Source organism: Balaenoptera musculus, chromosome 12 (assembly GCF_009873245.2).
Source record: "Balaenoptera musculus isolate JJ_BM4_2016_0621 chromosome 12, mBalMus1.pri.v3, whole genome shotgun sequence".
Lineage (NCBI taxonomy): Eukaryota > Metazoa > Chordata > Mammalia > Artiodactyla > Balaenopteridae > Balaenoptera > Balaenoptera musculus.
In genome coordinates this window covers 803,331-947,509 of record NC_045796.1, presented here as the reverse complement: position 1 = coordinate 947,509, position 144,179 = coordinate 803,331, and the positions used below count along the sequence as shown (strand labels likewise).

The following is a 144,179-nucleotide window of genomic DNA, read 5'->3' as shown; positions in this document are numbered from 1 at the left end:
AAAATTGATCTATGAATTGAATGTAATCCAAGTCAAAACCTCAATATGAATAAATAACTCTGACATTCAGCTGAAGAAATAAGTCACAAGAGTAAGGAGAAAGCAGCAGAAAAATAAGAAACTCCAACTTCTGCCCCTCCATAAAAGCAATGAAAAATTGGCCTGAACTGTCAGAATTCGCTTTTTTTCAGAAGTCAGAAAATTAATCAAAGGGTTATAGGAACCATAAGAACATTTACTCAACAAAACAGCTGAATCTCAGTGAGAACCACGAGATTTTTGGTGTCTGAGTCACCCCATTCCCATTGCCAACTCCCTTGCTCAGTGGTAGCCGTGAAAATAATTCACTGCATCTCCTATACTGGATGGAGCAGAACAGACCTCATTTACAAGAATTTTAATCATTTATTTTGACCTATCTGATGTCTCCCTGGAAGACTGGCTCAAAAGGCTTGTCTTTGTTTTACCTGATGCAGAACCGGCCCGTGCTAAAGCATTTGTCTAAAACTGTTACAGGCTAATGCTTTCCTTGCTGCTGCCTGGAAGATAGATAACATTTGGGGCAAAAAACTCACAAACCAAAAACCTTGGAAGGAAAGGCTAGAGAAGGGAATTGCCACAGTCCTGGGAATTGAGAAGTCCTTGTGCACACCTACGCTGTGCACAGGCTCAGGAAAGGTCCAAAAAGGACCTAAGTTCTCACCTCTGTTCTGATCTTGAGGCTCAGTGAAGGAGTGAAGCTAAGACAGAGTTGTATACTTCTTGGCTGAGTACTGAAGGTGTGTCCAAACACACACACACACACATACACACACACACACACACACACACACACACACACACAGAGCTCCTGTTCAAAGACTGGGAAATAATTTGGTTCCAGACATTTAAGGAAATCTCTGTCCGATCATTAGTTGACAACTAAGTTAACTGTATGGAGATGTCAACGGCTACAAATGACAAATAATACAAACAGAATTTACAGAACTCATCCAGAAAGTCAGTAAAACACAAATAAAAATGCCTGCTGTAAGCAGCAATAAAAAGTTATCCTGGGAAGGGGAGAGAATCTGGTTTCTAGAGGGATCACCTTATAATGTTCATACAACCCGTTTTCAACAAAAAAAGAAAAGTATGAATCATGCAAGGAAACAAGAAAGTGTGACGCATACACAGAAAAGGAGGCAAACAATAGAAACTGTCGCTGAGGAAGCGCACACGGGGGACTGTCTAGACCCATGGAGCAAATATGTTCACGGAGCAAAAGGAAGCTATGCCTAAAAACTAAAGGAAAGTTTGAGAATGATGTCTCACCAAATAGAAATTATCAGTAAAGAGTGAGAAATTATAAAGAGGAACGAAATAGAAATTCTGACGTTAAAAAGTACAATAACTGATATGAAAAACTCACCAGAGGGATTCAACAGCAACTCCAGTTGGCAGAAGAATCAATGAACTTTGAGCTAGGTCAATAGAGTACCCATCTGAGGACTGGAAAGAAAAAGAATAAAGAAAAAGGAGAAGAGCCTCAGAAACCTGTGGGACACCGTCAGATGTACCAGCATTACACATACTGGGAGTCCCAGAAGGCGAGGAGAGAGAGAAAGAGTCAGAAATAATATTTCAAAAAATATTGGCTGAAAAATTCCCAAATTTGATGAAAACCATTATTCTATACATTCAAGAAGCTCAACAAACTCCAAGTAGAATAAATTTATAGATGTACACCTAGATACATCATAATGAAATTATCCGAAGACAAAAACAAAGAGATGATCTTGAAAGCAGCAAGACAGAAGCAATCCATCATGTACAAGTTATCACAAATGAGATTAACATCTGAAACCATGGATTCCAAAAGGCAGTGGGGTGCCATATTGAAAGTGCTGAAAGAAAAAAAACATTTCAACCACTCTATATCCAGAAAAACAACCCTTTAAAATGAAGGAGAGGGGACTTCCCTGGTGGCCCAGTGGTTAAAACTCTATGCTTCCAATGCAAGGGGGCACAGGTTCAACCCCTGGTCAGGGAACTAAGATCCTGCATGCCGCGCTGTGTGGCCAGAAAAAAAAAAAAAAAAAAAGAAGGAGAAATTAAGAAACCTGCAGATAAAAATTAAAAGGGTCTGTCATGAGCAGACATACCCTACAACAAATGCTAAAGGGAGCCCTTCAGGCTGAATAGAAAGACACTAGATAATAACTCGAGTCCACATGAAGAAATAAAGAGAACCAGTAAAGGAGACTAAATAGGTAAATATAAAAGAATAAATGTATGTTTGTTTGTAACTCCTTGTATTTTTAATCTGATATAAAAGACAGATACATAAAGCAATAATTATAAATAATAAATATAAATCTATGTTGATGGGCAAGCAATGTATAAAAGAGAGAGAGAAGACACAAACTAAGGAATGAAAGAGGAGACATTACGCTGACCTTACAGAAATGAAAAAGGCTGTAAGGGAACACCATGAACATTTGTATGCCAACAAATCAGATAGCCTGGATGAAATGGAACAATTCCTATAAATGCACAAACTACCAAAACTGACTCAAGAAGTAATAGACCTATTAGCTAAGAAGACTGAGTGATGATGATGATGATGATAATTACAACTTCCAACAAAGACACACTGAGGACTCAATATATTTATTGGTGAATTCTGCTAAAAATATAAAGAAGAATTAATACCAATCATTCTCAAATTTTCCAAAAAAACAGAAGAGAAGCGAATACTTTATAACTCATTCTATGAGGCCAGTATTTCTCTTATACAAAAGCCAGACAATGACATCACAAGGAAAGGGAATTATAGAGCAATATCCCTTATAAATATAGAGGCAAAAATCCTCAACAAAATACAGGAGAACTGAATGCAACAACATATAAAAAGGGTTATACATTATAATCAAGTGAGATTTATCCCAGTTAGTAGAACAGAAAAATCAATTCATGTAATACATCATATCAATAGAATAAACATATGATCATCCCAATAGATGCAGAAAAAATTGAAAAAAATGCAACACCCTTTCATGATAAAAACGTTCAACAGACTAGAAATAGAGGAGACCTTCCTCTACCTGATAGAGGCCATTTATGAAAAATTCACAGCTAACATCATACTTTTCTTTTTTAAATAAATTTATTTATTTATTTATTTTTGGCTGCATTGGGTCTTTGTTGCTGCACATGGGCTTTCTCTAGTTGTGGCGAGTGGGGGCTACTCTTTGTTGCGGTCCGTGGGCTTCTCATTGCGGTGGCTTCTCTTGTTGCAGAGCACAGGCTCTAGACACGCGAGCTTCAGTAGTTGTGGCTCGCGGGCTCTAGAGTGCAGGCTCAGTAATTGTGGTGCACGGGCTTAGTTGCTCTGCAGCATGTGGGATCTTCCCCGACCAGGGCTCGAACCCGTGTCCCCTGCACTGGCAGGCAGATTCTTAACCACTTTGCCACCAGGGAAGTCCCTAACATCATACTTAATGGTGAAAGACTGAACACTTTTGCCTAAGATCTGGAACATGACAAGGATGTCTGCTCTCATAATTTCTATACAACATTGTACTGGAGGTTACAGCCAGAACAGTTAGATAAGAAAAAGAAATAAAACCCGTCTACAATGGAAAAGAAGACACAAAGCTATCTCTATTTGCACATGGCATGAGCTTATATATTGAAAGTTCAAAAATCCATTAACAATATCTGTTATAGCTAATAAACTAGGTCAGCCAGATTTCAGCATACTAGATGGATATACAAAAATTAGTTGCATTTCTATATAATAGTAGTGAACATTCTGAAATTAAATTAAGAAAACAATTCAATTTAAAATAGCATCAAAAAGAATAAAATACTAGTTTTATTAGTTTAACAATTAGCTTATTCATTAGAATTAATTTTACAAAAGATGTGCATGACTTTTACAGTGAAAACTATGGAACACTGTTGTATTAAATAAGATCTAAATAAATAGAAAGAGAATAAAACTGTACTACTTTCTCACACCATATACAAAAATAAACTCAAAATGGATTAAAGACTTAAATATAAGGCCTAAAATCATAAAACTCCCAGAAGAAAACATAGGCAGTTCTCTCTTTTAAATAAGTCTTAGCAATATTTTTTTGGATATGTCTCTTCAGGCAAGGGAAACAAAAGCAAAAATAAACAAATGGGACTGTATCAAACTAAAAAGCTTTTGCACAGCAAAGGAAACTATTAACAAAATGAAAAAGTCGCCTACTGAATGGGAGAAGATATTTGCAAAAGATATTTCCAATAAGGGGTTAATATCTAAAATGTACAAAGAACACATACAACTCAACATCAAAAGAAAAAACAACCCGATTAAAAAATGGGCAGAGGATCTGAATAGACATTTTCCAAAGAAGACATACTGATGGCCAACAGACACATGAAAAGATGCTTAGTATCACAAATCATCAGGCAAATACAAATCAAAACAACAATGAGATACCACCTCACACCTCTCAGAATGGTTATTATCAAAAAAACAACAAATAACAAGTGTTGGTGAAGATGTGGAGAAAAGGGAAACCTCATGCACTGTTGGTGGTATTCTAAGTTGGTATAGCTACTATGGAGGTTCCTCAAACAATTAAAAATAAAACTACCATACGATACATAAAAATAAGTAAATAAATAAATAAATAAAGAGACATCCCGTATTCATGGTATGGAAAACAATATTGTTACAATACAAATACCCCCCAAATTGAATTAGAGATTCGATGCAATCCTTATCAAAATTCCAATTTCTTTTTATGCACAAAAGTACAACCTGATCCTAAAACTCATATGAAATGCAAGGGACCCGAATAGCCAAAACAATCCTGAAAAAGGACAAAGTTGGAAGACCCACACTTCTCAATTTCAAAACTTACTACAAAGCTACAGTAACCAAGACAGTGTGGTAGTGGGATAGGGATAGATATTTAAAACAATGGAATAGAACTGAGAGCCCAAAAATACACGCAGAATCAATGGTCAATTGATCTTTGACAAGGTTTCCAAGACCATTCAATGGAGGAAAAGAATCATCCTTTCAACAAACAGTATGGGATAACTGCATATCCCTGAGCCAAAAAATGGATTTGGACCCCTACCTCACACCATAGGGAAAAATTAATTCAAAATGAATCAAAGACCTAAATGTCAGCGCTAATACTACAAAACTCTTAGAAGAAAACACAGGGGTACATTTTTATAGCTTTGGCTTTGGCAAATGATTCTTTGATATGACACCTAAATCACAGGCACCCAAAGAAAAAAAGGCAAATTGAACTTCATTAAAATGAAAGATTTTTGTGTATAAAAGGATTTTATAAAGAAAGTAAAAAGACAACCCACAGAATGGGAGGAAATAGTTGCCAGTTAAATATCAGATAAAGGTCCAATATCCAGGATATATAAGGAAATATTAAAACTAAACAATATATGTCAAATAACCCAGTTTAAAAATGGACAAAGGACTTAAATAAAATTTCTCCAAAGAATTGGAATAGAATATCTCCAAAGGAAGGAATTTCTCCAGAAAAGACATAGAGATATACAGATGGCCAACCAGCACATGAGAAGGTGTTCAACATCATTAATCTCTAGGAAAATGCAAATAAAAACTATGAGATGCCATTCACACCCACTAGAATAGCTATAAAAAAAAGAAAATAGAAAATAATAAGTGTTGGCAAAGATGTGGAAAAATCAGGAGCCTTTCACATTGCTATAGGAATTTAAAATAATGCAGCCACTGTATAAAAGCTTGGCAGTTCCTCAAACTTTCTAAAAAATAGAATTACCATATGACTGAGAAGTTTCACTCCTACATATACATACAAGAGAAATGAAAAGATATGTTTAGAGAAAAACTTGTATATGACTCTTCACAGCAGCATTATTTGTTATAGTCAAAAAGTAGAAACAACACAAAAATCCCTCAACAGATGAATACATAAGCAAAATGTGGTATATGCATACTGGAATATTTTTCAGCCATAAAAAGGAATGAAACACTGATACAATCTTGAAAACATCATGCTAAATGAAGAGGACCAGACACAAAGGACATATACTGTAAGATTCCATTTATATGAAATATTCAGAAAAGGCAAAGCCAAAGAGCCAGAAGTAGATTAGTGGCTGCCAGGGGGTTGGGGGTGCCGGAATTGACACTGATTATAATAGGTATGGGGCCTCTTTTGGGGATGATAAAAATGTTTTGGAACAGATGGGTGGTGATAGTTGTACAATATACAAAAATGCTCAAACCAGCTGAATTGCACAGTTGAAAATGATGAATTTTAAGTTATGTAAATTGTACCTCAATAAAAATATCTAATAAAAATACATACTAAAATATTTACAGATGAAATAACATCTGGGATTTGCTTCAAAATGATCTTGAGGTTAGGGGTTGGAATAAATAATATCAATAGACTGGTTCAGTGTTGATAAACTTGTAGCTGGCCATGGTAACAGTGGGTTCATTAGAGCATTCTCCCTACTTTTGGATATATTTGGAACTTTGCATAATAAAATTATTTTTAAAGAACAACTAAGTAAAATGTTTTTAAAAGGATACTGAGGAATAGTTATTATAAAGCTACATAATCAAAATCAGTGGACTGTGTTGGAATGGAAAATAATGTTAAGAAACAGACCCAAGAACATTATATGAAGGATTTGGAATTTTAAATCAGTAAGAAATAAATGATCAGTAATTGGGGGTACTTAGATAATCCTTTAGAAGAAAAATAAATGGGTAATAGCCTTACCTCATACCATACATACAAATATAATCCACAAGGATTATATTTTAAATAAAATTAAAAATATATAAGAACAAAGTATGTAAATATGAAACAAAATTAGGGAAATATCAATGAATATGTAATCTTGGGGGCAGTTCTCCTAAGTCTAATAAAAAAAACAGATCTTGGAATTTTTTTAAATATCATAAATTGAGAAAAAATATTGCTCACATATGGAAAGAGGTTAATAGTTAAAGAGAAAAAAAGGTATTTTTTAAAAAAATTTTTGGCTGCATTGGGTCTTTGTTGCTACACGCGGGCTTTCTCTAGTTGCAGCAAACAGGGCCTACTCTTCATTGCAGTGCACGGGCTTCTCATTACAGTGGCTTCTCTTGTTGTGGAGCACGGGCTCTAGGCACACAGGCTTCAGTAGTTGTGGCACACAGGCTCAGTAGTTGTAGCGCACGGGCTTAGTTGCTCCACGGCATGTGGGATCTTCCCGGACCAGGGCTCGGACCCGTGTCCCCTGCATTGGCAGGCGGATTCTTAACCACTGTGCCACCAGGGAAGCCCCAAAAAAGGTATTTTAATGAAAAAATAATTTAAAGGGTGAACAAATAATTCACAGAAAAATGAAATACATGCCCAAGATACTAAGCACAGTTCCCTTTCTTGCTGTCTAATACCTGAGACTCTTTCTGCTTTGGAGAAGCCCCTTCGTGAGTTGTGGAGGCAAAAATGAGGAACTCCATTCACAAGAATGGAAACTGTAAGTTACTCTCTCTCCTAGGCCCTTACAGTTTGGGCATAGGCCTATGATCTGGGCTAACAAATATTTTTTAAATAATAATTTTTATTTTTTGATGTAGATAGTTTCTTCACACTCTACTAGCAGATATACGTTGGCCCTACCTTTTTGGAGAAAATTTGGCAATATTTATCAAAAGTTGTTAAAAAAGTGAGGGAACTGACTCAGCAATTACACTTCCGAAAATTATTGTAGGGAAATAATCACACAAGTATAAATATGCATCTACTAGGTGTTCATGATAGCATTGTACATCCCAGCAAAACAACGAGAAGCAGTCTGAATGCAGCACCAGAAGACTGAATACATGAACCATGGGGCACCCACGTATGAGAACTAGACGCAAACATCAAAGCTGATTACCTGAAAAATTAGACTAAAAGCCAGTATCTGCAATAGGATCTCATATTCCTATGTACATATGCATGTGCATGTGTTATATACACACATATTCAGGAAAAAAAATCTCAAAGTGTAAACATTAACATGTCAACAGCGCTTACTTCCGGGTGTGAGCACCTAATAACTAAGAGCTTTTGTTTTGCCCTTTTGTTTGTTCGCTTTGTTTTGTTCACGTATATTTTCTGTTTTCCAAAATAATATATACTGTTCCTTTAAAAGTGGGCACGCATTTAGAAATAATATCATCTCTGAAGTAAAAATAAAAATTCCACCAACATATTTTTGTGTATCTGTATCTTAAATGTCCCATAAAATGACTTCATATTCTACAAATTATACTAAGAATAGAGGTTTTTATTAATCATGGACAAACCACACTCATTATATCAGAGCAATGATCCACTTTTTAATTCAACTCTGGCTTGTCCTTCAGTAAGTAAATGAAAGCAGTGAGCTTTGGACAAAGCCCGTTTAAACGGGCCACCATCTTAAAAATTCAGGGAGATTACCACCAGCACACGTGCAGTAAAGTCTGTGGGCTTTATATGTGGAAACTTTTGTTATTGTACCTTTTCCTTTGGTATTCTGTTCTCTTGAACACCGTTTATCCTTAAATGCAAAAAAAAAAAAAAGTTGCCATATTTTTATAATTCACAGACTTTGTTAGGACTGTGCCATAACTAGTAATAATAGAATTATGTGTAATAGGAATCCTATGTGTTGAACATAACTCCAGTGCTGCAACTTATTTAAAGATAGATTTTTTGCAAGTTGGGCTTATAAATCATTTACAAAGAAACTGAGCAGGGCTGAAACTACAGTCCCACTGTCACATTCTTGTGATGTGACCACAGCTGCTCGGGGCTGGAGGCCGCAGCGGCGAGGGAGCGCAGAGCTCAGGGCCCCGCCAGACCGTCAGGAGCAGAGCTCTCACACTTGCCAGATATTAGATCAACAACCGTTAAATATAATACGAACCATCTTCCGTGGCCAGGGCTCAAAAGCTGCAAGTACAAACAGCTACAGATACGTCACTGGAGACGCGGGGCCCAGCACACCGACGGTCCCCAAGCTGCAGGGGGGACCTCGCCTCCGCGGCCTCAAGCCCTCCTGTCACAAAGTTCTGGTTCTCTGGACCCAAATGCACAGACGCGTCCATTCTCCGTGAGTTACGCACACACGTCGGTCCGCACGTCTGCCTCACAACACATGTACCCATTCGGCTTTTACGGGGGGAGGAAATGGCCTCAACTGTGCAAAAACCCAACACAGGTTTTGGGCTCTCGCCTTAGGGACTTGGTTCCAGGGTGTGTGAGCCTGGTGTTCGCTGCTGGTAAAGAACAGCTCTGTCCTGAAGGGGGTCAGAGGTCCAGCGGCCGCGCCTCCCCGCTACCCCGCTTACGATGCCTTCTACCTCTCTATTCTGTGAATCAGATAAAAATAATACATCGCTTGCCAAAAGGTTGAATTTTAACGTTGTCCTGAGACACAGGTCTAAAGTCTATGATTAGAGAATTATTTTTCTGCGAAGTGTTACAAACCTACCTAAAACATAACACACACACACACTCACACACCCATGATTTCTGAAATAACAGCAACGTCTTTTGCATTTTAGAGAGTTAATTTGTGCTTTGATTTCATAGTCCCCACTCGTGAGAGCCCCTCCACACCAAATCCCACTGCTTTTGTCAGAGACCCTAACACTGCCCAGCATTATTTTGGTTTTTTCACATTTACTGTCTGTGTTCTTTACTAGATTGAGTTTCAGGAAAACAAGGATCTCGCCAGCCTGTCTGTTACTGTTTTTCATGGCACTAAATAATTTTGATTGAATGAATGTATGAAAGTTTGAATGTGTTACATTTGATACATAAAATTATATTCTCTTGACTTCAATATTTTAATAAAAGTGATTGCTGCCAGTTTCCTTAGGTCAGTTTTCACACGCTCATATTTACATATTTATGTGAAAGAGTTAGGAAGCAATGATGTTTTCTGCAATTAACAATGACCTTCAGCCTTTGTACGTTTTCCTGCTGGAGATCATCCTTGCTGTGTCCCTCCTTGGACCAACAAAGACTTTTGCGATATTAACTCTTAGTGGGGAAACAAGTACACATTAACACCACCTACATTTTAAAATCCTTGATTTTACAACAAGCATCTTCAAACGTTCTCCCTTCTAACAGATATGAACAGAATAATGTCCCCACATTACTACCAAGCTGCAGGAGAAGCACAGAGGAAACTGTTCAGCCTCCTCTGTGTAATCCCACTATCGCGGCATCACACACGCACATCCACTCACTTAGCGAAGACTTTTGTCTGTCGTCCATAAAGGATATTTGTCATGTTTTCTCACCACTGAGCACCTTCTGAAGACCCTCCCCATGTTAGGGAATCGGCCACCTCTTGATCTCCAGGCAGAGGCCAGGAGGCGGTTTCCTAGCGCCCTGCACACACGTGTAGCCCTGACCCAGGTTCATGGATTCGATGCCGGTGCCTGCAGGAGACTTCAGTCTGGAAGTCAGCAGCGAGTGGAAGCAGTGCTTGTCACCAAGCCTGGCGTATCTTCCTATTTTTATTCCTATTTTCAGTATTCTCAGAGTAATACTGACCTCACTGAATGAGTTGTGATGTGTTCCCTCTAATTTCTTGGAAGATTTTGTGAAGAAGTGGTATTCATTCTTCTTTAAATGTTTGGTAGGAGTTACCAATGAAGCCACCTTGTACTGGATTTTCTTTGTGGGAAGTTTTAAAATTATTATTACAATGTAGTCTCTTGTTAGAAACCTACTAGAATTTTCTATTTATTCTTGAGTCAGTTTCACTAATTTGTATCTTTCTAGGACTGTTTCCATTTCACCCAAGCTACATACATTACTGTCATACAGTAGCTCATTTGTAAGATAGTCAGTGATGTCTCCACTTCCATTTCTGATTTCAGTAATTTGAGTCTTCTTTCTTTTTTCTTGGTCACCTTTAGCTCTTATCTTAAATTCCCTCCTTGGTAACTTCATATACTCTAACGTCTGGATATACAAATTTCTCATCCAGGTAAAACTTGAAATCATTTGTATTTTCTACTCATCTATAAGAATATTTTAATGTAAAAGATATCTATGAATATCTTTTTAATTCTTCTGTGAACTATTTAAAGTATAATTTTATAAGATGACTTATCTAAAAATTAAGATAGCTAATCATTCACAAGTAAAGTTCTAAATTGTACTGAAAGGCTACCACGGTAGAGTGGGAAAACACCCACCTAGGATTCTGGAGGCCTCTTATAACACGTGCTCTGCTATGAACTAGCTCCATAATTTTCAATAGGTCACTTATTTTCTTTAGGCTATAAATGTAATTCCCATCCCTGACAGGATTGTGAGCTAATACATTGCCATCAATCACAGAGAACTTGAGGAGCAGCAAATAAACTCTGTTCAGAACCAAAGTCTGAACATAGGTCTCCTGACATGCCAAGCATAAGGTAGCACTACTTAGTGCCCATACTCCCTTTTCATAATTTTCTTTAAAGCTCAAAGATCTATTATTAGATTTTCTTGGGCTTGACAATTAAAAGGCATGAGAGGAGACCTCATGAACTATTTATATTCATAAAGGAGACCATGAACTATTTCAAATTCTTAAATTCAGCAACAGGGGAAAAAGCAGACTCATCCATCAGAAGCTCTTTTTTCTTTCTTTCTTTTATAATCTGACATAAATCATGGAAAGCAAAGGCAAAATTTAAAAGCAATAAGATATTTTCCAGTAGTTCACCTTATGCTTGGAAATGAAACTTACTAACTGTTACCCAGATGTACTTAATATAGCTTAAAACAACTGTGCTCTGGTTAAAATGTGGTGTAGTAATTTAACAATGTGCTATCTGCCTGAAAAAAGACCACCCATACTTGAGAAATTTCCATCTTTTTTGAAGTCAGGATAATACAAAACTTGGCAAGTTAGGAAAGGGCAATGAAGGAGGCCAAAGATGAACTTCAGAGAATGCAGTTTTCTATATAGATTTGTGTGACTTGTTCATGATAAATAAAAGCAATTACTGTTTAGTTTTCATGCCCAATACATCCACGTTGGAATAGTTGCTTCCAGCAGGAAATAGCAACATTATTTCAGATTTTTGTCTCCATTTAACCCAATACCTTTCCCAAATACTTTCATCTAAAGGAATCAGGACCAACAACCACACACAAGACTGAGGGATCACTTTACAGAAGCAAATCCAGAAGCTGCCAGCGTGCCTGCAAGTCTTCATTTCTGGAAAATATTAAAGTATCCTTCTGTGCCAGTAACAAAAACAGACTCAAAAGAGCAAAAGTGAAGTTCTGTGCTGATAGTTCAAATGAGAGCGAAAGCTTCTGTGGTTTCTAACTTGAGGAATTTTTCTTTTAAGATTCCCTTGTGGAGAAGCTTTTAAAAATGTAATGATAAGCCGTACAGCAGGACCACACCTACCGTGTGTTCTGTGGGACGCCAGCACCTCAGGCCCTACATAGTCGTCATGAGTCCCACACGGCCACCGCGACACCCACACGTAGTCATCACACGCTTGCAAGGGAGCATTTTCCAAGGTACGGCAGTTATTTTTATGAACCTTGATTCTAGCCACTGTCACTATTAATCTGGATATATTTCTTTATATCTGAGTATCCCATTTAAAGTATGGAACTAATAAAACATGTAACATGGATTGCTTAAAAATGAAGAAAACTGCTACAAAAAAGATGGCTCTTTTAATTCCAGTTGACCGTCCCCAAGATATTTGATTGTGCTCATTCACAAGCAAGGATTTATTTTGCTCTTCGAGCCAAGCAGTGCTGTAGGCTCTGGGCATCAGACAGTGGAGCCAACGAATCGATCAGATAGTCAAAGTGGACGCACAGGAATCAGAGATCTTACCCTGGATCGGGTTTCACTAGCAATTTCAAGGATGAAGCAGCAAGAGGCATGAAGAAGCAGAGACTCAGGTTCTGCGCCTCCTTCCCTCCCGGGCCTCTGGGCCAAGCCCAGGGTCAGTTCACACAGCGGGGAAACTTCCGGCTATGGAATAGCTCCATTTCATACCTCGGGGATTTGTGCAGCTTGTAGACGTTTCTGAGGGAGCCATGGCTCACAGATCCATAGATCCTAGATTTACTTACCCCACGCAATCCTAACCCAGAGACATCCTGCTAAAAGCATCACATAGATTAAGACTCTGTTCCCAGCAAATACCATGAGTCTATGTACCAGGAGATGACTTACTGCCTTGGTGACAGAGACAGTCCAGCCTACCTGCCTTCCTTCTCCCGAGTGGCCCCTGTGTGTTCCCAGTAACCTAGAGGGAAACAGATGACAGTCCAGCTGCCCTAACACCTTTCTCCCTGATATTAAACAAGACAGGCATGCAACCCCTTCTCATGTGGCTCGTATTCTGTGCAGAGAAGCAGGTGGACACATGCATAGACAGGCTACTTCTAGAGAACTGTGTGCTATGGAGGCTGAAACAGGGCGATAGGACGGAGAATAAGAGAGAAGACTGTTCAGATCAGGTGGTCAGAGGTCTCTCTGAAGACATGATTAAGGAACTGAGATCTGAAAGACAGGAAGCCGTTCATGAGAAAATTTCTGGAAAATCATTCTAGTCGGGAAGAAGAGCAAGGGCAGAAGTCCTAAAGTAGACGGCTTGGTGTGAAACAGAAATGATCGGGAAATGTTAAACTACGCCTACACGGGTGGAGCTTATTGGACCAGGAGGAGAGTGGGTGGGGGCGGGGCCCGGGAAGGTCTGAGAGGCCACAGTGGGAAGCTCTTATCTTGTTCTAGGCAGCGGGATGGCCACCACGGCGAGTAGGAGAAGAATGACACAGTGTGACTGATGTTTCAGAAGGGTAGTCTGGCTGCAGGGCGGACGAGAGGCAGTCGTGCGGAAGTGGTCCAGGAGAGAGATAATGGTGGTTGGACTCAGGTGGTAGAAGGAAAACATGGCAAGAAAAGGAGGGATTTGTCTTACGTATCAAGACTATGGCCAGGGCTTCCCTGGTGGTGCACTGGTTGAGAATCTGCCTGCCAATGCAGGGGACACGGGTTCGAGCCCTGGTCCGGGAAGATCCCACATGCCGCGGAGCAACTGGGCCCGTGAGCCACAACTACTGAGCCTGCGCGTCTGGAGCCTGTGCTCCGCAACAAGAGAGGCCGCGATAGTGAGAGGCCCGCGCACCGCGATGAGGAGTGGCCCCCGCTTGCCACAACTAGAGAAAGCCCTCGCACAGAAACGAAGACCCAACACAGCCAAAAATTAATTAATTAATTAATTAATTTTAAAAAAATTTTCTCTGAATATTAAAAAAAAAAAAAAAAGACTATGGCCAGGGGTGTGTAAATTACACCTCAATAAAGTATGGTTCAATATATATGGCCAAGAGTCCTTATCTTTTGAGGATATTACTATATACTGAAATATTTACAGCTAAAAGTATACCGTGCCAGAGATTTCCTCAAAATAAATAGAGCATGTGTTGGGGGTGGGGAGCTGAAACAAGAATTGAGTTGATAACTGTTGAAGTTAGGTGATGGGTACGTGGAGATCTATTATGTATTGAATATATGCTTAAACTTTTTCATAATAAAATATTTGAAATTGAACAGTCCGGGGACAGGACTCCTATGGTCATGGGGTTGTAAAGCAACTTGTGAGTTACTAGTGGAACCACTCACCCCACACATGGCCACTGTAACCTGTGATTCCTGTCTTTTGAACAGAAGGCACTCTTTTTAAGCCACTTTAATTGGTGGAAATGATCAATTTCTTTGGTAGTTTGGAAGCTCTTTGTTACATTGAGCTAAAAATAAATCTTTCAGAAACTTCCAACCCTGGGACCGAGTTCAGTAACATGGAAGCCAAGAAACAAGTGGACTCTTCCTACATGATAACTCTACAGACTTAAGGACAGCTCTCCTGTCTTCTACAAGCTGAAACTCTGATCCTTTAAATCATTCCTAAAACCAAAAGGAGATATTTTCCTTACAAATTGTTCCCTTCCTATTCCTCCTCCTTTTTTCCCAAGCCCAGGTATTCTTAGCTTCCTTCTAGGACCTTGCAATTTCAATTAAGGCCTCTCTTTTCACTGGTTTATTCACATACATTGTCCCCATATTGAATAAATCCTAAATATATACAGCAATAGTTCTCAATCTGTTTTCTTCTGCAATACACATAGTGAATAACATTTCTGTGACATAATCTCATACACAAATTAAAAAGTACAAAACTACTTGTTAGACTATATAATTTCTAGTATTGGAGTGTGCCCGTACCCACGGGGTAATAGGCAGAACTGCCATGTCATTTGTCCACATTTAACTGGACCAAGGACAGCAACTGATCCAACAATAATATTCCACTTCATATTGACAGGAAGTAATAATTCAAAATAAAAGTACTGTAGTCAGTTCTTTCTGTCAGTGCTTCATATTAATCAAAGTGCCCCAAATATTGAACTTCTTTCTTGCTCTCAGAATCATGTTAAACATTCACCAGTATCCCTTTAGCACAAAAAAGTCATCACATTAATGGGATGTTCATGGTGATGATGTATGCGGTTCAGACTTTGTGCTCAAAATCAACACCCGTTCATCTCAGCTCTCCCCATTCACAAGCCCACCCCAAAGACAGCGTCTCTCAACAGCAAGGCTGATTCCGTGTTTATAACCAACTGTACCTAGTGGCTCTCTACTGCAAAAGAACAGAATGTACCTCAGTTAGAACACAGAGCCCTCTGCAGACCTCTTGGTCCCGGGGCTTCACAATTATACTGTGATTCATTTTGTGTGGTCCACAGAGTGTACACCTGTGTACAGCAAGGATACAGGCCATCCCACCCTCACAACCAAGCCTCCCACTTTCACCTCTCACATCTCTTAGCCAAATTTTAAATGGTCAAGGTGTCAACAGTTATGTGGTTTCTATAACGATAACCAAATTTTCTATCCTTAGTCTACGGATGATAAAGAAAAATTCAAAATCATAACCAGCACTTACCTTATGATACTTGTATAAATATCATTAATCGTTCAGTCAAGTAACACTCCTTCTCCAAGACCTCACAGGACAACTATTTAGGCATCAGAAGCAAAATATTCCTAGCATCAAGCTTAATCAAATACACACTGTCACATTACATAAATTGCTTACAATCATGATGCTTAAACTCATTTTAATTTCTTTCATACCAGGACCATAAATGCTTTGTTTCATTTTCTTAAACTATCTAATTCTCTTTTTATTTTTTATTAATTAAAAAACTTTCATCATATCTTAAAGATGTTCTACTTTTCAATATCACCATTTACTGCCTGGAGCCCCTTTCTACCTGGAGATTTCCCCAGAACCCTCCATCCACCTGCAGGAATCTGGACCTAGTGTTTTCTAAACCTGATGCACAGCTGAAGTCTGGGGATTCCCTTCATTACATCCTGGGTTGGATTAATTATGTTCTGGATCTCAAGGCTTCCCTTTTTTCCCAACCCTCAATTTATTGGAATATTTGCTCAAGTAAATTTCTTTCCTCAGAAAGAGTGTCTTGGAGTGAACTTCATACCTATGTGTTACTGAAAATGACTGTATCTAGCCTGCAAATCAGTCGATTGCTTGCTGTCTACCTGAGTCTTCCTCAGAAAGTAGGATAAATTACAAGGTGAACAAGGAAGAACAGACTCAAATAAAAATGCAATTAACATAGAGGGAACTTACCTCAACATAATAAAGGCCATATATGACAAACCCACAACCAACATCATTCTCAGTGGTGAAAAACTGAAACCATTTCCACTCACATCAGAAGCAAGACAAGGTTGCCCACTCTCATCACTATTATTCAACATAGTTTTGGAAGTCCTAGGCACGGCAATCAGAGAAGAAAAAGAAATAAAAGGAATCCAAATGGGAAAAGAAGAAGTAAAACTATCACTGTTTGCAGATGACATGATACTATACATAGAGAATCCTAAAGATGCTACCCGAAAACTACTAGAGCTAATCCATGACTTTCGTAAAGTAGCAGGATACAAAATTAATGCAAAGAAATCTCTTGCATTCCTATACACTAATGATGAAAAATCTGAAAGAGAAATTAAGGAAACACTCCCATTTACCACTGCAACAAAAAGAATAAAATACCTAGGAATAAACCTACCTAAGGAAACAAAAGACCTGTATGCAGAAAACTATAAGACACTGATGAAAGAAATTAAAGATGATACAAACAGATGGAGAGATATACCATGGTCTTGGATTGGAAGAATCAACATTGTGAAAATGACTATACTACCCAAAGCAATCTACAGATTCAATGCAATCCCTAACAAACTACCAATGGCATTTTTCACAGAACTAGAACAAAAGATTTCATTATTTGTATAAAAACACAAAAGACCCCGAATAGCCAAAGCAATCTTGAGAAAGAAAAATTGAGCTAGAGGAATCAGGCTCCCTGACTTCAGACTATACTACAAAGTTATAGTAATCAACACAGTATGGTACTGGCACAAAAACAGAAATATAGATCAATGGAACAGGATAGAAAGCCCAGAGAAAAACCCACGTACATATGGTCACCTTATTTATCTTTGATAAAGGAGGCAAGCATATACAGTGGAGAAAAGACAGCCTCTTCAATAAGTGGTGCTGGGAAAACTGGACAGCTACATGTAAAAGAATGAAATTACAACAATCCCTAACACCATACAGAAAAATAAACTCAAAATGGATTAAAGACCTAAATGTAAGGCCAGACACTATAAAGCTCTTAGAGGAAAACATAGGCAGAACACTCTATGACATAAATCACAGCAAGATCCTTTTTGACCCACCTCCTAGAGAAATGGAAATAAAAACAAAAACAAATGGGATCTACTGAAACTTGAAAGCTTTTGCACAGCAAAGGAGACCATAAACAAGACGAAAAGACAACCCTCAGAATGGGAGAAAATATTTGCAAATGAAGCAACTGACAAAGGATTAATCTCCAAAATGTACAAGCAGCTCATGCAGCTCAATATCAAAAAAGCAAACAACCCAATCCAAAAATGGGCAGAAGACCTAAATAGACATTTCTCCAAAGAAGATATACGGATTGCCAACAAACACATGAAAGGATGCCCATCATCACTAATCATTAGAGAAATGCAAATCAAAACTACACTGAGGTATCACCTCACAACGGTCAGAATGGCCATCATCAAAAAGTCTACAAACAATAAATGCTGGAGAGGGTGTGGAGAAAAGGGAACCCTCTTGCAATGTTGATAAGAATGTAAATTGATACAGCCACTATAGAGAACATTATGGAGGTTCTTTAAAAAACTAAAAATAGAACTACCATATGACCCAGCAATCCCACTACTGGGCATATACCCTGAGAAAACCATAATTCAAAAAGAGTCATGTACCACAATGTTCATTGCAGCTCTATTTACAATAGCCAGGACATGGAAGCAACCTAAATGTCCATCGACAGATGAATGGATAAAGAAGATGTGGCACATATATACAATGGAATATTACTCAGCCATAAAAAGAAACAAAATTCAGTTATTTGTAGTGAGGTGGATGGACCTAGAGTCTGTCATACAGAGTAAAATCAGAAAGAGAAAAACAAATACCGTATGCTAACACATATATATGTAATCTAAAAAAAACAAAAAATGGTTCTGAAGAACCTAGGGGCAGGACAGGAATAAAGACACAGATGTAGAGAATGGACTTGAGGACACAGGGAGGGGGAAGGGTAAGCTGGGATGAAGTGAGAGAGTAGCATGGACATATATACACTACCAAACGTAAAATAGATAGCTAGTGGGAAGCAACCGCATAGCACAGGGAGATCAGCTCGGTGCTTTGTGACCACCTAGAGGGGTGGGAGGGAGGCTCAAGAGGGAGGGGATATGGGGGTATATGTATACGTATAGCTGATTCACTTTGTTATACAGCAGAAACTAACACAACATTGTAAAGCAACTATACTCCAATAAAGATGTTAAAAAAAATGTAATTAAGAGCATTGAAGAAAGGCAAGAAAACAACCAAAAAAATGAAAATGGGGTAAACAAGTAAAAGGGTTAAGAATGAAAATGGAATAAAGTGGGATGAAAGGCAGATGAAAGACATCTCTAGAAACCAGAACCCGAGGAATGGGATGGGGTAAACATGTAAAACTGTCATCTAGGGAGACTTCCCAGGGGAGGAAAGGAGTCCCTGCACCCACACGTGGAGAGGGCTGGCCTGACAGGGAACTGAGGGGAACAACGGCCCCTGAGATGTGGGCCAGTAAAACCTCAGGCTTCAAAGGTGAAGGGCAACACCCTCAAGGCCTCGAGGAATCAGACCGACATCTAGCTTCTAAAAACAACCACGTACAAGACAATGGAGCACCATTTGCAGAAGTTCAATAAGAGAACCTGTGTACCAGGCACAGAAAACAGGGTTAAACATGCAAGAACCGGGGTGTTCTGTCACCATGAGCCCTTTTGAGGAATGTAGTCAAAGATAAGCTTCATCTAACCAGGAGATGACTGGAAAGTTTTCAGCAAAAGTGCCCCGTGAATGCAGCCATGAGCCGACCCAGCAACAGGAAAAGAAAAGGTGTTTATTTGTGTTGACACTTACCCGACAGGTGTGTCTGCAAGGACACAAATCAGACAAATATCTTGAGACTTTAAAAAATTTGAATGTAATAACTAATGATAAATCTTAAAGGCCAGTTAACAAAGATTGATTTTTTTCTTAATGACTGACCATTTCCAGGCTTTCTCCTCTTCCAAATAAACAGGAAACAAAATAATAGAGGAAAGGGACAATTTTATGATTCATGAAGATAAACAAGCTGTTAAATAGCTTCACTGCTATTGGCTCAAAACTTTACATAGAAAGGGGGTATAATTTTTAGACATTCGCAGAAATCCTGAGGATAACACTTTTAATCTGTACTGTTTCATATTTCTCATAACTTATTAAAAAATAAATGAGTTTAAAGAAAGGAAGTAAAAATCTATGCTCCCAAATGGCGAAGTTCATCAATGGATGTTAAAGTTAGTAGGTAAAAATTTGATGACAAATGAATATTTATATAATTACAAGGTATCCACTCCAAAAATGTTTACTAATTATAAAAGGAAAAATATTGACTTTATAATAGAGAAACCTGATGCAAAGAATATTAACTAAGTTATGAACATAAACAAGATCATCAAAACAAACCAATATCGCGTTGCTACAATAAGAACGCATCATTCCTGACAAAAAAGCATCTAATCATAAGGAAGAAATTTTGCAAAAGAATTGACCTGTACTCTTCAAAAAGTCAAGGTCAAGACAAAGAAAGTCTCTTCCAAGTTAGAGGAGACTAGAAGACATGATCCTTACGTGAAATGCCTCTTCTTGGAACGGGAAGATAGTTATTAAAAATGTTTAAATGTTAATTGGAAATGAACTGTGGATTAGACAAATAGATGATGGTACACTATGTATTAATGTCACATTTCTTGGCTTTGGTAACTGTGTGTATTTATGTAAGAGGATGTCATTGTCCTTAGGAAAGGCATGATAATGTGTTTCGGCACAAAGGCTATTATGTCTCCAACTTACTCTCAGTGGTTTTGAAAAATAAATTTATATGGATGTAATTCAATAGAAATATTATGCAAGCCATATGTATAACTCTAAATTTTTTGGTGGCCACATTTTAAAAATCAAAATAAATGATTTAATTTTGATATTTGCTTTAACCCAGTATACAAAAATATTATTTCAGCACATAATCAATATAAAAATTTTTAATGAGAAAGTTTATATTTTTTGTACCAAGTTTTCAAAATCTGTTGTGTAGTTTAGACTTACAGATCATCTCAATTTGAACTAGCCTTATTTCAAGTGCAAATAGCTACATGTAGAGAGAGTAAGAAAGAAGGGATATGAATAAACAATAAATCAATTAAAAATAGTATAAAACGAAAGTAAAATTATTCTTTAATCTGGGTAAAAACTATATAGTATGTCCATGTCTTATTCTTACAATTTTTCTATAAGTTTCAAGCAGTATCAACATTTTAAAATTACAATAAAAATCAAATAATAAAAATGATACAGGATACAATAAATAATTTCATGCCAATAAATTTTAAATCTTAGCAAATGGGCAAGGTTTTAGAAGAATATCTTACTAAAATGAATCCAAGAAATTATTTAAAGCCAGAGTAATCCTATCATAGGACAATAGTTCCTAAACTTTTTGGTCTCAATACCCCTTCAAACTCTTAAAAATTATTGAGGACCTCAAAGAGCTTTCACTTATGTAGTTTACATCTACCAATATTTAGAAAATTGTAAATTAAAACTAAGAATTTTTCATTTACTTTTGAATTCATTTAAGTTAACAATAATAAATCCATTATGTTTCAACATAAATAATCTATTTTGGAAAAATATATATTCTAAAACAAAAATAAATTTAGTGAGATGAGTGGCATGGTTTTATACTTTTCAAATCTCCTTGATGTCTAACCTAAAATAAGACAGCTGATTCTCATACTTGCTTTTGCATTCAAATTGCTGCAACATGTTGTTTTGGTTGAAGATATGTGTTGGAAAAGGAAGAAGTATTTTTAATAGTTCTTTCAGATAATCATAAATAATCTTCTTTGATGCTACTCCAAAATAGGACGAGTGCATGTTTCTTAAAGGCTATGTGAGTTGTAGAATCTGAAACCATATCCACAAACTTTTTGTAACCTTAAGAATTAAAATCTATTGGCCTATCTTCCACTTTGAATGAATGGATCTTTACCAATGCATGGTTTTGTAACACCATGCATTAATCATGTGGAAACATCAGTTCACTGAGCTATGCAGATCTTCAAATATTGACACATTACATTACACAGAATCAAAATATCACAATCAACCATATCAACAAGCTAAAGAAAAATTAGATGATACCAACAGATACAGAAAAAGCATTTGACAAAAACCAACACACATTTATGATGAAAAGCTCTCACCAATTTAAGAAAAGAGGAAAATTACCTCAACTTGATAAAGACCATGAACAAAATGCTTACAGCAAACATCCTACGTACTGATGAGAGGAAAATTACCTCAACTTGATAAAGACCATGAACAAAATGCTTACAGCAAACATCCTACGTACTGATGAAAGTTGAATGCTTTCCCCCGACTCTGGGAACAATGACAGAAAGCCTGCTCCCACCAGAAGCTCCAGCGGTTACAGCAGGGCAAGAATAAGATGTAAAGTACGCACATGTTGGAGGGACAAACTGTCCCTATGTGCAGATGACATGACTGTCTACCTAGAAAATCCCAAGGAATCTACCAAACACACACACACACACACACAACAACAACAAACTCCTACAACTAATAAGTAAATTCATCAAAGTCACGAGATACACTATCACCACAAAACTCAATCTCATTTCTATATACTAACGATGACCTTGTGGAAACCATTGTTAAAAACACAGTATCATTTACAACTACTCTAAAGAAAATTATAGGACTTCCCTGATAGCGCAGTGGTTAAGAATCTGCCTGCCAATGCAGGGGACACAGGTTCAAGCCCTGGTCCAGAAGATCCCACATGCCGTGGAGCAACTAAGCCCGTGCGCCACAACTACTGAGCCCACGTGCCACAACTACTGAAGCCCACGTGCCTAGAGCCCGTGCTCCGCAACAATAGAAACCACCGCAATGAGAAGATCGTGCACTGCAATGAAGAGTAGCCCCCGCTCACCACAACTAGAGAAAAGCCCGCACGCAGCAACGAAGACCCAATGCAGCCAAAAATAAATAAATAAATAATTACACAAATAAATAAGAAAATGATATATTAGACACAACTTTTAAAAACATATACAGTATATGTAAGGTGAAAATTATACTGACAAAAGCAATCAAATATCAAAATAAACAGAAAGACAAACCACGTTCATGGGTTGGAAGACTCAGTGAAGTCAAAATGTCAATTCTCCCCAAATTGATCTATGGTTTTAATGCAATTCCCATCAAAACCCCAACTAGGACTTTTTTATTCAAACACAAGCTTATTCTAAAATTTATGTGGAAGGGCTCATGCCCTAGAATAACTAAGACGATCTTGACAGAGGACAAAGTGGGAGGAATCGCCCTCCCTGACAACCTAGCTCACTACACGTCCACACGAGCAGACTGTCCCTTTCCCTTGTAGTTCAGACACATCCTACGAAACGTGAAGCAACTTCAGGCCTCAGGACTCCACGTGCCTCCACTCCCACTCAGGACTTTGAGGCTGTGTCCCTTTTCACATGAGAAATCTTCAGGCGTCTTGAGCATAGGGTGGAATGCACCCATGTCTCCTCAGCTCTCCTGAAAAGCTGGAAAACACATCCAAACTCACATTGACCCCCTTCTCTTTGGGGATTTCACTAAGTTCCACTAAATCTTGAAAAGGGGACAATAGGAGCGTTTTCTCAAATCACTTGCTTCATGTTTCATAGGATGTGTCCCCTCCGCACCCCCTGCTCCTGCTCCCCTGCACCTGGCCGGCCTGTGTCCCCTCATTCTCTCTCCTGACTGACCATCACCCCCGCCCCGTCTCCAGTGTCCACTGCCTCCCCACATCCTTCTCTGGACTCAGCAGCCTGTGCGGGTCTCTTACCACGGGGCGAGGCTTCTGGAAAGCCCGGCAGGGAGAGATAGGACCGAGGCAGGACTGCCAACTCTGCCGCTCTGCGCCACGGCTGCTCTGCGCCCACAGGACGTGGTTCTGTCCGCCAACCTCTCCCCTAACACGGAGGTTAGACCCTCCTCAGCGTCTGCCCCTCCTCGTCGTCACCTTCAGCGACTCTGTCTCTGGCTTATCCTTCCCGCCATCGTGAGCCTCCGCCTGCCCCACTCACACCCGCAAAATCCCCCCAGGACTCGTGGGAGTCACCGTACCTGTGCACCTGGACTGTGCGGACGGGTGACGTCTATTCCCAACAGCCCTACGCCCCACAGTAGGTGCTTCACTAATATCTGTAGAATAAATTCACTTCACTAGAGGAAACTAGCACTAAAAGAGGCCATGTGACTCCCTCAAGGTCACACAGGGTGACCCGCTCTGGTGAATAAACGGCTGCCCTGGAACCGCACTGACGTTATACAGTCACACATCACTTTCTCTACTACTTAACGTCTAAACATTGTTAGTTGAATTTTTATCACCATGTATGTAAAAATAATTAATCTGCATTTCTCTGCGTATTTGGAGTTTTTAACTATTTTAAAAGACCTCTGCCTCTCCAGTGAGGCTGAAATGGTCCCCCTCCCTGAGGCCTAGGGTTGCCATGCACGGGAGCCGTGGGTTCCAGGCAGCCGACGCCCAGGTGCTCGTGTGCTCCGTGTGTCCCGTGGGTGGAGTCGGCGGGGCCTGTGACCCCGGGCGGGGAGGCGAGTGGAGCCCACGTGACAACTGCCCAAGGCCGCATCCAGACGCACCTGCTCTGCGTGCGCAGGACGGCCGTCCTCCGTCGGGCCGGCTCCCTGGGTTCAGCTCCCGGCCTGCGGCAGGCGACCCACTCAACACCCGCCCCGAGGGCCTCCAGCCTCGCCCCTTCCCGCCGCCATGCTCTGTCTCCCTGCAGACTAAGCCCTTCTTCCCTTTCTCGTACAAATGTCAGAAGGAAGTGCTGGTGCCGTTTTTTTTAGAAAGTAAGAGCAATATTACAATAGTCTCTGCCAAACTTTTCTTGAATCTTTATAATGTACCTGAGAATAGAAATCAGGAATTCACTGTAGACCTTAAATATTCTCACCTTTAAAAGGTGGTAAATATGTGACACGACGCAGGCATTAGCTCATACTACAGCAGTAATCATTTTGGAACATACGTCACATCAGCGCGCTAAGCTCGCACAGTGTTACGTGTCAATTACACCTCAGTACAGCTGGGCAAGAGTCATAGAAGCAGCCCCGCACCTTTACTGGTAGTCATGAAGCTTACGGTCAACAGAAAGCACTCGCTGTTTTAATGAAATGCTATTATCCAAAAACATTAGGAATGAATGTCACAAAAGGATAAATGTGATAAGATGGAAAGGCAGAAAAAAGCAGATCAGCTATGCTATCGTGGGAAGTCTCTGGTTTTGGATATGGGATTTCTGCTGCAAAACTGTCTCCCAAGCCACTGTGTGACCCTGGGTCCATGTCAACCTCGCTGTAGTTGTTTATTTTTCTATAAGACATGATGACACCTTTTTAGGATGACTTTGAAGGCTAAAAAGATATTTATTGTATGTGAACATGATAACTTGCTATGGAAGCATCAGGATGATTTCTCAAGGTCCTAGAAAAGTGAAAAGAAAAATGAAAGCTATTTCCATGAACGCGGAGCACAAGCCACAGGGTGTCTGCTGACGTGTCCGGGCTGAGCTGGGGTACGGACGGGAGTGAGGGGAGGGAGGGCCACAGCCTGGATTTCCTGCTGCGCTTTGCCACACCTTAGCTCTGTGGCCCTGACTCTTCTAAATGGGGGGCGGGTGGTTATCAAAAATGGAAAATGAAGAGATGGTTCTTTATAATGTCTCAGTCACTGTCAGCTCTAAAGTGCGGTGTTCTAGTTCCGTTAAAATCTAACGTGAGCAAAAAGACTAACAAACAAGTCACAATTATCTGAACCAGCAAAGTAAGAACGGCACGGGACTTTCCTTCCCAGTTAAGGCAATCGTGGAAATTTGATACCGACCCGCGTTTCTAAGCCTAGAACTGTGGGCTGGTTTACACAGCCCGGCCCACATGCTCCCTCAGCCTCACGATCTGGAAGAACTTAGTGGCTTGGCAGACGGGCACAGATGTACACAGACTCCTGACAGAAACTTGATGGGCAGGACTCAGAGGCAAAGAATATACAAATCAATTTTCACTGCAAAGTAAAGGAGCTGTTACAGTGGAGGATTACTGGACTGAATGTCAATATTATGACATAGTATGAGTGTGTTTCATGTTTGGTAATTGCAATCATTGTTGCTTTTGTTGTGGTCATCCATGTACAATGCTTGGTGTCAGTCTATTTATGTCTTGTAAAAATAAAATACAGTGTGTGTGTGTGTGAATAAAAAAAAAAAAAAAAAAAAAAAAAAAGAAACTTGATGGGCCTGTGCAGGAGGGGGGCGGGGAGTGCAATTAACGCCGGAAGTTCCTCTGATCAAGACGATGTGAAGAAGAGCTGCACGTGGCCCGCAGCTGTTTGCAGAAAATCACTGATGCGCCATGACGAGTGGCCCTGCCTTATGACTCTCATATTTTTATATGTCATTACTGGGAAAATGCAGTTTTAAATACTGAAATAGCACGGGTGTACCCAAATAAAAATACTGAAGCAGTGAATCCTTAGAAAATATAAACATCTTAGGATCCCAGATCTCAAACTTTTAAAGCCACAAAATAGATGTCCTTTGTGCAGCCCCTTTGCCATCCAGACCCTAGCATCTCACTCCCAGGGCTGCGGTGCCACCAGCCTCCGATTTAGTCAGCGGTGGACGCGGCTGCCCTTTCCGCGCTGTACAGTGAGAGACCCTGCGGTTACATTACAGCCTACATTTTATGCATAAAACTCACTCTGTTTCTAACACCTGATTCGCCACTTTAAATGCTTTCAAAGCAGAACGGCTGCATAGCTTAGTTTCCTGGAATCCTGTGTTGTAGATGCGCACCGTTGCCTCCACATGAGGGAAATACCTGCAGAGGAAAAGCAGTGTAATTCCGAGACAATATGGAAGTGAGCAAAGTTGTTAGAAGTAACCATGCTATCGTAACACATAACACACGGCGGATGCACTTCTCCCAGAGTCAGTAAGCCGCTGCTCTGCTGGTGATGGGCCTGAGTCTCAGGAATAAAGATAAAAATGAAGATGAAAACCTGTCCTCCCGAGGAACTCAAATTCTAGTGGAGAAGGTGACACATAAATTGATAATTTAAGAATGGGACCCCCTATGTGCTCTTTACATCCGTATCTAAAACCTGTTATTGAAGCGCCAAGATAGGAAGCCGACTTCATTTCAGGGGAAATGTCACAGAAGACAGCATTTAGAGGAGGCCTCCGGGGTGGGCGGGCGTCTGCCCTGAGGGGCAGGACGAGGACAGGAGTGGTCCCCGGGCCAGCATGGGACCCGCAGCACACAGTGTGGGGTGACAAAGCTGGGCAGTGGGCTGGCTAAGACCCCGTTGACCAAGCCAGGGAGTTTGGATGAAATCCTGGAGGACTTAACAATTTTCATTTACATTTTTTCACTAAAACCCTAGAGGGAAAATTATACAGTAATTAAGCAAAACTGTGACCATGAGATCACATTACATGAGGTCACATTACATGTAATTACCATGAGGTCAATTACAAGATTATACTGAGTATTTTTCAGAATGACATTGAGCGCTCAGTTTTATAATGGAATCACAAGGCTGTAAAACATTTCAGAAGTGTTATTAGGCGCGTCCAGAATTTTCCCCATAAGCACCTTGGCCACAAGCGCTTTCACCACGTGACTAACTGGCCACAGGGCAATTCTGCAGTGAAAGATTAAAGAGCTGGCTGGCAGTTTGTTTGACGGTTTGGTTTCGTTTCTCCATCGATGCAGTGCTCCCGTTCTCATATGACGTACGTCGAAGCCCTCACGGTCTACACAGTGACAAGTGTATGTGGCGGCCTTAAAACAGTGGGTGATAACAATTATGCCTATCAACTTGATAGAAAATATGCGGATAAAACTTACTGGAAGAGTGAAATGAGACAGTGTAAAGCCATACTGCATACTCTACCAGAAAATGATAGCACATCAGTTTGCAAATTCTTTGGTGATTTGAAGGTGCAGAGTTGTCACACAGACATGTGACAGGTGACAGTGTAGCCAGAGGACACAGCAGGGTAGAGGCCCTCAGGACACGATGCAGAGCTCAGTTACAAACACCATCCCAGTATTTGGAAACTGATACCTCTCTTAATGAAGAAAGAAATATTAGCAAAAAAAGAAAAAGTGCAATTCTGAATGAGAAGATGCATCAAACAAAAAAAAGTATAAAATACTATGAAGGAAAGACCTGGAAGGCAGGTGCTTGGGTACAACCCACAAAATAAAATCGGTTATTAGCACAGTATCGCCATGAATCTACACACATTTTATATTATTCAAATATTTTGTATTTCACAATAAAGTCTTTTTAATTTTGTTATTCATTTCTTATTATGTCCTTTTAAATGTACCTCTTTTAATTTTTGGTTATTTTATCTTTTATGGCAAAATTGCCTCACAGCCAGTCAGTTATGCAGTGAAAACGTTTGCAGCAAAAACGCTAAGAGCAAGATGCTTATGGCAAAAATACGTAGAGCCATTATCAGAAGAGGCAACAATTTTCTCCGCTAGACAATTACAATGACAACCATACCACTGGGAGTAAAACCAAGTTAATAAACTTAAATATCTTCCCAAATTATAAAAAGATTTGGTATTAAGCAAGCTATTTCACCTACACTTATAGAGTTAATCGATGTTCAACAAAGACACTAACGAAATTCAACGGAAGATGAAAACATTCTTAAGGACTGTCTACTAGATCAAATGACCTCTTACGGGAGAGAGCGACTCTCGCTCTCCACCCTTCCCCACGCCCCCAAGCTCATCCAAGGCGGTGTGAAGGCGACACGGCTTCCCGGTGCTCTCGCCCTGTGCCACGCCTCCCCCCTTGAGTGTAGGTGGCCTGTGCCGTGCTCCCAGCCTGCACAACAGAGCAGATGGGATGGGACGTAGCTCCACGCTGGAGTCTCTCCTCGCTGACGGAGAAAGCAGGCGGCCTTGCCGGGGGCACTGCAGGGCTCTAGGAGCTGAGGGCGGCTTCCAACTGGACCGTAGCTGCCAGAGGCTGAGGCTCTCGGTCCTTCGACTACAAAGGTCTAAAACCTTCCAACGACGCGAGGGGGCCTGAAGCGTCAGATGAGAACACGGCCCTGGCCCTGAGCCACCCTGAGGGGAGAAGCAGCTGGCCGTGCCCAGACTGCTGGCGCACAGAAAGTGCGAGATAAGAAATGTGTGCTGTTTTTGCCAGCACTGCCGGGCAGCAATGGAAGCTAACCCAGTGGGTCGCAGACCTGAGTATAAGTAAAAACTGTAAACCTTCTAGAAGAAAACGAGAATATCTTCACTGCCTTTGGGCTGGCAAAGCTGTCTTAGGCCACAGAAAACACTAACCATAAACTAGAAGTTGGAATTCATAAAAATGTAAAACTTACGTTCATTAGAGGATACATTATAAATAGACAAACAATAGATTAGGGGGAAATAGTCACTATACGTACATCTGACATGTGATGGTATCCAGAATACACTTCTTTAAAATTCTACAACTCATCAATAATAATAATAATAGGCCTATAAACATATAATAAAGTGTTCAGTATCACTCATTATTTTTAAAATGCGAATTAAAACCACAATAAAAATACCATAATAGCTAAAATTAAAAACACTAACAAAGCCAAATGCAGCTGAGAATGTGGGACTCCTGGGGCCCTCCTGCAGTGCTGGTGGGGCTGTAAACGCGTGGCCGCTTTGGAAGCTAACGGGAAGTTACTTTAAATTGAAGCCTGCGCACCCCATCACCTGAGGTTACACACTACATACCACGCAAGAAGTTGTTATAAGAATTTTCATAATCATATTCACAATCACCAAAAACTGGACACATCAGAAGTTCCCCAACTGAGAAACGGTCAGCCCCTGCTGCACGCGTGCACCAGGACCCTTCTCCACCACATGAAGTTAGGAACCATGGCGCAGGTGTCAACCTGCACACATCTCAAAATCGCTGAGCAGAGCCGAGATCTCCATCCACGTGAAGATCCAAGAAGACAAACCAGCCTCTGAGATGTGACATTCGAACACTTTTCACCCCGCGGTGCGGACAGGAGGGAGGGCGGGAAGGGTGTGGAAGATCCTGGGGGGCAGGGTGCTGTGTATCTGGAGGGCAAGCGTCACACAGGTGCGTGGATCTGCCCCCGCCCCAGCGAGCTGTGCCCCAAGCTCTGGGGGACAATCGCACCTCTTACAGAAAGAGAGGTGTCGTCCTGCGGGATTCACCACACACGCTTATTTTAACACTACTGTGGATAAACGTTCAAAACTTCGTCCTCTTTTACCTTCAATCTTTCCTTTTTATCTCTTATTTTTAAAGTATTTATTTCATTTTGATTAAAAATATCAAAATGTAGAAAAACATCTTGCTTTCCCCTCCACATATGTAAAAAAATGGCCAGAAAGGAGGGTTAGAAGCAAAAATGACTGACTTCATTGTAATTTTCTACACTGTACAATACTTTAGACCTAAAAAATACATTGACTATAGTGTAAAAATGCACAGACATATTTCTCAGTGTTCACAGAAACTTTTATGTCTATAAAACCCTTTCAAATTTATAGTATTTTATGATTTCTAAAAACCATGAGTATTGAGTAAATCGTGTCATCGTATTTCCCCACGTGATTTAATATTTTCTGGGTTCAAACAAGCAAGTGTGACCTGCGTTTCATCAGAAATTGGTCTAAATCCAACGTTCCTCTTGACTTTTCCATTTCCTACAAACTAATGATGGCTTCTGGATATAAAATGCTTTCCTCACTGAAGTAATCTGCATTTAAAGTATATTAATTAGTGATTTTGGATCATATCTGAATTTAGAACTTTCTCTTTGTTGTTTTAACAGGTCAGTCCAAAGTGTAACCTACTGGCCTCGGGCAGCATGGATTTCATGCAGGTAATTACGCCCGTGCTGTCATTGGCCAGGCTGGAGACGGAGCCTGGCAAACCCAGACCACTGAGCTCAAGAACAGCCCTGGGCTCAGATCCACGTGGATTCTTGCTATCGAATGATGGATGTGGGTCTTCCTAGAAAAATGGGTAGAAGTCAGGGGTTGAAACCCAGAGCTTGGACAGCTGAGTACTGGTGGTCGATCAGGAAGACAGTGCATCTGGTGGACAGCCTTGCACCTCCATCTAGGTAACTTAATACGGAAGCTCTCAGAGTAGGATCTGATGCCCGGCTGCAACAAAATGCTGATGTTCTGGAGAAAAATTCAAATGTCCAGCCTCTTGCATGGATCTATGGAAATAGCACATCTGGGATAGGACACAAATATCCCTACTGTTTTTAGAAACACTCTAGGAGACTTTTATGCCAGTGCATCTTGTATACCATGACTTTCCAACCCAAGTACTTGTTGCTCAGCTAAAATAGATCCAGTACTTCTCCAGAACACATGAGCCATAAATCTATAGCAAAAGCAGACTTCAGTTGACTACTGTTGGCGAGAGGTAAGTCGTTCACATTTGAGTCCTGGAATAAATTCTGCTACTAACGGTTCAGGCTGAAAATCCTCTGTCTCACGCTGTGCAACACGACACCCTGTTCATGTGGCTGTGACAGCCTCGTCGACTCGGGTGGTTTCCAGCACAAACAATAATTCCGTACTAGTTTCAGCGTTCAGTTTCCTTCCTCTTCTGTTGAAGAAATTCCGTCAGCAACCAGAAATCTTGAAGTCAATACCTTATTTGTTTCATCTTAAATAATCATCCTGACAGATTATGCCTACGTTACAGTGAAAGATCAATTTGTGGTACATCTTTTTGGCCATCAGAGGAAATTGCTTGAATATTAAAATAAACAATGCAGGGACTTCCCCAGTGGTCCGGTGGTAAAGAATCTGCCTTCCAATGCAGGGGACGTGGGTTCAATCCCTGGTCAGGGAACCAAGATCCCACGTGCCGCGGGGCAACTAAGCCCATGCGCCACAACTACTGAGCTCACGCGCCACAACTACTGAGCTCGCGCGCCTCAACTAGAGCCTGTGTGCCACAAACTACAAAGCCCACAAGCTCTGGAACCCACGCACCACAACTACAGAGCCCACGCGCCCTGGAACCTGCGCACCACAACGAGAGAAGAGAAAACCCACACGCCACAACTAGAGAGAAGCCCGCGTGCCGCAAGAAAGAGCCGGCGCACCACAACAAAAGATCCCACATGCTTCAATGAAGATCCCGCGTGCCGCAACAAAGACCTGATGCAGCCAAAAATGAATAAAATAAATAAATTAATAATAAACTTTTAAAAAATAAAATAAGCAATGTGACAGTAGCAGGCTTCCTACTCCTCAAGTCTGTACTACATTTAAATTTATGGTTTGGCTGTTGACTTTGCTAGAATCTGCAGAACATTTTCCAAAAGGGAGATACTGTAGATTCTTTAGAAGTGAAATTAACTTTTATGATGTGGGCATGATGGGAAAGTCAGGAAGTGTCTGGGAATAAAATACTCTTCAGAACTAGAACACTGTATATGAAAACACATGTTTGAAAGCACTTGATGGCTAAAAAAAGCATGAATGCCACATTAATAGGATATATATTGCCTCTCATAGAATGGAAACAAGTAACTTTTCTGAAATCTTGATTTAGAATTCATCTCTAGTCAGATGATCTAAGATGGAGAACATACTGCTGGTTCCCGTGTCGCCATGAGTAAGAGGTGGTCTCCCCTCTTGTTCCTGCCTCTTAAAGTCCTGTGCCTTTCAAGCCCCTTTTCTCCTAGGAGCCTTCCGGTCCTCACTGGGGGCACTTAGGATTTCTCTCTCCTGTTCTTACACAGCTCACTGGGTGTGCAGGCGGGCACAGCGCTTCAGAAGGTGGGCCCTGAAGCCAGTTCAATGGGAAGCAAATCTCAGCATATCCACTTGCCAACAGTAAGGACTGTTCAAGTATGTTAACTTCCTCATGCCTTCGTTTCCCTATCTGTAAGATGAGGATAATTAAGTACCCACTTCTCTAGGATGTGGTGATTAAATAAATAAAGCACTTATAATAGTGATATTACACAGTACCTATCTAATAAATAAAAGGAAATGTTTAAATTGAACTCAAAGCATTTTGTCGTTGGCTACAAATAAGAAATTAGGCTTGGGCATGTGGCCAAGAAGAGAAACTCTAAATGACATCCATTTTAGCCCAGTGCACAGAGAGGCCGGCAGCAACTTGACAGGAAAACACAAGTGGCATCAGAGGCAAAATCAGAACTGAGAGTTGATGCCTCATGGGTTTGAATCCAGACAAAGATGGGCTTAATACTGGCTCTGTCACTCACTGTATATCAGACCTTGGTCAACTTACCCCTATAATCCTCAGTGACCTATCCAGTACATACGATAATCATTAAGATTGGTTTACTGTATATTGTATATAATTATATATGTATATATAAGGTATGGGGAATAAAGAATATATACACATAGATACAAAAAAATACCACACACACATGTGCACCTGCACACAGAATTCAACACTATAGCAATCCTCTTAGTGGAGAAGAAAGCTATTCTAGAACCACAGAGATCATATAATTCAACAACCCAGTTTTAGAAGTAAGATTATCAAGGCTCAAGAGGTTTGGTGAGGAATTGCATGGCAAATATATAAGATTTTACTGTTATTGTTTAAATCTGTTTAAGAGATAATGTTTGAACAAAATTAATAATAACATAATGTGAATTTATAGCATATGGAAAAGAAAAATACCCCATAATCATAGCTTAAAGACCTGGGGAGGAGAAATGGAGGTGAACTTCTACTTACCTGTAAGGTTCTTACTGTAGACAAAGTGGGATAATATCACTTGAAGGTGGGCTGGCATAAGTTAAAGTATACACTGTAAAATTAATAAAACAAGGTGTTACACCTAGGATCCAGAAAAAAAAGTTATAAAATAGAAATACAAAAAATATCCAATTGAGCCAAAAGAAGGCAAGAAAAAAACCGAATAACAGATGGACAAATGGAAAACAAATAGGCAAAGTGAAAGTCTTAAACACAATCATATCAATAACCACATTAGGTGTAAATGGTCTAAAGATACCAATTAAAAGCCAGAGAACATCAGATTGGATAAAAGAGTAAGACAAACTGAATACCACCTGTAAGAAATGCACTTCCAATATAAAGACCCAAGCAGGTCGAAGAAAAAAAATTTTTTAAGATATACTACCCTAATGCTTATCCAAAGAAAGCTGGAGTGGCCGTATCAATATCAAGTATATTTCAAAACAAATAAAGAAAGAACACCATTTCATAACAGTAAAGGGGCCCAATCATCAAAATGACATAACAATCCTAAACCTAATACAGGAGCTTCAAAATACATGAAGCAAAAACTGACAGAATTACAAGGAAAAGAGATCCTCTTAGTGCAGAGTCTTTTATCCAGGACTATAGTCAGAGTTTTCAGTACCACTCTCAGTGTTGACAGACACACAGACAATTATTCTGGATACAGAAGATTCGAAGAACACTGTTAGCCCACTTGTCTTAACTGATGTTTATAGAAGACTCCACCACCAACAGCAGAATACACATTCTTCTCAAGTGAACACAGAACGTGAATCAAAGCTCAATAAACTCAGATCATGCAAAAAATGTACCAAATGGAGTTAAATCAGAAATCAATAAAAGAAAGATCTTGGGAAAGCCCCCAAATATGTGGAAACAGAATAGCACACTTTTAGATAATCCATGAACCAATGAAGAAACCAAAAGGGAAATTAGGAGGTCTTCTGGACTAAATGAACATGAAAAGATAACATATCAAAATTGGGGGGACGCTGCTAAAAAGCAGTGCAAGGAGGGGAATTTATGAGGCAGAATACCTGTGCCAGGACCCTTCTGATCATAAAGAGGACTGAATCCAGGGCAGCAGGCAGACGGCAGGACCAGCCAGGGGGAATCAGGAGTCTGGTCTCGCCCTCACACGTCACGGCGCACGGGGTCTCACCGTCCACGGGAAGCATGGCCATGATTAAAGGGGAGGGGTGGGGGACGGGGGGCAGGAGGCGCGCGACGGGATCTGCTGCAGAATGGAAGTCCAGGCGTGGGGAAGGTGGGTAAGAAGTGTCTGTACAACCTGCCGGAAGTGAAGTGGGGAGCAGAGAGGATGAGTGGAGGAGAAATCACAAGTAGATGGATAGTCGATCGGATTATGTCTGATGGCAAGTGAACGAGGTGGGGATGGAGATCAAGGACACGGGCTCCCGGGTGGGCGGCGGTCAGACAGTCAAACAAGGAAGGACCCACCCGGGGGCCAGGGCCTGGGACAAAACACTTGGTCTGGAGTTGGAACGTGGAGCTGGAAACGCTGAGGGCTTCCGGCGGGAAGGCCCAGCAGCAAATGGAATCTGGGTCTAAAGAGGATAAGAGGCCCAGAGACAGGAGTCTAAGGTGAGGGAAAGGACAAAGCACTGAGAGGCAGCACGCAAAGTGAGAAAGAATAGAACGTACAGCCACCGGAGGAAACCTGCACCAAGAAGACGGGGTTCACCCGGGGCCACCCTACCCCCAGGACCCCCGTGACATGGCCAAGGCTTTGGCTTAATCTGCTTGGTTGGGGGATTAATCTCCTCCTTAGGAGAGGTCTGCTGGGGACCTCCTGCAATTCTAAGAGCATCCAGGGAGGAGAATCACTGACTCAAAGAGGAAAAGGAGTCAATTTTAAAGAAAGAAAAAGTCAGAAACTGACAGTGAGCAGCTGCGGTGGTCACAGGTCTGATAGAAGCAAGTATTTCTGATGAAAAGTGATGCCGGTGCTTCAAAGTTTCAACTGCACCAAATCAGACTAAACGGGCTTCAATTTCAAAAGTGTGCGTCTGCTGACATCAGTACATCTGTAACTAACCACAGGCTGCTTTCTACTGAAAATGTCAAGCAGAATTTTTTCTAACTGTTGTCATCAAGAACAAAAGGAGTCTGTAAGGATCTGTTTTTTCACAAGAGACAAAAAGATAGGAGAAATGGTTCAAGTAGTTAGACGTGGTAGCAAAAGCCTTTTTCCTGTCAACATAATTTTTAAGGACTAAGGTTAATCAAAATCTAAAATTTAAAATCCAAACCATGAGGATAAGGAAATCTATTTTCCAAGTTCACAGGTTGGCTTAACTGTGTGATCCTGGGGGGCAGGAGGGTAGGAGGAAGGTTTAAAAGGGATAATCAGCATTTCTCGAGCTCTTTCCTCAGAAGAGCCAGGCCGGTACCAAAACTGGACCTACATGACATTTAACCTCCATGACCAGAGGGCAGCGTCCCTCGTAAGGGCTGTGCTTTCACTCCCGGGAGGCCCTTCCTGTCATCACTGCACCGGACACTTTGTGGGTGATCCACTCTTCCTCGTCCTGGGAAACCTGCGGGCTCCACTGCAGGCACCCGACACCTAAATACAGGTGGCGGCCCCTCCGCCCGGCTCTGGCCACACTGCCCAGTGTAGACGGGGAGCGGCATCAGACGCGGCCAGACGGCTACACACCTGCGCTCCCGTCTGACTCCAGCACGGACGGCTCGGCTGGAACCCACCTGTCCTGGGCGTGGCCCTGACCAGACTCTCCCAGCTTCTGGAAAGTTCCTCTGGCCCCTGCTTCCCAGCCCGTGGACACCCTGGCTTCTGCCTGTTTCCTAGCCTGGCTCTGGTGCTGCCACCGGTCCTGTGAGCTCTCGAAATACTTCCAGTAAATGAACAGATTAACCCGGTGTCACTTAAGTCAGTGCCAAGGCCACTGCTCGCAGCTGAGGCTGCAGACGCCGAGATGCGGACCCCCACTCCCGCCTACCGCTTCCCAAAATGTGCACGTTCGAGAACTTCCTGACAAAAGTCAGACATGTGAATGCATGACCATCTGTTGAAATCCAAGCGCAAAAACACCAGAAGGTAAGCCATTGTCTCAGACGCTGCCTTGGCTGAAGGCACAGTCCAGGAGAGCTGCTCCAGTTAGAGAAATTACAGCCAGGGTCACTCAGCCTTGGCGGGCTTCATGTGACCTCTGAGGTTTTAGAAGACTGCAGGTCTGGGAGATGGACCCTCATGTTGCTTGAACGGCACTGCATTTGTCCTGACATACTTTGCCTGTTGGCAGCTAAGAACCGGCAGAGAAATGCAGTGTTCCCTTCCCAACGAAATGTTAATTCTGTTTCATATGTTTTTGCCTGGACTTTAAGGCCAATTCCTAAATGCAGAGCTTAACTTTCTTTGGTAAAATTTTAAACCAAAATGAAACTTTATTCTGAATCAATCATCAGAGGACTGAATTTCAATATTAGTTCTCCACAATATTCAAAATTAGAAACACCTCAGGCAATTGATTCCCTATTCCAAATTAGACAGAACACTGCCCGCCCTGATCTATTACTTGTTCCATGTTTTAAGGGGATCATTGAGTCCCATCTACCAAAAGTACCTTCCCCAGATATTAAACATCTATGATATATGCAATGACTTCCTCCCTTCCTTTAGCAGTGGGTGCTGACTGATCCCACGGACACTGGCAGGTCCGGGTCTGCACACAGAGGGGCCTCCTACCTCCTGTAATCGGCCTGTTCCTAAAAAGCTGAGTGCTAAAAAATGAGTTTTGTAAACCAAGCACCAGTTTCTCATTAGCCGATATTATAAGTTCATTTTTTACCTTTATTATCAAGTTTTCTTCAACAGCCCGGTGTTTTGGTCTGTGAATGATTACACATTAAAAGGAACCCTTTGATCAACTAGGTAACAAAGAAAAGCATTTTGTAACGAACAGAAAATAGCACCACTTAATAAAGTCCTACTTCCGATTTCTAAAAATCTTGGGGTTAATTCTGAGAGACAGCAGCCCTCTTCCCTGGCATGGGGCCCCTAAGGAGGGCAGGGATCAAGTCACCCATGGGCTGGTGTCCTGGCACCTGCCAGAGTCACAGAGAGCAGGTGTCTCTCCTCCTGGACCCAGACCGCAATGCTATGGTGTTCCTGGCCCTCAAAACATGCTACATTCGAAGGAAAATACAGAGCTATTTGGAGGATGACCGCTCGTAAATTTTCCCTGAACCGCCGGGAAGGGAGGCCTCGTGTGCCCACCACGCGCGTCACGTCCTGGGGACAGAGCTCTGCGCGGGAGCCCCTCTCCCCACAACGTAGGTGATGAGACAGACGCGCAGGGCTGAGCGAGGGAGCACGCCTTGACGAGGCCACGGCTCCAAGCCCGCAGCCTAACCACGTTTATACAAAATGTCTCCATTTTACTGTGATTATTACACAAATCACGGAGCGTCTCTGAGCCCAAGTTCCTCAAACAGAAGAAACGGAAGCAGCAGTGCCGCTTACCACTAACTTGCCGGCACTATTAGATGAACCGGCGCTAAGCAAGGGCCCAGCTCAGAGCCTGGCAGCTAAAACGCAGTTGAGGGGGGAGGGATGAATCAGGAGCTTGGGGGTAACATACACACACTACTTTATGTAAGATAGATAGCCTGCAAGGACCTACTGTATAGCACAGGGAACTCTACTCAATATTCTATGATAACCTTTATGAGAAAAGAATCTTAAAAAAAAGAGCGGATATGTGTATATGTATAACTGAATCACTTTGCTGTACACCTGAAACTAACACAACATTGTATATCAACTATACTCCAATAAAATTTTTTTAAAATCAGTTGATAAATATCACTATTATTAAGTTTACCATCTGGTCCTCACCCTAGTACCTCTTCCTCTTTAGAGAGTGGTATCTAAGAAGCAAAATGAAACTGGAGAAATGTTTTCTAAGAAAAGATAATCAGATTTCAGTTTGGAGAACTCAGAACGAACGTACCAGCCATCGTTTGGGCTTGACCATAAACGTGTGTGTTAACACAGAGTGTGGGAAATCAAACTGAGGACTCAATTCCAATGACAAAAGAATATTTAATATGCTTGCTTGGTTTTATTGAAACTTTTTAAAAAAGGCACACAGTGGCCCGGGCGGAGCAGCCCCTCAGACAAAGTGAGAACCGGGGGGGAACTGGGCATGGCTGGGGCTGGGGCTCTGTGTGGGTCTGCTCTGACCCGGCGGTCCCCCGGGGCGTCTGGAAGTGAATCAGGGCACGTCGGGCTGTGGCACTGCTCCTCTGGGGGCTGGGGATTCCTGGCATCAGTGGGTAGGGACCAGGGATGCGACAAGCCCTGGTGTGAGTGGACTGCCGTGCCCATTTCAGGACTGTCCCCTGAGAAACCGACTGAATGCATTTTCCTACGAAAACAAGAAATCCAGGCACAAGGGGCTACAGCGTAAGGCACCCTGACAAGATTGTTTGTATGGGAGGGGACAGGGCGCGTTTCTATTTTGGTACCAAAAGCATTTAAACTTTAGGAGTAACGAAATAGGAATAAGGAAGTTCTGAATAAGGAGATGTGTCAGGTTCTCCAGAGAAACAGAACCAACAGGACGGATATAGACTTATTACATACGAGATTTATTCTAGAACTGGCTCACGTGGTTATGGCGGCTGAGAAGTCCTAGGATCCACCGTCTGCAGGCTGGAGACCCAGGGGAGCTGGTGGTGTCATTCAGTCCAGGGTGGGGGCCTGAGGACCAGGAGAGCTGAAGTCCGAGGCGGGAGAAGGTGGACGCCCAGCTCAAGGGGAGAGGGGAACTTATCCTTCCTTCACCTTTTTGTTCTTTCCAGGCCCTCAGTAGTTTGGGTGAGGCCCCGCCCCACAGTGCAAAGGGCAGTCTTTACTCTGTTCACCAGCTCAAATGCTCATGTCTCCTGGAGACACCCTCCCAGACACACCCAGAAATGACGCTTTACCAGCCATCTGGCATCCCTCACCAGGCGTCAACACAGAAAACTAATTATCACAGGAGATGTCCTTAAGTTCTTCCTAAATAGTTTTATTTCTATGGCGACTTCTAGGTTAAAATGGAACCAGGCTCAGGGCTTCCCTGGTGGCACAGTGGTTAAGAATCCACCTGTCAATGCAGGGGACACGGGTTCAAGCCCTGGTCCGGGAAGATCCCACATGCCATGGAGCAACTAAGCCCGTGAGCCACAACTACTGAGCCTGCGCTCTAGAGCCCACGAGCCACAACTACTGAGCCTGCGAGCCACAACTACTGAGCCCACGAGCCACAACTATTGAAGCCCACGCACCTAGAGCCCATGCTCTGCAACAAGCGAAGCCTCCGCAATGAGAAGCCCGCGCACCACAATGAAGAGTAGCCCCGCTCACCACAACTAGAGAAAGCCCACACGCAGCAACAAAGACCCAACACAGCCAAAAATAAAATAAATAAATTTTTTAAAAAATAAATAAAATGGAACCAGTCTCAGAATCCCAAATGGCGCCTCCCTAACAGTCTCCAACCAAAAAATAAATAAATAAAAGATGAAAATTATAACATCACAAACAAGCACCAGCCACAAACATTCGATTGCAAAAATCTGGAAGGTATTTTCCTGTAACCACAAGACTAAAGGAGATGGATTGAGAAACAAATTTTGGCCTCCACATGTGCCACCCTCTGAAGCAACGCAGTTGCCCTGGGCAGGACGAGACCGTAAGAAGCCCCCGCCCGTGAGCTGCCTGGCTGGCCCTGGCTCAGCAACGTCAGGACACTCTTAGGACCTTCTCCCGAGCAGCACGTCTTTTTCTATGTCAGTTTGAGGCTGCAACTCCAACAATAAACTGGGTAACTTGAAAAAGAGAAGACAAAGCAGTGGGCCAGTCTATTCCACGAGACGTCAACATACAAATTATGGGGTAGGGGTGCATAGAACAAGACAGCCATGCACAGACTGCAAATGCAAATGCACCTAAACCCGCTGAAATAAGTAAAGACAGGAAGCTGGGAAGTAAATGATGTCACGGACATCGCCATGGGAAACCCATTCTCATGATGCTGAGGAAGAGAACGGAGGACTTGATCATTTTCTCTCCCCGGAAAATAAGATCAGGATGGTTACTTTTCAATAATGCATATTCCTGAGTAGAAACAAAAAGAGGTGAATGATTTCACAATTCCTTATGAATTAATGATCTTCGCAATAGCTGACGGGGCCTGAAGGGTTTTCTTTCCTATGTATTCTTTGTTGTTTCATCTAAGATTTTAAGTCTTATTAAGAAGAGGAGGGGCTTCCCTGGCGGTCCAGTAGTTAAGACTCTGCGCTTCCACTGCTGAGGGAATGGGCTCGATCCCTGGTCGGGGAACTAAGGTCCCGCATGCTGTGCGGTGCAGCAGAAAAAAAAAAGAAGTGGAACTGAGAGAAAACATAGAGTTCTTTCACGTCAGGTCCCACGTATGTAAGCGTTTCTGTGTGGGATGTGGCACTGCATCTTTGGTGTAAAGGCAGAGTGATGACCCTGGCGGCTCTGGGGCTGGGATTCTGGCACAGTGACGTACCTTCCCAGCACCCATCCCAGGAGCAGAAGACTCCGTTCACTCTGTGTGGCCCTCTTTCACCCACACAGCACGCAGTGAATCGCAATCCCACAAAGGAAATATTAATGCCAGAGAGACCAGCAATGCAAACCAGGGTGGTGCTGGGACGCCATGGCAACGTGAGTTTTTGACGTGCCAAGAGGGTTTCATACAGAAGAAAATGATTTGTGTTCATTTTCATTTTCTTAAATTATCATCCAATCTATTAAAGGTTTAAATTTTAAAACCTAGTTTTCTTAAGCGTTTAACTTATTATCTTATTTATTATATTTATAAATCTAGCAGATTTTAACAATCACACGCAAAGTGGCCTTCAGTTTATGTTGAATCTACTCATGATGAACAGATTAAAATCCCTTAGGCAATGATTTAATATAATTTAAATTGTCTTAAAATTGTCAAGAGTCATTTCAAATTAAGATATTACACTTTCTTGCATACTTTAAATGACAAAACTACAAAACCAAAATGCTCCCAAGTTCTTAATTCTCACAAATCTAAAAAACTAAACCGTATAAGTATGGTGACTCTCAAGCCCTCCTGAAAATGAAAATGCTGCTCACAAACTTAGTGAAAATTTCTTATTTTTCTCAATTAAAAAGTCATGAGTCTAAGGCCAGTTCACACCTCAAGTTAGAATCAGATATTTTAATATATCAAAGTCCTTAAAACATTTACAAGAACCTTAAATACCACTTATCCTCAGATTATTCCTAAATTTATGAAAATCTATTAATAGTGTGGGTTGGATGTACTTATCTCTAAATTTAATTCTAAGCACTAAAGAAACACTTTCTGATCTGAAGGAAGTTGAGGTCTCATTCTGGGGGAGCCAGGCCACATGCAGACGTGCAGGTGAGCCCTTTTCACCACCGCGATGATGGCGGGGTCCTCAAGCCTACGCCCTGGAGAGCTCTGTAAGTCTGAGGTCCAGGGCATCACTGTTCCTGACTCTCCTGCCCTGTTTGCAGGCAGCTTACTTGCTCCTTACCTTCGTTGACCTTTGCTGTATTTAGTCTTCCTGAGGTGTGTTGCTGTCTCCCCACACTGCCAAGAACAGCTTGGAGGGATTTTACGCTCACACGTAACCCTTCGTGACCCCCTCAACTTGACCACGTGCTTGAACGCTGCTTCCCTCTGAGCTACTTTTCTGGTCTTTGTGGTCACAACACACGCGGATCCAGCTCGACTCTCCTGCCTTCTCCTGACTCCACGATCAAAGTCACGGGCACGAGGAACCCACAGGCAGCTTTCCCAGAGAATTTGGGGAAGAGCACAGCCTTCCAGAAAAGTCAACGAGTGAGGACCAGGTAGCGAAAAACTGAACTCTGATCCAGGACAAACACAAGGACTAAGACAGAAATAAAACACAGAAATTTCAGCACAAATGAGTAATCTAGACCGCGCGACCCAGAGAGAAGACAGGACTTAGAAACGGGGTGTTTTTCTCATCACTGTGCAAGGAGACAAGAAAACCCAGGGTGCCTGGTGCCTCCTGGTCTGGAAACACTTTTAGTAAATCATCTATTCTCTTTACGGAACGCAGGTGCACTCATTCTCAGCTAATCCTGTGTGTTGTCTTTAAAAAGTAGGAAATCTGTCTGCCTGTGGAGGGAGACCAGGACCAGGAGCCCTGACCGCGCAGCGATGGTGGGAACAGGTCAGCCAGGTAGCAAGTGTCTCCAGGAAGCTCCCCGAGCCTGCCCTTGGCTGCTCGAGACCATCACAAGAGCAGCTCCTGTGCATTACGGGCACTTAGAAGGGGCTTACAGATCCAAACTGACAAAACAATCATAAATATCACGAACTTTAAATTTAATTCCATTTAAAAATGCCGTCATTTCATTAATTATTCTATAATTGACATGTACAGACTTTTTCCACGTATAGACTCAGGTTCTTTTTCCTTGGAAGAGCTAAACCATAACTCTCAAAGTAACACGGCCCAATTAAAACAGGTGGATTTCAATCTCATCCTCACATTCTTTAGTAAATAAAATTTTTGAAAGAGAAAACAAGATAATAAAAAGCAAAACCAAATCTGGAAAAAGCATGGACTCTAATACAAAGGACAAAGTGTCAATTTTAAATTAAAAGCTAGAACAATCAGTAAGCAAAATTTTGGGTCCAAAAGATAAAGATATGAAGGATATACAAGCAATTTAAAAATGAAAAGAAAACAACTCAACAGCATATGAGATGATACATATTCTCCCTAATAGTCAAAGAAAGGCAAATCAAAATAATGGGATACTATTTCTTGATAATGAATTTAACAAGATAATGAAGGTATTAATAATCGAAGCTTGTAAGGAAACAAAAAACTCTTCGAGAAATATTTGTCTATATTTATCAGAATCCTTTCAAAGTTTTGCTATTTTACTCAGCACTACTACTCCTAATAATCTTGAGAGGATAAATCTAGATACAGAAACCCCTGTATACTCAAATATGTACATCAGAATATTACTTACAACACCAAAAACAACTTAAATGTCCACTATAAGAAGATAGTGAAGTATCACTTTCTTAAAGCAAAATAATTTTTCAAATTTCCATTTCTTTACTTTACCCTCTCTTTCCCCAGGTACTGCCAGGCTGCAGGGGAAGGACAGCCATCCCAGCATCAGGCACACGTCCCATAACTACTCCTGGTTCTTCCCCCGCCAGGTACTAAACCACACCGTGCTCTGGACTCCACCTATATCTTGTCTCTTTGCATAAACTATTTGAGGTCTCCCATGTTTCTCCTCTGAGTTCTAGGGTAACATTAGTGACATGGTTAAATGCAACCCAGTAACGCTGGAAAGACCAAAGAATTGTCCATAATAAACACCACATGATACAGAAATGGAAAACTGAAAATAAATACCTACTAAATACCCTAAATATCCACTGTCAGTAAGAAAGGGCTTTTATATTATCTTTCATTAATGCCGTCATTTCATTATTTTATCATTGACATCAGATGAAATTGGTGATTGTGATATTAATGTAAGATAAATTTGATGGCATAAGGCAAAGGTATATTTGTGACTCTTTGTTATACCTGCCAACAAATTTCGTGCACTTTTGTCCTCGTGTGGAGCGGCTTTCCTCCGTGGCTCACCTACAAGTTCCCTGACCTTCCTTCCCGCACTTCTCACGGGTCAGCCGCCCTACCCCAGACCACACTCGCACCCAGGGCACCCGTCCCTCTACGTCTTGCTCCTCTGTCTTCTTTTGATCTCTGGTTTCAATACCATGCATCTTTTTTGCCAGAAATCACAGCCTTGCTTGGCTATCACCTCAGCCAGGATAGATGAACTATGAACTTATTCCCACCTCAACAGTGAAGTATCTAAACGGATATATCTTAAGACAAATACACCAATGCCCTCCGCATGTCCAGTAAGCCCAAAGCTGACAACCGCCCTCTGGAGCCACACTGGACCAGGCCCGCGTGGCACAGCTGCGTTTCCTGGCAGGACCGTAGCCGTATCCTGACAGCCTCTCGGGTCCCAGCTTCCCTGCGGAGGCCCTGCTCCCCGTGAGCTGGTAGGATTCCCCTTCATTTTCAGAGCCCGTCTCTTAGCTGCATGCATTGCTGATAATAATTCCGTTAGTACCAGTATAATCTTCTTCCAAAAGACTCACAAGTCTTACTTTGACAATTGAGTAACGTCAATGATGAAAAACACTACTTTTGAACCATATCTCGCAGCTTAGTCTGAGGGGCTCAAATCTTTAACTTTTGAAAGGGGATAATATCTCTATTAAAATTTATTTAAAAAGAAAAAACTAGTCATGGGGTCTGTCTCCTGCTTTCCCCAGAGTTATGCTATGTCCCCGGAACCAAGTCAGCACCACGCCAGCCACTTTGCATCAGCTCTCGAATAAGTCCCGGGAGCGCCACGTCACCCTCCTGGCTGCGAGATGCAGGAGCTAATGCCCACTTTGCCGACTCTCAGGGACAGAGCTGATTCTCATGAGGTCTGGAATGTCGAGCGCCCCAGCAGGCGTGCGGGGCTGGCGGCTCCTCTCTCCACAGTCCAGCAAGAACAACCTTGGGCAGGGCTGGGCACCACCTGCCACCAGGGAGCGGCCAGGGCTGACCACACAACCAGGAAGAAGGGGCTTGGAGGATTACGGCTTAGAACTACACGCATGTATTCAAATCCAGGGAAGTCACCTGAAGTTCATGAGATGAAAAATAATAACAAAGAAAATGAGGACGGGGATAGAAGGGGAGGGCAGCCATTTTAGCTGTAGCATTAAATCTGCAAGATTCAGAGGAATCAGAGCCACGTACCTATCCCGCTAATCTGTCACGTGTAACTCTTCCCTGTGGTAGTACACCTATGGGATTACTTGCTTTGTCTCTTGTGGAGAGGGGAACATTTATAAGGTGCCTACCACAAAACCAGCCCTTGCATGTTTTTACCCTCCTGCCCCTACTAGGAGGTAAGTATCACCACCCAAGATGCAGACACCTCAGCCGTGGAAGGTGAACCTTCCAGGCCCCTCTCTGTTGGTCAGGAAACGGACCAAGCCACCCTCTATGCCTAAACATGCATTTTAAATGTTAATAGGCCTGGATTAGAACTCAGAGCGGTCTTTTTCTACAAGTAGAAATTTCAAATTATTGTTTGATGGACCATTTAGTATATGTTTTAAAACCAAAGCTTGAGTCCAGTATTTCGTTCTATGGACACCATTTTAAACATCAGTGTGAGGTGCACCAGAGATTCAATGAAACAGAAGAATACTCCATACTGAAAAGGAAGCACGAGGTTTCTAAGGTTCACCCTGATCTCGGGGAAATGTTAGTGAACGGATAGCATGTATCCTAAATCAGATAAATACGGTACTAAGAGACAAAGCCCATTAAACACTCCTTGAGTCCATTACTGAAGAAGTGTTGCTACTTCACAGAGACCTTTCTGATCATCGTGCTCAGACAAAACACAGGGCTTTGGAACAATGAGGCTTTTTGTTAGAACTTTCTATTACAAAGACATTTAGCACTGCATTATTTTATCATCATTCCTCCAATTTCATAGCAGTTCTACAAAAACAAGTGTGGTAGAGAGTATGAACGTTTGAAAACCTTCCTTCAGGTTCTGTGCGGCCTCGTGGTTTCCTGAGTTGCTGAACGAGAACATCAGCTTCTCCAACTGCCGGCTCTTGGGTGGCATCTCATCAGGAGCCGGCATTCCTGAGAAGCACCCGGTCCTTCTTCCTCCCGTTCTTTCTCATACACGTAGGTCACACTTGCTTCTTTTATTCATGAAAATAATCTCGATGGCAATAGAGACCTACACAACATTTTCTAACTGAAAATTTTCAAGTATTCAGAAAAGTTCCTCTGTTCAGTTATGCTAAAGGGTATTTTGAGGCCAACACTGAATTTTCAGTATTCCACCTGTCAATCACCACACCCAGCCCCCTGCCTCACACCTTACTTGCCTCCTAGCCTAGCTCTTATCTTCTGGCTCTGTCACTCATGACCACTCCTCAGTATTACTGGCTGTGCTACTGAAAGGCTTCAAAAAGGAATCCAACAATGTCAAAAACCACACCAAAAATTTAAAATAGGTAATTGCAACTCATACTATGAATTAAGAAAAGCTGGTACACTACAGTATATGTAGCACAACCTCATTTTGGGGATGAGTGAAGCATAATCAAGTGTACATCCCAGTATTGTTTATAAGAGGATAGAAAAATTTAAACCTAAGTACCCATCAGCAGAGGATGCAAAGGCTAAATTAGGGTCATTGATGGATGGGGTACAAAGAAGACTTCAGGTGACAGCGATGGAAGCTCTGTAGTCAAGGACATGACAAGCTTCATTTATTCATTTTTCCAACACTCAATACAAATGGAAGGTAAACTATGTTGCCAGGCACCATAACACGCCCTGGACTGCAGCAATCCAGTGTCAGGGAAAGGAAGCAGGTACGGAAAACAGCATCGATGGTACAGCTCCACAAAGTACACACACACACTCGCGTGCGCAATCACACAGCGGTGGTACTCTCGGAATCAAAGCTTCATACTTAAAGGGACAAAATGAAATCAATATTCCCAAATACTCAAGTTTCATTAATATTTAACATTGCTTACATCTTTTACCAAAAAATCTCCCTCTGCATTTTAATACAAGATCATTCACTTTTCTGGGTTGATTTGCAGTTGATGTTACTTTCTCTTAATCCTTTCTCCTAATTAAGATTCTTTAAATTTTGTGGTCCTCCTTCTCCATCTAAATCCTTTTCACGAGAATTTCAAAATCATTTCCTTACTTGCCGTGTACTTGCTTTCTTCCTTCAATGTTCCTGTTCATGGATATCTCATTATTTTTTTATATTTCAGTTAGAGCAAATGTCCATCGGCACCGAATGACAAACACTTTCATTGTAAAAGAAAACACCCTCGGGCTTCCCTGGTGGCGCAGTGGTTGGGAGTCTGCCTGCTAATGCAGGGGACGCGGGTTCGAGCCCTGGTCTGGGAAGATCCCACATGCCGCGGAGCAGCTGGGCCCGTGAGCCACAATTACTGAGCCTGCGCGTCTGGAGCCTGTGCTCCGCAACAGGAGAGGCCGCGATAGTGAGAGGCCCGCGCACCGCGATGAGGAGTGACCCCCACTTGCCACAACTGGAGAAAGCCCTCGCACAGAAACGAAGACCCAACACAGCCATAAATAAAATAAATAAATAAATAAATAAATAAAATTAAAAAAAAAAAAAAAAAAGAAAACACCCTCGATTTCTCTTTCTCCCCAGTAAAGGTCTATTTCCTAAGTTCATCTCCCTGCACTCAATGAAAACTGTCATGTAATCTTAAATATTACAAAATTTCACCAAAATACAGGCTGACAGATAGAAAAGCTATGATGTGAGACTTGTACGAAACAGAGGAGACCATACCTGGGCAGTGGCCGGGCTGAAGGCCACGGCCATGACCGGGTCCATGTGTCCTGCCAGTCTGCAGCAGAAAGTGCTGGAGCTGGTTTTGTACACGTACGCCTAGAAGACAGAACGCACAGGTGTTCCATACTGCAGACTCAGATGACCCACAAGGAATTGTGCAAAGCTGAATATGTTCGCCAGCTGATCAGGCATCAGAGAAGCAGCTGGTCGACAAAATGCCACCTAAGCCATGGAAGTGACTTCATGAAATGTGCTTTTCTCTTTTCCCTTTTAGAAAGTTTATCATCTTCATGAATTTACTTCATACTTTCTATTTTCTATGATAAGCTTCCACAATACCCTGTGAACAGTTTTAAATATATGCTCATTAGGTGGATGGACCTAGAGTCTGTCATACAGAGTGAAGTAAGTCAGAAAGAGAAAAACAAATACCGTATGCTAACACATATATATGGAATCTAAAAAACAAAAAATGGTTCTGAAGAACCTAGGGGCAGGACAGGAATAAAGATGCAGACGTAGAAAATGGACTTGAGGACACGGGGAGGGGGAAGGGTAAGCTGGGACGAACTGAGAGAATGGCATGGACATATATACACTACCAAATTTAAAATAGCTAGCTAGTGGGAAGCAGCCGCATAGCACAGGGAGATCAGCTCGGTGCTTTGTGTCCACCTAGAGGGGTGGGATAGCGAGGGTGGGAGGAGACGCAAGAGGGAGGGGATATGGGGATATATGTATACCTATAGCTGATTCACTTTGTGATACAGCAGAAACTAACACATTGTAAAGCAATTATACTCCAATAAAGATGTTTAAAAAAAATATATATATATATATATATATATATGCTTATATTTGATGACTAATTTTAAGGAAAGGGGTACAGATTTTGTATTTCAACCTTACCTGGAAGTCCCAAATTGAGTGAAAATGGTTGTGGTTTTTTTTGTCCTTTTCCATAAATTTGAGAGAGGAATGTCTATACTTTGCTTCCTACTAATCAGCTTGGAATTTGAGCAATGCAAATATTTAGAATTTTCTCCATAGCTGTTGATGAAATGAAAAATAAAAACATACATCCCTCTCTAATTGTATTACTATATTAAAAGATATATATCTGGAGTCACCATTGAATGCTTCATTTTAGGAACAAATGCGGGTATCAGGACACCATCCTGACGCCACATACAAGGTGGGAGAACTGCTCCAATTATTAAGCAACGAAATGTTCCAACAAGTATTTCTCAGCTCTACTGGGAATTAAGACAAGTGCCACATTGCAGGAGAAAGATCTTGAAGTGGATTCCTTTTCCCAAAATAATCTACTTTAATGTACCAATGAGTCCTTCAAATTTAGACTTTCCAAGTGATTCTGTCATTGGCTAAACAGTGGTTTTGAAATAAAGTCTACAAATAGATGTTTTATATATTTTGAACTAAAGTAAAGGAATAAAATATCTGCCTTTTCCCCTCTGGCCCAAACATGTGTTTATTTGAAACATATACGTTTACTTAGCCCTAAAAGTTCTCACGCAGCTACTGGGGTTAGGTCTCAAGAGAACCTGAGAATGTGCATTTCTAATGGGTTCCCAGAGGAGCCCCCACTTTGAGAACCACCGGGCCAGAGTAACCGTAACACTTTCACAGTATATCACCATCTGCAAAACACTTCACAACAGTTACGTAAATCACAACTGGCCGAGGTACGTGCACTTGAAATTATTAATATCCCTCATTTTATTGAGGAAACCAGGGCCTGTAGGGAACAAGTTACTAGTACAGTCATCACGTGTCAGACTGATTCTCAACTGGTTTCTCTGACTCTGAACTTTCTGCTTCACGGGGCTGCCAGCAACAACGCCCTTCCTGAAGGACTCGGGCTTCCCTAGAGGCCCTCTGGTCCCACACATGCTTCGGAACCATCCTTGCCGTTTCTCACCGACTCAGTGAGGGATGCTCCCAGTAATTTTGGAGGGTTTCTCAGGATTCAGGACTCTCTTCTCGTCTGCTGTTTAGATTGAGTGGACAAGGGAAATTACAGTGACCACACCTCTTTTGCATACGCTATTTCCAAAGATAAGATATTTGGAACAACACCAAACACTCACTGAACCTAACTTTTATATCAATTTCCTCATGCAGTCCTCTCTACAGTCCTACAAAGAAAACACAATTATTGTCCCACTTCTACAGACAAGGAAGCCGGGGCTGGAGGTGGGCACTCTTCCCAGACTCCGCAGCTATAGGAGCTGGGACCAGGCTCGACTCCAGGGCTGCCAACTTCAGCGTTTGAACGCCTCACCAAGGCACTGTGCTCGCTTTCCGGAGCCTTTGCCTCGTGCTGTGTGCTCCATATCGTGCATCGGCTTTGTTTTATCATTTGTCACCCTAATTGTACTGTGTGTGCACATGTGTGTGCCAAACAGTTGATGCTCGATTGTTCAAATGGTACAGCCGCTTTGGAAACCTGTTTTGCAGCTTCCGATAAAATTAAACCTACACCAGCCTTCTGACCCAGCAATGTCACGCCTCTGTATACACCCAAGAGAAATGAAAATGGATGTCCACCCAGAGACCTGTACAAAACTGCTCATAGCAACTTCATTCAAAAAAGTTAAACATACAACTACTTTATGACCTATCTATAAATTGTATGTCAATAAAATTATAAATTTTGGAGGAATATAGTGCAAATTACTACACACACACACACACACACACACACACACACACACACACACCCTCTAGATTCCAAGCTACAGAGGGCAGGGAAAAGCAGATTCACAATCACCACGGACTGAAAACCACCAGATCCGAACTGAAGTGAGGCCCGGCTCTGAGCAGCAGTGTCGAAGGGGAACGGCTCACTGTTTCCAAGCTTCCGGTGACGACCAGGTCTGCAGGCGACGCCCAGCAGCTGCTGCGTATTTGGGAAGCAGGAAAGAGGCCAGCGTCAGAGACTGTGACGTGCGTTCAACTTGTGACGGGGGGAACAGCTCAAACCACAAAAGTGTTGAATTTACAACAGAAGGTGTGAGAAGAGGAAGAAGAGTCGAACAAGAAGTAGACAAGCGTCTAAAGAGAAGCCACCAGAGCAAAGGATTTCAAGACATAAGAAAAGGGCAGGGAAAGAGGCCCGGAGGTAACCGGGCTGGTGTTGTGACTTGTCAGGAAGCGTCTCAGTGGACACATGACGGACGCAATTACAAAAGTAAGTTAAGTGCAAGCTTCTAGCTTCGGTTAGTATTTTTTGGACCCAGGGAACTTGCCTGTGGCTAATGGAAAATGGGATGAGAAGGAGACAGAAAGTTCTCCGACACAGCAGCGTGCCGGGCAGGGTGAGAGTGGATGGGCCAGGCACCGTGCAGCCAGCCCGCGGGGACACGGCTGCACCTGCTTCCTGCCCTGAAAGACCTCGAACAAGCAAGAGCGCAGACACACAGCCAACGGGGCTGACGGGCAAAGAGCAGCTCTGAAAACCAGAAGGCGGGGTTTGAGGTTCATCAGCTTCCATCGTATAATTATCTCCTGCTGAAAAGTCCTTCCCGAGACTCCTCGTTTTCACCTGAATCTAAATGGGAACTAACACTAGCTTGTATTTGCATGGAACCTCAAAATGCACATAAGGTGACACCATAATATTTATTGTGAAGGAAGTCTAGGTAAGAGTTATTTAAAAAACAGGCCTTTGTGTTCTATATGAAAATGGTAGTAAATGAAACATATCTTTTCACCCAGAAGGTTCTTGAGTCAAATGAAAGCAGCAGTTTGCAGCTCCAAATATCAGAAATATTTTGTTAGATACGCACTTGTCATGAGCTGTACTTCCACAGAGTGGCAACTATCAGTCCAAAAGGACAAATGTGCTTTATAGAAATGGTGGAAAAGTAAGAAAGAATTCTGCAGATGATTCAATTTCATTACAATCCATGGGAAAAACAAAACGTTTTAAGTAGAGGTAATAATAGTTATTTGATTCATGAAGCAACTTCTTCCTCATCAAAGAGAAATAAGTTTTAGCTAAAACATACTAAGAAACAAAAGAAACCTGAAATAAAACCTGTATAGAGTAAATGTTACTCTGAAACTAAATCAAGCCCTGAGAAAAGGGGTGAGAAAAAAAGAAAGCAATATTTTTTGCAGGCAAAAAATGAGGGTGTGGCGCAAACCAAACAGGTGCTGGAAAAACGCTTTACTGCTCGAAAGTATTTCCACAAAAATTGTACAGGACTGAATGTACTGCTGGAAAAGATCGATGGCTTGCAAACAGGACTAGACCAGTTCACTATGACTATTTTGCAATTCTGCTGATGTCCATGAAGACGAAGTGTCTTTCATTTTTTCATCTCATAGGGCTCTAACATGTGTTCTTCATTTTTCCTTTCCCCGAATTATCCCCACAGAAAAAAAGAGAAAAAGAATTGCAAACAGAAGTTAATTCTGTATTTCTGAAACTTCATAATAGTGATATTGTCCACAGGGGAATCAACTATCATACTATGGTCACTTACTTTGCTTTTTAAAATATTTCCAGAAATGATATTTCTCAGAAGTGTGCACATTTCTTCAGATCACTGAATTTTTATTTTAAAAAAATAATTTTTATTAAAAAATATTTTTATTTTTTAAAAAATATTTAAAAAATAATTTGTATTAAAAAAATAATAATCTTTTCTCAGAAGGCCAAAATGTTCAAGGTTTAATACAGAGCCTTATTTAAAATCACACTGAGACAGAAGCACTGCCTACTTCCAGTAGGAAGCAAAGACTCCATTAGAAAACATTAGTGACATTGTTCTGGGCTCTCCTGTCAGGTTTGAGGCGGACACACAATCTCCTTCCCTCCTCAAGCTCCATCAACTTCTGGCAACAGGAACTATGACAAATAAAGTGACAGGTTCTGCAGGTCCCCCCCCACTTCCTCTTGCAGAGTGTGTGCACAGCAGATCACTGGAATGGCACTGACCACTGGTCTAACCGCTAGTATCACATACCTAGGGGAGTAGCAGCCTTAATGGTCTGGATACAAATCCTTACCAACTTTAGTTCTAATAACAGCCTGGTCTTTTTCAGCATCTTTGGACTTATGATCAAATATACAACTAATTACCTGTAAGTATCCATTAGTTCATTCATTCATTTTGATTTCTTTGAAAATACAATCCTATAGTGAAACACTGGGGCCAAAGGGTCTGGCCAAAGAGTAGCTTCTATCAACCCAGAGCTTTGCCGTTATCCCGATGAAGTCATCACGGTGTAATCACAGCTTTCTATACAGTCAGATTCAAGCCATACTTCTCAAATGCAACCGCGAACACGTATTACTTCCTTTCACCCTACAGTAGGCGCTACAGTGCGCTGCTGCAGATGAGAACACTACGGGTCGGAGAATCAGCGGTCCCCAAACGTACAGAGCTGAACAGGACGCAGACGCAGGCTTCTCCTGACCCGAGCGGCCTCCCTTCGCGGCCGGTTACTGCCCTCCAGGCGGCCGGCAAAGGGGGCTCGCGCAACAGCGAAGTCAGGACAGTCCGTGTCCCATACTGCTTCAATGCCTGTGCTTGCCTTCTGATTTTGAAAAATTTCCAATATGTACAAAAGTGCAGAGGATTCTACAACGAGTTCCATCTATACATAACCCAAATACAACATTATCAAGACTTTGCTCTACTTGCTTCAACGACCATCTCTTTTTTCTTTTTCTTTCTAGTTTTTGGGGGCAAAGAATTATGAAGTATTTTGAAGCAAATTGCAAAGATGATGGCCTATGTATTTTGTAAGTATCTCTAAAAATACGGACATTCTACACATAACCATACTTCCATTTTTACATCTAACTAAAATAATAATTCCCTGATATTTACTACCCAGTAAATATCAATAATTTCCCAATGTTCTCAAATGTCTTTTCACAATTATTTTGGGCCAATCAGAATCCAAACAAGATCTGTACATTGTTTTTATGTCTCTTTTATTTTGGAGCAATCTTCCTCTCCCTGCCTCTTTTTTCATGCCATACACATGTTGAAGAATCTGGACCAGTGTCCTGAAGGATGTTCCATATTCAGGATCTGTCTGTTTGCTTCCTTGTGATGCCTTTCAACGTGTTCCATTATCCTGTGTATTTGCTGTAAAGTCACAAATTACCTACAAAGACTCAGTTAGCTCAGGCTCACTTTTTTTCACAGGGCTACTTCCTGGGGAAGACTAATGCGGTGTGTACCTTTACATGGCATTAGTAACACACCTAAAGTCTAAACTGTTCCACACTTAGTGATGTTAACGTTGGCCAGAAGGTCCAGGTTGTGACAGCAAGATGCTCCCTGGGAGAGTTTCCCATCAATCTTGTTTTTAATTGTAGTAACAACATTTAACATAAGATCACCCTCTTAACAAAGGTTCACATACACAATACAGTGCTGTTGACCTCAGACGCTGTGTTTACAGAGAGCCCCAGACTTACTCATCCTGCATAACTAAAACTCTGTGCCTTTTGGCCAGTATCTCCCATTTCCCCCACCCCTAGCTCCTGGAGACCACCGTTCAACTCTCTGCCTCTGTGAGTTTGACCATTTTAGACTCCTCATATAAGTGGAATCACGCAGTATTTGTCCTTCTACGACTGGCATATTTCACTTAGCATAACGTCTTCAAGGTCATCCATGATGTCCCATATTGCAGGATTTCCTTCCTTTTTATGTCTGAATAACATTCCATTATATGTATTTACCACATTTTCTTTATCTATTCATCCATCAATAAACATTTGGGTTGTTTCCTCAATGTGGCTATTGTGAATAGTGCTGCAATGACACAGGAGTACAAATATCTCTTTGAGATCCTGACTGCAATTCTTCTGGATAAATACCCAGGAGTGGAATTGCTGAATCATATGGTATTCTACTTTTAATTTTTTGAGGAACCTCTACACTGTTTTTATAGTGGTTGCACCATTTTACATTCCCACCAGCAGTGTAAAAGGGTTCCAATTTCTCCACATCTTCGCCAACACATTATCTTCTGTTTTTCTGATAACAGCCATCCTAACAGGTGTGAAGTGATAGCTCACTGTGGTTTTGATTTGTATTTCCCTGATGATTAGTGATTTTGAGCATCTTTTCATGTACCTGATGGCCATGTGCATGTCTTCTTTGGACAAATGTCTATTCAAGCTGCCTGTGAGTCATTCATCTTTATGATCTTTATCTGATTGTTTCATCTACAAATGACATTTGCTAAAATCAATTACTTCATTTGAGATTGCAAGAGGGTGATTTTCTAATTCTGCCATTCATCCCACTTGTCTGGAATTTGTCTCTAAAACAGAACTTTTCCTCTTCAAATTGAGCATTTGGTTAACTTGAAACATAGTTCAAACAGGACAGGCAAAACAAATGCTTAATCCTTTCCCTTGAAAAGACATGCTTCTGAGTAAGGAATTGGTACCCTACTTACTTCCCAATGGGGACCAATGAGGTTCTGTTTTATATTTGTTTTTGTTTTGTTTTATTTATCTCCTTTGTAGAATGGCATTTTTAAAATCATGAGGTTTTTAGACATAAAATGATTTAAAATCAATTGCAGTCATTATTCTTTTGATGCTCAACTGGGTCTTCTCTGGCCAATAGCCTTTGATGTTCCCTCCTGTGGCCTTATTATATGACCCTTTCCTTTTCAATTTCTTCCTTTCTTTCTGGCACAACATGCTCCTGGTCACTCTGCAACAGACCTGCAACCAGCTCTTCACCCAGAAAACTCTGGTTTCCATGATGGGGAACAGCATTGAGAGACTGCACTGAGGAGGGTCTTAGGAATGTCCATGCCTCTGAGCATTTTCAGTGGCCAGAGCTGGGAAACACTCACCTGTCTTTATATTCGTGCACCAGTTCCACAATGTTTTAATTAGAGAGTCTTTCTTTTTTTTATTATTTATTATTATTATTATTATTTTTTTTTTTTTTGGCTGCATCCGGTCTTAGTTGTGGCACGCGGGATCTTCGTTGAGGCATGCAGGATCCTTTTTTCCCATTGCAGCACGCAGGCTTCTCTCTAGTTGTGGCGGTGGGTTTTCTCTCTCTAGTTGTGGCACGCAGACTCCAGGGCATGTGAGCTCTGTAGTTTGCAGCACAGGGGCTCTCTCTTTGAGGCACGCAAGCTCAATAGTTGTGGCGCACGCTTAGTTGCCTCGCGGCATGTGGGGTCTTAGCTCCCCGACCAGGGATTGAACCCACGTCCCCTGCATTGGAAGGCAGATTCTTTACCACTGGACCACAGGGGAAGTCCCTAGAGAGTCTTTGTAATATGTTTTAATACCTAGTAAAGCACAATCCCTTAACATAATGCTCTTTTTTCCAGGGTGTCTTGACAATTGTCACTTGTTTCCAACAACTTTACAATGAAACTGCCTAGCTACAGGGAAACCTATTGATATTTTCACTGGGGCAGTGTTAAATTTACATATTACTTATACAGCACTGACTTCTTTATCAGGTTGAATCTTCCTGTCCAAGAACAAGATAAGACTTTATATTTCTGGGGGGAAAAATCAAGTTTTCTTCATATAGGTTTTGCAGAGTTCTTGCTACATTTATGCCTGAATATTTTGTCCTTTTTAAGGCTCTTCTAAATGGACTCTCCTCTTCATTATATCTTCTCACAGGTTATTGTTTTTATACATAAAGACCATTGAATTCCAAATATTAACTCAAATCCTACTATTAATACTTTCCTGAATTATTTTATTGTTCACAATGCCCATTAATTTTCTTGGGTTTTCCAGATATGCAATCTTAACATCTATGAATAAAGATACTTATAAACTATTCCTTTTCAATTATAATGTCTCCAATAAAGTTCTCTTGCCTAATTCCATAGGTAAATACCTCCAATACTCCAAAATAGTAGTGGAACTAAAGGGCCTTGTTTCTCTGTTCCCAGCCATAGAATGCCTCTAATGGTTTCTCATAAGATGCTGGCGTCTGGAGTGAGATCATCATTTTATCATTTGAAAGAAGCATCATAGGTGTTTTATCAGAAATGAATGTGGAATTTTGTTGAAATGGCTTTTCTGCATATTTTAAGATGGTCATACCAGTTAAAATATGCACTTATTAATAGAGTTCTTGATATTGAACCATCCTTGAATTCCATGAACATTGAACTTTTTTTGTTTCTGCTTTACCTTCTTTGTTACAAGTAAAGTATATGTGTTTTCTTTAATTCCCTTCAGCTCATTTGCAAATATATTGTTAGTTTTCATCTGCCTAGAAAACATATTTTTCTGGTGTGGTCTCATTGTCTGTGAGTGTGTTTTTTGGTTCATCCTTATCTTTTTGTGTTATAAAAAGCACATATTCAGAGTTTGTTTGACATTGTGAAGGTTCTTCAATGCCATACAAAAGATACTTAGTCTATATTATACATGATATTGGATATTTTAAGCAGAAAAGCATCATTATCAGCAAGAATTTGTTTTCCAGCCATTAAAAGAAGTTTGTTAAAGTCTCCCATTATGATTGAGGATGTTTCCTTTTCTCTTTGGAGTTTATACTGCTTTTGCTTTATATATCTTGAAACTATGTTATTGGGTGCATAAAGATTTAGAATTACAACATTTTTATATAGACTGTCATCTTTATCACTGTTAAATGTCCCTCATTATCTGTAGTAATGCTTTAATCCTGAAAGTCTACATTTAAGTATTCTCACATCAGCTTCATTTCCCATGTTTCTACTTTCAATGTTTTTGTGTTAATATTCTTAATTTCAGTTACTATATTTATCAGCTGCACTTGCATGTATGTTGCATAAAAGAAAATGGTGATCAAAAATTTCAAGAAAATTCAGTGTACACAGTTGACTGCATTTGGTCCTGTAAGAATAGATTCATACTTTAGTTATCTCATGAATTTCTTAGGTAATATACAAGTAGTGCTCAAGCCTTTGAAGCAAACGTTTTTCACACCATCAACTACCTCATTTAGAGATGAACTCAAGAATCTATCATAACAGATGACAAAGATGTCAAAGGAGCATGTTTAGTTAGTCATAAACTAGTAAATTTTTAGAATAACTTTTCCTATTTAAAAGTTCCATAAAACAGTCTTTAATATTCTTAAATTCCATTATCACCAGTTAAATGGAATAAGGGGAAAAGTTTAGAAAATAAAGTGGACTCTCAGTTAAATTGTAAAGTAATTTTTTTCCAAATAAATATTATGATTTCCTTGAATTTTTGGAAATTTCTTTATGTTTTTTTGTTTAGATAACCCTTATAGACCAGGAGTGAGTTGAATTGTGTCCCCCAAGATGATATATCCAAATCTTAACCACCAATTCCTGTGAATTATTTGGAATACCTGACCTTATTTGGAAATAGGATCTCTACAGATGTAATTAAGTATTGTAAGATCAGCTTGGATTTAGGGTGTCCAGTGACTAGTCTCCTTATATGAGAAGGGAGAGGGGATTTCAGACACACAGAGGAGACCCACAGGGAAGATGGCTGCGTGGAGACAGAGGCAGACCCTGGAATAATAACCCCAAACCGAAGAACGCCACCACCAGCAGTGGAAGAGGCACAGGACAGATTCTCCCTCAGAGACTCCAGAAGGAACCGACCCTGCCAGCACCTGGATTTTGGACTTCTGGCCTCCAGAACTGTGAGAGAATAGATTTCTGCTGATTTAAGTTGCCAAGTCTGTACTAATTTGTTACAGCAGCCCCAGGAAACTAATACAAAACACACCACAGACAACTAGTGCAATGATTAATAAATGAATAAAGAAATTAATTAATTAATGATTGGTATTTAAAGTATCAGATTTCAATTAAAAAAAAAAACCATGAAGGCCTGTCATACCTCGTGTGTGATTGTTATTAAAATACCACTGTTATGTGATAGTCTCAAAAAACTTGGCCATAGTCAAGCTTAAATTAGATTTCTGTCCTAACATGCAGCAGTATTAACCATCTCCACAAGAATGAGTGTAGACTCTTTGCTTAAAGACCAACACACGTTGGGGGCTTCCCTGGTGGCGCAGTGGTTGAGAATCTGCCTGCTAATGCAGGGGACACGGGTTCGAGCCCTGGTCTGGGAGGATCCCACATGCCGCGGGGCAGCTGGGCCCGTGAGCCACAACTACTGAGCCTGCGCGTCTGGAGCCTGTGCTCTGCAACAAGAGAGGTCACGATAGTGAGAGGCCCGCGCACCGCAATGAAGAGTGGCCCCCACTTGCTGCAACTAGAGGAAGCCCTCGTACAGAAACGAAGGCCCAACACAGCCAAATAAATAAATAAATAAATAAAAATTTTAAAAAAAAGACCAACACACGCACCACAGCAGCACCTACATGTTTATCCTCATCACAAGCCACATATCGGCCGCAAGCGCTAAAAGCAATTCCACACGGGTAGCAGCACTTTGGATGTCCTTCAAAACGGCTCTCACACCTATGAGGAAAAAAAGAAACAACAGGAGAACAAATGATTTTTCAATTTTTAACATAAATTAGGAGAAAGATACCGACTTGTTGCTTTTCTTCACAAAAATGAGCAAACTAACAGTGAAAAAACATTTTCATAGGTGAGGATTATTAAATGGTGAGCAGGTTACTCTGGAGACCTTTAAAAATAATTAAAACACTTTTTAAAATCATAAATTCACAAAACAACCAACCTAACATTAAATAAAATTTCTATATATGAAGAGTATATAAATGTCACACAAGATAGAAACAGGGGGTTTATACTTGTTTAGTGATTGAAGAGAAAAGCAGAGACAGTCTGCTAATGCTGTCCTTGTGAATATATATACATGCACACAGATATATAAATAGATGTAAGTATTCTATTTTGTTAGATACATTATATAGTTAATGACTGTCTGCTGTAATACAACAATCAATCAACATTTTTAAAGAACAGAATTATGTATATATATGTATCACGGTGTGTGTATATACATATTTTTTTGTATACATATATATACCTCTCACTGTTATATGTATGTATCACTGTGTGTATATATATATTTGTACACATATATACATCTCACTGTAATATGTATCATTGTGTGTATACATATGTGTGTGTATATACATACCCATCTCACTGTTGCATGTATGCATCACTGTGTGTGAGTGTGTGTGTATATATATATATTTGTGCACACATATATATACCTCTCACTGTTACATGTATGCATCACTGTGTGTACACGTGTGTGTGTGTATATATAAACACATCTCACTGTTACATGTATGCATCACTGTGTGTACACATGTGTGTATATATATAAACACATGTCACTGTTACATGTATGCATCACTGTGTGTACACGTGTGTGTATATATAAACACATGTCACTGTTACATGTATGCATCACTGTGTGTATACGTGTGTGTGTATATATATAAACACATCTCACTGTTACATGTATGCATCACTGTGTGTACACGTGTGTGTGTGTATATATATAAACACATGTCACTGTTACATGTATGCATCACTGTGTGTATACGTGTGTGTGTATATATATAAACACATCTCACTGTTACATGTATGCATCACTGTGTGTATACGTGTGTGTGTATATATATAAACACATCTCACTGTTACATGTATGCATCACTGTGTGTACACGTGTGTGTACATATATAAACACATGTCACTGTTACATGTATGCATCACTGTGTGTATACATGTGTGTGTATATATATAAACACATCTCACTGTTACATGTATGCATCACTGTTACATGTATGCATCACTGTGTGTATACATGTGTGTGTATATATATAAACACATCTCACTGTTACATGTATGCATCACTGTGTATATATATACATATTTGTGCACACATATATATACCTCTCAGTTACATGTATGCATCACTGTGTATATATGTGTGTGTGTATATATATAAACACATCTCACTGTTACATGTATGCATCACTGTGTATATATATACATATTTGTGCACACTTATATATACCTCTCACTGTTACATGTATGCATCACTGTGTGTATACGTGTGTGTGTATATATATAAACACATCTCACTGTTACATGTATGCATCACTGTGTATATATATACATATTTGTGCACACATATATACCTCTCACTGTTACACGTATGCATCACTGTGTATATATATACATATTTGTGCACACATATATACCTCTGTTACATGTATGCATCACTGTGTATATATATACATATTTGTGCACACATATATATACCTCTCAGTTACATGTATGCATCACTGTGTGTATACATGTGTATATACATACACACGTCACTGTTACATGTATGCACCACTGTGTGTATACATACGTGTGTACATACACATGTCACTGTTACATGTATGCATCACTGTAGTCTAACAGCTAAATGATCGATTACCTCCCTGTCATTTCCAACACTCAGGAGTCACATGTAACAGAGGAAAGACCAGCACCTGCTTTTTTATCATTCCAAATTATGTGACCTTTTCTGTGTATAAATCAGACTTTTCTTAGATTGGTCAATGTGAACAGATTCACCACAACCTTGTCTTATCTGGAAAAACGAGATCAAGCTGAGTTTATAATGAGCTTTAATAAAAATACATTTTATATGGTCTGTCTAGCCTTGGCCCCAACTGCAATCTGAAAAGCAGAAGGAGCCTTACCTCAGGGTTCTCAGGTCCCAAAGTTTTATCCCATCACCAACGGCTGTGGTTGCAAAAAGATTATAAACCTGGGATTGCTGGGTCATAAATGACGATCCCTGTAATTGTAAGGGGAAAAATCAAGGTGTATTATTTTACAGGCTGAATTAATAAATGATACACTATATCTAACAACATTGAATCTAAAGTAAGAAATTAACAAAAAGCTTTTTCTTCTTATTTATAGAAATTTCAGAACTGGACTCCAAAAACTTCCTATGAATAATTGCTAATGGTACATTTTGACCTCAAGAACTACTGATGTACTTTTTCTCTATATGTAATGCCACTGAAAGATATAGAACTACAAATGGTAAAAGGTCAAAAGACTAATATTAATGCAACAAAATTTATGTTTTTAAAGTATAGGTCATAAGCCATATTCAATAAATTATCTGAAAGATGGCCTTACTAAGGCATTTGAAGTTTGAGGTCAGTTATTAGTTTTCTGATTATCAAACCCCGAGACACCCTGAGCAGGTGCCTGTGATGGTGACTTGGGTGAAATCTAGCTTGTGTCACCGCAGACGCTGATCCTTTTGCGGACCTGACCATCTGGTCACCAGAGCCCTCTGGCACTCTCGCCTTCCCCGTGCTGCCATCAGAAGAAATGCTGTCATGATTTTAAATGTCTCGTAGATTGAAACTGAACTGAACTCCATCTACAGATTCATTCGGCCCCAAACATTACTTAAATAGAGTGTGGTTCATAACAATTTCCATCTTCCTTCTATGTCAAGAATATCCAAATATTAAGACAAATTTAATGAAGTATATCCAGAAGCATTTATGCTTAAAGTGTACACATGCCTCCAAGTGATTCTTCATTTGCAAACAGGAAATAAAGGCTTATATAAATTTGATAATAAGAATAACAAACAAATATACATTGAGTCTTAACTCTAAACACTTTACTTTTCATCCTCTTAACAAACTTGTGGAGTGTAAACTATTTTATACTCATTTTCAGAGGAAAAACATGACACACAGAGGGGTCCATTCACTGCCACACAGCTACTAAGATCAACACAGCTTAGTGTTCCACAAACTGAGGCTAGGTTAAGATAGCTCATCACATAAAAACAACAGACACTGGACAAACATTTAGAAATTATCTACTAAATGCTGGGCACTCTGCAAGGCCCTGAGTATAAAAGAACAAAGCACAGATCTAGTTTAATAGACAGATGAGTGTATAGTTACAAGAGCTTACAATAGTACCAGTTTCTTGAAACTGAACAGTAACAAATGGAAAAAAATAATAATAAATAAACCAGAAACAATATACAGTGGTCAAACCTTTCAAGGGAAAAAAAGAAAAGGATTAAAAAAATTTTCTGATCAATCCAGTAGAGGCTGAAGTGGAAAAAAATGAAGCCAAGAAAATTCATGATTAATAGAAAGTGCGTAAGTTTTTTTAAAAAAGATTGAAGAGAAAAACAAAATAAGATCAAATGATGAGTCATCATAATAATTTCAAACAGACTAAACTCCACAAAGATTCTTAAGATGGATTTCAATAAAAACACTTAAAATACATTAACTTTAAAGGTTGAAAGTGAAGGGTGGGGGGGAACAACAGCATATGCTAAGTAAAAGGAAGCAAGATTGATTGCATAAGTACCAGAAAAAATAGATAGAAGGCAAAGTACACCTAATTAGAAATAGTTTCTGAAAGTGATAAAAAGAACAACTGCACATAAAAATATATGACATCTGAACTTAAACAGACCTAATAACATGGCCTGTAAATATGTAAAGCAAAAATTAATAGAATACAAGAAGAAACTGATATAATTTCAATCACAGAGGGAGATGCTAATACATTTCTCTCACTAATTAATAAAACAAGCACACAAAAATTAGAAAAACTTGAATAATTTAATACAGTTAATAAGGTTGGGCCAATGGACATCTATGCCGACACACACCCAGTAGTTAGCAAGAACACATGCTTCCCGTACACACATGTAATATCTATAAAAATGAACCAGAGAGCCAAGTTTCTCAATAAATACAAAAATCTCAACCGATACCAAGAAAATTAGTGTTATATAGAGCATGTGCCCTGAACACAATGCCATAAAATTAGGCATCAGTAACAAAAAAAAATTACCAAAAAATTAGTTTATATATACGTGGAAATCTAGAAGCTCAAACCTAAATAAAGCCTGGGTTGAAAAAAATCAGAAAATATTTACTGCTAAATAATAAAATGCCATGTGCTAAAACTGGCAAATTACAACTAAAGCAGCATTCAGAGGGAAATTTATAGGCTTAAATGCACATGTAAGAAATGCACAAAAGTGGGTAGAATTCATACACGTAATGTGGAGCGAAGATGAGGTAGCACAGGACACACAGAGGTCAGTGCCATTACGGAAAAGAGTGCACACACTTAAAGAGGGCTGTGTATAGTTTTGAAATGACACTTGGGAAAGACTCACACCAAATTCAGCAGGGGTCAGAACGAGAGAGAGGGTAGTTCTACCTGCATCAATAATCATTTCTTAAAAAAAAAAAAAAAAGAAAAGCAAGACCTAAAGCTAATGAAGTAATCTATTTTAAAGCAATTATATCAATTTAAGTGACTATTATTTCTGAAAATCTAAAGTTTTTGTGTGACAAAATAGTTTCATTAAAAAACTATTTAACCGTAATTCAAAAAGAGTCATGTACCACAATGTTCATTGCAGCTCTATTTACAATAGCCAGGACATGGAAGCAACCTAAGTGTCCATCGACAGATGAATGGATAAAGAAGATGTGGCATGTATATGCAATAGAATATTACTCAACCATAAAAAGAAACGAAACTGAGTTATCTGTAGTGAGGTGGATGGACCTAGAGTCTGTCATACAGAGTGAAGTAAGTCAGAAAGAGAAAAACAAATACTGTATGCTAACACATATATATGGAATCTAAAAAAGAAAAAAAAAATGGTTCTGAAGAACCTAGGGGCAGGACAGGAATAAAGACACAGACAGAGAGAATGGACTTGAGGACACGGGGAGGGGGGAGGGTAAGCTGGGACGAAGTGAGAGAGTGGCATGGACATATATACACTACCAAATGTAAACAGATAGCTAGTAGGAAGCAGCCGCATGGCACAGGGAGATCAGCTCAGTGCTTTGTGACCACCTAGAGGTGTGGGATAGGGAGGGTGGGAGGGAGACACAAGAGGGAGGAGATATAGGGATATACGTGTATGTATAACTGATTCACTTTGTTATAAAGCAGAAACTAACACACCATTGTAAAGCAATTATACTCCAATAAAGATGTTGAAAAAAAACACACTATTCAAACCTTTACATATTTTTTAGCTTTTCAATTCAAATTAGCTGTCTTGTATTACATATTTACATCATAAAAAATGCAAATGCAAAATCTCATTCAGACACAGAACAAAAGAGTAATAGCCAATCAGATTTTTTAAATATATAAGGAAAAAACATCTGCTACAATTCTTAAAGATATCAATAAATCATAAAAAAAGATTTACGTACTTTCATTCTAAAAATAAGCCATTTAATGATATAAAACATAATTCAAAAATAGGAAGATATGGCCCTCACTTTTTTGTGAACTGGATGATAAAATGAGTTAAATTCTGCTTGTCCGACACAAGGAGACAGCTACAGGGGTAATTCTCAGAAGAGGTCATTACGGTGCAGCAGGATGCTTGCAAAGGAGCATCACTGACGCGTGATAAACGTGGCTACGCTTGTCAATAAGCTTAAAAGAAATTAGAAACGACCTATTTTCTATTTTACTGGAAACAGGACATTTGGGCCAATTGTGATTTGTGCTTCCCCTGAATTTGGACTTGCAGGATGACAGGTCTTATGGGGCTGTGGTTAGTTGGAACCCTTTGATATACAGTGCGTAACTGAATAGAAATTTAAGAGAAGTTTAAGAAAACAAGCTATTAAAACATGGTGTAAACCTCCGTAACCTTAAACTCCTGTCCTTTCATTCCATCGTATACCATTCAGATGTTTATTTTCAGGAAGTTAAAACCAGTTATTTTCCCATCAAAACCCCTCAGAACTGTTTTTCCCAACCTAACACCTCTCATCCAAGAGCACGCCCCGGCGAGTCCTGGAACACCACACTCGGCACTGAGAGACCCAGGGGTCTGCGGTGACTCGGGCCCTGTCCAGTCCCTGCACGAGCAGCTGCCCAGCACAGAGGACATCCTCAGCCATTTCCTAAAGCAAATGCACTAAAACTCCTAACGAAAAGACACGCGGTTTTCAGAGAGAGGAATTCTCCCCGCGCTGGCATCCCAGATGGTCACTCACGGCCCAGGAGGGAGCATCTGGCAGGAAACTTCCCAGGACCCCTGTAGGGTCACCCCCCTGTAGGGCACTGGCTCAGAGAGGTGCCCACTGTGAGGGGGCCTCACAGCACCGTGTGAAGACGGGTCTCGTCACGGCCCACCTCCCGCCTGGACTGCCCCCATGCCCTCCCTGCATCGCCCCGTGGCTCTCTGGTCCAGACACGGCCACAGAGCCAGGGACCGGGAGGACAGGGGCCACGGCAGACGCTGGGCAGAGCACGTGGAATCTGGAGGATGGTCTCCCGGAGCGGCTTTGTTCTCTCCCGAGGGAACGAGGGACCCTCAGACTGCAACGGCAGGACCCACCCAGCACGGGGGACCTGGGAACACCCGCGACAGAGGGGAACCTCGGAGGCTGGTGCTGGGTCCCTGAGCAGGAGCCTGGCTGGGGCTGCCGCCAGGGTCACCGAGTGCCTGCTCTCGGGAGCGTGAGGAAGGAGCTCAGTACGAAGCCCCTTCACCCTCCTGCAGCCCGGCCCCGCCCCCGGCCCCGTCTCCCCACAGGCAGAGCCGCACCCAGAGGCTGAGCTGGGCCCCTGGCGGCACGACTGAACCATTTCCAACGTCCGCGTAGACAAGGGGATGCGCAGCACCCACACGCGTGCACTCAGGCACTGTGACGTCACCGGCCTCCCCCTCAACCCCTCCTGATGGCCCCCCACCTAGAACAAAACCCTATGCGGCCAAGGCCCCTGAGCCCAAGGGACTGACCCCTGCCCGGGTCAGGGCCCCCAGTCCAAGCCCGCTCCTCCGTGACCCCGCTTCCCAAGAGCTGCTCCCCCATCAGCCTGGCTCCCTTCCCCACGTCACACACCTGCGGCTCAGGTTACCTGTCAGGCAGGGTCCCCCAAGGGGCTCGGGCTCAGGGTGTCTGACCTGCATTGAACCCACTTGCTTCTTTCTTTGTAAGACTACAAAATTCTCAAGTGTCGGGACCTTGCTGTGTCATTCACTCATGTGTCCCTGTACTTGGAACAGTGCCAAGTACCAGTGGTTGCCAATACGTACGATACAACTAAAGGGATTCATTCACCGGTAGGTTACTATACATTCGCACACGTGTGCACACACGTGCAGGCATATGCGTATGTATATACACACATGTACATATACACAAAGGTGCACGTGCATATGTACACATAAAGCCTACACATGTGTGTGCGCATGCATATGTACATGTGTGTACATGCATGTTACATGGATATACACATATGCACCCACACACTGGCCTTAAGGCAGGAGGAGCTGAAATAAACACTGACAGAGTAAACCACCCTGGGTTATTCCGACTGAATTTTTTACAGAGAGAAGAGAGAAGCACTTGGAAAACCAGATCTTGACAAAACTTAATCTCCTCAAAGTTTCATGTAAAATCCACTATTACTCATTATTTTTGTCAGAGCTATAAAAACAGGGAGCCCTTCAAAGAAATAAGTCACTTCTTAAGGTGCATCTCCTGGAAAGGGCGCTGCAGGGTAAGTCGTGCGGGGCGAGGCTCCCGGCGCCCGGCCCTGGTCCCCGCGGGTCCGCCGGCTGTTCCTGTCCTTCTCCCGAGGCGGCCCGGCGGGCTCTGCTCGGAATCGAGCCGCACCCGGGCCCCCACTGGAGAAGCGGCGCACGGCCTGACCCGGGCGCCACGAGACCTCTGCTCCGCCAGGGCCGGGAAGGGCGCCGCCGGCACGTGCGGGAGGAAGCCGCGCCCGCCGCCCGGGACGGGAGGTGCGCGTCGTAGCGACCCCTCGGGTGGCAGCGACACCAGATCCATGCCGAGCCGGCCCCGGCCGCGTGCGGCGAGACACAGGAGCTCTGCTTCCCGCGTAGGACACCCAGCGCCTTCATCGAAGACAGCAGCTCACCGATCACCGAGACCGCACCCACGGCCCGCGGGGTCCCTCCAGCCCGGGGCGAGGCCCCCGACGGCTCAGCTCGGAGCTGAGGAGGCGGCGGCGGCCCAGCCTGGTTAAATACTGCGCCACGGAGAAAGGAGTTTAACGTGAACCAACAGTGTTTGGGGAAAAAGGCAATTTAGAAGAGCAGAACATGTATTTAAAATGCCAAAATGCCAAAACATAAAACGTTCACAGGGTGTTAAAGGGCCTATGATTGACCCCTGCTGAGGTTCCAGCAGAAAGAGGCTCACAGGCCGTCAGGGCCGCGGAGAACCTGAAGCAGGACAGACCCTCCCAGTGCCCCGTGGGCAAAAAGAAGGCGCCTCCGCACCGTGCAAATGGGCCCCTTACACTGCCCGCGGCAGCCCTCTGGGCTCTGACTACGCAAGGCATTTTTGAGCGCCAACTGTATGCCAGCCAGGTACGGCTCTGTCCTCCAGGAGGTCGGAGTCTCAGGCTCTCACGGGGAGGGGGAGTCACACACCGCCCCCCCCCCCGGCACGGAGAGCTTTAAGGAGGCACGGCCGCTGGGCAAAGGCAGGCCCCGATTCCGAGCAGACAGGCCGGGGCGGCCTCGTGGGACGGCGACGGGGCCAGGCTTGACGCAGACGCAGGAGTTTGCCGCTGGTCCAGGCCGCGGAGGCAGGTGGTGGGAGGTGCAGCGTGGCCATCCGCCAGGACCTCCCGGGGGAGCGCTGGAGACGTGGAGGATGTGAGCTCATCTGTGTTCTAGAAACAGCTCCCCGAGGCTGGACGGACGGGAAGAAGCCGGCGTGGGGACCCTCACCCAGCGGCCTTCCTCCAGGCTTAAGAGCATGAGATCTGCGGCCAGCCGGCGCCTGAGGTCACACTCATGGCCCACAGGTCTCGGGACTTGCCAGTGCCAGGGTCTCAGCCGCCTCGTCTGTGAACTAGGATTCCTGTGAGGACACCACGCCGGAGCGTGTGGTGCATGGGGACCCTCGGTGAGCACTATTTATCACCATCTGCACCCAAGAGAGGACAGGGAAGCATCTGGGGCTTGCCCTTCGTCTGTCCTGGTCAGGGCCCCTGGGGCACCTAAAACTCTCCAGGGCTTGGTGCATCTCACAGCAGCGCCCACGGTGCAAGAGAACGGCCTGGGCCCAGCAGTTCGGGCCCCCTTGGATGCCCGGCCCGAGACCAGAGGGTCCACACCCACACCTGAGGAGACCAGGCAGGGATGAGACAAGAGCAGTGGCAAGAGTCTGTCTGCAAAGTTGATTCCAACTCGGAAGCAACTGGGACCTGGAGGAATTCAAAGCCAGACGTTGAAATGGTGATGTGTGTTTTAGCAGCAGGGTGGCTGGGGAAGAGTCCGGTGCAGACGGGCTGCTTGGAGTGGCAGGAGATGGCAGCTGGGACAGGAAGGCTGACAGAGGGCGGGACCGCACACCCCTGGACCTCCCTTCTGAGGGTGTGCACTCACGGCGGTAACACACGTCGACCCTCTTCCGGGATTTTAAATACGAGTCAGTCTGGGAACAGACAGAGGCCTGGGGAGACCCGGGGACCAGGCCAGACCCTCCAATACCTGGGAAGTTGAACGAGTTAAGTCAACCTGCTTCTCTATTTTACGTACCTTCAAAGTCCCCATAAAATCAAGTTCTGTCTAACAACAGGAAGGACATGGGATTCCAGCCAGACGCAGCCTTCTCTCATCTTCCAGACAGAATAAATATCCCAGTCCTCATTGCTCCGCGGCGCCCTTTCCTCTCATTTTACGATGCTTAAAGAGTCAGCTTCGTATAAATGTTATTCACGCCCACGTCTACCACCTTCTAGGCGGCAATTTCTTTGAAAGCAGAAATCATTTCTAATTCAGCTTCTGACCTTCCTGCAGTAGCAGGAAGCAAAATTCTGTGCATTTCTCCTTAAACTCATGGGAACAAACAAATTGTGTGAAATTAGTTGCGTATGAAGATTAAACGTTTTCTAAGGCAATGGCCACCAGCCTTCCTAAATTTGTATTTTAAAAATGGCTTCCATTTAATGACTTTAGCATATGCTAAGAAATTCACATGCATTATCTTACTTAATCTTTATAACAGAGAAAAGTATTCTATGCAAAAGGTTAAAATATCTTCTTTTATAAAATGGAAACAGAGAGGAAGATGTCAGACAAAACAGCATCACATTACTTTTCAAAATGAAATAGCTTCTCTGAAAATATGAGAAAAACTGGTTAGCTAAGTTTAAAAGAATTGTCTTTACCATTATTTTAAAGCCAGGGCTTTATTTTTATGTTATAAGTAAAAGAGCATCTAAAACTCCAAAATTATATTTTGCATTTTTAACTTAAACAGCTGAAACAAATTTGGGAACCAAATTGAAAAAAAATCTCACACTAAGCTCTAATATGCCAAGTTTCAATCAAGTCTTTATGACTCTGTGACAAACTCCAGAAAGAAATAAAGATTAGAACATGCAAAAAAAAAAAAAATTTATAATGAAAATGCTGACAAGCCACTTTCCACACGCAAAAATGACGACGGTGATGATGACGAGAGCCCTGAAACGACCTCCTTCAACAAGAGTCACGAACAATAAATTCACAAGTTAAATGAGCAAAGAAATCTTTTTCGAATACTGTAAGTCATAATACTTTAGAGACAGCAAGTGTCCGAGAGCATGGAAAGAAGTATGTTTTAAATGTAACACTTACAGCATTAAAGGAACATCACACGTGAGATTCATATTTATCTTCATGACTGAAACATTTTAACTGAAGAATGGAAATATCTGGTAAATTTAGTCAATTCTTACTGCATTATATTAACTAAAGACTCTAAGAAACTCTGCAAAAACTGATCAAATATACAACCTATGTAACATTTCAAGAGAGACGCTTGGATGTTAGAAATACGTATCTTTAAGATAAATTTTATGTACTGCATTTTGAGAATAGTACATTAAACATTCTAAATGCTATTCGTCAAACTGTGACCCCTAGAGTCTGTGTGCAGACTGGTCTGTTCAAGAAACCCATTGCCCTCAGCACGTACATCTCATTTCCTGTAAGGGACTGTATCCTTTGCTTTCTGTTGGTAACAGTCAGTTGTGACTCAGGTGAGCAGATTCCAGGGGTGGACAGCCATCCCGGGGGCACAAGGACCCGCGTCTGGAGGTGAATGCCTCTGCCCTTTAAGATTCTGCGCCAAGAACAGCCTGCCAATAGCTCACTGAGCTGCACTTTAATTTTTTTAAAAAACACAACAACTAAGAAATTAGGTGGGTATTAGGCTAACAATCATTTTAAATACATGACTCAATTATCAAATTCATTTAAAAGCCCAGAAATACATAAGGTCTAATAATCAATCTGAAAGCCGACCTTGGCAGATCTTACTCTGAAATGAGCAGCATAAGATCACGGTTCCCAAACACAAACCCCATTCCCGCCATAAAAGACACACCCTTCCCATCACAGCCCTCCCAGAAGACACGCCAGGAGAACAGGGGTGTCACAACACACAGCCACTAACAACACGCACTCCAGTTCTGAAGTCTGCTATTTTAGTAGCCTCATGAAGTCACAAAATTCTTCAAAGGGATGCCTTCATTCATCGGGGGACCTACTGCACAGGGTTTAAAATATTTTTGTTCTGTTCTTTATGCAGTAAGATCCTGTTCAAAAGAAGGAAGATGCAGAAAAATACTCTTTACTTCCACAGCTCTCAGCAAGCGGATAGCGGATAGCATTACACAAACCAGGAAAATCCCCTCCTATCATCATTGAAAACGTCCTAATCAATTAGCCACCAAGGGTAAAACGTGGGGCAACGTCAAGCTAGGATCCTACCTGGGCCTTCAGGGCTCTCATCCAAGAGCAGGTGCCCACAGTGAGGAGAGGGCACTTGGCCCCAGTAGAGGGGGCCCCTCGTCCCAGGCGGCCTCCCCGGCCACTTGCCCGGCCCAGGTCCCGAAGCTCTGCCTCTGGACCACGCGCAGGAGCCATCCAGACTGAGCTCCCAGGACACGGACGTGGAGCCCCAGGCCTGCCCCCCAAATCGGGGGTCCCCCCCTGCACCCCGACACAGCCTGACTCTGGGTCCAGCGCGTCCAGCTCCCACTCACTGAGAAGGACGCTGGAACAAAGTCCGTTCGAGAGAGTTCAGGCCCGCGGTCCAGAATCTGTGTTCTGTCCCCATGCACACCAGTTACAAAAGCTCACAGATTATCAGACTGTGCCTCCCCTATTACACAGAAACTTAAAGTAAACCTGGAATAACATACTGAAACTGTGGATAAGAGAGTCCTTTTAAGCAATATGGTAAGACTTCACTGAAATAAAGAGGATACCCTTGAATCATAATGCAGATTTCAGGAGGCATTATACATTAAACCCTTAATTTAGAAAGCCATTCCAAATATATCGAACATCAAAATTGTAGCTGTAGTCCTACAAGCAAAAGTTTTGTTCACAAGTCTCTTAGCTGTTCTTTTGGGTAACAAAGTGTCTTTTGAACTAAACTGTGAGGCAATGAACTCATTGAAGTGGCCACCTCCTCAACTCCCCGATTTTCAACCCTCAGCTGTGAGTATTTTTAAACACGTCCTCTGTCGAGACAGACTAGCTACATCCTACAGAGAGAACCTGCGGATTCACAAAGGCTGCTTCGCATTCCTGCAGAATCTCCACGGCTGTCACCCAGTGCACCTAGCGCTTGAAACACCCAAACGCTCCACCACGTTTTAAGTGAACATGGATTACCAGTAAAATCAAAAACTGGGCCCATAAACTAATCAAAGACAAAAGTGTAAACATTAACATTCGATACAGAATTAAAATGTCTTCTAACATCAAACGTCAAGGCTTCGAAGAATTTCATGCCCAGGTAAAACTACCGTTGAACCTGGCAGCAAACTGATTGCATCGTACCTTTGCATCTGCTAAACACTTTAAACAAAGTTGACAAAGGCTGTGCACTGTCAAAAACTCACTTGCTTTACTTTGACAAATTTGGTGGACGGGACGAGAATGGGCTCCCGCTGTGATGGCGGCACTGCAGCCGCACTGAGGTCGAAACCTCCAGGGTCCTGCTCCACCCAGCAGCGACCACGAGGCCTGTGACTCGGTTGGGAACTCCTTCCAACCAGAGACGCACAGATGGATGACTAGGTACGATTCTGAGGCCCCACAGGAGAGGCCTGACCACAGCCCCTCCCCTAGCTGATCCCAGGCAACTGGCCGGAGCCAGTGGGCGCACTGCTCAGACGGTGGGGAGACCCGGGAGGTATGGATTTCCAGGTGGGAGACCAAGAGTCTAATTAGAGGTAAGTGTGGCTGCAGATGTCAGACACCGCAAATCAGAGGTGGAACGGCCGTCCGGCACATAGGTACTGAGCTGGAAGACAGGTCTGAGCCAGAGGTTAGACGGTGAGGCTGTGGGCGGGAGAGACACCAGGCACAGGGTGCACACATGAAGGACAAGCCCTCGACACAGCACGTGGTGGGTAAACGTCATCAATGTGGCACAGGAGGGACAATGTACCAACGACCCAACCTTCAATGTTTAGCCCAGAGCACTGTCTTAAAAAGTATATGCGGGAGGGCTTCCCTGATGGTGCAGTGGTTAAGAACCCGCCTGCCAATGCAGGGGACAAGGGTTCGAGCCCTGGTCCGGGAAGATCCCACATGCCGCGGAACAATGAAGCCCATGTGCTACAACTACTGAGCCTGTGCTCTAGAGCCCGCGAGCCACAACTACTGAGCCCACGTGCCACAACTACTGAGCCCGCGAGCCACAACTACTGAAGCCCACGTGCCTAGAGCCCACGCTCCACAACAAGAGAAGCCACTGCAGTGAGAGGCCCACACACGGCAACAAAGAGTAGCTCCCGCTCACCGCAACTAGAGAAAGCCCGCGCACAGCAACGAAGACCCAACACAGCCAAAAATAAATAAATAAAGTAAAATAATTTTTTTAAAAAAGTATATGTGGCAGAAAAGTATAGAGTAGAAAGAGTACTAGATTCAATAATAAACCCAATGCTAACACCAAAATATGCAGAAATCCTCACTAAAGGCCAGAATAATCAGAATGACACATTTCTGCTAGGTGTTTTTTATTTGGTTGGTTTGGGGTTTTCTTTTAGCAAAAGGTTCTAGCATAAAAATGTCACATTTCCAACCAAAATATGCTAGAACCTGTAACACCTTGTATCAGTCCTTCTGAAATTTCAAGTATAACACTTTTCAAAAGAATTTGACTTAGACCTTTGAATAAATTAAAAGTGTATAAAATGAGTTTCTGAAACTCAGAGCTTTGCTTCTAAATAAATTAAAACCAGTGCTCTTTAATTTAAAATCATGATGTTAGCCACAAAAGCTCAAAACTTAAAGTTTTGGAATCAATTTCCTATTCAACAGCAACTGCTATAATTTTTGCCATCTTCCACATGACATGGGGTAAACTGTTCAATTTATCACAGGATGCACATACTAAGTGTAGCAGTTTACTTTTTAAATGTACTAAATTACTATGTTATTTAATAGACCAGAAGCATCAGGTTATATCACCCTGCTATATGTCATATGCTCTACTGCCTCCAGTTTTATTTTTCCTTTGAGGCTCTTTTCACTACTGAGATGAAGCCATTACACAAAGGACTAAGAGCTCCCCGAGTTCCCGGTGCTCAGCCCAAGCCTGGAGCTTGGACCCTCAGCACATGCTTTTGCTGGAAGGGCAATGGTAAGGGTGTGACGGGAGGACAGCAGGAGAAAGGGTACAGGAATAAAAATCATTCGCTGCTGATAAGCTAGTAATCTGCTGCTGCATCTGTCATGCGGAGACTGAAAACAGGTGTGCATCTGCTCTTCTGTTTATACCTGGGAGAGAATGAAATATGATCCATCATTTTGTTTCCCTTTCACTACAGCTAAAGATTCTACCTTTAAAAAACTTGAAAATAAAAAAAAAAAGTTTTCATGCCACTTAATAATCATATTTTACTAACACTAAAGGAATAAGCAAGTCGAGTACCTAAATTATCCTTTGGGTAACTCTAGTTTTTCGTTTAGTAAAACTTCATGAAAAAATATTAGTTTAATATATAGCCAAGTGGAATTCATCCCTATCTATGAGAAAACAAATTTTTCTCCTAATTCTAAAATAATTTTGTATACTTAAGGAGACATCCAGTGGGTTATAAGTTATCTTTATTTCCATTTAAACCCAAGTTTTTAATATTTTCTAAAGGGTAACATAAGTAGTTAGCATTGGCTTAATAAACATATGATCTTAACCTCATAACAATATTCCATAAAGGAAAGGAACCCACTAGCAACCCCAGGACGTGATCATGGCCCGGGGGGGCGAGGACAGAGCACACGCAGGTACAGGTGGGCGATCGGCCAAAGTCGGGGGCTCCGTGTCCGAACCTCTCGGGCAGTTGAGGTGAGGATGAAGTAGGCCATCAGCCCATCCCGTCCACAGGGAGGTAAATGCCAGGCGGGGGTCTGGGGCCGTGACAGGCAGGGCCAGGCACAGAGTGGGCCCCCAGAGGGGTGACACAGAATGCAGGGCCTCGGTCTCAGGCCCAGGGAGGGTGACTCAGGGAACCAGTCCCCAGTCCCCGGAGAAAGGGCCACACGCAGACTCAAGGGACAAGACGGGCCAAGTCGCAGGGGCGGTTTGGGAATGACGCTTGATGACTGCAGAGACTCCATAAACCCCTTTGCCTCCTGCTGCGAGCCTGCCCGGAGCCAGCAGGACGGCTAAGGAGGCCGAGAGCAGTCATTCAACCTGGACAGAACAGCCCAGGAAAGGGTCTCGGAAGAAGAGTCACGTGACCAAGGGGTGTGCAGACACCCCTGCCGGCGGTGGGTTAGGGCGCAGGCGTTCCCAGCCCAACCCCACACCTGCGCCAGGGCCAAGGCGTCCTCAGTGCGCGTGGCCCACCACGCTGTGTGCCCACCACGAGTCAGGCCCGAAGTGAGAGAAGGGGGAGGGTAAGAGGCAAACAGCTGGCGTGACTCGCCACAGTCTGATGTTTACATACAAACCCAGACATCCCTAAGACCAGTGCCACCCTGACACCCAGTGTGCTCCTGGGGGTCCCAGGCCTGCAGGCCCAACCAGGTCTCCCCTCCATCCTGCTGTGAGAAACACGGACACGATGCCTGGAGCTACAGCAGCCACCTTGCTCTGTAGAGTGAGAAGCAGTGGGACAGACCCACACAGCAGGGGGTGGTGGGCAGCTCCGGGTGGAATCACTGAGCCTCCCCCCGCCAGGAAACGCCACTGGTGTGAACACGGTGAGCGGCTAGTCGGTAACAGGAAGGAAGTCGGCTGGTGGACCCCAACCCTGCAGAACATAGGACAGGAGAGACCCCGGACACAGCCTTCCAGGGAAGGGCGAGCCCGCCCCCGACGGGCGCAGAGCAGCTGGAGAAGGCGAGTCTGGAGATGCCCAAGCGCCCCCCACAGGCCCGCTGCCAGACGTGAGCAGGGAGGAGACCCAGGGCAGAACCACTGGAACAAGGCAAAGGCGGAAACAAGCCAGGCGTCTGTCACCAGGGAACCGGGAAGAGCTGTGGCGCGTTCCTGTCGCCTGACACATCCCAGCAGGTAAACCCACGGACAGCAGCCACGCTCGCAAGCGCGGCCATAAGCACGAAAGGCGCGTCACACGCGACCCCTCCATCAAACCACAAGGACACCTGGATGCGCAGCAAAGACAGAGCAGGGACGGGAAGCGAGCACGCTGGTCTCGGGAAGAGGAAAGGGGGGAACGGGGCTCGGAGGGGAGGCCTCCAATCTTCTCTGCAAGGTTTCGTTTCCTCAAAAAGTTTTGAAAACAAAGACAGTAAAGCATTAATATCTGCCAAGGTCAGGTGTGGCCAGGCAGGTGTTTAGTAGCCCACACACACGTACATCTGTGGATATATATGAAATATTCCGTAATTTCAACTTATTATATACAGTAATGCTTCTACATACGAAATGAGTTAAATATGTTGCTGAACCAGGGTGATGACCCCCTTTCTTGAGCCCCAGCCACTGGCAAGATCACCCCAAGCCCAGGGACGGCCTTACAGGGAAGCTCCACGTGTGGAGAAGGGGGATTTCTGGTAACTGGAGGCTATTATCACATTTTGGATGGCGTTTGTAAATGTAAACACTTTATTTACACATAACTCCTTGTTGAAATGCGGCGCCCCAAGTCCAGAGAGGACAGACCTGAGAGGAGGCGACTGCCTTCATACGGCGCCTTTGCTGGTGTCGATGTGATGCTCAAGCAGCTGAAACTCAAGGCCGAGGACGACAAAATAAACGCGTCTATGTAATAAAACTGCACAGACTGTACAGGCTTAGGAAATGTGTCTCTGCCCTGCAATGAAAATCAGTAATCATTACTAACAAAATAAATGTCAATAAAAACTCTACTGCTCTAAATATGAAATCCTTTCATCTTAACACCAAACATCTATTTATTCTAAATGTATAGAATGTACTTTGTTAGAACCAGCTTAGTTTCTGGTTCTTCTTCCTGACTTTCTAAAAGATGTTACATGATTAAAATTTTACTGTAATGAGTGTTTTGAATTCTGGCCTTTTAAAAACTCTAAAATAACTGGGCAGTAAACATATTCAAGCCAAAATTCTAAACCTGTTTTAAAACATAGTCGTCAGGTGTCTGCTGCCTCATTGCACAGCCCATGTCACGGGGTAGAAGTTGACAGGACTAAGGGCCTAAAACAATTTCCCTCTCTCTTCACTGCTGCCGAGCGCCTCGCCCTGCAGAGGCCTGGGAACTAACCAACTTTCCCTTCCTGATTAGTTTCCCCAGGATTCAGTCCGTTTTTACAACAAGACTCATAGAAAATAAATGCTAACAGCTTTCCTGAAAATCTGCTTTTTGCCAGCACATAATCTGATGAATCGAAGCCGCGTCTCCTGTCATCACCTCTTTTCCTGTCGTCTTCCTGCCCCCCTTTCCCATTCTATTGCCAAACGATCTCCTATAAGTTCACTGAAACAAGGCATTTTTTTCCCCAGAGGGTACTTCCTCCACATAGTATCCCTTGGGCATATTTTCACCTGTACTATAAAATCACATTGAACTTATATTTAAATTATTCCAGTGTTTTAGTATTAATCGCTCTGTCATTTTTAGGCCACACAAACGAAAGCCCTATTTAACTGTGCGTACGTGTGTATGTGCACACATGTATGTACTTGTGTGCTGTGCGTGCATGCATGTCACGTATGTGCACACACGCACGCACACGCACGCACACACAGAAGAAAGTCCTGAACCATCATCGACCAGTGTCACTGTGCTGCCCAGCTGCCCGGCCTCCTGGTTAGGGTGGGAGACGGGGACCCTGGAGAAGCTCTGCTCGGACAGCTGACAGCCCGACAGTCTCCCCGGGGTCACCGTTACCAGACGCGGTGCCAGCTCTGTCCTGCGGACCGACCACACCTTCAGCGTCCGTCCCAGGAAGCGGGCAGGGCTCACTGCTCCGTCGTGACCTGAGGGGGTCAGAGCAGGAAGGAAGGGCCTAGTACCTTCATCCAGAACACCAGAACCGCACCTCGTCCAGGAAGAAGCAACGCTGCAAGCCAGAGGCATTTCCGAGCCAAGCAGCCCAGGGGAACCAACGCCCAAGGAGGTGGATTTTACTTTACTTTATCTAAAGGCTAAATATGGTTTCTGAAGAAGGTGTTGAACTGTGACGTAACCCGTCGGCTTGACCAGCAATTACAGCATCAGAATAACTAAACTTGCAGATAACGGACCGGTTATCACTTACTGCATCCATCCCCTCCTTTGCCAGGAAAAGAAGCGTCTGCTCAGGAAGGGAAAGGCAGTACTGCCCAGGTCATGCAGCTGGCCGGCGCGACGGCCGTCCAGACGAGGGGTCCCGCGCCCCGTCGGGCCCAGCGCTGGGCTGCCCGGCCCGTCAGCTCCGTCCTGATGAAGCGGCGGGAAGCGCTGTGGCTTCTGTCTGGGCCCCGTCCCATCCCGCCCTAGCGACCACCTCGAAAGGCCTTCGCAGCGGCGGCGGGGAGGGGCACCCTTAAGTCACCCGCAGACACTGCCACCGCCTGCCGCGCTGAGGAGCCCGTGCGCCGTGCGGCCAGAGGCTTCTTAGAGGTGGGCTCTTGGACTCTGGGGAATGAACACTGCGGTCCTGCGAGAAGTGGTGCGAAACGGAACGAGGGCAGGGCTGGGCTGCCCACTGGACTCCGGTGGGTGCGCGCGGGCGGGCGGGCGACGGGGAGACACACGCGCGAGAGAACCAGCGATGCTCCCGGTGCTGCAGCAAAGCTGCGCTTCCGAGCCGCTGCCACGCGCTGGGAAGGGCTCCGGCCCCGCGTCCTGGGCGCCGTGATCCTGGGCCACCCAAGGCCTCAGATCTCCCGAGTCTGACACTTCGTGACTGAAATCGCAGGGCTAGGAGACATCCTCGCCGTCGCAAGGGGCTCACCACCAGCAGCCTGTGCTCACGTGGGCTCGGCGTGTGAATTACAGACGGTAATTTAGAGATTAGACAGTGAGTTGCAACATCCCCACATCACACCTGTCAGAAAACTAACAGGAAGAAACGGAAACACCGGGGAAGACGTACAAGGGCGCATTGCAGCTCTGTGACATGACCTCGAGAAAACTGAGCGCTGAACTTTACCGAGCAGCAGAATATCCGAAATGGCTTTGCTGCCCTCTGGTGTAAGTTTCCGGGAGCTTCGCCGAAGCACCGAGGCCGGAGAAGGGGCGGCACCTCGCCGCTTCCTCAGGACGCCGCGCCCCCGCGCCCCCCGCGCAGAGACGGCGCTGCGGGCCCCGCCTGGGCGCCGAGGGCCCCACACCGTCCCTTCGGGCCTCCAGACGCGCCCCCGTCGCGCTGAGCGGCCTTTCCTCGCACGTCAAACGAGGGCGCTCGCACCACCGCCACCTCCCCAGGCGGCGAGAGGCCGCGGGCCACGCGCGGTGGATTCAGCGGGGCCCCCGCCATCCACGGCGGAGCGGGACACCCTCCTCTCGTCCTCCCAGCCCTCCCACCACTGACTAGCATCCCCGGCTCCCGACGGCGCGGCTGCGGTACCCAAGCAGGCAGGGGCGCCGCGGAGCAGACCCCGCAAGGAGCCTGCCCGGCGCCTCAGGAAAGACCCCTAACTCCCGGTGACAACAACGGGACCCCAACGGGACCTTCTCCTCTAAGCTCCGCCTGGGCACACGAAGCGCGGAGCCGGAGGCCTGTGCAGACGCGTGGCCTCGGGGTGAGCGCCGGGACCCCAGGGACCCCAGCCAGGACGCGCTTTCCTCTGTGTCCACGTGGCACACACGTCTTCTCTCGCCTCCGAAGACCGATGTGGCGGGTGTGGGCGGGGACGCGCTCTAGAAACAGTGCGCAGGACGCAAAACCCAGGCCCGCAGTCCTCTCTCCCCCAGGGAGGACGCTCCCGCCCGAGCGAGGGGCAGGACGGACGGTGGGCGGACAGGGACGGGGCGCGAGGTCCCCACCAACAGGAAGGGCCGCGGGAAGGGGGCCAACTCAGCAGCGCCCAGACAGACGAAGGACTCAAGACCCAGAAGCAAGAGTTCTCAGCTCAGTTGCATCCTTTTATAAGAATTCGTTTTCATACAATTCCATAATACTTAATGAAATTTTAATTACTTTAATCTTCCGAAGTGACTGACCCCAGGATCTGGCTTTACACCCCTTGCCGTCAGCCCGACATGAGACGGGGTGGGCCGCCCAGGGACGCGTTCAGACCCACCCAGCCTTCCCCGCGTCTGCCCGGCGCCAGGCGCAGGCGAAGAGGAGGCATGGAGCTGGGCTCCCCACGTCCCCGGGCCAGACAGCTGCGTGTGGTGGGAAACGTTCTAAGCCTAAAGCATAATCACAGACCCCGTTAGTAAATTAAATATCATTGTGATCCGTGGTTTTCACACGGGACACACCACCTGCCTGTGCTCTCAGAGGTCAGGTCCTCCAGGAGGGAATTTTAATTTAGCACCTAATACTGACCACAATCAAAATATCCAGAATACACTTTTCTTATTTCTCTTAGACGATGATGGAAACAAAAACCCATTTTCCTGCCTTCCAGGTGAGCGCTGAGAGACCAATCCTATTTTCAAAGCTGAACTGTATGTCCATTAACCAACTACCCGCATGGGGTAAAATGCTGTGCTGATAACAGGAAAGGTGGGTAATGATGACTCTTTTCCCCCAAATGGAAATAGAGCACATTTTTAAAATACGAGCTGGACTATCCACTGCATTTTCTTAATTCAGCAGAAGCCCTTTTGCCAACAATAAAATCCACAGAGAGACGTCCACAACCAACGCAATCACCGTGGACACCCATCATGGGGGCTGCCCGGTGTACGCGCACGAGGGGCCTTAAGAGCGTACTCACGACACAGGCACTGAGCCCGGCGGAGCCACGGGACGTCCTGGAATTACGTGGGCTGGAGGCTGGGTGGGTGAGGAAAAGAGACGCTGCAAGAAGCACGCCCCCCGGGCCCTGGTCTGCCCTTGGGAAGGGCCGCTCCTTCACTCTGTCCGGAGCCGGCTGCAGACTCTGGGAAGAGCCGAGGCCGGGAACCCGGAGAGAGGCCGGGGCGTGCTCTCATCCACTGCCGGGTTTGGCCTCCTCACCGGCCAGGGCCCGTGACCCCTGGTTCCTCCTCTATAGTTCACAAGAACACACGGACTAGTGAAAGATTTTTTGTTTTTTCAGCTGTTGTTAAAATACCTACTAAGTGTAAGTTTTGAAGCAAGCAGCATCAGGAGTCTCACGAAGAGGGGCGAGATCTCAAGGTTTAGGGCCAGGAACCTACAGGTCCTGGTTACAAAGCCAAAGAGTCGTAATTTTAACATCATTGCCCTCATCTCAAACCTGCTTGCTTAAAAAAAGTTCTTTGCCTTGTTCCGTTCATAAAAATGTTTATTTACAAACGTACTAACTTCCAAACCATGTTTCTGTTCTGTCTGTAAGACGACTTCACTCCCCCAAAACCTCGCGGCCCCTGCCACAAATATGCCCGCAGTTCTGGTCTCACGAATTACACTCACCCTTCTTGGTCTAGCGGAGCTCAGTGGAATCTGGTTTGTTAAATCATTTCATTCCCCAGTTCAAGCCATGGTTCTAGTCTGTCCTCGTCTTGAAGGGAACAAGAGTTGCACTTAGCAACTAATAACAGGACCATAATGAAGCCGAAACCAGGCCCCATAGGATTTAAAAGCCTGTCCTGAAACCATGCCCACAGGGTTAACAGAAATGGGTGACCAACAGAAACCCTTGAGCTCGTCCTACAGAACAGCAGGTGAGGGAAGAGCTGGTCAGGACCCTCACTGGTAACGCGTCCCGACCAAGCTCGCCTTATCTTTGACTCCCTAGCCACCTCTATAGACAACGCCTCTGACGTACGGGTCCCATGGTTACGGGGGCTTCAGTCCCCACCCTTGAGGAGCGAATCTGAGATGTGCTCTCCCGTCTCGTCATGAATAAACCCATGGCATCTCAGTGTCTGGCAAACGGACCTGGTTTGGTAACAAGACCCACTCATAAATCCACATGAACTAAAATTCTACATTTTACCTGAAAAAACAGCAGGTGTCCCTGATCGTCACTGAAGACCAGGGACAAATGGCTGGCTAAGCCACAGGCCAGCAGCCGTCCATCTCCTGCTTAAACACGTGAGAGGCACTTCTTATAAATCATGACCAGAGAAGCCACACTTGCGGCACATAAAAGGTAGACTCTCCTGTTAACCTGATGCTCGTTTTCTCAGCTAGTGAGGAAACCTGAAACAGGTAACAACAGTGTTTCCCCATCACCGGGCACCGAGGGCCCACCGGGTGCCTCACGTCGTGGCCCGACTTCTTCTACAGCGAGAAGCCTGAGGGCTGGGAGCCGAGGGTCATGCCCAGGCCGCGGGTCTGAGCCCAGGCCGCGGGGTCTGAGCCCAGGCCGCCCACTCAACGCCTCTTTAAGAGGCATACTCGGCTAAGCCGTTCCATTTGAACAGTTCCCTAAAACAAGGGAGAAATGAGTTATAGATCCCCCAACATTCAAACTTGAGGGCCCACTTTTTAATTAAACACTCCGTAAGCAAGCATGTTGAGTATCACAAAAATATTCAGTTGACTGATAACACTACATATCTAATTTCCTAAAATTATTCAAAAAAATTATTTGGCTAGAATTATATGAAAAACAGAAGGAAGTCAGCACAGTTACAAATAACCGTAAGCTTTAGGGATCTGCTCTGCACAGATGGCCGGCTGGTGAAGCACTCACGGAGGTTAGGGTGAGGGGGTGCTGGTGCACAACAGACCCTGGGTTGGGAGCAAAGGCATGTTCTCACCTGTAAGCAAACCTAGGGACCAGAAATGATGTTTACTTCTGAAAAGAAGAGCTCAGAGTGAAGCTGCCTGGATGAAAACTGTCTCCCGACTTCTTCCAAACTTCACCGAGAAAATTGCTGAGGTCCCAGAAAGGAATTAAAGGCATTCTGATGCACTTGACATCAGAGTGCTGTCACGAGGCCAAGAGTGCCCAGCCCTGAGTGCCCTACTCCACCTGGGGGAGGAAGGGCTCAACCCATTGAGGAACCAGAAGACCAGGCCTCCAGGGGACAGTTGGTGGCTATTTGGCAGCTTCTCTTTGTCTATGAATAAGCCTCTATGTGCAGCCCTCCTGCCAGGCTCCCTTGGAGCTTATGGAGGAGATGGCCACACATCCCTCTCCCCGCCTTACCCAGAACTCACCCCGCAAGCTGGATGTCAACCGCCCATCAGGCACCGTCTTACGGGGTCAGAGAAACCAGAAAACGGCAGGTGCCAGGCGCTGTCCCAGGCCCAGGAGTTTACAGAGCAGATAACAAGCGAAACCATGCCAGCCAGTGGTTGGGCCGGAGAAAAGGAGTGAGGCAGGAAAGGGCTATGGGGGAGCCCGTGCGGGTGAGGGGAACGGAGGATGTAAACTTTTGTAAAGAGCAGCCGGGACGACGGCCTGGTCCCCCTGCCGAGCACCGCCCACGTGAGCCTCAGGGAAGCACACCAGGGAGGGCAGGGCCAGCGCAGAGCCCTGAGCAGAGCCCTGAGCAGGGCAGGCCGGGGGCCGGGCTGGCCACAGTGGGCCAGGAGGGGAGCACAGGAGAGGTGAGGTCTTCGGGGATGGGTGGGGCCTCCCAAAGGCCCCGACTGTGTTCCGAGGGGGAGGCCCCCTGGGTCTTCCCAGTAAGAAGGCTGTCTGGTCGCTGTGTTAAGAACAGATAAAGGGGCAAGATTTGGGGTGGGAGGAGAGTGGCGGCGTGTCCGCATTTCATACGGAAAAGCCAAATCTGCCTCTGCGAAATGTAGGGGTCCTGCAGAACCAGGGGACTTCAAGGCTCTGTTGCACCTGAATTCCTGCTCCCGATTTCCTCGCCTCTGGGGCCCACCCAGCCCAGCTCAAACAGAGCTGCGAGTTTCGAACGCACTGCATTTTAATGCTGGGGGGGTCAGGGCAGGGCTGTGCTCCCAGGGCAGTGCAGCCAGACCTCGGTCGCCAGCCTTCCCCTCACCCCCCTAGACTGTCACTCTCACCATCATCAGTCCAGCACCACAGGCTGACCTGAGGCCGCGTACACAGTAAGCACTCAGTAAGTGCTTGCTGCTGCCACTTCTGCGATGGCAGCATGCTGAGATCCATGGGTCCGCCTCTGTCCACACCCGCACCTGCACCCCGAGGCCCCTGGTCTGTCTCCGGGCCGGTCCACTCACCGCGGGGCAGCCATGGAGCCCGATGACCGGACTTTACTGTGGAGAACCAGCGGGTGGTCCTTTACGACGCTCCGAGCAGCTGCATAAAAACGCGTTTAAAGAAGGAGCAAATCTTTAACACCGCCATTTCATTAGGGACAAGAACACAGTTCCTTAAAAACAGCCAATTTCACACAAGTGGAATGAGTTTACAACCTATGGATTGGAGAGGTTTCACACCTGATGCCAAACCAACAATACCAGCAAAAAGGGTAAATCAAGGCCACTAAAAGCACAAAAAAACAACAAAAACGTGTTTCTCCTTCCTTAAATGATACTGGATTGCAGCATGTTTACTACTGTGTATTTCAAATACTCAAGGACTAAAATGTCAGCCCTCCTCACAGTGCTGGCCAGAGGGGTGTCACCTGGAAGAGGCGGCCCACGTGGGGATGCAATAGGCCACAGGGAACGCGGTCTGCGGAGTTCTGTCCACGGGACCCTAGAAACCAGCAGCATGGAGCGAGTCACTCTGTGGACCAGTGACAGGCACAAACAGGGAGGCGATTCTCTTAAACCAACTCAGATTTCTCTTTCGTGCTTTTGTTTATCACGACAGAATGACAAGAAAGACAAGCCACTAAGACATAATTGTATCAGTGCCTTTTAACGGCAAGGAAACTTCTTACCCTGTTTCTAACATACTGTAAGTTTCCCACAGCCCTGCTGATTGATCAGAACTGGTACCTCATGAACTCACCACAGATACTGACAAATCTCAAAGATGCTTTCAGACAAAATAAAATTCTGCCAGAATTATTTATTTCTACATACACTTAATACTTGGTATTCAATATGAATATTCTGTACAATATTATAAAATAGCTTTAGAAAATGGATAATTACATAACGTTGAGTAATTCTAAAAATAGTTCTCTTTTTCTTAAAAAACAAAGAAATTCAGTTCTGTTTCAAACCTGATACACAGAGACACATTCCCATCAAAAATCCAGTGAACCCACTGGGTGTGGAGGCACCTAGTAGGGAGCTGGGACCCCAGAGGCCCTTGGGAGGGACTGGAAATAAAGATGCACCCAGAGGGGACCAGGAAACCTCTCTCCAGCTCAGCATCCAGTGAGGGGGATAAACCTCTTCCGAGAAAAATAAGGCCAACAGGAAAATAATTTCAGGATAAGACAATAAAGTTAGAGACACATTAGTGTACTTGATTATGAGAAAGTCTTAAAACTATTAGAATAAAGTTCATAAATATATAACTGCATATTATTTTAACAAATGCTTGAAGCATTAAAATATATGATGTTCTTCATCACATATAATTTTTTCACTATTTCTATTAAGATTTTGTAGGTAGAGGGATGCAAATTTTGAGATTATAGCATGACATAAATCAGTAATCTTCTTTAGTTTTTCATATGAATATTTTCTAAACAACACATAAAACTGTCATAAAAAGTCAATGCTTTAAAATTTCACCACTCCCTGGATAGAGAAATTATAACCTCTGTAATAAATCTTACTGTTTACACAATTGTTCTTAGTATGGTTTTGTTCTAAAATCTAAGTATCATTTAGTTGTGAAGCACAGCACAGCAAGCACAGTCATCTGGAATAAGATGACACATACTAGTAGGGAATTCCTCGATGGTCCAGTGGTGAGGACTCGGCGCTTTCACTGCCGGGACCCGGGTTCAATCCCTGGTTAATGAACTAAGATCCCACAAGTCTCACCACACAGCCAACAAAAAAAAAACCCTGACAAAACTATAATTCAAAAAGATACATGCACCCCTATGTTCACAGCAGCACTATTCACAATAGCCAAGACATGGAAGTAACCTAAATGTCCATCGACAGATGAATGGATGAAGAAGGTGTGGTATATGTATACAATGGAATATTACTCAGCCATAAAAAAAGAATGAAATGATGCCATCTGCAGCAACATGGATGCAACTAGAGATTATCATACTAAGTGAAATAAGTCAGACAGAGAAAGACAAATACCATATGATATCACTTATATTTGGAATCTAAAAAAATGACACAAATGAACTTATATACAAAACAGAAATAGACTCACAGACATAAAGAAAAGACTTGTGGTCGCCAAGGGGGAGGGGGGAGAGGGATGGAGTGGGAGTTTGGGGTTGGTAGATACAAACTATTACATTTAGAATGGATAAACAACAAGGTCCTACTGTATACCACAGGTAACTACATCCAATCTCCTGGGATAAACCATAATGGAAAAGAATATTAAAAAAAGAATGTATATATGCACATAACTAAGTCACTCTGCTGTACAGCAGAGATAGGCACAACATTGTAAATCAACTAGACTTCAATAAAAAAATAAGTAAATAATAAAATTTTAAAAAATTCTTAAATTCCATTTTAAGGGGTGATCTAAGTAAAACATATCAAAGAACAAAAGCTAAAGAAACAAATGAATTCGGTGAAAAAAAAAAAGAAAGCAAATCACGTGTCTCATTTCATAACAGCTTTCATTACATTACAGGTACGCTATCAGATTACTCTTGGGAACAAGGTCATCAGCGTGGCTGACAAAACAAGCTAACCTTCTTAGGCGTAAAAGACAGACAGCATCACATTTAACAGAGTTCACCCTGCTGGTAATTTTCTCCGAGTGAAAACATGTTTAGAATTTTGGAATATTGTCTGAACAACCTAGTATTATTCTAACTATTAGCAATTTTACTTAATATTTGTTAGTCACAAGTTTTCCCAAATAAGAAATCTATACATAACATAAAATTATTTTTGGTATTATATAAGAAAATGATTCAAAAAGACTTTTTATGTTGCCCAACAATATGAAGTTGCTTAATGCCAATGAACTGTACACTTAAATATGGTTAAAATGCTAAATTTTATGCTATTTGTATTTTACCACAACAAAAAATACACACAAGAAACAAGCAAAGAGCTGCACACTACCATATATAAAGTAGATATACAACAACAATTTACTGTATAGCACAGGAAACTATATTCAACATCTTGTAATAAACTATAATGGAAAAGAATTTTTAAAAAAAGAATATAGATGTATACATACATATATATAACCGAATCACTTTGCTGTACAACTGAAACTAACACAATATTGTAAAAAGCAACTATACTTCAGTTTTGGAGGTGGTGGTGCTGTGATGAATTGGAAGATTGGGATTGACATATATACACTATATGTATATGTATAAAATAGATAACTAATAAGAACCTGCTGTATAAAAAAATAAAATGCAAAAAAAACTATACTTCAATTTTAAAAAATGAAAAAAAGAAACAAGAAATAAACGAACAGAAAATGTTTTTTAAAAGAATATGAAAAACAGACTTTTAAGCATATCAATAAAGTATAAGATCATATTACATACCTAGTAAAGACTTTCTAACGACCACATAGGAATTTAAAATTCTCTGTGGGAGCTGCTATTTAGAGTGGAGTGACTCCCATTTCCCTTGCAATACCTGCATTAGGTGTTCAGACTGACCCTCCCACAGAAGAAAAATAAAATTGTACATAAAATTTTTTTAATCTTCTTAAAAAGGAGCAATGATGATAAGGGAGCATGAGCTGAAGTGCAGGGGTGGACGGGGCACTGAGTGGCCCCCCCAGGACACCCCCACAGGGCACCTCCACTCTCACACTCACCCCTGCAGGAGACCAGGCTCCAGCCCTGGGGGAGCTCGGCTCAACCCACCTCTCTCAGGCTTCCACGTCCTTGAACCCATCAGACCCGCACTAGGGCCTCTGTCAAGTCCTGGGGGGAGAGCCCGCACGGCCGGCCGGCATGGCTCGTGACAACACGTCCACCCCTGCCCCGGACTGTGGGCTCCAAGGGTCGGCGGGGATCTGTCCGTCCCGCTGCTTCAACAGTATCCTGAGCTCTAGCACGGTGCCCAGCACGTGGAACAGCCCTCGACAACCTGCTGAGTCAATGGGTCTGTGCGCCATGTGATGTGATATTCCACACATGACGCGATGTGACATAACGTGACGTGATATTTGACGGGTGTGGCGTCGTGGGACACGGCATGACAACGCACCTCGAGACGTGACGTGATGAGAGCCTTCGCTGAGACTATGGCTGAGAGGCAAAAACGGGGAAACGTGTGAGGTGCACAGTAAAGAAGACAACTTTGTAGGACCTACTGACCAGCCAGATGCAGGTGATAAGGAAGGAAAGGGGGGCGGGGACGACCGTCCTAGCTTTCCCGCGAGATGGACCACAGGCCGTCACCGAGCCAGGAGAGGGGCAGACGAGGAGGCTCAGGAAGGAAAGGGGGGCGGGGACGACCGTCCTAGCTTTCCCGCGAGATGGACCACAGGCCGTCACCGAGCCAGGAGAGGGGCAGACAGGGAGGCTCAGGGGAGAAGGGGGCGTGGGGACACCGGTGACGGGAACTGAGACGCGGCTGAGGGCGAACACACAGCTCCGGCTGCAGCTCAGGAAGGATGTCTGTCCTGAAGGCGAGGATCTGGGGCTGCTGGCATGGCCCACGCGGCAGCAAGACCTGCCCGAGGAGAAGCCTGGGAGGGGAGTGGGGAGGGCCCGTGTCCGGAGCTGCAGGGACCAGAAGTGGGCACCAGAGAGGCCGGGAGAGATGGAGACAGAGACAGAGAGACAGAGAGACAGAGAGACGAGAGACAGAGAGACGAGAGACTCGGGGGAGGCAGGGAGTGACCTGGCGCGTCACTCGTCTTTAACCAGATCGATACGAGACTTAACAAGACTGATTACTGATGGCGACTTTGGTTTGGTTACTGAAGGGAATAAAAGAAAACACTGTCAATGATTCTTACAATGGAAGTAAGTGGAATATAATGAAATCTACCATCTTAAAATAGAAGTTAATTGTAAAATTATTTCTTGCGTAAAAAGCAACATGTAGATTTGTTTGGATGCTGCTCAGAATGAAACAATGAGAAAACATTTTCGAGACGGGAATAAGTTAGCATATGGCCTGGCTAATACAAGACGCCAGAGACTCCCTGTCGGTGTTGATATGCTGGCACCGTAGCTGGGTAAGGAAACGTCAGTGTGCTTTACAAATGTACATGCAGGGACTTCCCCGGTGGCACAGTGCTTAAGAATCCGCCTGCCAATGCAGGGGACACGGGTTCGAGCCCTGGTCCGGGAAGATCCCACATGCCGCGAAGCAACTAAGCCCGTGCACCACAACTACTGAGCCTGTGTTCTAGAGTCCGTGAGCCACAACTACTGAGCCCGCGTGCCGCAACTAATGAAGCCCATGCATCTAGAGCCCGTGCTCCACAACAAGAGAAGCCACCGCCATGAGGAGCCCGTGCACCGCAACAAAGAGTAGCCCCTGCTCGCCACAACCAGAGAAAGCCCACACGCAGCAACGAAGACCCAACACAGCCAAAAATAAATAAATAATTAAATAATTTTAAAAATTAAAAAAAAAAAAAGAAATGCACATGCAGGATGCAGAAGTAAAGTAGCATCATGTCTGAGATTTGCTTTAAAATGTGAAACTCTTCAGCAAAGGGAAACAAGAACAAACTTTTCTCACGATAAGTCTACTCTGTGCCGGCCACCAAAGAACCACCACCAGTATTTTTCATGTTTTTGAATTCCTATGAATTATACCCAACTCAGGAGAAGAAATGTCGGCACATTCCCCACCACAAACACCGTGTGAAAACACGCGAGAGGCACAGAAAGGAAGGAGTGAAGGAAGAAGAAAACACTGAATTTGCACTTCGATGAACATGAATTCACAAAACGGCAGAGCGAAGCTAAACAAAGGTAACTCAGACAAGGAACCCCTCTGCATTTTGTATTTCAGACTACATTATACTAACCAGCTTGTTTCTGAGTAGCCGGCTTAGTACATTTTTCCTTAACAAGTCAGAAATACAGCGGAGGAGTCGATAAGACACAGGAGCTAAAATAAAAACACAAAACTGGTCTATGAGAGCAAACTTATATGACGGAGCTATTTCAAGGAGACATGCATCTTAAAGGCAGTTTCGGACAATTAATTCATGCAGATACGGATGTGCAGCATTTGGAAGTGAGGAAAACCATCAAGCTTATTCTTATCCTGCTAAAAAATGAATTTATATTTTTAATAAAAGTGCTGTTGTAAAGTCTACCTTCTATCCTGAAATAATGTTTCACATGAAAATAAACCACAAGCCATTTAGTTTTAAACAAGATAGGAGCCACGGTGTGAGCAGTAATTTCTTTATTGCTGGTATAGCTGGGAGTTTACTAAACTTTACTTCTATTTCTTAAGATAAAAAGGAATCTAAATTCTCCCGAGTGATAAACCCACACGTACACATCCTTCCTGAAAGACTGTACCTGGGCAGCACTGACGGATCCCTTCCCAGGCCGGGGCGCTGCTGAGACCTCACCGGGGCGGCGGGGTCGACCTCCACCAGGGCGATCTTATTTTCGAACACGGATGTGAGCAAGCAGGAGGCCCGCACGGACCGGTTGTGCGAGAATTAATTATGAACTCGAGCTGTGGACACAGCTTCAGTCGTGCTGATAGTTACACTGCTTGCAGCCCCGTGTGATCCCCTGCACTCTCACACCCACAATCTCAGTACGCAGCCACTACAGCGCCACTGGAAGAAAAGAAGGATAAACCACGGTACAGACAGGTGCGCTGTGCAGTCTACGCACGGTGAATGGTCTACGACTGACCTCACGGCCACTGCTTTTGCTCATCACGGCACACGATCCAGCAACTTGAATGCTGAGGCTCCCGAAATCTTAATTTCCAGCAAAGAGGAACAAACAAGCAATATGTCAGGGGTGCTCCCTGCCATCTCCCTGAGTGCCTGCTGCACACAGGCTGGGCCGGGGGCTGGGACCTTAGGACACCAGGACGTTAGGAGGGAGCAGACAGGCCCTGCCACTGGGGCACGCAGCTCAAGGCCCGGCCCGTGGAGAGCTGACCCGGCCCAAGCCCGCAGACTGAACACGTAACATGGCTGTGAAAGTGCTGGGAAGGGCAACATCCCTGTGAGAACACAGAGCCGGGTCTAGGGGACATCCAGTTGGATCTTAAAGGACAGACCAGCGGGATGGGGGGGCAGGCGTGGGCACTGAGGCCAGTGGAGGCTTGGAGAGTTCAGGGACCGTCACGTGAGCGGACAGATGACAAGGGAGGGGTGACGTCCCACGAGGAGGTGAGCTGTGGCCTGGGCCCCACCCCAGGGCGGCCGGGATCCCTCAGAGCGCAGGGCACAGGCAGCCGGCTCAGAAGTGGCCTCGGCTGTAGGGCCCACGGGGGGCCGGGGGGGCGGGCAGGAGTCGGTCATCCCCACAGCTCAGCGGACACCAGGAGGGGCGAGGAGACGTCGCTCGGCCTGACAGGCGTGAGGGTGACCAGGCGCCACACCAAGGCTGCGGCGCGAACACGGGCAGAGCCGACTTCAGGGCCCCTGACGCGGCCTGGCCGAGCCCGAGGAGCGCGGCCGCGGTGGGGGGTGAGATGCACACGGGACACAGGACGAGGAGGGAGGGCGCCGGGCTGCCAGCGGGACTGGGGACGCCAGGAGAGGCCCGGGCGGCGCGGCGGTGACCCGCCAGCCTGGTGAGAGCAGCTGGCGCTGGGGGTCGGCGCATCTCGTCCTCACCTCTGACCTCCGCACGCGGCAGACAAAGCAAACTTCTAAAGTTACACGAAATTCACACCGAAGATTCTCTGAACACAGGTCTCACCCTTGCCACGTACAATGGCCTCCAGTTCAGAGTGTGTCAAGTTAGATATGAACAAACCCGCTGAGATTCCAGTCAACAAGCAGCTGGCATTCTCAGAAGAAAGACTAATTTTAAAGAAAAAGAGAAGAAAGTGTCCTGATCTTTTTCCTCAGCTCCAGGGCACCGAGAATTGCGCTGGATCCACGTGAGAGGAACAGGTGACGCACAACCTGGGGGACCTGAGGGTCCCTCTGCCTGTGTCCCAGGAGGCCAGTCCGATCACTTATAACCTCTCAGCACATCCCAGGGGCCGGGTTTCCTAGACACCCACTGTCCAGGGAAGACAGGGAGCTCAAAGGGCCACAAGCTGGGCCCAACTCAACTCTGGATGGAGGTTCTTCTCCCCTCTGATGTCACAGGAGGTCAGCACATCGGCCCCCGCAAGACCCCGCACAGGTGGACTTCCCCGCGGGCGGGCTCCACGCCTGTGTGACGGCTGCACGGAAGACCCTGCCGGGCGGTGCTGACAGGCTGGAAACTGACCGACAGCAGCGTGCACACCAAGGCAAAAATGATCCCAAACCCTCTTGTGTTTATTTAAGAACGAGTCATTCCCTTTGTGCATTTTTTAAATGTGTTTAAAATTTTCCTTTACCTTGAAGGACTTTCTGTCTGCATTCATCCAGGTTCCACATTATGACATAATCTTGTGATGCAGAACAGATGAGAAGCGGACTCACTTTATTTCCAAATGCCACAGCGGTGATTGGCTGATGGTGTCCTCTTAGGATTAGCAGCTGAAGAAATTAACAAAAAACAGAAAAAGCATAGATTATAGAAAACATTTAAAAAATAGAAGAACATAATATAACCTCAATCCTAAGAAATTAAATGCATTTTTTCAAACATATTTATTTCATACATTCATTTCAACTTCATCTATTAAAATTGCTGTTCATGCACTGTTAAATTACTCTCTCATGTAAACCATTTCACTGTTACTCAGGATCACAAATGGCACACAAATGATTACATCCTCCCTCTGTTTCTTCTCTATTTATTAATTAAACAATGCATATTGCATCCCCACTCCATGCCAGAAGAGTAACAGTTAAATATTGAAGGATAAGGAAAATAACAAGGATTTGACAAGAGGAGGAGAGCATTTGGGTCGCTGGGGAAGCAAAGCATGTTCAAGAAACTGCTGGTCCGAGTAAACTAAGAAGACGAAGCAAGAGGAAGTTTGGGTCAGGGTGCAAATGCCCTGACAACTACATACGCAGCCTGGATGCAGCTCTGGGGAGTTAGAGGCCAGCAGTGTACAAGCAGAGGGATGCAATGACCAGATTTGTTTTTCAGGAACATAAATATCTGCAAGTATAGAAGAGAGACCAGAGTGCGGGATACAGTGGAAACCAAAATATTCCAAAGGAGACACAGCATAGGCTTGAGCTAAGGAGGCAGAGGTGGAAATGGGAGGGGATGACCGATGGACCAAAGGGATGGAAGAAAGGACAACAGCCAAGACAGTCAGCTTCACAGGCTGAAATCTTGGGTGAATAATGGCGTAAGAAAGAGAGGAAACACAAGGGAGGCTGGGGTGGAATCTGCATGGACGTGGGGCACTTGGCCCAAGGCAAGCTGAGGTGCCGTCAAGCCAACCTCAGTGGACAGCAGGCAGTCTGCTGTGAAGGCTCTGCTCCAAACGCGAGGCCTGGGAGAGCCCCACCTCCGGCCACAGCCGGCTCATCTGCACCACCCTCCCGACGAGAAGGACAAGAAAGACCAGGCAAATTTTGCAAAAAAAATATTTTTAAGATATCAGAGAGTAACGAAGGCAATGCAGAATTAAGATCAGAGAAGAAGAAAAGCGAGGGGAAGGATCCGAGCTACAAAAGGCAGCTCCTGACAACTCCAGTGGAGCATGTGAGAAGTGAGATATTTACTGGGCTGGAGGCACAAAACGGTGTAAATAGATGCATTGTTTCAGGGCATAAACCGAAGGATCTTACTGGGAGAAGAGCAAAGAATTCCGTCCCGTTACTAAGTACTTCTGAGAACAGACTCAATAGCCTTAAGGTGGAGACTCTATATACTGTTTTCTTTAAAACACTACAGGTGGGGACTTCCCTGGCGGTCCCGTGGTTAAGACTTCGCCTTCCAGTGAGGGGGTGCGGGGTCGATCCCCGGTCACGGAGCTAAGATCCCACAGGCCTCATGGGCAAAAACCCAAAACATAAAACAACAGAAGCAATACTGTAACAAATTCGATAAGGACTTTAAAAAAAAAATACATGATACTCAGTTAAAACTGAATTTCAGATAACAACAAATAATTTTAAAAAACAAAACAAAACACTACGAGTGGATTTTAATAAATTTCTGCTTTAAAAAAAGAATACAGCCTACTCAGGTGGGAGGGAGGGGTATGTTGCCAAACTTTCTAGGCTTAGAGCAGGAACCCAAAGGACCAGACCAAGGAGGGAAGATGAACTGGAAACACAAGAGCCCTCACAGGCACTGGGCCCACCTTTTTTTTTTTTTTTTTAAAGTTGAACATAATTTCTTTTTTTTTTTAATTAATTAATTAATTTATTTATTTTTGGCTGTGTTGGGTCTTCGTTGCTGTGCGTGGGCTTTCTCTAGTTGCGGTGAGCGGGGGCTACTCTTTATTGCAGTGCGCGGGTTTCTCACTGCGGTGGCTTCTCTTGTTGCAGAGCACGGGCTCTAGGCACGCAGGCTTCAGTAGTTGCGGCATGTGGGCTCAGTAGTTGTGGCTTGCGGGCTCTAGAGCTCAGGCTCAGTAGTTGTGGTGCACGGGCTTAGTTGCTCTGTGGCATGTGGGATCTTCCCGGGCCAGGGCTCGAACCCGTGTCCCTTGTATTGGCAGGCAGATTCTTAACCATTGCGCCACCAGGGAAGCCCTGGACCCACCTTAGAGTCCCCTCAATCCCTGACTGGATCAGGGTATCTGGGGTTGCTAGTGCCCACGGCTGGCCAACTACCAGAAGCAAACATAAATTCTTTCTGCAAGAAGCTAAGATACAGAGCCTCAAACTAGCTGTATTTTTTTTCATATATTATGTCCAGCAATCCATCAAAAACAATCAGGTACTCAAGGAGACAAGACCATTCGGTTAAAAAACAAGAGAAATAAGAAATGATGGAAAACACCCACAAGTCATTTAGACCTTGAAACCAAACCAGAACTGATCCAGGTGTCAAAACTACTAGATAAGGACATTTAAACAGTCATTATAACTTCATTTCATATGTTCAAAAGGTTAAACAGAGGCTTAGAATATACTTTAAAAAGACCCAATTCTAACTTCAAGAGATGAAAACTAGCCCTTGCACAGAAACGAAGACCCAACACAGCCATAAATTAAAAAAAAAAAAAAAGAGATGAAAACTAAAATGAAAGATGAAAAACACACTGAGTGGGATTAAAAGCAGGAAGAGAAGCAGGTGATCTTAATGGGCCTCTACCTGTTAAAGAAAATGAATCAATAATTGATAACCTTCCAAAACAGAAAGCACCAGGCCAAGATGGGCTCACTGGTAAATTCTACTAAACATTTAAGAAAGAAATCAGACCAATTCTCCAAAACGTCTTTCAGAAAATAGAAGAAAAATAAGAGGAAACACTTCAGAAGAAACAGAGGGAATACCTCCTTACTCATTCTATGAAGCCAGTATTACCTGAATACCAAAAGCGGACAAAGACATGACAAGAAAAGAAAATTACAGACCAGTATCTCTCATGAACAGAGATGCAAAAATCCTCAACAAAATATTTAAAATATTAGCAAATCAAACTAAACAATGTACAAAATGAATTAGAAACCACGACCAAATGGGATTTATTCTATGTATGCAAGGCTAGTTCAACATTCAAAAAGCAACTAATCCACCATACCAACAGGCTAAAGAAGAAAAATCACACAAAAACATCAATAAAGGTAGAAAAAGCATTTTAAAAATCCAACAATTCATGATTAAAAAAAAAAAAAACTCTCAGTATACTAGTATCTCAGCATAATAAAGAATAGCTACAAAATATCAAAAGTTATCATATTTAAAGGTGAGAAACTTGAAGTTTTCCCACTAAGATCAGAAACAAGGCAAGGATGTCCCGCTCACCACTCCTTTCACCATCATATTGGAAGTCTTAGCTGATGCACTAATACAAGAAAAGAAAAGGAATAGCATCTGAGAAGGAAGAAGTAAAACTGTCTTTGTTCACAAATGTTTCCATGATTGTCTATGTAGAAAATCCAAAAGAATGAACAAAAGACTCCTGAAACTAAGCAATTTATAGCAAGTTTGCAGGACACAAAGTTAATATATACAATTCTGTTGCTCTCCTATATACTAGCATTAAACAAGTGGACTTTGAAATTAAAAATACAATAACATTTACATTAGCAAAAATGTAATGTAATATGAAATAGGTACAAATCTAACAAAATATGCATAAGATCACCATGAGGAAAATTATAAAGCTCTGTTGAAAGAAATCAAAGAAGAACTAAATGAATGGAGAGATACTCCATGTTTGTGGATATGAAGACTCAACATTGTCAAGATGTCAGTTCTTCCCAACTTAATCTATAGATTCAATACAATCCGAATGAAATCAACAAACTTACTCTGAAGTTTACATGGAGAGGCAAAAGACCGAGAACAGCCACATAATACTGTAAAATAACACAGTTGGAGGACTGACCTATCTGAGCTCAAAGCTACTCCAAAGCTCCGCCAATCAAGACTGAGTGATGTTGGCAAAAGAAAAGACAAACAGATCACTGGGAGAGAGCAGAGAGCCAGAAAGAGTCAACCGACCTTTAACAAAGGAACAAAGGCAATACAGTGGAGAACACTATACACTTCTAGAAGGTAACATAGGAGAAAATCTAGACAACTTGCGTTTGGCAATGACTTTTTAGATAAGACACCAAAGCCATGAGTCATGAAAGTAAGAATTAATAAGTTGGACTTCGTTAGCATTAAACATTTCTGCTCTGTGAAAGACACTATCAAGAGAATAAAACGACAAACCACAGACTGGGAGAAAATATTTGCAAAAGACATATATAATAAAGGACTGTTATGCAAAATATACAAAGACCTCTTAAGACACAACAAGAACATAAACAACCCAATTTAAAAATGGGCCAAAGACCTTAACAGACACCCCACTAAAGAAGATATACAGATAGCAAGTAAACATATGAAAAGTATATGTCATCAGGGAAAGTCAAATTAAAACAGCAGTAAGATACTACTATACACTTGTTAGAATGGCTAAAATCCAGAACACTGACAACACCAAATGCTGGCGAGGATGTGGAGCAACAGGAACTCTCATCCTTTGCTGGAGGGAATGCAGAGTGGTGTGGCCACCTTATTAGAGTTTCTTACAAAATGAAGCATACTCTCATCATACAACTCAGCAATCCTGCTCCTTGGTATTTACCAAAGGAGTTGAAAATTTATGTCCATACAAAAATTTGCACAAAAATTTATGTTTATAGCAGCTTTATTCATAATTGCCAAAACTTGAAAGCAACTAAGATGTCCTTTAGTAGGTGAATGAATAAATAAACTCTGGTCCATCCAGACAATAGAATATGATTCAGCGCTAAAAAGAAATGAGCTATCAAGTCATGGAAAGACATGGAGCAACCTTAAATACATATTACTAGAGAAAGAAGCCAATCTGTACGATTCCAACATACAACATTCTGGAACTCTGGAGACAGTAAAAGATCAGTGGTTGCCAGAAGATAGGGGGTAGGGAGGTATGAATAAGCAGAGCACAGAGGAATTTCAGGCAGAGAAAACACTCTGTATGGTACTAGAGTGGTGGGTACATATCATTATACACTTGTCCAAACCCACACAGTGTACAACACAGAGGGTGAACTCTAAGGCAAACTATGGACTTTGGGTGAAAGCAATGTCAATGTAGGTTCATCAACTGTAACAGATGTACCATCTGGAGGATGCCGAGCATGGGGGAAAATATGCATGTGTGGGTGCATATCACAGGTATATAGGGACTCTCTGTACTTTCCCCTCAATTTTGCTGTAAACCTAAAACTGCTCTTAAAAAATAATGGCCTCAAAATACAAAAAGCAAGTAAAAAGTAGAATGCAAAAAGAAATGTGTAGCCAAAATTCCAGAGTAAGAAATATTACCAGCGATAAAGGATGTCACTTCATAATGTTAATGGAGTCACTTCACCAAGAAGACATAAAGATACTGAACATTTACATGCTTAATAACAGAGCTTCAAAATACATGGAGCAAAACTGAAAGAAGAGAGATAGACAAATTCACATTTAGAGTCATAGATTTCAATATGCCCCTCTCAATAACTGATAGAGCAGGTGGTCACAAATAGAAGACATGAAGGACGCTATCAACCAACTCGATCTAACTGACATTACTGAAACAAAAGACACACAAATATTCATAGCAACTTTCTTTATAATAGTTAAAAGTGAAAATAACCTAAACGTCCACCAGCAGGAGAATGGATAAACAAATTACAGTATATCCATACAATGGAATACTACTCAATAATAAAAAAAGAACAAACTGTTGATACATGCGACAATGTAGATAAATCTCAACATAATTATTCTAAGTGAAAGAAGCCAGACAAAACGAGTAAAAGCTGCCTGACTCCTCTTACATAAAACTCTAGAAAATGCACACTAATATGAAGTTTATATTTAGAATACATAAAGAACCCCTTCAAATCAATAGGAAAAAAACAGATAATTCAGTAGAAAAATGGCAAGAGACTGAACACATATATCACAAAAGAGAATGTCCAAATGGCCGATAAACGTGCACAAAGGAGTTAAACCTCATTAATCATCAGGGAATTGCAAATCGTAATTAAGTACCACCACACCCACCAGAAGGGACAACATTAAAAGGACCAAGTGCAGGTGAGGATGTGGACCGGCTGGAAGTCTTGCCCACCACGTGAAGAAGAACAGGTTGGCACAACCACTTTGGAAATCTGAGCTTTAACTTTTAGACTAAATATATGCATTCCTTAAGACGCAGCAATTGTATATACATGCGCGGCAAAAGACATAGGAAAGAATGTAGCAATCAAAATATGGAAACCAACCGAATCTCCAATAACAGTAGAATGGATAAAGTGTGGTCTAGGCATACAACGCAGTACTGCACAGCCACGAAAACAAGCAACGTGGATACATCTCATAAGCATAATGGCAAACCAGAGACCAGCAAAAAAGAATGTGTAATGTGTGACACCATTCATACAAAGTTCAAACACGAGCAAAGCTATGTGCTAGAAGTGGGGCCAGAGCCACCTTTGGGGAGGAGAGAAGGGAGCACCAGCTGAGGCAGAACCTGGGCGGTGGCCACCCGGCTGCATCCACTTTGTTATTATCACTACAATGTGCACTTAACACCTGGGACACATTTTTCTAAGTATTTTATGCTCGATAAAAAACAAGAGAGATCAAGCCAGAGATCAGAATGTAGGGTCAACTCATCAATGCAAGTTGTGTTGAAGAAACACATAAAAACCTCTCTTGGGTCTTCCTTGGTGGCGCAGTGGTTGAGAATCTGCCTGCCAGTGCAGGGGACACGGGTTCGAGCCCTGGTCTGGGAAGATCCCACATGCCACGGAGCAACTGGGCCCGTGAGCCACAACTACTGAGCCTGCGCGTCTGGAGCCTGTGCTCCGCAACAAGAGAGGCCGCGATAGTGAGAGGCCCGCGCACCGCAATGAAGAGTGGCCCCCCGCTTGCCGCAACTAGAGGAAGCCCTCGCACAGAAACGAAGACCCAACACAGCCAAAAATATAAATAAATAAATAAATAAATAAATAAATAAATAAAGGAGTTCCTTAAAAAACAAAAACCAAAAAAACCTCTCTTAACTCAGTGGGAAAGAAATCAAAATACAGATTTCCCTTCAGCAATGATGAACAGCTTCCAGTGTTAGTAAAGTGTTTGCCAGCATAACTGAAAGTTAAAGAAAAATTCAAAGCAAATACAGTTTCGGTTTGTATGTACTGTAATCACTATTCTCAAACTCCTGAAGCCCAAAATGAAGATAAAAACTATCCCAATACCAAAAATGTTGATAGACTTTGCTTTTTTATTTTTTACAATAAAACCTGTTTTTAAGAGTATTAAGATAATTATATTAGTCATGAAATAATCTTTAGAAAGAAAACTGATGTCTTTAAAACTCTATCAGTTTGAGGTTAAAGATTCTGCAATAAACACAATAAACTCCCTTAAATGTTGTATTAAAAATCTACAATTAAAATTAAAAGTTCAACTTGTCTTGATTGTGTTAAGAACCTCTTCTTGTTTATATTCTTAGTCAAGAAGAAATTTTAAATGATTTTAAATTATTTAAATTTATTTTTAAATAAAGTGATTCCAGTTTATCTCCTAAAAGTCAAAACTTAATATGCTTTGTTTTGTTCGCATTTTTCTCCCATAGCTGGTAACTGAATCCACAAAGGGCAAAACCACCCAAAACAGCATCAGAGAAACAGAGCTTGAGGGCAAGTCTCTGTGACTTAACAACAAACACGTTTAACTTTTTAAATACCTGGTGAGGAGGTTGCTTGGTGTCCCGTACACAAAGCTCGTTTCCATCTAAGGGGAAAGCACAGGACTGCCCACTGCAGGCGAGCTGAACGTGGGATGCAGACTTCTTGGAATCCACCAGGTATTTTTCCACGACTCTATCACCTGCGTGGCCATCATTCATGGAGAAAATCTCTTGTGGTTCTTCCATCTTCAACCTGAAACACAAAGTACAGGTAAGAGGACTATGGGTATGGTATTTCATGCAGAGGACAGTCTGTTGTTTACTCATAATCACCAGTATGATCACACACACATGTCACACCTGGTGACTCGTCTTCCCTCCCCACCCCCCAGAAAAAGAAAATCACTGACACCCCGGAGGTTCCCTGTCATGCCTGCTCACTGCTCCCACGGGCTTTCAAGTTAAGCAGACCTCGGTTCCAGCGCCACGGCTCCCACTGAGCAGACCCGGCTTCGACGCGGAGCGCCTGCTCGCCCACTGGGAACTGAGGGAACGCCACCCTCGCAGAGGCCTCGCGAGGACCAAACGACGCTCCAGCACCGGCACCGAGAAGTGCTTTCGGCGAGCCACGACCAAAATCGAAATCTGTTACCAACGATTAAGATGCAAAGTTATGTTCTACACTGATGAACAAAGTCCGTGGTCAACTACAAAACAAATCCACACCCGTTGCGCATCTGGGACTCGTTCAACTAGTTCACAACATTCTGGGTCGTTAAAGTTGGTTATCTCGGCGTATACAACCACTGGTTCACTGGCTGTGTCTCATAAAGCATCAATCAGTGGCACACGGACAGACATGGAAACAGTCTCAGACCTGCCCCACTTCACAGTCAGTAACTTCGTAACGGCGAGCAGGTTATACACACGCGGCAGTAGCCCTGGGTCACCCCTGATTCCGCGCCGCCTCACGGGCCCCAGACACACCTGAGGCCTCAGCTACAAAGGCGTGAGCGAAGCGCCTAGCCATCCGGTCACCAAGCTGGCTGTTCAGATTCAAAGAACCCAGCCATGTGGTCGCCGCGCTGGCTGTGTGGGCTCGGCCTGGGCAGGCCTCACGGGCAAGTGGTAGTTAGGACAGGAGACGTCTCCGGACAGCGACCCGCGGAGAGGGGGCGGGGCTCAGAAGCGGGGGGAGCTGATGCTCCGAGGGGAGAGCCTGGGATGCTCGCCGCCCGACAGACCGCAGAGCTGGGCTCATCCTTATGCTCAGGTGACCCTGGGGAGCTACTGACGGCTGCTGAACAAAGAACTGAGACAACCGGGGCTGCCCGTCCGGAAACGCACAGGTCCATCTGGCCGCAGCGCCGGGGGTCAGAGTCGAGAGGGGCTGGGTGGGGAGGACGGCGGAAAGCCAAGCCCAGGCCGGGGGTCTGGCCCAGAGAGCCTGCTCAGTGGCTCTGCAGGACAACGGAAGGCCAGCCAGCACCTCAGTTCCCACCCTCTCCTTCCCTTGCAGACCCTTCCTGTGCCCACATTTCTCTTAACTGCACAACCGTTTTCCTAGTTTCCAAGTTTCCAGGCACAAAGCTTGAGTGAATATTAATTCCTTCCTCTTTTTGCCCTCCTATCCAATCCATGCCCAGCCCTTTCTTTCTTCGTGGGGAATTTCAGATTTGTCCCTCAAACACCCAGCGAGTGAAGGGTCATGCCGATCCTAAAAGTATAATCTGCTGTGGACACCTGGTGGATTACCTGCCAAAACTGCAGTGATTCTCTGTCCCGGGGGCCAGAATCCCATTAGCACAGAGGCCAAGAACGCGGAAGCGGAGGGCAGGCGGGAGGCTGCCGTGGGCTGTGGAGCAGAGGACGCGCTGTGTAGAGGAGAGCAGGACTGGGGCTGGGCCGCCGGGTCCCAGCATTTGGCTCTACTCCTTCTGTCTTGGATTTGGTGGGATTTCCCTTCGTCTAGGCTACTCTGTTATTTCCAACCAGAGAGCCCTAAATAATGGACTATCTGATTTCATTCCAACTATGAAAAGAAACAGCACACAATCTGAGACAGCAGGAGCGCAGGACCTCAGCGGTGGGAAGTTCACCATCAGAGGGGACCGGCCGAGGGGCCTCAGGCTGGGGCTCCCAGGCAGCACCCACCCGCACGACGAGGAATGTACGGATCTAGACTCCCCAGGCCACTTCATGGAGGGTGACCCCCCAGCATACACCTCCTGGGTCGATGGGTGGGGCTGTAATCACCTCCCAGCCTGCAGGTGCAGGGGTCGCGATTTAACAAGACAAAGCAGACAAACAAAAACATGCTACCTAAGAAACGCTGTTGGAAATAACCCCAGAGAAGGCAGGAAGCACTTCCAATAGGAGGTGGATAGAAGGCCTTATTTTAGCACCTGTAAGGCCAGACACCAGACCCAGTCAGGCCTTGTGTGCGCCCCGATCTCCCCAGGACACACATTCTCTGCAGTAATAAATCAGAGACTTTGAAAGACTTGAGAAGCCTGTGATGTTTGGAGAAAAACAAAAATAAAATGTGTTGAATATTTTAAAGCACATTCTTCTCTAATTTACAAATTGGTTTTACTTACTTATTTTACATTTTCCAAGATACAGTAATGAGCTTCATATAAAAAATAGCTAAATGTTTCAAAGTTACCATGATTTGCTTTGCAAGTTTTATAATTTTAAAGTACCCAGTGCCTAGCACTGCCGGCACATGGAAATGATGGGTGTACGTGTCCCCAGTGGATGAAAGGAAGTTACTGTGCCTCCTTCTACTGTGTTTTGAAAGCATAAACATTTCAAGAAACAGATGAAATAATATATCAAAAGTCACAATTGTTTCAAAATTTTTAAGAATCCACCCATCAAACTGTGATAAACTGTATGGTATTTGTCTTATTTCAACTGTCTTAATCTCTTCTGTAATTCCTATAGAATTTAGCACCATGATTTGCAAATAGTACTTCCATAGATATTAACATGTAGATTTGTGTTTATCAATAATACATTATACCATTTAATTCTTACAATAACCCTTTAAAATGGTTATATTTTTTCCCATTTTCCAGAGAACAAAATCATAAAGATTAGAAAGTGATAAGACTCGTCAGTGGAATCGCCACACCTACACTTTGTGACTCGTGGTGGGTGGCACCTCCACCAGGTGCTTTTATGTAACCTCACAGCCCATCTGGTCCCAGAAAGCGTTGCCTCAGCAGAGAAGGAAACACACTGAGGGGAGGAGTGTGGGTCTGTGGTCTGCCACTCAGGGCCACCTCAGTGGCTTGGCATCTATGCCCACAGTGGCAGGTGACCATGCTCGGAGCTGCCACCTCCAAACCTACTCACCCTATTTATTCTGACTTGAACCCCAAGAGGATTTGCCAACCCTCGGGACCAAATGCACGGTTTGGGCTGCTCTCTCCCAGGACATAGATGTGGTTTTCCTTTGCACTGAGTTGCAGCCCATCACAACTAATTCTAACCAACAGGCTGAGCAGAGCCCAGGACAGAACTCTGGACAGACAGCTGAGCTGGCATACAGTACGAAGGAATATCACCCTGAGTGTAAGAAACAGACCATTTTAATTTTCAGGGACTAGACAAACACTTGGAAAATAATAGCAAAAACCAATGAATTTCAGATGGATTGCAGGTTACCAAACACCATTAAAAAATAAAAAACAACGAAGGGTTCAAGATGGCGGAGTAGAAGGACGTGCGCTCACTCCCTCTTGCGAGAGCACCGGAATCACAACCAACTGCTGAACAACCATCGACAGGAAGACACTGCAACTCACTAAAAAAGACACCCCACATCCAAAGACAAAGGAGAAGCCACAATGAGACGGTAGGAGGGGCACAATCACAGTGAAATCAAACCCCATAACTGCTGGGTGGGTGACTCACAAACTGGAGAACACTTATACCACAGAAGTCCACCCGCTGGAGTGAAGGTTCTGAGCCCCACGTCAGGCTTCCCAACCTGGGGGTCTGGCAACGGGAGGAGGAATTCCTAGAGAATCAGACTTTGAAAGCTAGTGGGATTTGATTGTAGGACTTTGACAGGACTGGGGGAAACAGAGACTACACTCTTGGAGGGCACACACAAAGTAGTGTGCACATCGGGACCCAGGGAAGGAGCACTGACCCCATAGGAGACTGAACCAGACCTACCTGCTAGTGTCGGAGGGTCTCCTGCAGAGGTGGGGGTGGCTGTGTCTCACCGTGAGGACAAGGACACTGGCAGCAGAAGTTCTGGGAAGTACTCCTTGGCGTGAGCCCTCCCAGAGTCTGCCATTAGCCCCACCAAAGAGCCCAGGTAGGCTCCAGGGTTGGGTCACCTCAGGCCAAACAACCAACAGGGAGGGAACCCAGCCCCACCCATCAGCAGACAAGAGGATTAAAGTTTTACTGAGCTCTGCCCACCAGGGAAACACCCAGCTCTATGCACCACCAGTCCCTCCCATCAGGAAATTTGCACAAGCCTCTTAGATAGCCTCATCCACCAGAAGGCAGACAGGAGAAGCAAGAAGAACTACAATCCTGCAGCCTGTGGAACAAAAACCACATTCACAGAAAGAGAGACAAGATGAAAAGGCAGAGGGCTATGTACCAGATGAAGGAACAAGATAAAGCCCCAGAAAAACAACTAAATGAAGTGGAGACAGGCAACCTCCCAGAAAAAGTATTCAGAATAATGATAGTGAAGATGATGCAGGACATCAGAAAAAGAATGGAGGCAAAGATCGAGAAGATGCAAGAAATATATAACAAACACCCAGAAGAATTAAAGAACAAATGGAGATGAACAATACAATTACTGAAATGAAAAATACTCTAGAAGGAGTCAACAGCAGAATAACTGAGGCAGAAGAACAGATAAGTGACCTGGAAGACAGAATGGTGGAATTCTCTGCCGTGGAACAGAATAAAGAAAAAAGAATGAAAAGAAATGAAGACAGACTAAGAGAACTCTGGGACAACATTAAATGCAACAACATTTGCATTATAGGGGTCCCAGAAGGAGAAGAGAGAGAGAAAGGGCCCGAGAAAATATTTGAAGAGGTTATAGTCAAAAATTTCCCTAACAGGGGAAAGGAAATAGCCACCCAAGTCCAGGAAGCACAGAGATTCCCAGGCAGGATAAATCCAAGGAGAAACACGACAAGACACATAGTAATCAAACTGACAAAAATTAAAGACAAAGAAAAATTATTGAAAGCAACAAGGGAAAAATGACAAATAATGTACAAGGGAACTCCCATAAGGTTAACAGCTGATTTCTCAGCAGAAAGTCTACAAGCCATAAGGGAGTAGCACGATATATTTAAAGTGATGAAAGGGAAGAAACTACATCCAAGATTACTCTACCCAGCAAGGATCTCATTCAGATTCGACGGAGAAATCAAAAGCTTTACAGACAAGCAAAAGCTAAGAGAATTAAGCACCACCAAACCAGCTCTACAACAAATGCTAAAGGAACTTCTCTAAGCAGGAAACACAAGAGAAGAAAAGGCCTACAAAAACAAACCCACAGGGCTTCCCTGGTGGCACAGTGGTTGAGAAACTGCCTGCTAATGCAGGGGACACGGGTTCGAGCCCTGGTCTGGGAAGATCCCACATGCCACGGAGCAACTAGGACCGTGAGCCAGTTACTGAGCCTGCACGTCTGGAGCCTGTGCTCCGCAACAAGAGAGGCCGCGATAGTGAGAGGCCCGCGCACCGCGATGAAGAGTGGCCCCCCACTTGCCACAACTAGAGAAAGCCCTCGCACAGAAGCAAAGACCCAACACAGCCATAAATATAAATAAATAAATAATTTAAAATAGCTTAAAAAAAAACCCATAACAATTAAGTAAATATTAATAGGAACATACATATCAATAATTACCTTAAACATGAATGGATTAAATGCTCCAACCAAAAGACACAGACTGGCTGAATGGATACAAAAACAAGATCCATATATATGCTGTCTACAAGAGACCCACTTCAGACCTAGGGACACATACAGACTGAAAGTGAGGGTATGGAAAAAGATATTCCATGCAAATGGAAATCAAAAGAAAGCTGGAGTAGCAATACTCATATCAGATAAAATAGACTTTAAAATAAAGAATGTTCCAAGAGACAAGGAAGGACACTACATAATGATCAAGGGATCAATCCAAGAAGATATAACAATTATAAATATTTATGCACCCAACATAGGAGCAACTCAGTACATAAGGCAACTGCTAACAGCTATAAAAGAGGAAATTGACAGTAACACAATAATAGTGGGGGACTTTAACACCTCACTTACACCAATGGACAGATCATCCAAACAGAAAATTAATAAGGAAACAGAAGCTTTAAATGACACAATAGACCAGATAGATTTAATTGATATTTATAGGACATTCCATCCAAAAACAGCAGATTACACTTTCTTCTCAAGTGCACATGGAACATTCTCCAGGATAGATCACATCTTGGGTCACAAATCAAGCCTCAGTAAATTTAAGAAAACTGAAATCATATTAAGCATCTTTTCTGACCACAACACTATGAGATTAGAAATCAATTACAGGGAAAAAAAAACACAAACACATGGAGGCTAAACAATTCGTTACTAAATAACCAAGAGATCACTGAAGAAATCAAAGAGGAAATCAAAAAACACCTAGAGACAAATGACAATGAAAACACGATGATCCAAAACCTATGGGATGCAGCAAAAGCAGTTCTAAGAGGGAAGTTTAGAGCAATACAAGCCTACCTCAAGAAACAAGAAAAATCTCAAATAAACAATCTAACCTTACACCTAAAGGAACTAGAGAAAGAAGAACAAACAAAACCCAAAGTTAGTAGAAGGAAAGAAATCATAAAGATCAGAGAAGAAATAAATGAAAAAGAAACAAAGAAAACAATAGCAAAGATCAATAAAACTAAAAGCTGGTTCTTTGAGAAGATAAACAAAATTGATAAACCATTAGCCAGACTCATCAAGAAAAAGAGGGAGAGGACTCAAGTCAATAAAATTAGAAATGAAAAAGGAGAAGTTACAACAGACACCACAGAAATACAAAGCATCCTAAGAGACTACTACAAGCAACTCTATGCCAATAAAATGGACAACCTGGAAGAAATGAACAAATTCTTAGAAAGGTATAACCTTCCAAGACTGACCCAGGAAGAAATAGAAAATATGAACAGACCAATCACAAGTAATGAAATTGAGACTGTGATTAAAAGTCTTCCAACAAACAAAAGTCCAGGACCAGATGGCTTCACAGGTGAATTCTATCGAACATTTAGAGAAGACCTAACACCCATCCTTCTCAAACTCTACCAAAAAATTGCACAGGAAGGAACACTCCCAAACTCATTCTATGAGGCCACCATCACCCTGATACCAAAACCAGACAAAGATACTACAAAAAAGAGAATTACAGACCAATATTACTGATGAATACAGATGCAAAAGTCCTCAACAAAATACTAGCAAACAGAATCCAACAACACATTAAAAGGATCACACACCATGATCAAGCAGGATTTATCTCAGGGATGCAAGGATTCTTCAATATATATGCAAATCAATCAATGTGATACACCATATTAACAAACTGAAGAATAAAAACCTTATGATCATCTCAATAGATGCAGAAAAAGCTTATGACAAAATTCAACTCCCATTTATGATAAAAACTCTCCAGAAAGTGGGCATAGAGGGAACCTACCTCAACATAATAAAGGCCATATACGACAAACCCACAGCAAACATCATTCTCAATGGTGAAAAACTGAAAGCATTTCCTCTAAGATCAGGAACAAGACAAGGATGTCCACTCTCACCACTATTATTCAACATAGTTTTGGAAGTCCTAGCCATGGCAATCAGAGAAGAAAAAGAAAGAAAAGGAATACAAATTGGAAAAGAAGAAGTAAAACTGTCACTGTTTGCAGATGACATGATACCGAGAATCCTAAACATGCCACCAGAAAACTACTAGAGCTAATCAATGAATCTGGTAAAGCTGCAGGATACAAAATTAATGCACAGAAATCTCTTGCATTCCTATACACTAATGATGAAAAATCTGAAAGAGAAATTAAGGAAACACTCCCATTTACCATTACAACAAACAGAATAAAATACCTAGGAATAAACCTACCTAGGGAGAAAAAAGACCTGTATGCAGAAAACTATAAAACACTGATGAAAGGAATTAAAGATGATACCAACAGATGGAGAGATATACCATGTTCTTGGATTGGAAGAATCAATATTGTGAAAATGACTATACTACCCAAAGCAATCTACAGATTCAATGCAATCCCTATCAAATTACCAATGGCATTTTTTACGGAACTAGAACAAAAAATCTCAAAATTTGTATGGATACACAAAAGACCCCGAATAGCCAAAGCAGTCTTGAGGGGAAAAAACAGAGCTGGAGGAATCAGACTACCTGACTTCGGACTATACTACAAAGCTACAGTAATCAAAACAATATGGTACTGGCATAAAAACAGAAATATAGATCAATGGAACAGGATAGAAAGCCCAGAGGTAAACCCACGCACCTATGGTCAACTAATCTATGACAAAGGAGGCAAGGATATACAATAGAGAAAGACAGTCTCTTCAATAAGTGGTGCTGGGAAAACTGGACAGCTACATGTAAAAGAATGAAATCAGAACACTCCCTAACACCATACACAAAAATAAACTCAAAATGGATTAGAGACCTAAATGTAAGACTGGACACTATAAAACTCAGAGAGGAAAACATAGGAAGAACACTCTTTGACATAAATCATAGCAAGATCTTTTTTGATCCACCTCCTAGAGTAATGGAAATAAAAACAATAAACAAATGGGACCTAATGAAACTTAAAAGCTTTTGCAAAGCAAACTACAAACGAGATAAAACGACAACCCTCAGAATGGGAGAAAATATTTGCAAACGAATCAACGGACAAAGGATTAATCTCCAAAATATATAAACAGCTCATGCAGCTCAATAGTAAAAAAAAACAAACAACCCTATCCAAAAGTGGGCAGAAGACCTAAATAGACATTTCTCCAAAGAAGACATACAGATGGCCAAGAAGCACATGAAAAGCTGCTCAATGTCACTAATTATTAGAGAAATGCAAATCAAAACTACAATGAGTTATCACCTCACACCATTTAGAATGGGCATCATCAGAAAATCCACAAACAACAAATGCTGGAGAGGTGTGGAGAAAAGGGAACCCTCTTGCACTGTTGGTGGGAATGTAAATTGATACAGCCACTATGGAGAACAGTATGGAGGTTCCTTAAAAAACTAAAAATAAAATTACCATATGATCCAGCAATCCCACTACTGGGCATATACCCAGAGAAAACCATAATTCAAAAAGACACATGCACCCCAATGTTTATTGCAGCATTGTTTATAATAGCCAGGACATGGAAGCAACCTAAGTGTCCATCGACAGACGAATGGATAAAGAAGATATGGCACATATATATAATGGAATATTACTCAGCCATAAAAAGGAACGAAATTGGGTCATTTGTAGACACGTGGATGGATCTAGAGACTGTCATACAGAGTGAAGTAGGCAGAAAGAGATAAACAAATATTGTATATTAACGCATATATGTGGAACCTAGAAAAATGGTACAGATGAACCGGTTTGCTGGGCAGAAATAGAGACACAGATGTAGAGAACAAATGTATGGACACCAAGGGGGGAAAGTGGGGGGGGGGGGGAATGAATTGGGAGATTGGGATTGACATGTATACACTAATATGTATAAAATGGATAACTAATGAGAATCTGCTGTATAAAAAAAATAAATTAAATAAAATTCAAAAATTCAAAAATAAAATAAAATAAAATAAAAAACAAAGAGAAAAAGTATCGAAAAAATCTGAAACAATAAAGACAAAGAATCAACATCCTGTCAATTGAAGAAAAACGCACAACCTGAAAGTTGAGAGTTAAGTTTTATTCGGGGAACTTACTGAGGACTATAGCCTGGGAGGCAGCCTCTCACATGGGTCTGAGGACCTGCTCCGAAGTGGTCAGGGAAGAGCCAGGATATACAGGAGTTTTTGCTGAAAAAAAAACAAAACAAACAAATGAACAAGAAACCTGTAGTCGAACAATGAAAGATTACTGCTAATCACAAAGAACAGACATCTGAAGTTAATGCTTTTCATGCTTTTATATACATAGGAAGATGCAAGAGTCTAGGCTCGTTGAAATCATTCCTTAGGTATGCACCTTACCTACCTAGGGCCAGTACCCTGGTTTTCCCCATCCTGAGTCCCCTCAGGGTGCACGGTGGCAGACGGCTTAATGGCAGACAACATTCATTGTTTACTGGGATGGCAAGTGACATTCTTTATCAACTATCCTTAAAAATTAGAGAGCTATTATAAATAAGTGAGAAAAAGCTTAAAACCCATTATCCTGCAGCCAGGAAAACATCCCTTTTGAGTCTAAAATCTGTATGATTTCTTTCCTTCTGCTAACTTTGAGTTTTGTTTGTTCTTCTTTCTCTAGTTCCTTTAGGTGTAAGGTTAGATTGTTTATTTGAGATTTTTCTTGTTTCTTGAGGTAGGACTGTATTGCTATAAACTTCCCTCATAGAACTGCTTTTGCTGCATCAAATAGGTTTTGGGTTGTCATGTTTTCATTGTCATTTGTTTCTAGGTATTTTTTTATTTCTTCCTTGATTTCTTCAGTGGTCTCTTGGTTATTTAGCAGCGTATTGTTTAGCCTCCATGTGTTTGTATTTTTTACAGTTTTTTTCCTGTAATTGATATCTAGTCTCATAGCGTTGTGGTCAGAAAAGATACCTGATACAATTTCAATTTTCTTAAATTTACTAAGGCTTGATTTGTGAGCCAAGATATGGTCTATCCTGGAGAATGTTCCATGTGCACTTGAGAAGAAAGTGTATTCTGTTGTTTTTTGGATGGAATGTCCTATAAATGTCAATTAAGTCCATCTTATTTCATGTGTCATTAAAAGCTTGTGTTTCCTTATTAATTTTCAATTTGGATGATCTGTCCATTGGTGAAAGTGGGGTGTTAAAGTCCCCTACTATTATTGTGTTACTGTCAATTTCCTCTTTTATGGCTGTTAGCAGCTGCCTTATGTATTGAGTTGCTCCTATGCTGGGTGCATAAATATTTATAATTGTTATATCTTCTTGGATTGATCCCTTGATCATCATAGAGTGTCCTTCTTTGTCTCTTGTAATAGTTTTTATTTTAAAATCTATTTTGTCTGACATGAGAATTGCTACTCCAGCTTTCTTTTGATTTCCATTTGCATGGAATATCTTTTTCCATCCCCTCACTTTCAGTCTGTATGTGTCCCTAGGTCTGAAGTGGGTCTCTTGTAGACAGCATATGTACGGGTCTTGCTTCTGTATCCATTCAGCCAGTCTGTGTCTTTTGGTTGGAGCATTTAATCCATTTATATTTAAGTTAATTATTGATATATATGTTCCTATTACCATTTTCTTAATTGTTTTGAGTTTGTTTCTGTAGGTCTTTTCCTTCTCTTGAGTTTCCCGCCTAGAAAAGTTCCTTTAGCGTTTGTTGTAGAGCTGGTTTGGTGGTGCTGAATTCTCTTAACTTTTGCTTGTCTGTAAAGTTTTTAATTTCTCCATCAAATCTGAATGAGATCCTTGCTGGGTAGAGTAATCTTGGTTGTAGGTTCTTCCCTTTCATCACTTTAAATATGTCCTGCCACTCCCTTCTGGCTTGCAGAGTTTCTGCTGAAAGATCAGCTGTTAACCTTATGGGGATTCCCTTGTATGTTATTTGTTGCTTTTCGCTTGCTGCTTTTAATATTTTTTCTTTGTATTTAATTTTGATAGTTTGATTAATATGTATCTGGGTGTGTTTCTCTTTGGGTTTATCCTGTATGTTACTCTCTGTGCTTCCTGGACTTGGGTGGCTATTTCCTTTCCCCTGTTAGGGAAGTTTTTGACTATAATCTCTTCAAATATTTTCCCAGACCCTTTCTTTTTCTCTTCTTCTTCTGGGACCCCTATAATTCGAATGTTGGTGTGTTTAATGTTGTCCCAGGGGTCTCTGAGACTGCCTTCAATTCTTTTCATTCTTTTTTCTTTACTCTGTGCCCTGGAAGTTATTTCCACCATTTTATCTTCCAACTCACTTATCCGTTCTTCTGCCTCAGTTATTCTGCTATTGATTCCTTCTAGAGTATTTTTAATTTCAGTAATTGTGTCGTTCATCACTGTTTGTTTGCTCCTTAGTTCTTCTAGATCCTTGTTAAATGTTTCTTGTATTTTCTCCATTCTGTTTCTGAGATTTTGGATCATCTTTACTATCATTACTCTGAATTCTTTTTCAGGTAGGTTGCCTATTTTGTCTTTATTTATTTGGTCTTGTAGGTTTTTATCTTGGTCCTTCGTCTATAACATATTTTTCTGTCGTTTCATTTTTTTTTTTTTTGATGGGTGGAGCTGTATTCCTGTCTTACTGGTTGTTTGGCCTGAGACATCCAGCACTGGAGTTTGCAGGCAGTTGGATAGAGCCGGGTCTTGGTGCTGAGATGAGGACCTCTGGGAGGCCTCACATCGATTAATATTCCCTGGGGTCTGAGGTTCTCTGTCAGTCCAGCAGTTTGGACTCGGAGCTCCCACCACAGGCGCTTGGGCCCGACCTCCGGCCTGGGAACTGAGGTCCCACAAGCTTTGTGGAAAGAAAGAAAGAAAGAGAGAGAGAGAGGGAGGGTGGGAGGGAGAGAGAGAGAAAGAAAGAAAAAGAAAGAAAGAAAGAAAAGAAAGAAAGAAAGAAAGAAGCCGTACAATATCAAAGAATAGAAAACAAAATAAAATTAGAAAGATAAAAAACATATTAGGAAAAATAAAACTATAATTGAAACAACCGGTCGCTCGGGGTTCCTCCTATCCCCTTTGGTGTCCGTGGTCCCCCACCGGTGCCTGGTAGGTGCCCTAGTTGTGCGGAGACGCGAATTCCGCAGCCTCCTAGTACGCCTTCTTCTCCTGCTAGTTTTTCACCAAAAAACCCCTTCCACTTTCTCCCTACAGCCAAACCACATTTCCTGGCCTCTCTGGAAGTCACACAACCCAGCTGAACGCAGGGAGAAGTTGCAGCCCTACGCACAGCTCGGCCCCAGCGGCACGAGCCTCCGTCCACCGGAACACCAAGAGACAGCGCGCTTAGTGGAAAGCACCTGGTCACCTGAGCTGCTACCCAGTAGGGCTCCCCTGACCAGCAGCACTGGGTTGGAGTGGTGAAAAGCAGGAAACGAACTTCTACTGTGTCAGGCCCTGAAACGTGAGATTATTTGCAAAAGCCTGCCCAGACGCACGCAGAACCCGGTGTGCAGATGGTCCACGGTGACGGAGCATCTGGTTAAACTCCACTTTGTAATGACCTGGAAGGCAGACCCCTCTCTCTGATCCTGTAGCCCTCAAGGAAATGATGGGAAAGAACCAGCATTGGTAGCCCACACTTAAAGTTGGCTCAAGCAAGCAGAAACGAGTGGAAACAGAAAGTATCCAGAAGCCTGGGGGCTTCAGGGAGGCAAACTGGAATGGGTTGCCCCTCAAAGCTCCAAAGAGACCAGGGACCATCTAGACTCAGCCTTCCCGGAAAGGTCAGGTCAAGGAAGGTTACCTTCCCACTCAAGCCTTTAGTTTCCCATAACCTCCAGGTCTTAGCCATTCAGTTTCAAGAGAGACAGGAGAGCAAGTGCGCACAAAGAAAAGAAAAAGTCAGGATTGAACAGCACACCCGGCGGGACGGAGGTAGAGCTGCCGGCTGGCAGGCGGCGCTGACAGGATGAACACAGCCAGGAGCCCACGTGCTCCTGGGAGAGCCAGGAGGCCGGAGAAAGGGCACAGCAGGCACGACGGCTGACTGCTTAGGACTGAGCGTCTCTGGGCCCCCGTCTCCACGGCTGCAGGAGAGGGACCACGGCAGCCCCCTCCTCACAGACCACTTTACACGAGGCCATGGAGGGGAAGGTCTGAGGGGAGGACCACAGGCTTCAGAAAACCACCGTCCGGTCCCCAGGCAGCAGAGTCAGGGTCCACTTGGGAACCTCCTCCAACACCCACTCCACCTGATTTCAGCACTGCTGTGGACCTGTCTCCCGTAGGAAGGGGAGAGTCTCCGGAGGGGGAGCAGTTCATGGGTCACGGGACCATGAGGAACCACGTCTGGGCCTGACGGGGAGAGCAGTGCATGCTGGGAGTCCTCTGTGTCCTGCTGGCTGCCCTGCCCAGGTTGTGCCCCGGGGAGGTGGGTTCTCCTTGTGGGCTCAGAGCCGAAGCGGACTTCTGGCTTTAGTCAGATAACGGAGGCTGCCCCTGTTCCCCAAACCATTCCCTTCCCTTCTGGAAACTACAAGATCCAGCTTCCCTTGGAGCTAAGTGCCACCACATGGTTGAGTTCTGGCCAGGGCAGCAGGAACAAGGGAGTATGTGGGATAAGCAACGTAGGCCACTTACAACCCAGCCCAGAAAACCCTCCCACCCGACTCTCTTCCCTCCCCCCACCCCCTGGCTAGATGGAGAGGCCTTGGAGGGCCTGCTGAGGAGGGACCCACCAGACGGAGAGATGCTGAGGCGCGGCATCCGGCCCCAACAGCCACAAGGACCCTGTGGGCAGGACACATGCTATTATCTGTCAGGGTCCTCTGCCTCTGCACTAGTCTACCCACACTGACAGAAATCCTTTAACCTTTTTCATGTACAAAAGCAATACAATGCAAAATATTTAAACAATGCAAAAATAATAGAGTTGGCCTTTCCCTCTCTACCTCCCCTCCTTGCTGTGTCTTCCCCGTGGAAAATCAATGTAAGAGTCCAATATGCGCATCACAGGAACAAGTCTCAGAGGACACACTACAGTTAGTTTCTAATAAGGTTCTCGTGTATCTCAGGCTACAGAAGCACCTTAGGAAAATCTGGAGACAGTGGCTGCTAGAGAGACCATTGTTTTAAAGTTAAGTCAGTAAATCCCAGACAGCTAGAGGCTGTACATTCAAGACCCTTTCACTGATACAGCAGAGCATGTAAATTGCACAAAATTAGAAAATCCAGACTAGAAAAAAAAACAAGGGGCACCACTGTTAAAACCTTGCACATCTCCTTCTGTTTTTTTTTTCTTTGTATAAATGTGTATATGTATATTTTTTAGAAAGAGAAAACTACTCCCTTTTGAGTAAAAAAGATCATAATCTTTCTCTTTTAGCAGCTAAGCCAGCCAGAGATGTGCCAATTTATTCTTGAGTTAGGAAAACATAGTGTGGTAGTCAGACAGCAGGTTGAGTGCCCACAGGCAGCATAATTAAAGTACCCTTAATGGCTTACTTTGTAGCAAAAGGAAATATAAAGTTCTCCACATTCGCCAAAACCAGAGACAGGTTCTAATTCTAGCTCCTCTGAGGACAGAACTAGTATAAAAATGGAGCAATGGCTGATCACGGAGGTATGGGAACACTACCAAATTATACTCAGGCATTCCCGTGACTTTAAGTCCTTTCTTAAGTTATTAAACACTTTAAAAGGTATTACTACTCTTTATATTTAGCTGCTTAATTAAAAAAAATTGATACACTCTTTCTGTTGGTCAGGCTGAGGAAAGCCTGATTTTACAAACCTGTGGTTCTTGAAACACAAATTTTGTACTTTTATGACATGTGAATGAAGAACGTTGTCTGCTGTATCAGTAAACACAGGATGTCACAGCCATCAAACCATCACATTACAGCATCCCAACGGTGCGCCCTGAGGGGACTCAGGATGAGAAAACACAGGACACTGGCCCTAGGTAGCTGAAGTGCATATCAAAGGAATGATTTCAGTGAGCCCAGACTCTTGCATCTTCCCATATATAGAAAAGCACTAAATTCCTTAACCTGAGATATCTGGTTTTCTTTAATTGACAGTAATCTTTTGATGTTCTGACTACCTGGTCTTTGTTACAAAAATTCCTACATATCCTGGCCTCCCCCTTGCCTCTTCACAGCCGTCCCTCAGAGTGATCTGAGAGTCCTGTCTCCTGAGCTTGAAGTCCTCAGAATGTCCACCGAATAAAACATAACTCTCACCTTTTAGGTTGTGCATTTTTTTCAGTCCACACCACCATGACTTGTTAGGCAAGCACAAATCATTGACTACCAATAGCAGTAATGATGCTGAAGTTTTAAAGTCAATCTATTCCAATGATTTAAAATAGATCCAGATGTATCTCTATAACCTACACACTCCCTTGTATTCCAGTCTGATATGCTTTCTTGACAGGAAAATGTTAAACTTGGGAACAGCCCCGGTTCAGTGGGTGTCACAGGTAACCAGATACTTCTTGCAGGAGGAAGTGTTGAGGTCCACTAGTGCCATCTCATCATCAACCCAAACCAGTAACTACCCACCTGGATACAACTTCTCCTAACTTCAGGCAAATCAACCCCCCTAAAAATAATCAGCCTTAAGTCTGTCATGTCTCTTTTACATGCCCAAAGGTGACAGCAAATGTAACTATTCAATGCAGCAACAGACACATTCTTTAACCCAACACATGACAATCTCCTTAGCAACATGACCAACCCACATCTTGTAGCTACTTGGCAGAGTTCAGGTTCTGTAGAAAGGAGCACAAGGGTCATTGCCTGTTTTTAATATTTACACTCTACCTCTTTCCACATAAGTGATTCAGCAAGTTCTAAAATGAAACACAGGAATTGGAATCAACACGAAAGTGTGATACTAAAATGCACATAATCTTTCTTAGGAGAATCTTTTCCAATGGCCAACAGGCGTCCATTAACACCATATTCCAAATTAACAAAATAAATCCTGAATATAAATACAACTTCAGTTTGAAGCTTCTCTTAGGAGCATTTCGAGAAGTAACACGGTTACGAGAAACAGAGAACAGGTACCAGGTGCCCGGACAACGGTCCCTCGGGCGCACCTGTTTCTCACCTGGGGACCCTCTGGGACCTGACGCTGAACTCGCCAAGTGGACGCGCAATCCAGGTGAGCACCCGGCGGCGTAGGACCAGCGCCCCGCCCCCGTCGCCCTGGTTACGAGTCCCCGCAGCTCGGCGCCCTCACCACCTCGGCATTCTCGCGAGAACCCGGAGTCTACGCACTACCCCATTTCCGGGCTTTGCCTCACTTCCGGGCGCCGGCCAACTGCCAGCCTTCCTCACTTCCGGGCGCCGTGCTACCTCCGGACGCCTTACTTCCGGGCGCGCCTCACTTCCGGCTCCTCCGGCTCGGCTGCCCGGCCCTCATGCTCCCGGCGCGGCGCTTGCGGGGAGCGGTGGTGAGTCCAGGGGCGGATACCGGACCTGCCGCCCGCGCCCACCCCGGCGGAGCCCTGGGCCCCGAGCCGCCCTCCGCCCGACCCCGCGCTCGGTGGGTCCCCGGCCCACTCCCCTCCTCTGCCCCTCCCGCCCCGCCTTCGCGCGCGTCCTCCTCCCCGCGGGTCGCCTCCCCAGGCCGGGGGCGGGCCTGGCCGCCGAGGTGGCCGGGACCCGCCCGCAGTCTGCGGCTCCGGACGCGCTCAGCGCGTCCTCCCCCTGTCGTGTGTCCGCAGGACAAGTCACAGATGAGGAAGGCACCGCACTAGGCGCCCCAGTCATGGCGGCTCCGTGGAAGAGCGCGCTGCTGCTGCTTCTGGCATCTCAGGCTGTCTCCTCGGTGAACGTCTCTGACGAGGAGGAAGTTCCAGAAGAATGGGTCCTTCTGCACGTTGTTCAGGGTCAGATAGGAGCTGGGAATTACAGCTATTTGAGGTTAAATCATGAGGGAAAGATAGTTCTTAAGATGCAGAGCTTGAAAGGTGATGCGGACCTGTATGTATCCGATAGCACTCTCCACCCGAGCTTTGATGAGTACGACTTACAGTCTGTCACTTGCGGCCAGGACGTGGTTTTCATACCAGCGCACTTCCAGCGCCCCGTGGGAATAGGCATCTATGGACACCCGTCTCACCACGAGAGTGAATTTGAAATGAAAGTGTATTATGATACGACGGTCGAACAGCACCCGTTTGGTGAGACTGCTTATTCAGACGGTACAGACACGAGTCGCAAGCAGGCTTCTGCTCCAGAAGATGCATCTCAAGAAGAGCAATCTGTCCTTTGGACGATATTAATTAGTATTTTGAAATTGGTACTTGAAATTCTTTTTTGATTCTTTGAACATCCTGGGGAGTATAATACCCTTAATCTGTGAAGCTGAGTGCAGTTCGCTGTGGACCTAGCTACTTGTACCTGGTTGGAATTCTGGTTACCTTTCGAGATGGGGGATGGAAAAATAAAGCCATACAGTTTTGTTACCTCAGTCACCCCAGAAGTATGAAAAGCATCAAGCACGATATTTATTTTCTTTCTAAACATCAAAATTCCTGTAAAAGGAATGTGCATAATAAAATGTTTAAACCCCATTTTGATTAGTTTGTCAGGTGCCTAAACAGATGATTGCAGTGACTTATGAAGTTACAAAGTGTCAGCTTTGAAGAGTTACTAAAAGCAAGTGTGAAATGTAATGATTTCTCCACACTTGCCTGAGCATGGACTGAAGTCCCATGCCTACACCCCAAGCAGGGACAGCACCTCCTGTCCAAACGGGAGTTCCTGGTAGGCAGGTGCCAGTTAAAGACAGGTCTAAACCCAGCTGCACCAAATCTCATCGGGTCATTTGTAATTTTATCATCTTGGGCTCCTATTAAAAGCCTTCCGTTATTAAATAACTTTGCTATGCTACCCATGGTAGACCAGAAAGGATATAGATTAGGAAAATTTCATGAAAATAATAGTAACTTTTAGACCAACGGAGTAATAAAGTATTTCAAATTAAGCTGCATGATAGTACCACCGAATTTCTGGAAAGAGACACAGTGCTAAGAAATAAAGACCTTTTGGAAGATGGAACTATTCTTCTACCTGAAATTGGTTTCAAGGGTAAGAGTAGCTTATAACAAAATGAATGAACTTGCAGATTTTAAGCACATAGTTTCAGAAATCTTTTATTGGCGTAAAAATGAGAATGTTGTAAATTGGCACCAAATACTCATTTAAATGCACATTACAGTATTGGGGTCAAAAACTATCCCTCTTTGCTGTTTTTCCCCCTTCTGCCCACTTTCCTGGGTGTTGGGGGGGCTTGCTGACAACAGTCACAAATCCAGCGACCTAGGAGAAAAATTGTTAGTTAATACAGGATGAAATTTAACTTTTTAGGACTGAATTTTAAACCCAGTTAGCTCTCCTTCCTTAGCAATGGCTATTGATAATCCTCACTGGATTTCTGGTGGGATGGGCACTGAGTTCCTTAATTTAAGGAGAAAAATGCAAACTTCCCTTAAGGTAATCAGTATCATCAATGCCCTGTGAAATGCACAGGGGGAGGGAAGGGGTCATGGGAGGAACTAAATAATGGTAGGGACCTTTTAAACAGTTAAAATCCTTTCTGAAATTCAAACACTATCATACTCTAAGAGTTCAAGCGTACAAATCCCAATATAAAACCTGTTACTGCTTCCGCTTATTTTCAGCCTTCTGTGCTGCTCAGCGGCAGCTGTGCGCTGCCGGCATCCTCTCAAGTGCTGGTGTGCTGCGCTCACACGGCACTGTGAAGTGTGTCAAGTATCTGACAGCATTATGATGAGCTCTACAACATACTTGATCTCAATCACTAAGCAACTCTGAATAATTAAGTTGCTTGCATCTCAACAAGTCCCAGGAAACCTAGGCATATATTTTATAAAGTATTAGACAGTGTCAACCATGCAAATAAGTTCTAAAATTACACAATTATGTGTGTAATGTTTCAGTCTGACTACTGTGATTTATTCTTTGATTCTGTGTTCATTCTGAAGTTATCTGGAATTGTTATGCTGCCTCAATTTACAAAAATCTGCTTTAATATGTATAAAGGCATAGCAGTCATTTTGTTAAGTTTCTAAATGATGTATAAAATCAAGGTTTTGAAACAAATTGATGCTACTCCTTTAGCTATTTCAGTAGAACACTGGCTCAATCTATACACACTGAGCTCTACTTCCAAAACTTATAGGCAGTCACTTGTCCTTTAGTCAGCTTGTCTAGGGATGAAAAACAGGTGGACGTGATCACAGCTTTGGTCACTTCTTGTGAATAGAAGGATCTCCAGGCCCTTCATGTGATTATGGTGTTTATGCAGCCTCAAAAAAAAAAAAAAAAAAAAACTGGAAGAGTCCCTTCACTCAAAGATAACATTCCTTCTTTTTTAATCTTTACCTGATGGAATAGCACCAAGGCCCACACAAAAAGTATGATAACCTCTGTCACACACATCACAGAACATCATTTCTTCTTCATGGTGGGGTTGTCCACATATAATGCAAGTCTTACACTCCATACACTGCCATGGGTAGGTCTTAATCATAGAAACAAGCTCCATGGTCATATCCAGGCAAGAAGGATGGCCTAAACCAAAACCAGTATTAGTTGTATTTCACACAAGAATGTTTAACTTAATATGGCGTAATAAAATGCTAGTTTGCTTGGACATCTCAAGAATGGCTACAATGTTTAACTGCCAAAGAGGAATGAAAACACAAAGTTGAAAAAAATACATGGACTTCCTATATTTGATGATTCTTTGGTTCAAGTCTAGCTGACAACTAAGAATCCTAGTTTTCGAAGCAACAAATAGGGTGGTGAAAATGTGAAGGCGTGTCAATACTCACCGCTGTTACCGCACTGGGAGCAGTGCACAAGGGATTCAGCCTTCCCTTTCTTGTTGGACTCCTTACCCTTCAGACAAATTCCACATAGAGCACTTGGAATGACCTTTGGCTGGAAGGGTAGAAGAGGGCTATAAATTCATGCCAGAAGAACTTACTGGGGGTTCAAAAGGAATTATCACTGTATTGCCTTATCTTTACTTCTGGTTAACTTGCTAATGAGGACCTTTTTGAAGGACATAACCTGACATGAATCTGCCTTCAATGTACAACAGCCTACCGACTAAAGCCTTAGATTTCATTTTTAAATGTTGTCAATGGCATGATCTCATGTTAGGATTAGATACAGCATTCTACACTCCCTACATGCCCAGTAAGATCTGTATAATGAACTGGAAGGGAAGACTAATACATTGTCAAAGTGCACTATTAACTGAAAGAGAAAAATCCAAGTACTGAGTGACCATTACATGGAAGTTTTAGGCTTGTTCCCAAAGAGAAGACTCCATTGTAAGCAGCTTATATGCTCATTTTGTTTAAAACCTGATACTCTCCAAAGTTGCAAAACTAGATCTATAAAATCTAAGTTACAAAATCAATGTTTTAACATTTTTAATTGAAAGATGTCTCAGCATACATTGTCATGTGCAAAAAAGGTTTGTGGGAATCCGAGTTGTGCGATTATTCCCTTTGCATACCTAATACATTAATAAAAGAGCCTATATTTAAGAGAAAAAGCATTCACTATGACATACAAAACATGAAAGACAAAAGTAGTTCTCAGATAGGCAAAATATAAAATTATCACTTTAAAATATGCAGACACCCTATGTTTTAAGTACCATTCATTTCTCAGATTAAAAACAGGCACTATCCAATGAAGGCATCTGGGCTTTAAGAAAACACTTGGCAACACATGGAAAAGAACAAAGAAGAAGGTTCACTACACTTGAAACTGGGAGGGGAAAGGGGACATTGGAACATCACAGCCTTGACCGTAGTAACATGATGTTCACTGGCTCCACATGAATATGGAGCAGTGGTAGGAAAGGAGAGCAAGCCGGGGCCAAGTAGGAAATGGGGGCCGGGGGCATGTTCATTCACTCATTCACTCATTCATTCGTTCATTTATATAAAAACTGGGAGAAAAAGTACTTCAAATAGAACTATTGTATTTCTGTTTAATACAACCCAGCCAAATGCATCTTATGTTTCCCTTTCCTAAGTTACTGAACAAAAGAGGAGCCTAAACAAAATTCCAACTTTGCATACTGTATTATTCCAGCTTTGAAATGTCTCACTGCCACCTTCAAAACCTGCACAGCCTAAACAATTTGTTCTTAATTCTTTAGGGTTTTTTTTTATTTTTTAAATTATCTTTCTCTACAAAAGATGACAGAGGCATTCAAAAATAATTTTTGGCTTATTTATTTAAAAAAAAAGTCAACCTTATACATAAATATAATAAAAACAATAACTCTAAACAATCACAAATGTCTCTACAAAATAATAAATATCATGGAAGTTAAAACATACATATAAAACTTTACTGTTGACTATTCTACATCTCCTGTATATCTTTATACCCTGCTCCCCAACAAAAGGATAGTGTCACATGCTCAAACCTTTTAAGTCTTGCAGTGTAGTTACCCTCTGTTGTTACTGCTACATTCTAAGCATAAAAGGTTCTCATTGTGTTTTCTTATACTTAAATAAAAAATAGCTAGGAAGTGCACTTCTATGATCCAAATTCTGGTTCAGTTATGATCAAATCTGTAACTGCCATAATATACAGCAGAAAGCTACCTCTCAATCCACCAAAAAAAGAAATATCTTTTGGTTATGGTACCTGCACTAAATGTAAAAGATACACTTATTTAATACTTATAGTTCAAGTTAGATACTGGCATACTAAGTACTTTAATATTTTTCAGTAAAGTCAAGGAAGTAACCACACAATATTAAAATCTAAATCAAGAACTCCTCATAGGAGATCCTTTACAAAAAATCAAAAGGAATAAAACACAAAGCTAGTCATTCACATTCTAGAGCAGTTCAAGTTCTACAATCATTAAAATATACATTGAACACCTATGATAAAAGGGATACCAAGAAAATTCTAGGTTTACTTCTAAGCTTAAAATCATAATGTTTTGTTAAACCACTTAAAATTTTTCTTACCCAATAGTCTTCATCTTGATGAAAAGAGGGAGAGACGGGTGGAGAGGGAGGGAGAGAGACAGAGAGAGAGAGCTTTGCAGCATTTTCTATGATGATGCCACAGCTCAATATAAAAAAATACTTTGTTCACTCAAGCACTCTGAGCTCTCTCAGAAGCCACACTGCTCACATCCAGCACTGTACACGTCGGGTACCAATCGCTGGCTAGGAAGCTCGTCTCTCGGGCTTTGCAGTGGTGACGGAGGAAGGGAACAGTGTATGGAGCTCTCTGAAGGTTAATGAACGGAGCCCTCCATACCTGTCTGATGGAGACAGTCCTACTTCGTAACAGCACAACGTCAACATTTCACTACTGACAAGAAAATTAAAATAATCTCCCTAAGAGTTCTCAGCATCTCAAATAAAAGGCTCACAATACGCTTATTTTCCTGCTTGAAAAACAACCAAAGATAGTGAGACTTTCATGTTAGCACTAATATAGTATAGATTTAATTATATACTTTTAACATAGGCCTGAATCCTAATGATTATGCTTTAATTTCAGGTTAATGTAACCTAAACAATACTGTCCTACAAATTAAGGGCAAGCACTAGTGAATCTTATTAAGCAAGACATCAAATACATTATAATTTTTCTTAACTCCCATATTTTAAAACATTTATATATATGACCTTCAGCTTAAAGTACCCTAATATTTAGGCACATCTTGGCTTATTAATACTTTTCATAGAGAGGTTAACTTTTAATAAACATGTTCACATTAATGTATTGTCTAGATACTGGTTGTTCCAAACTTTGAAATAACTGAAACATTTTTAGGTACTAAGAATGTTCACAGAAGGTTATAAAATGTGCATTCTGCGTATCACTCCCTTGAGTACTACCAATTTAGGTTAATCCACTTATTTCTTCTACCTTAAATCAATGATAGCATTGAGTAGTTCTTCATTTTCAGCCTCTAAACATGTTTCAGTATTCTTTCTTTTTTAACCCATGATTAATCCAGGCTTACTTTCTGAAAGGTCTATGTAACACTGACAGTGTGCTTTGAGCTGCAACTCCCATTCCAAGCTCTTCTCGGACCAGAAGCACACTGTTTAGCACACACAGCAGGCTAACTTTCTGAAATGTAATCTCTGGAGTTCATTTGCTTTCCATTATTAAGCATTAATTTAAATCTTTAGTTTAAAAAAATTAGATAAGCTATGTATGTAAAACAAGGACAAAAATCACATGGCTGCAGCCTAGCGCAGCCGTCCTTGCTGAATGAAGCTGGGCTGAAAAAACAGATACTTGAAAGCTGATGACATAAAGGCATTTTCTAATTAAATACGGAATATGCTAATTTGTTACGTTGCTTTTTTACTTCAGGAAAAGAGAGGCAATGGACTGTTAGAAGGGCTCTGCGTAGGCTGAAGGGACACTGGCCAGCGCCCACTTGAACCTGTGCTTCTGGCTTATACACCACAACCCTGACCTGACACACACAAGTGTTCAGCAACTCCGCTCAGCAAAACTTTCTGATCAACTTACTCTAAACTGCTCCTTCAAAGCACCTTCACAACCACGTAACAAGCACGTAACAAGCATACTGATACACACCAGACTGAAAACTGTGTATCTTACTGTTACCATTCAAAACATAAAACTTGCAGCTAATTCTACTCCTTTTATGATACTCTTAAATCCCCATATATGAATAAGGCTACTCATCTCTCACCCGACCCTCTGAAGGGGAAGGGGCAGACGGCAGGAGGAAATGATAAAAATAACCCTATTGCTGACAGCATGCTACCTGACTCTGAGAATAACCGGATCAAAAAGTTAACAAGTGCATCTAAGCCAAATCACCTGCCAGATAATGTGTAAATCCTTGTCACAGAACTGCACAGGCTACCTGCCAAGGTTAGGCTGAAAGCCACCACAACATAGACCAGTTTTACTGTTCTCCACCAGAGGGTTAGCTGAACGTGGCCAGTGAGTGGACCGAAGAGTTCCTAGACTGAACCCAGATGGCTCCTAGCGAAAGGCACTGCAGAGATGCAGCCTGGCCCAAGGGGCTCCCTCCCCACTGCATGGCTCAGCGGGCCCAGCTCCACCAGTACCGGTACCAGGGCGCGGTCAGTGTCAGACCACGACGCTTTTTACTCTGAGGAAACGAGTATGAAGTTCTGCCTGTTAGATCACTCCTTAAAAACCCATACTTGCCTGGTTATTACTTAGAAGAACAAAAAAAGATTCTCTTATCAATTGTACGTATACAGAAAACAGAAGCTAAACCATGGCCAAAGTGATAGAAAAGCCACCAGGAAAATAAAGCAAAAAGGAAGGAGGCTGACAGAGGGCACACACCACAGAAGAACAGCTAGTGAAGTGCAGCAGGCAGGAGCTCCACAACTTTGCAATTCAAAGTTAAAATATTTCAGGGAGAGAGGCTGGTCAGGAAGGAAGCTGAGTCAGGGGCTTTTTTCTTCTACCTTGTACCCAGGAACCGGCTTGGACAGTACGGAACGTTTGGAAGCATCTCTTCGTGCAGGAGCAGCCTTGTCCCTGGACCTCTGTCTTCCCTGCAGAGGCTCGTCCTGGCCTTCGGGAAGGCCTTCGCCCTCAGACACGTTGCCAGAGGAGCTGTCCTGCAAGTCAAAGGCACAAACACAGGTTCCTTGGAACTCATGCAGATTCGAAAACTACAGCAGATATCCAAGAAAAGCTTTAAAGTTCCATCAATTCAAAACTAAAAAGATAATTCTAATCTAAGAAAACATTTTCCAGTGCGAGACTAAAAGAAGTCATGGTAAGAATCATTTATCCATCTTATAAATACATTATAGCTAGTTCCATTTATATCAGCAAGCACCTTAATCGACTTTGTTTTCTGACCTCAGTCAACAGTCCAGAATTATCTACTTCAGCTATTATTACACGACACAGCTTCAACACCATTTTACCATGTCACAAGGGAGCATATTTGTTTCACACAAAACTATTCTTTAAAAAAGAAACTGCTTTAACTAAGTGTGGGTATTTTTACTGAGTAATAACGGTTATTAAAGAAGTTCTTCAGGCCCACACCTGTAACTTCCTAATGTTAAACTAGGCAGAGGGCCAATATCGTCAAGTATTTACAACAGTATCAGACATACTGTACATGTTCAAAGTTTAGGAGTTCAATAATCACTTAATTCTTCATTTTTTAATTTAAAATTTTCTAATTAGAATAAAAATGTTATGTTCATATAAATTATGAAAAGTATACAAGAAAAGATCAGGTTATCCATAACCACCCTGGTAAACATCCTGAGACAATGCCTGGGAACGTGATGTATCTCTTTTCTAGTTACGTGTTTGTACAGATACCCAGATTCACACACTAACACACACATATCCTACCTACATGTGTGCCCTCATTTTTTAAAACACAAACACAAAGCTGAATTACATTGTATGTGTGTGTGCATCTGCGTTTTAATATTTTTAAGTGTTACGTGCATTTCATCACATCATTAAATATTCTTTGAACCGCATTTCTACCATGTAAATGTAATATATAACCCACTGTGGACATGATATTTCTAATTTCTGCTATAGAAAATAACACTCCAATGGACATTTTTTCCTAATTAAATTTTGTTACCATCTGATCAGGTTCTTCGGATAAATTCTATTAGTGTATTTGCCAAGTCAAATTCCATGGAAGTTAAATATCTTGGTACAGACTGTGAAAACGCTTTCCCAAAAAGCTGTATTAACCGACACTCCCACTAGCAGTGTAGGAGAAAGTCGCCTTCATCACACCCTCGTCACAACACCGCACCCCTGTACCAACGTGACGGAAGAAAAGCAGCGTCATCACTTTAGTATCTGAAGAGCATCTTACTTTATGCGACATGTATCACTAAATATGTTTTAGAAGCTGTTAGTGACAAAGTGTAGTGCCCATTAATGCTAACACAACCCCAGGTTCAGGTCGGCTAGAAAGGTATAAAATGGCCGGCCGCTTAATATGCCATGCTAAATAAAAATCAAACCGCTGACTACTGTTTTTGTTCTCCTTCAGTTCCACAGAGCACACCAACTTCCCCACTGTCCTGCAATTGCATTTTGCTACAAAAAAAAAAAAGTCATGCAGGAAAACCTAACTAACAGCACACATGTTGGTAACCTTAACATTATCCTAGAAGAGGCCGAACACTATTAATTAAGCAACAGGAACACAAGTTAACGTGCTCCCCCTAACCCAAGATGGTTAAGCGTAAGATTGTAAACCAATGTCTAGTACCCTGCCTAACCTGCTTGTGAAAACCACAAAGGGGCAACTTTAAGGATAAAACTTACCAAAGGCCACACACAGATAGTCCGTATCAACACACACAATCAATAACTTTTCCTGATGGAAGCTTTCTGGAACTTACATGCAACTGTCCTTTTTCAAAAAGAGGGTAGTGATACAAGTTCAATTTAACACTCCAGGAAAGCAATCAGCAAAAATTCAAAGGAAAAGGAGACACCTCCTACTGAAGATAAACGTTCTCACCGAAGTGCCTTTATTCTTCCGTTTCTCATCACCTCGACCATCTTCGGCATCATCTGAATCACCATCGCTATCGAGAGCAGGGAGCTCAGGATCCAGGGGGGGCTCGTAAAGCGCTGTGTTTAATGGCAAATACCGCAGTTCATCTGGCGAGTACCTATAGTTAAGAGAGGATTTTCAGTTTTCCTTTTTATTTTTGGCCGTGCCGCATGGCTTGCGGGATCTTAGTTCCCCAACCAGGGATGGAACTGGTTCCATCCCGTGCCCGTGCCCCCTGCAGTGGGAGCTCGGAGTCTTAACCACTGGACTGCCAGGGAAGTCCCCAGTTTTCCTTTACTGTTAAATATATATGGACTAATTTTGAACTACGATAATAGCCTTAATATTAACCGCAAATACTTTTGAAAAATGATTAAGGGCAATAAATAATTTTTTCATTTTGGTACTCAAATAGGGACAAGGAATAAAAAAAAAGCTTAAACATTTTTTCACCAGTCGAAGAGTATAAAATATATATTTGATTCTTGTTATCAAAAGATTATGCCTCTCTCCTTTACCCTCAACACCCTCCCCCCACAAAAAATGTCAGCAGACAAGGACGGAATTGTGGCCATACAGAACCCTGCCTGAGTCCTCACTGCCTGTGCGCTGCTGCTGCTTCACCTGTACAGCAGGTATGATAACAAGTCCACCTCACAGAGCGAACATGAGCATCAAATAAATTAACACAGGAAAGTCACAGCGGTGCACCGTACAAGATACTATTTAAGAAACAAAATTTCCAGTAACAAATTATTTTAAACCAACGTGTGAAGCATGTATTCTAACAAATGTAATCATCTCTTTTATCCAAAGCTCGGGATCGGCAACCCCTTCCCCAGGTCAGTCAGCACACGGCCCGCTGATGCCGTCCGAGCCGTCCCGCAGGATCGCACAGGCGGCGACGATCTCGGAACCGCAGTACGGAGCGAACACTGAATCAGCGTCCCGCTCACCTAGGACGTCACACCAAAAAGCACAGGGGTTGGGACACAGGCCTATCACTCAATAATGTGCTTTGCCCAAAGTGAGAAAATGAAAATTTGCTGACCCATGACTTAAATTTGACTTTCAAATAGTATGATTGTATAGTCTATTTTATTTTATTTTTTAAATTTTATTTATTTATTTATTTTGGCTGTGTTGGGTCTTCGTTGCTGCGAACGGGCTTTCTCTAGTTGTGGCAAGCGGGGGCTACTCTTGGTTGAGGTACGCGGGCTTCTCATTGCTGTGGCTTCCCTTGTTGCGGAGCACGGGCTCTAGGCATGCGGGCTTCAGTAGTCGTAGCACGCGGGCTCAGCAGTTGTGGCTCTTGGGCTCTAGAGCGCAGGCTCAGTAGTTGTGGCGCATGGGCTTAGCTGCTCCAAGGCATGTGGGATCTCCCAGGACCAGGGCTCGAACCCGTGTCCCCTGCATTGGCAGGCAGATTCTTAAGCACTGCGCCACCACGGAAGCCCGTATAGTCTATTTTAAATACTACTGTCTAAAGAATATTCTCTATTCTAGAAAGCATAACGTTTTTTATGAAGTAAAAGCTGAGATTTTGATACAAGTGACGCTGTGGGCCCTGTTTTCAGTTACATCCAGGTTGGAAAGGAGAGACAAGCAGCGTTCTTGCTACAGGAACGGAAGCAGTGGCCAGGCCAGAGTAGCAGGAGCTCCCAGGTGGCCATGCCTCCCCACAGCCACTCTGTGCCTTCCTTCACGCCCTCTGCATCTGTGAAAATGCAGACGCCCAGGCAGAAGGTCTGGGGGCGTGCTTGAGAGTCTGCATTTCCAATAAGCTTCCAGGTGACACCAGCGATGCTGGGCCATGGACCATACTTTAAGGATGGAGGTCTGGAGAACCCCTGGCACCTGTCCACAGAAACACAAACAGGTGGGCAGTGAGATGGCACCCCAGGCTTTGTCAGCAGATGTTCAAGTTCTGTAAAGAGCATTCTTCACCACAGAACCACAGTAGATAGAAAAGACTGACACAAATCTTATACATCTTATGGTGATGCTTATAGAGCTAAAAACTTCTAGAAGACAAACACAAGGCTTTGAAGTCCCTCACCAACACTGATACTAATGGTAAAAAAAAAAAAAAAAAAACAACTAAGTACCTTTTGTAATATTCCTGGAACTGTCCAGGGATGAGGGCCACCGGGTAAGAACTGACCTTGGTTCTCTCTGTCGGCAACACTTTGTACTTCCCTTGAGGCACCTGGATAACCTGGTTTAAACACAAAGAGAAAGACACGCCCGATTCCAGGCGAAGAATCAAGGCTTTAGGAAAACAGTCCCCTCTTGCTCTCTACCGTGTTTCTCCCCCCAAAAGCTAAAAATGTAAGAGACATTAAGAGCTATGACCTAAGGGGGTTGGTATTCCTAGTTCTAGTGAGTTTGTCTCGTTGTTTACCATGGCCATCATTTCTGAGGAAAGGCAGTGTGTCTGCTCACCACTTAAGGGCTACTTATAAAACCTCTGGAGCTCAACCTCCTCATGTATGAAACAGAAACAGTAAGTTTTACCCTCGTGTGGTAAGGGTGAGAAGTACATGCACTACTATGGAAACCTCTTATACCCACCCCTGGGACACACAGGGATGCTGTGCAGCTACTAGACTCCTTCAGGAGCATGCCAACCAAACAGCAAAGGACACAGCGCACACAGGCAGAGGGCACAGCGCACACAGGCAGAGGACACAGCGCACACAGGCAGAGGGCACAGCGCACACAGGCAGAGGGCACAGCGCACACAGGCAGAGGGCACAGCGCACACAGGCAGAGGGCACAGCGCACACAGGCAGAGAAGTGAAGCAAACAGCATCAGGCACATGAGAAACGACAGCTTCGGTTCTGGGGAAGAAAAGGACACACTGCCGGTACAAAACATTACGGTAAGGGTGTTCAGTAGCCTACGGTAACAAGCAATTAGCGAGGTTCAGGGATTAATAAATGTGAGAGATCCTACATGTGTCTGTAAGTCAAAATAAGCTCTTCTTTCTTCCATACGTTCCCGGTTTAAGTTGCTGTTAAATTCAGCTGCTTTTTTGGCAGCTTTCTTAATGTACTCAGGCACTTTGCTGGCTTCAACTTTCTGAGTATTCTGTTGTTGCAATTGCTGAAATAAAAATATTACAGTTGGAAGTCACATCTAACTTTATAAAACGTCATTCCCCCAAACCAAGACGGTGGTTACCTAGATACTTACAGAATATTCTTTATAGTGATCCGTAATTCGTTGGCGTTCTTTTTCTTGAAGAATGACAGAATATTCAGCATGTTTGGCCGGATATTCTTTTATCATTAAATCAATTACTTCATCACTGCGCAATGCTGTTAAGCCTATTTCAGACCAAAGAAAAGGTAAAGAAGCTTTTTCAAGGCTAAGTGAACATACCATTTTTCAAAATTTGCTTTTCCTTCAAACTACTCTACATTTAAGAAGTTTTCCAATAGTCAAAGCAAAATAGTTTAATACATTCGGAAATAATAAAAAATAATATTCATAATACAAAGTCAAAGAATTAAAAAGAAATAGATTACCAAAGTTGCAAAGGCAAATAAATCAATTTTTCAACCAAAACTTTTTTAAGATTCTACGTACTATATATCAACATATATCCCTTTACTAGAAACAACTGCTACATAATGACGCGCACTAACCACTGGCATCAACGTGGGATACTAGATGAGAAAAGGTTTTTTCAGTTTGCTTCAGTTCTTAGTCCTCAAATTCGATACACGAGAAATATTACAGAGCCAATTCAGATTTCACCAAAAGCATCAGCACACACACGTAAGTCACACAGGCAATTTTCGAAACTCATGGTATCAGATTATACCAACTGCTGAGATGAACTCCCATGGTTTTATATTAAAAAGTTGCCTTAATATATTTATGAAGGGAAAATTACAAATAAAGCAGGGAGATAACTATACATAACTAAAAATTGAGCAACATTTGCCTTTTAAGAGACAAGGACTAATACTTTTAAAAAGTACTGTACAAATTTTGCACATAAAACATACACACACTTTGACACTTCTGTTAAAGTTATTAGAAAATGATATTGTTATAAAACATCATTCTCTTTTGTATTTTAACAATAATCAAAAATGAAGTTAACAGTTTAGCATTTAAATAATTCAATCTATTTATTAATTTTGTAAAATATTTTGGGAAAGAAAATAAATACTCATCCGGTATCGCCTCATTAATGTTCATTACCTAGAGTGCACTGTGTTTCTGTAATGACATTTAGCTCTCTCAGGTACAGTTTCTCCTTATGAGACAAATCTCGTCGCTCTAAATCTCCAAAAAAAAAAAAAGAATAAAAGACTATCAAAAATAGTCTTTTGCATTTGTAAAACTCTTAAAAGCTTAAAAAACTTTTAAAAAATATTTAAAGTTAAAATCTTCATGGATTTAAAAAAGTACTCCCTGTTATATATTCCAAATATTATTAAAAGACTACACAAAAAAGCTTACAAATTAAAAAATTGAAAGTTAAAATAAAACTGAAAACAGAGTAATCCAAAGCCAGAAGATAAGACAAATAACTGTATTAAACTAGCTGACGAAACACAGCCTCTCCCAAGTTCAGATATAGCAGATGTAGCTACCTCCGTCCCTAAGGCCAAGGAGCAACAGTCAAGAAACAAAACGCTTAGTTCATTCATGTGGCTACAAAATGATTTCTCCCTAAAGCTTTTCCAGGAAATTCATCTTCCTCATTTTACTTGTAAATCAGTTTACAAGGCATAAGAGAGAGATGCTGAATGAATGAAAGCTGCAAATAAAAATCAGCAAGCAGAAGAATATAAAACACGTTATAAATAATCCGTACTCAAATATTCAGAACTTGACAACCTATCAAAAAGAATTACTATTAGTTAAAAGTTAGATTTAATCTGTTATATAAACTAAGACTTAATACCTGGATATTTCCGTTTAAAGGAGGTCACACCCAAATATTCACTGACTTGTTCTTGAAGCATATAGTATTCTCCTGTTTCATCAGGTGGCCATTTGTACTCTATCAAATTTTCTGCTGGATAGTAGCTAAAGCTAAGCACAGAAATATATATTATGCCTTAAATGTAGCTTTTATAAAATTTTAATCATTTTTGTTTTAAAGGATATTCATTTTTAAACATCTCTGAGAATATATTTTAAGGATTTGGAAAAACTATTTTAATTATTTAAATTCTCAGTCTTCTATGATTTTGTAATACAAGGAAGTTCTTATGATTTCATGTGCATCAATGAAATTACAAAAGAGGTAGAGATAAAAGAAACAACCATCTGGAATATCAAAGCAAAAAAGTACACTGGAGGACTTCCCTGGTGGCGCAGTGGATAAGAATCCGCCTGCCAATGCAGGGGACACAGGTTCGATCCCTGGCCTGGGAAGATCTCTTCCCACATGCCGTGGAACAACTAAGCCCACGAGCCACAACAACTGAGCCTGCGCTCTAGAGCCCACGAGCCATAACTACTGAGCCCACGTGCTGCAACTACTGAAGCCCGCATGCCTAGAGCCCGTGCTCTGCAACAAGAGAAGCCACCGCAATGAGAAGCCCGCGCACCGCAACAAAGAGTAGCCCCCACTCACTGCAACTAGAGAAAGCCCACACACAGCAACGAAGACCCAACGCAGCCAAAAATAAATGAATTTTTTTTTTTTAAAAGTACACTGGAAATAACATTTTCCACATATCACAAAGAACAAAGACTCACAACTGTCAGGAACAAAGGCAACGTTTTTTAGCTTTTGCAAATCGGGGTAGTGATACCAGTTCTGAATTCTTTCTCACGGGCTTAGCACCCATAGCTATTTCAGGCACCCAAAGTATAATCAACTTCTGTTTCCCATCTTCTGTTCAGTGAGTCACAAACAGCAGAGAAAGCAGAACTCTAAAAACCTATTTCTCAATAAACTGAACTATAAACCACATAGACTCCACATACCCAGTGCACTGCAGATCAATCCCCAATCCTGAACAGTAAAGACTACAGATGTCTGGACCTGGACCATTTCAACCTCTAAATTTCATCAGTGGATAATACAGGCAGAATATAACACCATTTTATGCATCTAGCCAATTAAAAGTAACAGACAAAAGAACAGTTTTCTCAAAAGTGGTGCTGGGAATTTGGACAACCAAATGCAAAAGTATGAAATTGAACCTTTACCTCATATCACACAGAAAAATTAATTAAAAAATGGATCGACGACCTAAATGTAAGAACTAAAACTAGAAAACTCTTACAAGAAAACATAGGGGTAAATCTTCATGATCTCAGATTTAGCAATGGATTCTAGATATGAATCCACTGCTAAATCTGAGCAGTGGATTCATAGCATGAGCAACAAAAGAAAGAGTAAATAATTTGGACTTGAGCAAAATTAAAGATTTTGTGTATCAAGACACTACCAACAGAGTGAAAAGTCAACCCACAGAATGGGAGAAAATATCTGCGAATCATTACGTCTGACAAGAATGTCTAAACAACAACAACAACAAAAAATTTAAAAATGGGCAGAAAACTTAAACAGACATTTCTCCAAAGATATACAAATGGCCAATAAGCACATGAAAAGACGCTCAATTTGACTAGTCATTATGGAAATTCAAATCAAAATCACAGCAAGATTCCACTTCACACCTTTTAGAATGGCTGTTATCAAAAAAAAAAAAAGGAAACATAACAAGCTGGTAAGGATATGAAGAAGCCAGAAACTTTGCACATTGCTGGTGGGAATATAAAACGGTGCATCCACTGTGGAAAACAGTTTGGCAGCTCCTCAAAAAGTTAGACATCGAATTGCCATGTGACCCACCTGTTCCATTCCTAGGTATATACCCAAAGAAGTCTGGACAAATATATTTATACACCAATGTTCAAGGCAGCATTATCCACACCAGCCAAAACGTAGAAACAACCCAAATGTCCATCAACAGATAAAGAGATAAACATAACATAGAGTATAATTATAACAATGGAGTATATAATTTAGCCTTAAAGAGGAAGGAAATTCTAGCACAAGCTACAACATGAATGAACTTTGAAGAAATGCTAACCAAATTAAGCCAGACACAAAAAGACAAACACTGTATGATTCCATTTACATGAGGTACCTAGAACAGGCAAATTCATAATGACAGAAAGTAGAATGGTGGCCGCCAGGGGCTGGGGATACGCGAAACGGGAATTTTATTACGTAAAAGTTTTGGAAATGGATGGTGGTGATGGTTACACAACACTGTGAATGTAATTTATGCCACTGAATTATACACTTAAGAATAGTTAAAATGGTGAATTTAAGTGTATTTTACCACAATAAAAAAATTTTTTTTTCAATTGCACTAAGTAGCAAAAAGCAACTTTGCTGTCACGTTGTAAAACACAATAAAAACATTTTACAATCTTTAATAATTGCCTTTGCCAGGGCTGGGGGATGGGGAGCAGGGAGCTAATGCAGAGAAAAGACACGTACCACAAAAAACATTATTAAGCAAAAAATGACAGTACCCAAGATCCTGACTGGAAGTGTCACAGCTCCTAGAGCTATCTCCTGAGCCCATTCGCCTCCTTTTGGACGGTTGGGTCCCATCATTTGAATTATCTTCATTATCATCCTAAACATTTAAAAGATTCAAAAAATAACAAGACAAAGAATAATAAATAAGGAAAGATTAATTATGTATCCTCCCAGACTTGCTAAAAGGCTCAACTTAAAGGCTTTCTAAGGATTATACAAATGTTAACTTCCTACTATAATTAACGAGGGACAAGAATTTGGAATGGGCAAGACCTGGGAAAAACTAGTAACTAATACAAATCAATACAAATCAAAGTAAGAAAATTTTCAGTAAACTTGTAAGTCTAAATCTACTTTTGCTTTCTTACCAAGAGGTTAAAATGCCTCCTGCTTTAGAGAAACACATAAAATTGCTGCAATACTCTGAAGTTAAAGCAAATCCTCCTACCCTAGCTAGGATAAAAATGTACGGATCATTCAGTGTTTAACTCAACTTACAGCTGGTTTATTGGACTATTCTAACTGGCTATTTTAGGTACTTATATCCCTGTGAAAAGAGGATACAAAAGGACTAAAAACAGATGATCAATCCTGTTAATTTTTTTTCTTACACTGCAAAAATTTAGCAAAAATATACCCTAATAAGAGTCATCAATCTATATAAAACCACACACTACCTCCCAAAAAGGACAGGCTTAAAAAAAATTTTAAGCGACATCTTCCACTACGTGACAATATGAAGGGCTGTTAAGTTAGACCGTTTCATTAAGGCAATGAATGATGTTATCAAGTGTCAGGAAATTAATTTAATCGCGTATTAGTTAAGGCTTAAAAAAACAGATTAAAAAAAAATCAAGGTAATGTAGCTTCCTAAGACAATACAATTTTGTTAAATACCACGGTTCTAAGAATACAGAGGTAGTAAGTATGTTGGTCAAGCATGCCAAAGCTGGCCTGCCTGGAATCTTACTGGGCAGTGAGTGCCCTTCACGGGCTGAGTGGTTCTCCTCTGTGGTCAGCTCCTTATCTGTAAAACTGGGACCCTAATACTGCCTCCAATACTTGGCTAATGTAGGGATTAAATGAGTTAATACATGGGAAGCCCTTAGAGCAAGGCCTAGCGAACAATTAAGTGCCCAGTAAAAGTTAGTTAATATGATTATGATGATATGATTATAAAGTGTTAAAAGGCTCCACCTGTTAGGAATTTACTCAGATTCTTTACCAAATAGCAAAAAACGGGGAATAGTCTCCTTTTCAGTTCTTACAAAATAAGCATTCAATTGAAGAGCTCTGTATACTCCTATTAAGAAAAGCAACCAGGTAGGAGACGGAGAACAGTCTATATCCGTTCCGCAAAAACTTACACATAACAGTAAGTCTCCCAATTGAAACATTTCATATTCAATAAGCATTCGACTATCATTTCTATCTTACTTGCTTCTGAGCACTTTAAGGATTTTAATATCCATTTAAGCACATTTCCCTTGGCTAAAAAATTTAGACACTCAAAAAGAGACAAAAAGTTAAAAATGCGAAGTCCTCAGAAAAGCTGAAACCACAATTTCACAAGTAGTGTTTGAATTTACTATTACAAATTCTAGGCAAATGTGCTATTACATACGGTGAACATCGGAGAGGTCAAACAGCAATATACCTCCTAATATTATGATGAAATACTATTAAGTTGAAAGAACTTTGCTTGCAACCTCGATCTTGACCCAGAAGTCCTAAGCTTTAAGGCTGCCGAGATCTCCGATATCAGCTATCTGCATTTCAGAGTCACAGGCGGCTCCCACCTTGGGATTAAACCCGTTTCTGGGGGTCCCACACTTGATTCAGACACGCTCCTCCAGCTGGGCCTGTACTCGGGGGCCCCGGCCCCCCGCCGCACGCAGGCCCAGCCTCAGGTTCTGCGAGCACAGCGGTGCGGAGACGCACCGCCTGGCCGCTGTCACCGGTCGGGGCACCCGAGGGTCCCCGTGCACAGAGGACCGCACAGGAGGGGCTCCTGGCAGGGGCAGCCTCGCCAGGTGACCGAAGAACCGTGCCTATGTCAACGCTGACCCCGGATCAGCGAAGACACGGGACCTCGGGGTTCCGGTCCCCATCACATTCCAATTCCAACTTTTCAGTTACAACTGAAATACTGAGGTTGTACGAATCATCGCTCCATTCCAACCTTCTGACACGAACTAGTAAACTAACCTTGAAAACAAAGTGTTTTAATGCACAACATCCTACCGCTCATCTCGATTCCTTTCCACTCATCTCTGACTTTAAAACACTAAGTCCGTTTTACTTCCTTAAAACAGTGCAAACTACAAAACTTGAAAACAAAAAAGTCGGCCTGAAAATAACAGAACGGTTATTTGTTCTCAAACCAAGTTCATTAACTGGCTGGCTTGTTTTTCCACTTGTACACATTTCTATTTTTTAGGAAGAGCTCAAATATTTCAGAAAGATACTCCTCAAATGAAGGCGCTTTTAAAAACATACATAGTATCCCAGACTAACGTGAAGAAAACTCTCTCCGTCTCTGAGGAAAGTTTTATTTCTACGCGGAGCAGAACGTCCCCCGGGGGACGTGCTCAGAAGCTCCTTCGGCGCAGAAACCGCCAAAAAGACTTCGGACCGAGGCCGACTCACCCCCGGACCCGCGCGGGGCTCCGCGACTGTGCCAGGGCTCGGTGGGCCGGACGGGCCAGCCCGGCGGTGGGTCCCCGCCGCCCCCTCACGGCCGCCACCCCCGCCCCCGGCCCGCCCCCAGGCCCCCGGCCCCGGCCCCGAGGCGCCGCCGCCGGTCCGCCGCTCCTCACCTTCGGGGACTGCGCTCCGGGGGTGGCCGGGTCGCTGTCGCACGGCCGCGGGGACAGCGCAGTCCCGGGGCCGCCCGCCGCCGCCATCAGCCCGAGCGCCCCGCGCCGCCGCCTCCGCCGCCGCCGCCGCCTCGTCCCGGCCGCCGCCGCCGCCGCCGCCGTCGCCGCCGCCGCAGCGCGGGCCGCCCGCCGCCCGGGCCCCGCCCCCTCCGCCCGCCCGCCGCCCGGGGGCCGGCCCCTGCCTCCACGCGCCCCGCGGCCCGCCAGCGCCGCCGCCACCGCCATGGCCGCCGCCAGCGCGCCGCCCGCCGCCGCCGCCGCCGCCGAGGACGCCGCCCGCCGAGCCCGCCGCCGTGCGCGCCCGCGGGGCCCTCTGCTCCCTCGGCCGCCGCCGCCGCCACCCGCCGCGCCCGCTGCCGCCGCCGCCGCCGCCCCCCGGCCGCTGCCCTCGGCCCCGCGCGGCCCTAGCCCGCCGCTACCCCGCCTACCGGCCGCCGCAGCCCGGCGCGCTCCGCGGCCCCCCCTCCCGCCGCTCCCTTCAGCCCCCAGCCCCGCCCCGGCCCGCCGCCCTGGGCGCGCTCGCCGCCACCCCCTCCCGCCGCCCCCGGCCCAGCCCCTCACACGTCAGCCCTCTCCTCCCACCTCGCCCCGCCCGGGGCTCCCCGCCCCTCCCCCCTCCCCCCTCCCCCCTCCATCCCGAGGGTCCCTCCCCGCCCCCCCCTCCCAGGTGTCCGCGCCCCTGTCCCCTCCCCCTCCCTCCCGGGGCTCCTCGCCCTTGCCCCTCCCCCTCCATCCCGAGGGTCCCTCCCCGCCCCTCCCTCCCAGGTGTCCGCGCCCCTGTCCCCTCCCCCTCCCTCCCGGGGCTCCCCGCCCCTCCCCCTCCCCACCCCCTCCTTCCTGAGGGTCCCCGCCCCCTTCTTCCCCCTACAGGGGTCCCTCTCCCGCCTCTCCCCTCCCCTCCCCTCCCTCCCGGGGTCCTCACCGCCCCACCCCCTCCTCCTCCTCCTTCCGGAGTCTTCAACCCCATCCTCCCCCTCCCGGGGGTCCTCTCCCTTTCGGGCGTCCCCTCCCTCCCGGGGGTCTCCTCCCCAACCCTCCTTCCCGGGGGCCTCGTCGCGGTGGGCTGTGGGGGCCCTGCCTCATCTCCCGGTGTTTCCGGTTCCCAGTCGCTGCCCGTCGTCCGCCTTTGTTCTCTGCTCGCGGCCTCGAGCTGTCTGGGGCTCCTGAACCACCTGCCATGGAATGTGTACTTTCCAAAGACATCCTCAGCTTGCTTTCATTTGAAAAGTTTATCCACATTCACCTCAGTGCGTGCGGAAGTCATAAACTTACAAGTTCACGTTGGACTTTGTTGGGATGTAGCTGCCGCAGCAGCTCCCACCCAGGACGGGAGAGCGAGCATGCGGAGAGGGAGGACAGCGCTTCCGCAGCGGAACATTTGGGGAGCATGCTGGCTCCGCTGGGTTCTGGCTCCGCTTTTCCTGGCTGCGTAGCCTTAGCCGATCATTTACTGAATCTTCAGTGTTGTTGTAAAGTGCGTACAATGGTAGGCCCATAAAAGTCACCAAGAAAGAGACCTGTTTTATTTGAACTGAATTTATTATTAATCCTCGTTCTTAGGCTTCACCTGGTCACTTTTGGACTTCACCAAAAATTAAAAGCAAAAAACAAAGTAACTGAACCTTAAAAGAACACGAGAGACAGCTGTGATAAGATGACAATGGTGCCAGAAATGTGTTAAAGTTGACCCCTCAGCAGACGCTTTGTATCTGAGAGTGTAGATGACTTGTTTCATGGCAACAGAGAAGATTCTTGGATTTAGAATGCAATATGGCTTCCCTTTCCTTCATTATTTTAGCTTACACTCAGCAGACAAGTTTGGAAAGATAAGACAAAGGGATTGTTTCTAGCCCATCACGGTGACACAAAGGACCTCCTTTGACTCTCCCAAGCCAGCCTTTCCTGGCTTCTCCGCTTGCATCAGATCAGAGATGGCATCACCAACAACTCAAGACTCACAAGCTGCTGCTAATCTAGACTTTGCTTTATCTCACAACCTCAGTCAGAGCAGTTCCCCATTTCCCTGTCAAAAGCCCACTGAAGAAAATGGCCTAATTGTCTGAATGAGCCAAGAAGAACCAACATCTTTCCCGCAAATTCCCTCAACTGATCCAGACCCTCAGTTAGATTCTCTGGATAGAGTTTAATGTTAAATATATATTTGTATATTCAGTTACTTGGTTCTACTCATGTCCCTTGGGTATTCTGTCTTTAGATCAAATACAAAGTTAAAACTCTTCATTCCAAGTCAATAAACATTGATTCAGCCTTTCAACGTGAAAGGTAAGGCATAATATTAAGGTGGCACCCTGCGGATTACAATCGCTGCACATAGGCAGTTTAAACACTGAAAGAATATGATACAAATATACAGTTGTACTTAAAGGCAATTTAAGTGTGTTGACTGAAAAAAAATGCACAACCTAGAAGTTGAGAGTTACGTGTTATTCGGTGGACATTCTGAGGACTTCAAGCCAGGAGACAGGACTCTCAGATCACTCTGAGGGACGGCTGCGAAGAGGCAATGGGGGAGCCAGGATATACAGGTGTTTTTACAACAAAGACCTGGTAGTCGGAACATCAAAAGATTACTGTTATTTAAAGAAAACCAGATATCTCAGGTTAAGGAATTTAGTACTTTTCTATGTATGGGAAGATGCAAGAGTTTGAGCTCACTGAAAGCATTCCTTTGATGTGCACCTCAGCTACTGGGGGCCAGTATCCTTTGTTTTCTCATCCTGAGTTTCTTCAGGGTGCACTGCCGGGGTGGGCGGGTGCTTCAGCACCTGACTGCGGGACGGCGGGGCATCCTGCCTCCATCCTGAGTTCCCCCAGGGCCGACTGTCGGGTGGCCATAACGTGATGGCTTGATGTCTGCAACATCCTTTGTTTACTGATAGGGCAGGCAACATTTTTCGTTCACAGGTGGGAGAAAATTTACTTGCAACCAGAAAAATTAAGATTTTAAGGTTGACATAGAATTTGAAAAGTACCTTAAGAGATTGGTAGGACAACTTCCTGTAAATGTACAATTAGAAGTGGAAATACGGGTTCAAGCCTGAAAAAGACTGAGAGGTGGGAAAATAAGAGGCATATTCAAGTGCAAAGGTCATTCCATTGTGGCTTGAGAATAGGGTAAATGAAGGTAGATCCTTGGAGTCAGGAGTGAAATATACAGGGAGGCAGTTTGATGTAATGGTGAGAACAAAGATTTGGAATTAAGACCAAATGAATACCAGCTGTGCCACTTATTAGCTGTGTGATCGTGGATAAATTATTTAATCTTTCTGACCCTCCATTTCCTCATTTGCAGGATTAGAATAATAACGTCCATTCAGTTATTTCACAAATATTTTATGGAAACCAACTAAGAACTATGTTAGGTGATAGAAATACAACATTTATTCATTCATTCATCAAATACTACCTTACTATGTATTGTTAGGCCCTGAGTAAAGCACTGGCAATAGAGTGGTGAAGAAAAAAAGCCATAAAACTATATGAGACCACTTAGCATATGTAGATATAGGTGAGAAAAAGGCCCAAGGTCAAGAATTCCAGAGATACTGGTGGAAATAGAGAAGAAGGAAGAAAACTAGCAAGTATTGTGAGCTGAGAGGGTAGAGTGTCTCAAACAGGGGACTGATCAACATGTCAATTGAGAAGTTGAGTAAGATAAGGACAGGAAAATGTCCACTGTATTTAGAAATTTGGTAGTAACTACCAATCTTTATTGTCCCAAGCTGTTTCAATGGTATGGCGATTGCAGAAGCTAAACTGAAGTCGATTAGGGAAGGAATGGGAGGCTAGGAATTGGAACCACAGTGCTGCACAGAGAGAAGCGTGAGTAACAGAGAAAGAGGGTGGGTGGAGAGGTGGGTTGCTGTCGTTTTTACGACAGAAGACACTAGAGCATGTTTGCATGCTGACAAGATGACTCAGTAGAAGGGGAAAATCATGATGCAGGAGAGAGAGGAGATAGGTGCTGGAAAGTGCCTGCCGTGAGAAGGGTGGAAGGCCGCACAGGTGTTGGGATAAGCCTTTGACAGGAGGAAGCACAGTCCGTTTATTGTAACCAGACGGAAACCAGACTGCGGCTGCGGACGCGAGTGGCTTTGGAGATCTGGTGGCGGGAACGTGGGGGACTTTTCCTCTGATACTTCTTCTTTCCTTGATCAGGTATGAGGTGAGGTCATAAGCTGAAGGTGAGCAGAGGAGAGGAATATAGGAAACCGGGGGAGAGAGGAGGTGTGGGGATAGGAAAACAAAGCTTCTAGGATGCCAAGTGTTTGCCCACTGGAGGTTTGTGGTCGTGAATTTAAAGTGAAACCAGTCAGTCAAGCTCAGCTATTTGAACTCAGGCTTGGACAAAGCAGACAAGGGGATTCGGGATTGTTCGGGAAGGGGTGTTCCCAAAGGAAGAAGAGGGGCAAAGGAATTTGGAGTGTGTTTGTCAGGGAGTGACTGTACAGCAGTTATTATAAACATGGGCTATGAGATCTGAGGCAGAAAACAAGAGAACTGTGAAAGCGCGAGGAAGGTCAGTGAGCGGGAGGGTTCAACAGGACTGAAAAGTGACTCTTCAGGGTGTGCCAGGTGGTGAGCTAGGACAGGAAACCACTGCATGAGAGTAACCTGCTCGAAACTGAGACTTCAGAGGTCATGCTGATCTTGAGGCTAACGAGGTCTACAGGATGAACCAAGGAGCAGATGCCCAGCGTGTGCTAGATGAAAAGGTCCTTGAATGTGAGTTGGTCAAGGAACTGGGAACCTAGAGCACAGACAGTCCTAGTTGCATGATAGCACAGGGCCATAAAAACGACCATGGAAGCTGGAGTCGTACAAAGTAATCTTATTAATCAAAGAGAAAAAGTAGAGTTCTTCTACGACTTTAAAAAACTTTCGTTAAAAAACTGAAAACTTGGGGCTTCCTGGTGGCGCAGTGGTTGAGAGTCTGCCTGCCAGTGCAGGGGACACGGGTTCTGAGCCCTGGCCTGGGGGTATCCCACGTGCCGCGGAGCGGCTGGGCCCGTGAG

General features: G+C 43.4%; 3 protein-coding genes across 8 annotated transcripts; 1 reads left to right on the top strand and 2 right to left on the bottom strand.

Annotated features, from left to right (window-relative positions):
- Positions 1-45,159: 45,159 nt before the first annotated feature.
- On the bottom strand, positions 45,160-118,358 carry WDR27 (WD repeat domain 27). The gene is given in 23 exon segments (XM_036872102.1): positions 45,160-45,497; positions 48,238-48,336; positions 59,580-59,694; positions 61,917-62,014; positions 73,157-73,238; positions 73,240-73,276; positions 74,942-74,990; positions 77,420-77,466; positions 77,469-77,544; positions 78,601-78,689; positions 82,770-82,799; positions 82,802-82,855; positions 83,942-83,978; positions 84,761-84,839; positions 84,938-85,016; positions 90,798-90,880; positions 91,303-91,420; positions 91,647-91,718; positions 92,674-92,733; positions 93,308-93,449; positions 101,276-101,471; positions 111,244-111,336; positions 118,221-118,358. Coding segments are annotated over 21 exon segments (1,668 nt in total). The 5' UTR covers positions 101,465-101,471; positions 111,244-111,336; positions 118,221-118,358; the 3' UTR covers positions 45,160-45,464.
- A 118-nt stretch (positions 118,359-118,476) lies between these two features.
- On the top strand, positions 118,477-119,690 carry C12H6orf120 (chromosome 12 C6orf120 homolog). Of its 2 annotated transcripts, none has more exons than XM_036871356.1 (2): positions 118,477-118,566; positions 118,840-119,690. In XM_036871356.1, the coding sequence occupies exon 2, from the start codon at positions 118,884-118,886 to the stop codon at positions 119,436-119,438; it is 555 nt and encodes a 184-aa protein (XP_036727251.1). In that variant the 5' UTR covers positions 118,477-118,566; positions 118,840-118,883; the 3' UTR covers positions 119,439-119,690. The 2 variants fall into 2 exon arrangements, with proteins under 2 accessions (XP_036727251.1, XP_036727250.1); XM_036871355.1 differs by having other exon boundaries at positions 118,489-118,658.
- On the bottom strand, positions 119,638-141,678 carry PHF10 (PHD finger protein 10). Of its 5 annotated transcripts, none has more exons than XM_036871351.1 (12): positions 140,416-141,678; positions 136,255-136,361; positions 133,655-133,785; positions 132,946-133,023; positions 131,926-132,059; positions 131,686-131,835; positions 130,835-130,944; positions 128,691-128,844; positions 126,634-126,789; positions 121,978-122,086; positions 121,526-121,714; positions 119,638-120,439 (listed from the first exon to the last, which is right to left on the bottom strand). In XM_036871351.1, the coding sequence occupies exons 1-12, from the start codon at positions 140,530-140,532 to the stop codon at positions 120,354-120,356; spliced, it is 1,521 nt and encodes a 506-aa protein (XP_036727246.1). In that variant the 5' UTR covers positions 140,533-141,678; the 3' UTR covers positions 119,638-120,353. The 5 variants fall into 5 exon arrangements, with proteins under 5 accessions (XP_036727246.1, XP_036727245.1, XP_036727248.1 ...); XM_036871350.1 differs by having other exon boundaries at positions 132,946-133,029; positions 140,416-141,675; XM_036871353.1 differs by lacking the exon at positions 140,416-141,678 and adding an exon at positions 139,084-139,227.
- Between the last annotated feature and the right edge of the window lie 2,501 nt (positions 141,679-144,179).

What these genes read in the sequence shown, in the direction of transcription:
- PHF10 (XM_036871350.1), bottom strand. Translation starts at nt 140,532, where the DNA reads ATGCTCCCCAAATGTTCCGCTGCGGAAGCGCTGTCCTCCCTCTCCGCA. An exon ending in ACAAAGTCCAACGTGAACTT is followed by an intron (nt 136,362 to 140,415) that starts GTAAGTTTATGA and finishes TTAAATGTTTAG; the next exon opens with GATGATAATGAAGATAATTC. An exon ending in ATTTTGACTTACAGACACAT is followed by an intron (nt 130,945 to 131,685) that starts GTAGGATCTCTC and finishes TGTTTAAACCAG; the next exon opens with GTTATCCAGGTGCCTCAAGG.
- C12H6orf120 (XM_036871356.1), top strand. Translation starts at nt 118,884, where the DNA reads ATGGCGGCTCCGTGGAAGAGCGCGCTGCTGCTGCTTCTGGCATCTCAG.